General features: G+C 37.9%; 3 protein-coding genes across 4 annotated transcripts in view; 2 read left to right on the forward strand and 1 right to left on the reverse strand.

Moving 5' to 3' along the window:
* Positions 1-25,120: 25,120 nt before the first annotated feature.
* Positions 25,121-96,736, reverse strand: ctnna1 (catenin (cadherin-associated protein), alpha 1). 2 transcript variants are annotated; one of them, XM_055033967.1, is made up of 18 exons: positions 96,453-96,736; positions 93,041-93,150; positions 92,508-92,703; positions 85,639-85,805; positions 84,169-84,288; positions 83,038-83,307; positions 79,365-79,568; positions 63,274-63,354; positions 62,824-62,976; positions 58,245-58,337; positions 57,413-57,569; positions 56,614-56,814; positions 54,703-54,851; positions 50,016-50,126; positions 47,771-47,952; positions 41,839-41,944; positions 27,747-27,881; positions 25,121-26,893 (listed from the first exon to the last, which is right to left on the reverse strand). In XM_055033967.1, the coding sequence occupies exons 2-18, from the start codon at positions 93,143-93,145 to the stop codon at positions 26,603-26,605; spliced, it is 2,721 nt and encodes a 906-aa protein (XP_054889942.1). In that variant the 5' UTR covers positions 93,146-93,150; positions 96,453-96,736; the 3' UTR covers positions 25,121-26,602. The 2 variants fall into 2 exon arrangements, with proteins under 2 accessions (XP_054889942.1, XP_054889941.1); XM_055033966.1 differs by having other exon boundaries at positions 93,041-93,153; positions 96,453-96,735.
* On the forward strand, positions 66,822-72,136 carry lrrtm2 (leucine rich repeat transmembrane neuronal 2). The gene is given in 3 exon segments (XM_055033968.1): positions 66,822-67,622; positions 68,184-69,614; positions 69,617-72,136. Coding segments are annotated over 3 exon segments (1,638 nt in total). The 5' UTR covers positions 66,822-67,618; the 3' UTR covers positions 69,820-72,136.
* A 44,455-nt stretch (positions 96,737-141,191) lies between the features above and the next one.
* The window catches only part of LOC129362807 (melanin-concentrating hormone receptor 2), a 4,397-nt gene continuing 1,409 nt past the window's right edge, over positions 141,192-144,179 (forward strand). Inside the window, exon 1 of the mRNA XM_055034553.1 lies at positions 141,192-141,793. Coding sequence (XP_054890528.1) covers positions 141,390-141,793 — 404 coding nt within the window. The 5' untranslated portion in view covers positions 141,192-141,389. The remainder of the gene's footprint in view (positions 141,794-144,179) is intronic.

A 144,179-nucleotide genomic window follows, 5' to 3' on the forward strand; every position in this document is an offset into this window, starting at 1 on the left:
GGGCATATGACTGCCTCCATAACGCTGGTACAAGAGGTGTTGCCGAGGGAGAGCACTCCGCAGATGACTACATTATTTATAGATGAAAGAGGATCTGAAACAGAGCGATCAATGCGCAGATGAGACGGGGCGAGCAGATGATTGCAACCTGGTCTGCAGAATGAGACGTGAGCTCTGCAGGGTGGGCAGGTGTAGCCGCTATTTGGCCCCTAAAACAAATCTGCTATTTAATGGCCACTTCTATCACTCTGAGTGCAGAGGAGGGGGAGAGTGGTGATCTCTGTTCTTTGCATTTGCCAGAATCACTAAGTGAGAGAGACGGCAGGGACCGCTGAGGAGTTACGGCCATTTGGGTAGATCCATCAGAGCGGCTTGCTGCCATGTTTCCACATTTCAACAGATTCCTGCACACAAGCACCCTCACAAATCTCGCGTTATCACCAAAGTGGGGACGTTGAAATTAGCCCTCGGTCTGCGATACGGCCCACTCGTGATAGCTGCAGAGGCGGGGGGAGATCCGAAGCGGGACCTTGGGGAGTGCATTAACCCACACACTGATCTGCCAAATACGGCGGCAATTTCACACCTGAGTGGATGAAAACACGGCCATCGGTTTGAGCTGATGACAGGGAAAACATCTGAGCCTGAATTAAGCCATCAGGTAAAAGACTTGTGTTCTCTATTATTTTAGAGCGTCTGTGGTAATTGTCCACCCAATTAGTTAGTTGGATTTTCACTGGTAATGTCACTGTTTAGGGACGCCCCCTGGTATTTTACATCACTAACAGTGGCATGCAACATGCCTTTTGGTAATTTCCCATTGTGTGCATTGCAGCAATACATTTCAATGTATTTTATTGGGATGATATGTGACACATCATTATTCATGCCCCTTTACTCTAATACACCTAGATAAAGTCTGATGACCGTTGAAATCCTCAACAGTAGAACGTTTTGGAAACGCTTTCAGCAAGGTTGGAATATGAAACAATAACTTTGAACAAACTTCTGGAGTACTGTTCAATTTCAAATCTGCACATATACAAACCTACTAAGACATGGGCATGACCAGAGAAAAAGCCAAGAAACTCTTAGCTACTTCAGAGAAGGTGCATAACAACTCAATAAGTAAAGAAAATACTTTTGGCTTTTATGAGAAGCTGGTAAGGAAAGAGCTGCTGTTGGAAACATGACAAGTTCAGTTTAAAGAAAACAGCAAATATGTGGAAAAGGCTGCTCTGGTCAGATGAGATTAAAATCAAAGTTTAAGGCTCAGATGTAAAATCCTATGGGAGGCAGAAAACTAATGCCGCTTATCTTCTTGAACAAACTATTCCAATGTAGAAACATGGTGGTGTCAGCATTATGCTGTGGGAACGCTTTTCTCCAGCAGGGACAGGTAAGCAGGTTAGAAATGAGGGAACAACAACCCTAAATTTACAATCAGATCTACAAATGAATTGTGTACATCAAAGATTATCAATTTGCTACAATGGTATAGTCAAAGTCAGGACCTATATCCACATGAGAATCACATTAAGTCTAATTTGGTGACTCCAGATGCTTCCCCTCCAATCTGACTGAACAACTGAGCTAACGGTTGCATGTGTCTTGCTTTGAGAAGTTGGTAAGTACATTTCTCAAAATACTTTTAGCTGCAATTACAGCAAAATGTGTTTCTACAAAGTGAACACTCCAGAGGGTCAAACAAAAATGCTCTCTTCATTTTGGAAAGAAAATTAACTTGATGATGACTAAGCCTGCTGACTATGCTATTTAAACATTCCGATGTACAGCCACGTCACATTGAGATAATGAGCAGCGCAACAATTTTGTTTCACAGAGAAGCTCCAAACTACTTCTAAGTGGCATCCATTTAACACTTTCTCTCCCAATAAAACTGTGTGCAATAACTGGAGGCAACTATCTTGTGCATAAAACCACTTCCCCAGAGCAATTACAGTTGGTGTGCTGAAGATAAAACGTGTTAGCAACAACCTCAAAGGGCTGACGGACTGAATGCTGTGTACAGTAGGGCCACAAACACAAAGTTGACTGGGTCCAATTTGTTGTTCTCTGTCTCCGTTCTTCTTCTTTTTTTTATGTGAGAGGCTTATCTGAATGTAAGCACTGTGAACCTCAAGTAGACACAACAGTGGAGGAGTTTTTATACCCTTTGATGCATGATTTCTGGTGAAAAAGGGATGTGATGTACATGCAACGAAAGACACCAATTAAGGAAAGCCCCACTATCCCAAGGAAGTCGCACCATTATTTCTTTGAGACCCTCTCAAACTTTGACAAAGGGCATGAATCAAACTCGACCCTCAGGCAAGGGCAAGAAAGAGAAAGTGCATGTGGGCGTGTGTGTGTGTGTGTGTGTGGGTGTGCTTGTAAACTGTATTCCTACTCTGTGTGTGTGCTCTGAAACTGGGCAGCAACAAACAAGATAAGACAGTCTGTGAAGAAGGAGGAGAAGGGGGAACTTTCAGAGATCTATGACAAGAGGAAGCTCCTGAGGCAGACAAGGTGATACTCTATCCAGAGGTCATCGGCAACATTTGCTCAAGGACCGGATTTTTTTTTTTTTCTTTGCTCCCAGCAGACAGAGAAGAGAACAACTTCTAATATTTTATTCTATATCTGACTTTATTGTCAGATAAGTGTTTAATATTTTATTACTTACATGTGACGAGCGCTTCTCCTCATTTTCTCTTATTTTAGAAGGTAGAGACCCTCCAATGACCTTTTCAGAGCCCCTTACTATTCCCGTCAGGGCCCTCTTGTTCTCGTAGTAGGAGTGCCTTTGGGAGACCAGGCATGTCAGCTCACTTTCCCGCAGAGCCGTGTGAGGAGACCGGTAGGAGGAGATGTTTGCTTCTCCAGAAACTACAGCACATTCTTTAATAATGGCAGTGGCGACCTTAAATTTAGAAAAGTCATCAGAAATCTGCACCCTGAAGAATTTCTTTCTTTCCTCTCTTTCTACTATATAATTGCCATTGCTGAGGGGTGTGTGCTCAGGTCATGACCTCCAAACGCTGATTATAATCTCTTTCGTTGTGTCCGTATTGAGCGCCATGGTTGTTGCCTCTGAGCCTGCCCTCTTACTGTTTAACTTCCTCTTTATTTCTGTTCATTCTCCTCTGTTGAAGTGTGCATAGTTCATAATTAATGCAGAATGTGATCATTCAAAGCCTGGATGGGATGCATGTGTGCCAGTTGATGGTCAGTGATATGTTGTTTTCTTTACATGGTTAATCAAAGTAGTTTAAGTGATGGAATCAGGTTTTAACTGGATTTCATAAATCCACCCGGGACCCACTGGCGCCCATCTTCGGCATTCATGAGTAAGATAGGCAGGGTACGCCGGGGAAAACTTGCTTGTCCATCACCGGACCTGCATTATGTACTTAAGGTCAACCCAGTCTCTAAGTAGTCATCGTGAGTAAGGCTGTACTCTCTGCGTTGCTCTACATTTCTACGTAACCCAGATGATGATAAACAGCAGAAAGGCTGTTTATCATCAGCCTTTCTGCTGATGGGGGCACATATCGGGAGAACCAAAAAGCGTCGCCATCAGGTTAGCACATTCTGGATGGTCGCTGAGACAGATCAGGTAGCTGCACTTGAGCTGAAGATAGTTTTAACAGAACATTGGCATTTCTTCCTGACATTTCTTTCTTTCCCTTGGATGCTTCTCCTCTGGGTTATTTAGCTCAGGTACTATTTAACAACTGTCAAACACAGTAGATGTGTGTTGCCCTTGCATTGTTAATCTGACTTCTTATTGACGCAAATTTAGCTTTCCTTCTTTTTATTTCCTTCTCCTGTAATTAGAAACCATAACCTTAAGGTTTTAACATGGAATTTACTGTATTTAATTGATTAGTTCAACAATTTGTTCAGAGCTGTCTTTGTTGTTGCATTAGTACAGACGGTGGTTTTAGGCAGCTGAAATACAAACAACCCATTCCTAGAAAACACTAATACCAGTTGGGCACAGGAACCGATTTGGTCGAAGAAAAAAAAAAGACATTGTGATACAAACATTGAAACTCTTTATCTGGTTTATTCCTTCTCTGTGGGTGTTTGGGAATGTGCAATTGAAGTCGTTATGTAAAGTGCACCACAGAACTGCTCAAGTTTTTCCCTGTTTAACTACCATTCAAGGCTGAAGCAAAGTGCCGCACAAAAGCAACCAGCAAGATCGATTCTTGACAATCGTGGTGCATTAGTTTCTAAAACTATTTTGGAAAGGTTTTTATTTTTATAAACGGTAGACAGAATTCAGGAAAATAAACAACTAGTGCCAACTAGTGCCAGTACATTGTAGTCTCAAAATGTGTCCTCATGCAAGTTTTATAGCAAAAAAAAAACAATGTCATATATTCTTATGAGTTATTTCATGCTGTGCAGCACTCACACTTATGGTTTTTCCAGTGGTTGCAACAATTACTGTTCTGTTCATAAGTGGACAGAACAGTAATTGTAGCACTTCGGTAATCGTGACTTCTGCAATTTTAGCAGTAAAAGGGACTTAGTATTTTTTTAAACTGTTATGTTAAAACTTTTATGATCCATAAAACAAACTCACTTCTGATGCATCAAATGTTCAGAATGAGCATCTGGTGCTCATAGGATTTAGTTTTCTTGTGAGCTTTGCTAAAGTTTTAAGCTTTGCCATGTTGAGCTTTTGGCTATTTCAGTTCTATAAAATAGCAGTTCTGTTTATAATTAATCTGGTAGGATACCTTTGACATTTGTACTGGGGGTTGTCTTGAGTCGCCAAGCCTCCACAGGTGTTCTGGAAACAGATGAGACTGTTTTCATCACCTTTCTGTTCATGGTGTGTGGGCAGTGACTCTGGGTTGATTACATCCTGGGCAGTTGACTATGGGATTTCTAGACTTTTGTGGAATATTTTTTTTTTCTTCTTCTTCTTCTGTTCTTGCTACCTTCTTGAATATTTTTTAAATCAGGGGCGGAGAATCAATCCTGACTCCATCCCTCAACGAAAATCTGAATCTTATGGCTGCATCAACATGAGTACTTATAAAAAATATTTATTTCTTACAACAGAAACAGAAAATGTGTAAATGAGAGCAACTTTATTGTTACGTTAGCTACATTAAAAAGCAGCACATTAGCAGACGGAACAAGAGGCAAACAGAATGTGAATAAGATGTCAAAGATCAGATTATAAATACCTGTCAGAGGCACAGTTCAGTCCTTATACCGCCTAAAGCACCACTTAACAACACAAATGATGGCATTAATGACTTTAATGTGAATTAATCTGTGCATTTTTAGTTAAACTATGAACATAACTAATTCTGTCTTGATTTTTTGAGCAAAATTGGAATTACATAGTCATAATGCATTTGGCTGGAAAATGCTATACAGATGCACAGTTTTGGTCAAATAATGCAAATTTTAATGGAATGAAAATGATCAGATAATTGGAATATATTGTATTTGGTATTTATTTGATATTTCATATATATATATATATATATATATATATATATGTAGTGGGGAAACATTGAGATTTTTTGCAGTCCATACATGTGAACATAACCTCATTTTCTTATTCACTCAGTGGAAAGCAGCTATTTTTAGTGTTCAAAAATAAAAACTCCCTAAAAATGCAATACCTCTGAAATTGTTTCAATGCTGCCCTAATAATATTAAAACACATCCCCACTAGTGCTCTAAATATTGCTCCAGATATCCGAGGGAAGTTCTGTCAGTTTCAAATATTATCTTACCAGCATATTAAAACTCGACACGCCTTCGGAACGTAAACAGAAGTTTGCAAAGAATATTGAGGGAGAGAAGAGCAAATGAAGTACACTTCATTTCACAAATAATCCCTAAAGTTTAGCTGTCAAAACTCTGATTACAGAAACACGTTTAGCTCTTTGCCAAGACAGAGACAAAGCTGCTTAACCAGGTCTCGAATTCGTTAAAAAATATAATATCTGCAGTATGGTATCTCAGAAAGAAACATTGTTGTATGTGCGTCTTTTAATTCTACATTTGTGTGTTTGAAACCAATTAGCTGAGGGGAAGTGCAGTTGAAAGAGAGCCCAGAACTCATATTGAGTTTCTTCCAGGAGGACGCTGTGCAGGAACGACAACAGATACCCTGCATAAGTCACTAATTAAACTTTAATAGCCAACACCTTAATGAATGCAATGTACTTGCTGTATATTGCATGAAGTTACATGTCGTTCAAGTCAATTTTAATGACGCTGTGTCTCTGAGGACTTTGAATCACAAAAGAAGCTTTTATAGGGTTCAAAGAGAGGTAGCAGGTATAGATCCACTGCAGAATCCCAGCAGAGCAGTCGGCTTCACACTTTACTGACTTTGAAACAAATAAACTCAAAATAATGACATTTTCCTAAAGCACTCAAATGGAAGAAGTTTAGCAATTGCTAAGTCGCGGCTGCTATGGTACGGAGTGATTAGAGTGCGTGCACGAGGGTGTGACTCAGCAGTATCAGTGTACGGATAGGACTCAGTGAATAAACATTAGGAGGATGTGAAATAAAGCATTGTTTATGCAGCTGCTGGCTCCGTGGAGTAGGTGGCCTTTGCCAGCAACTCAATTCTATTCCTGTTCTCCAAGACTGTCCAAGGAAGGAGGAAGCAAAAAAGGAGCAGAAACCAGCTTTTATGACTGCTTATATAAATGCAGATGAGGGGTCCAGAGTCTTTTAAATGAGCAGAAAAAAAAAGAAAAAGTGAGTAAACCCAGCAGATGAGAAGCAGGGGTTTGTGCTTTCAGCTGTGAGAACGTGGCGCTGCTCTCATCTCAGAGTCGATATATTTAGCTGAGATTAAAACCGTGTGATGCAACAGCAACGCGACTGGTTGAAAGATGCTTTTTGTGTTTAATGGATACTGTAAAGTTCTGCGCGCAATTCTTTGAAAGGAGGATGCGTCCATTTCACACGGTGGCAGGTGGAATTAAAAGCGTCTCTCAGCGCCGATCTGGCAAAGCTCCCGCATGTCTTTCTGCTCTCCTGCATTACAGTGAGGAGACATGTCATTTATATGAAGACAGACCATCAGTTTTCGAGCTGCGTCCTCTTTAGCACACCCTTTTCATTTTTGGATGAATATCCTCTATAACATTACATTTCACTTAATGGTATGAGAGAATTTATGCCCCTAAGGACTCTTTCCAACTAGGGCTGTGTAATAACCACACAGGGAAATTGCAGCTCCAACATCCATCATTCTCTGCTCTGCTATGATCCAGTTTAAACACGACTGGGCTTTGCCAGCAAAGCTGCAATAAAAGCAACTTGACATTGTGCACTGTCGCATGATGCCCGGCCTGAAGAAGTCGCTCCGCAGCAGTGGTGTGAATCTCACAAAGCAGTTGCAAAGATTTTAAAGTTTTGCTGCCATTTTTTTTTGCCTCCTCTTGGCTCATAAGCGACAGTAGCTCTGTGGTTTGAGGGAGTTTGGTCCATATCTACAAGGCCTTGGGGGCATCATCAAGAGAAGTACCAAGTACTTTAGCCGAGGCGAATGGAGATCCGCTGGTGCATGACCTGATCGATAAACGAGACATGGACTCTGAGTTGAAGTGTTACAAATTCTTTTATTATTTTTTTGTATTTCTCTATCTCATTCTGCCAACAGCTGCAAGTGTGTTGATGTCCGTTTGCTGCAGGACGGCTAAAAAAGACTGCGATTCAGCCAGTTCCAGGTCACACGAGGTGAAGCACTGGACTTCAAAATTCTCTGAGCGGTGCAAAAGAAATCTGCCAGAGGCAGCGTGGTGCCATGGCTCAGATTACAGCCTGGTAGAGGAGCAAATCGATCCAGTGGTGGACAGAGCTGGGATGAAGTAATTGCCCCTTTACAGATCTCTTCAGTTTTGCATATTTGTCACACTTAAATGTTTCGAATCAAAGGTCATATTTTGTTTTATTTTTCTGTCCTACAAATGTAACCTGAGTTGGTATCAAATGGGGATTTCATTTACTGAGAGGAGAAAGTATACAGTCCAACCTGGATCAATGTGGAAAAAGAACGGCTGTCAAACACGGTGAAAGCGTTCAGTCACTATTTCTGGTGACTACAGGGGGAATTTTTGTCCCTTTTTTGTTTCAGAATTGTTCTATTTCAACCAGATGATTTGAAAGCAGAAAACGCAGCTTAAGGTCACACAGGTCAACTTGATCTCTGCCCTAACTCTGACCAGTCTTCTCCAAAAGCCACACAGCAGATCAGGCCCATTGCACCTCCTCTCTGTGTTCAATTTGCAGTATGGTCCTCTTTTTGAGAGATACTGGGTTAGTTTTACCCCAAATGTACAGATGAGCACACGTTTGAAGTATTTAAATGATTTTTGGGCAAATTTGAGATGGATCTTTGTGTTCCTTTTGTTCAGCAGTGGTTTTTGCCAAGAAACTCTCCCAGGGCTGCAGCTTTTGCTGTTACTTATCCTCGAATGTCGAACTCCAGTGAGGTCTGCAGTGTTTTAGATGTTTTCTTTTTTTTTTGTCTGTGGCTCATCTTGGAAGTAATTTTGGCTGGCGAGTCTTTCCCATTAAGTTTCAACCTTGTTTTATGTATTGTATATTCATGAATAACATCTTGACCTGTGGTTTGTCACTCATAGAGGACAGTGATTTAGTTTCACGTCTGTTTTTGAATTTATTAGTGTTTGAGATCTTCTTCTTCTTGTACTTTATGTTGTCAGAAAAGTTCTATTTTTGTTATGTCTTGTTTTTGCTAGTCTGGATGTAACTAGTAAGACTGGACTCTGCTTTCCAGTGGTACATTCATTTTCATTCAACCAAGCCAGGTAATGGCTGTTTCACATCGAATGAAATCATCAGTTGACAACTTACTATTTTTGCCAACTCAAGTTATTGTTGCCTGAATTTAGAATATAGTCAGTAGGAGTGGCAAAACAGCAAAAACACAAGATTTAGTTTCTTTATTAAACAGGCTTGTCTGGTTGAGTTGTTAGCGGCAAAAAAACAAAAAAAAGAAAATTAGAGGAAATATTTTTTAAATTGTTAATTGAAATTGTTTCCAAAGGTGGATGTCAGGTTTAACACCTATTAAACACGGATTAAACAAACACAGGACAGACAAGAGCGTTAGATTCTTTTTTACTCGCGAGGAGAACAGACAGAGATGTGCTTTCAGTTACAATCTCCTACCGCTCCGAAACCACATTTGCCTGCTCCTCTCTTTTTATTGTTTTCAGAATCTCTGATCACAAAGAATGCTGCAACTCCAAAGGGAAGGGAAACAACTCATCACACAGCTACAGCGCCAAATGTCATTCACTAACTAACACACAATTATTCTGCATTAGATAATCTCCTTCCAGGCACAAAGTTAAACGGAATATGTCGTCAATCTTCACAGTGACAGTTTTGTAGCAATCCAGCAACTCAAACGAAGCAGAGCTCTTCACCAAGAGATAACACTGCAGGGAGACTGTTGTCTCTGCTTTTTCGTCAGTGAGGCCTTCTGAGAAAGGAATCAGAGTAAATCAACAATACAAGAAACATTCTTAATTCTATAATGAGATCAAATAATAAATGCATAAAAGAAAGATAATATTATAAGATTAAATGAGAATAACACATATTTGATTAATAATATCACAATTTCTCCAACAGTGGAAAATAAAAGTGCAACGTTCACTACTTTTGTAATCTAAGTGAAAGGAGACATACAAGAACAGATTAAAGTGTCAGTGATGAGTCTTGTGGAAAATTTAACTTGGCCAAATCTTTTAAAATAGCGCTGTGCTGAGCTGGGACCACCAATCCCTGGAATAGTGAGAGATTTTAATAAGCGGCTCTAATCCAACTTATAAGATGGTAGTTCTTTGTTTTCCAGCTCCAATGCTTTCATGCCAACCAGACAAACTCCAAGGAATTCATTCATTTTATTTTTCAGGCAAACATTTATAAAGTGATAATCTGCTGTAGATTACTAACATGACAATATTTCGTTTTTCTTCCTTTTTTCTGACAGAATTAGTTTGATTTGGATGACAGCACCATGTCATTACAGAACCTCGCAAAGTATTCATATTCTTGAACTTTTTCAAAAATGTAAAAAAGTTCAAGAACTTGAATAAGAATATGGACTGTTCTGACTTTACAGAATCACTCAACAACCTCTGACCTCGATGTATTTTAATTGGATTATATGACAGACCAACACAGAGCAGTGCATGCGTTAAAGAAAAATTAAAACTACTTGTGTTTTTTTTAATTTGTTGCAATTAAAACGCTAAAAGCCAGGAAGAAAGATGCGGAGATGTTTAAACCACAGTTATAAAACTATGAACTCATCTGACATAATTTGAACATCTCTCAGAGCGTTGATCAATCCATGATCTGACAATGAGAGAAGCGATCAAGAATCAAGAAGGTCATGGAAATTCTAGGGTAGTTGCAGAAATCCACAGCTCAGGGGGGAATAATGTGGACAAGATGGCATTAGCTGTGTACGCAACAGCTGTGACGTTTATGACGAAAGTCATTGTTGAAAGAAAACCAAAAGAAGTCTCACTTCATCAGAAGCCATGACTGTGGATTTTATTTTATTTTTTTATTTTTAGGCCAGAAGCTTGTTAAATACACAAAGAAAATCCCAATAAAATAATTTAAATGTATGGGTCCAACTTAACGAAACTCTCATAAAACTCAAGAGATTTGAATACTTTTGGATGATATTTGAGATGCAATATGTCCCTTTCTTTTTTGGAACAACTACAAGTGATTTAAAATCTGACATGTTTTGGTTTTCATGAACATGAAGTCGTGCATCAACTCTCTACACAAAACTGCCTGCACTCCGAACACCGGCGAAGTTTGGGCGGCCACTAAAAGTTTGGGCGGCCACTAAAGAACACGTCTTTTAACTCCCTAAAGATAATTCAAAACAGATGAAACCAAATGGCATGAAAGTAAATGTGTTCAAAGATTAACGCGACCATTTGTTCATCTTCACACAGTCTGGAGGTTGTCTGCCATAAAGCATATACTCATGCAAATGGTTGCTGCTTGAAATGTTTAGGTCAAATCGGTGCCAGACGTTTTTTTTTTTTTTTTTATGATATATTCATAGGCCCACTCAGCGTGCTATAAAGTATTTACAGTAAAGTCTTTTGTAAAGCATGCTGCATTCTGGAGTTCTTCAACTTAGTTGCACAGCCTGGGGCGAGAGCTGGAGCAGCAGGCCTCTGCAGATGCCACACGCCAACAGACATCCACAAACCCAAAGTCAAAATCAAACCAATAAAATCACGCCCGCCTTTGAAAACGGCACGCTCTCCTCGTTTTGCCCCGCACCTATTACTCTGCACTCTTTCCGAGCAGAATCCATAGGGCGACAAAAATTACCCCCGCACAGATGTTTGAGTGTTCCCCCCAAAGTGTTTAAGGCATGATGTATGCCATTATAAAAGCAGCGTGACGGCAGCTGCGTTGTCAGCACTCTGCTGTGCTGCTGGCTGATGGGAGACTGGGGGCTGATTGAGAGCTGGCAGACCGAGGACATGACAAGATAAAGAATATTAAATTACACACTCCCAACAATAATTACATCTTGAATTAGGCGGCATATTAAGAAATATTGGTCCGTTTTAATGATTCTCGGGAGACAACTTCTCTTATTTCACATGGCAATTACATCTCTAAACAATAAATGTTTTCAGGGGAGTTTTGTTGTTGTTTTTTTTTTTTTTTTTTTTTTTTCCACATCCTTGGTTAAAAGGAAAAATTGTTGAAATTTTCAAAACGAACACAGGTACCGTTAGTGGAGACCTGCAGAGCATGCGTGAACAAAAATGCTTCTGGTTCAGTCTGTAAAAACATAAATAAATAAATAAATAAATGCTGCATAATCCCAGTCAGAAATTTTGCCCCAACTTTTGTTCATTTGACACATTTCTATTAGAAATGTTATCTCTGTCTGATCACTGTGAGAGAATTTTGTTGTTATCCATATATGGTCGTGTCGTCCTCTTTCTCTTTTAGTGGGCAAGACTCAAATTGTGCAATTTGCTTCAATATTACTTATTCGCTTTGTGACACAGTTGAGAGGCTGGTTGTTGTTTATCTCTGTCTCGAGTTTTAAATAGTTTCCCTCAAAAATATGTTGACACGTGCAGTTTAAACATGTGCAAACATAATTTAATGAGGCTAAGTAAACCTGCGCCACACAATTTGATCCTACGAATCGCTTTGTGCCACTGAATCAGTTTTAAGGTAAATTACGACTGACTCGGTCATGTGTTTCTTCGCCACACCGTGACAAGCTCAGTCAACTCATGGACAAATCTAATTCTGCTCCCACTTTCCACTGCATATGCAACACACATCCGCATTACAGAAAGTTTCCAAAACCTGGAGCAATCATTGTGAGAATGTAGACACTCCCGAAGCACTGTTCCAAAACACTGCTTCATTTCTGAGCCGCTCTGTGCCCTCCCTGCATCACCAGATATACATACAATCCCTCTGAGTCACTGCCCAAGGTTACTGCTAAAAGAGGTAACAGTTTCACATCCAAACTTCTTCTTAGAGCCGATCTTCCCAGGCAATGTCTCTTTCCAGCAAATAACAGCCACTCGAGTGTGCATGATGGCTGAAATCAAGCGTGGAGCGGAGTACCAGGTCGGAGTACCAGGCTGAGGCAAAGTTCGCGGCACCGTCGCCACGGAGAAATTATTTAGCATCACATTTAATTAAGTCAGCCCACAGAGCAGCTCATTACAATGGAGGCTTGATTTACTCAATGTATATCAGACTGCCTTCCGTTCAGTGGCATTTGTGCCTGTTTCCGCTCAAACTCACCCCCACCCACCCACCCTCAGCGGTGTCACTGTAGGCTTACAAACAATGCAGCATACATGACAGCAGCAATATGGGAGCTGACAGCAGAACAAGAGGAGCTCTGGACTTTGAGATGCATTAGTCTAAATGACCTCTAAAGAGATCGTCTTGCTCATGCATACAATTTTTCCCCCTTCTGAAGGTTATACTTGCCCTTCATGGAATTAATTCATTCTTAATGCACCAGCCGCTGTCTCTGTGATGTTGCTGAACAAGCCTGATGCAACGCACAACAACTGAGGAGCTTTATGCAACCCGAGGAGAGCTAAACGTGAGACCTGACGTGCAAAACGAGGGATTTGCGGAGCAAAATAAAGCCCAGCATGTGTTCTTATCCTCAGCGTTAGAACTTGGGTTTAACAAGTAAATAACTACATGGCTAGAGTATCATACCTTCTCTGCTCATTTTGTCATTTTGTGTTTTTCTACATCTTTTTTTTTTTCTTTTTGCGACCACAAAACTCTGTTCATTCTCATCGATGCACTAATTCAGATTTTATGGTCCCTACACATTTTTCAAGTCAAAATCCGGAGCTGTCCAGATACCCAAATGTAAGATAGATGTGTGGACGTGTGGATGAATAAATTGCAGTAGCATCTTTGCATGTTTAACCTTGCCAAACAGCTAAAGCTCATGATATATGGTGTCTGTGACAAATACTTGATGTTCCATGAAATCACCTACATTTTCTCACACTTAGTCCCACACATTTTTAAAGACGTCGGCATATATGGAAAGGTGTGACAGCAGCTTTACGTGTACATCAACTTCAAGGTTGTCAGACCCTATCCATGCTAAAACAACGAAGATAAGATAAGAAATTTTTTAAGTGCCTTTTCCGAAAAGTTCCCTTTTAAACACATAATATCTAAAAAAAATGTATCCATCCATTCAAAAATAATGCTCCAGCCTTTATGTGCAGGAGTGGGAAGTAAATTAACTTGTGCAAGTGCAGCTTAGTACAAGGTTGTTTGCATAACCTAAACTTTTACCTGAGTTTATTTTTATTAAAACATTTCACTCAGTTGTAGTATATTTCATGTCTGTAAAAACAAAGACAACACCAGAAAAAAAACGACGCCGCTGGGTCAGTGATCAGATCGCATGGTGTTGCATCATCAACTGCACGCTTACACTCGATGCCATAACGTAGATGAAAAACAAAAGGATGTTTGTTATATTAACAATTATATTCTAATGTTGTATGAAAGTGATCTCATCTCTGTAATCTGACTTGTGATGCAGTTGCGAGATTATTGCCTCTTTCCAGCACCTATGCTCGTCTCGTAGAGATTTTTTGCGGTCCGGTGCGAAACAAACAAACTGCAATTTGTCATCATCAGCATTCTACAAATAATTGATGTGCTCTTCTTGCCCACTTCTCTTGTGTTACCATCTTTTACATTTTGCATTGGCACCCCACCTGAGGGCTGAGTTCATAAACCACTCGCATTTGGGAAAAGATAATTTAGTCCAACACTACAAAAAAGTAGCAAATTTTGCGAACAGAGGTAGCTCTCTGGGTTGAGATGGAGGAAAAACAACAACAAAAAAAACCCAGAACAAAATAAACAATTTGACAGACATGAAGGGGTAGCTTTCACTGCGGATGCAGCTGGGAACTAGGAGGGATTAATAAGTGAAAAATGAGCTGCATGCTTCGATGATGCACCACGTTTGCCTGTGGTACTTAACATGCAGCAGCAGGAGTACGCGGCAGCATCACTCGAAAAAGGCCGATTAGCGACTTATATGTTGATATCACACCCTATCATGCCTAATTCTGACTCCATCAAAACACCTCTAAACTAATAAATTGGACTTTATGCATATTCCTGGCTGAAAGTCACAACTTCCCCCGGTAGCCATGGTGACAGAGGCAACTGCTCGACTGGTAAATCATCTCTTTCTGAGGGAGATCACAATGCCGCATACCCTCCCAGTAATAACAACCCCGCTCCTTTCATCTGCGCTGTGTTGTGTTTCAGATCGTCTGAAAGTGGAAAGCAGGCAGAAAGGGAAGCCCCGCTGTGAGCCCTTTGTTTCACCATCAGGGCAACACGCCGCCCCCTCCCCCTGACCCCCACTCCCACCACCACACCCAAGAAAACACACACGTTTGTGGCCTAACTAGCTCTGGTACCAATTAGCCACAAATCACAGAGCGCGTTTGAAAATCATCACCAACTTTACCTGTAAATAAGACAGATAAAAACGAGCAGGTCTTATGTAGAGCTGAGCAGCAGACTACATTAGGCGATTGCAATGGACTTCTATCGGCATTCTGCTATGATGAGGACTCAACTAACACACACACACACAAACACGCACACACACGAACACGCATGCACACAGACAAAACTGTCCAACCTTAAGCAGTGAACTATTAGGATCATGGCTTCTCTGCTAAATGACTCCGTCATCTTGCTAAGCTTTTTTGCTACTGCAAAATAACTCCAGGCATTATTTCCATCATCTTCTTGGCTTTTCAAGGTCCTCAAAGACTTCAATAAAAGAAATAGTTTTGCTCTTCGAAATAACAATAATTTTACTAATGAGCTTCTTAACAGTACAGACGTGACATCTATAAGCTTTTCAGCACTCTCACACAGCAAGATAAAAGACTATATTAGTATTAAGAGCTGTAAAGAAAGTAATTGCCCTCACATGGATTTATTCTGCTGCTGCTGCCTTTTGTCACTCTTTAATGTCTAATATTTTCAAACACATATAATTACAGAAAGATAATCTGAGTAAATATAAAATAAGTCTCAAATGATGACGTTATTTATTAAAGGGAAAACTATTTGGACCAATCAGGTGAAAAAGTAATTAAGTTGTGTTATGAATGACCAGTAATTATGAGTTATTGGGATAGTTTTTGGTTGAATTTTACTAGTCACAAAGAAGTTAAAGTATCAAGAAATCACCTAAACAGAACCTATCTGACCAGCGATGTACACATATGGACAGTAGGAGGCAATAGACCATCTGCCCTTTTAGTTCTGGACAAAAAAGTGCCCCTCTGAAATCTTTTTTTTTCTTCTTATTTTTTTAAAAGTGCATTACATATGAAATAAATTATGTTCCACCTGTATTTGAAAGAAAAAAAATCTCACACTATTAAGGCAGCTGTCGGCTACATGTGCTGCACAAGGTGGCCGTTATTTTCCCACCTGCCTCCCAAAATGTCTGTGCACGTCACTGGGCCTGACAACATGAAATAGGCCAACACATCATGTCTGATCTACTGAGTATCACAGTAGAAGAGAAACAAAATCACTAAGCTCCATCAGGCTGCAGATGCTTACAATGCTGCGTCAAACTGTAAAGATGGATTTACGTCTTTGGAGCGCCAATGAACAGCATTGAGAGTTTAAGTCTACAAATGGAGAAAATGTCAAACTATTCTGGGGGGTTATTACCTTTTCACATGAGGTCATACTGGTTTGGACATCTATTTACCCTTAATAAATTTAATCCTCATTTAAACATATGCTAGCATTTATTTGATCATTTGAAACATGTAAATGTGTTTGAAAAAAATAAAAATGGCAAAAACAAAGAAAATGTGCAAGAGAAAATATTTTTTCGCAGCTTCGTTATCAATAGGTCACAAGCATGTTTCCCCAAGGTACAAATCCAATTAACGCTCTCTCCAGCTGCTTTGTGGAGACCCCCACCATGAAACCCTCCTGACCACTCAGATCCACGTACTGTAGGTGCGCAAATGGCTGGGCTGCTTCATAGCCTGTTAGCACACGGGAAGACATGTAGGACTCATTCCCTCAGCCTCTGAATGCAGAGAATCTGTCTGGCTATTTGATTAATGTCGCAGCTGGGAGCAACATCTAATTGCAGAAGCAGGATAAACACTTAGTCAGAGAAAGGAAACGGTGCAAATCAGACCACTCCCCAGAGTATAGAGGAAGGAAATTGGTTTAAGGATGAGACGCAGGCTTGCGTACCAATGCGAAGAGCCTGTCAGCCCTCTTTTTCTCTCTCTCTCTCTCTTTCCAGCCCTCTTCACCCCTGCTGCGGCACCTTTGATTCAACTTTTCACTGGAAATTGGGGTAGTGACACAGCTCCCTTTTTCTTGCTCTTTAGCAATGCTCGACCAGCGAGCATAAAGTCCAACCCTCTGATCTGACTGTAACCGATGACTTGAGGAGATATAAATCACACTTGAATTGCAGCCCTGAGATGTCAGCCATTAAAATACTGTGCTGTCTCAAGCGGGGAGCTGGAATACATATGAAATGATTGGTAGTCATCCCTGCTGCGCGATACAGCTGGATTACCTCATGCAAAGGTGTTCGGCTGTATGTTTAATATCAGGCTCTGTTTAAATAGCTGTTGGTACGAGTTTTTCATAAAAGCATCAGCACGAGACAGAGCAGCACAGCTTCTCAAGACACTACATTTGTCTGTTTGCAAATGCAGCACATTGCAAAAGTAATCAGCAATCAGATTCTGTGGGGATTTGAGTTTTTCTGTGCATTTTTCATCATTAAATCATCATCTGTTAGTGGATTCTCTGAACCTCCCTGTGGTCCTCTGTGGTCCACTAATTGTGGTCATTCGTCACCCTCCTGTAGCCCCTCATCGTCCCCAAAAGTAGGGGGCGACGAGTTCCCCTGAGGAAGCCTCCTAGTGCCCCCAGAGTCTCCTTGTTGCCCCCTGGTGCACCCGAGTGCACAGATTTTGTGAGATAGGACCCACATGAATCATGCAAATATTTCTTATGTCTTCCAAAGAAATCAGGGTTGGGGAATTGCACAAATCATAATTGTCATGTGGATTTCTGCAGCTTCTCATGAGTTAACATGAGCCTCTTGACTCCTTCTCGTGGCGTCCATAATATTTTGCTGTTGTCGATTGTGTAAGAGTACCTCTATATGCAGATGATGCATTGAAGAGCTCTAGAATCTACCTCCACTTCAAGCTTCTCCACAATTTTATGTCTGACTTGTCTCCTGTGTTCCTTGGTGTTCATGATACAGTTTTATCTCTCCTTTATTGTATTTATACTGAAATTAAAACAACCTGTTGAACTTTAGCAATTCAGATGCTTCTGAAGGCAATTTGCACAGGATTATGTTGAAGGGTCTCAGAGTAAAAGGGGCTAAATACAAGACTATCTCGCTTTTTCTTCTATTTAAGAACAAAATTTCGATGTGGAATTTTAAAAAAAAACTAAGTGCAGTGCTTTGAGTACTCTTTTAAGGCACTTTAATCCACCAGCCTCGGCTGCAGATGAAACCGTGCCACAAGGAAGGGCCTGAAAACCACAAATCATTCCACCCAAAAGACAATTAAAGAGCAAGCAAAAAACATTTTGCATCTAATTACATCACACAAATTATCCCAGACAGAACATACCGTTCACCACAGCCATTTATTCCCAACGCGCTGACAGCAGCCTTCACTGTTCTACTTACAGTGTTGTCTCTCTCCGAAGCTTTCCGCTGTGAAAGGAGTTTTTAACATAATTACCTCCGTCATTCCCTCTGCTGGTACTCTTACTTCCCTTTTTTCTTTTAGGTTTTGTCATTCCTTAGGAGCTGATTGTAAGAGCGAATTAAAAATGAAAAGATTGTGCTCTTTCTAAGGCTGCCAACGTTTCACTGGATTACATGATGTGGAGCTCTGCTGCGCGTTAAGGGAAAATAAATATCCTGGGCTGCGCTCACGATGCAGGAGAGCTCATTTTATGGATCTGATTTGAGGAGCAATTTTATCCAAAGGTTAAGGTATGAAGGAAGGTTTAGTGGGATCATCAGCCGACATGGCTGATCTTAATTTCACTCCTGAGACAGTTCCTCTTTACAAATAGAGCTTGTCTTTATTGTGAGTGTCGGCCCGGAGTCGGTGTTTGATTTATATTCATAACAAAAATGTGCTTTCATGCTCAAATGGAAGTCCAAAAATGTTTTTGACTCTACAGAAGTGGAAAATAACTGGGAGCGGAGTCACACATGCAGAAAGACATACTTTAAATAACTATGACAAATGTTAAAATAGCAGTAATATACATACTTATTTTAGTAATTCAATTTAAAAAGTGTCACATTTCACCTGGACTAATTACACATAAGCATTTGTCTCTGTTAAGTTTGAAGATTATGGCTTAAAGTTGATGAGAAAAGTTAATATTGTAGACCAAAAACAAACACTTAAGACACTTCAGCGGCGTCTCTGGTATGTGGTGGCTCCATTTCTTGTGAAATTACAAGACAACTCTTGATATGGACATTCATCTTGAGGCTGAGGTTATCAGAAACTTGCTGCTGCACCTTGTCCTACCACACTCTTTTACTTTCCACCCGTACGTGTGGCTAGAGCTCTCTGTGATCAGCCAGCTCCTTTAGAAATTACATGACCTAATTGCTTACTTATGCCGTTTGTTGTGCTTGTCAGCCTGGACAAATCAGCTATTTCCCCGTGAATCCCTTTCCAATTAAACTTTCCAAATTGATGGCCTCTTATTAGCCATATTCATCAAAACTAACAGGAGTAAAGATTTCAGTGGATGTATGATTTGTGAGTACTGTGAATAAGCAGTCCATTGATATGCAATGTATTGAAAGGGAATAAGTATTTCTATTTATCCTTCTGCCCTTCAGGTAACTAGTTTTTGCTCAGCTTTTCATCTTTTTTCCCAGTATATTTGCCATCAGAGGACATCTGTAACAAATCCCTGTTCAAAGAACCTCCTGCAGATAAAATTGTTATTAATGTGTCTACTTCTTTTTCTTTTTGTTTTTTTTTTTAATATTGGCAGTCTGCAAAGGTTGAACTAATGAATACGGGACAATGTTTGGAAGACCTTGAAACGAGATTAAACGCAATGCCTCCATACCTCTAAGTTTTGACTTTGCTCTGTAATTATCCTCTGATAGCTGAAATGGAAAGCTTCTCATGTCTAATGGCTTCTCTACAAAGTATTCACGCGCTGAACAACAGGGCCTCTCTGTGTGTTCGGAGAGCATCAGAAGTCCCAAATACCTGACAGCCTATCTTCTGTGTCCTGCTGTTCTCTTAGATCCTGCGAGAAGCTGCTGACATTTTAGTGAGGACTGCTTCGTTTGACCCGAGGTGTGGGCTTTACCGCTCCTTTCAGAGAATCGTACCTGCTATTTATAAACTCCACAAAACCGAGCTCCATCTGAAAACATCAAATGACAGAGAGGTGCTTCAGAAACCCGCTCTCTACGGCTTAGTTCAATAAATAACCCCTCACAAGGCCCTGCACTCTACTGACTATGGATGTTCAACTCTGAGTTTCCTTCCTTCTTTCCATCCTCTGTTTTGGTTTTTGTTGTTGTTTTTTTTAAATAACGCGCATCCCTGGCACCCAGGAGAACTTACGCTATTGATTAAACTGTCGTGCTTAACCACTGTGATTGATAAAGCTTCATTCAAACATGTCATGCAATGACAGCGGTTTGAGTGATACAGCACAACACAAATAGAGCAGGGGGGAGGCGTGTGGGTGGAGGGGGATCAGCAGCTGGGTCTGTGACACGAGGAGCTGCTCAGCATTGTCAACTCTGTGTCATATTTGCATTCAGAAACCTCACACAAAGAACAGAGCGTTGTTTTCGCTCTTCAGGCCCTCGGCTGATTCAGGTTCCCCGATTCGGAGCAACAGAGGGGAATCCATCCTGTTATTATCTGAGCCTCCTGTGGGAAATCCTTATTTACACGGAGAGGACCACAGAGAAGCGTGGTCGGTCCTCAGGGCAGCCGAGGAGGGTCATGCTGTCATAAAGTGGGATGAACCAGCAAACAAGGCTTAGCTTGAAAGACATGCCATCTTTTGTGAAACTGAATCATGTCAAATTGAAAAACTTTTGCTGTCTTGAAAAAAAAAAAAATGTAGCACCAGATTTATCACCTCGACACAATATGCTGATGATGTTTTTAACTTTTTACACAATTTCATTTAAAAAAGCCTTCTGACATTCCATAAATATATTTGAAGTCGTGCAGAAGTCTTAATAGCTACATTTGTCACTTTGACAGGGTTGCAGAATTGAAAACAGAGCTTTGTCATGTGTGGAGAGCAGTGCGAAGGGCTTGACTTGAATCTGAGCCATCGTGGTTCCCAACGCGCATTAAAGCCATTTCCATGCATAAGCAGACTGAAAATTCATGTTAAGAGAAACCAGGGAAAGAGGACGAGAAACTAAACAAAACATACATGCTTTAATGAGAAATGCTTCAGATTTGTGTCGTGTGGCTCTGTGGATTTAACTTGTTTGTCAAGCACACCACAGATGCTAGATTGGACTGAGATCTGGGGAAGCAAAGGGGCAAGACAACACCTCAAACTCATTGTTGTGCTCTACAAACCATTCATGAATAGTTTTTGGTTCACAGCAGGGTGCATTGCTCTGCTGAAAGAGGGCAACGCCATCAGGGAATTGCCTTTTAATGAAAGGGGGGGTATGGTCAGCGTCAATGTGTAGAAAGGTGTCAAAATAACACGCACAAGGATGGCAGGACCCACGATTACCCTGAAAGACATTTCTCATAGCATCAGCTGCTTTGGACTGACTTTGGATTTAATGCATCCTGGGGTAACGTGTTGCCCAGCTAACTGCATATAAACCCATTTATTTGCAGGATTTTTTCTATATGACTTGTTTGGCCAGGCCGCCTACTGCCTTTATTTTTGCCTACAACCCGACTGGTCTGTAGCTATGCAACAGACTGGAATGCATTGTCTTTTCTGACTGAATTTATTCAATATTTATTGAATATGAAAAAACATTCCAGTTTTTGTTGCCAACTAGATGGTAAATTCAGTAGAAATTATTAATTTGTATAAATATTATAGCACATTAACTTGGCTATTTCTTATTTAGAAATAAGAAATAAAAACATAGCCAGGTATGACCCTGACCCCCGGACATTAGCAGTACTTCCAGTATCATTCCTGGTAAATGAACAAAATAGTCGGCGGCCATTTTTAACTTTATCAGGCAGTGCAGCATAAAAGCAGAAAGTGCAAACTTGAATTCAATTGTATTGCTTTTTTAATCCTTTCCCCCTTTTTTTAATGGTCCAGCACCAAACTACATGTTTATTGAAACATGCAAGGTTTTGTGCTGTAAGTTATATAATGTCGCTGCTAAGTTTCTCTACTCTTCAGCCGCCACAAGGGGGCGCTTGTGCCAACACTGGTCCATGCTAGTTAGATTTTGAGGTTTGGTATTTCTTGAATAGAAACAAGTTATGTAAGAAGAAAAAAATGAAACAAGTTATATTAAAAATCACAATGAAATTGAATTATTTCATATTTTTTTTGTTTTTTTACTCAGCTACTCACAGAACAAACAAATATCCACTTTTGTAAAGACCAGTTAAATGAGTGATGCCAACCAGACATGTCAAAGATGCTTTTTATGAAAAACAGCGAGAAGGTCTGACTCTGTGACTCTTAATTAATTTCCTTTGTGTAGTTATTTATTTATTTAGTGTTGGATTCAAAAGAAAAACAAACAAACAAAAAGGAGACAATACTATTTTTAACAACAAAAAAAAGAGGCAACCTGCAGTGTAGTAGTTTACAAAAACCTTGGCTTGATTAATTTGCTGGCGATGAAAGAGGAAATAAATTAAGCAATTTAATATATGTTCCCTTACAATCAGCTGATTGTCACCGGTGTGGACCTGGATGAAGAAAAACAAGCTCGAGCTGCTCTGCTGGGGCAGTAATCAGCACCACATGAGACTGGACAGCTCCACCTGGGGCTAAACAAGGTTTGAAATCAGCCCCCAGTGGACCAGGAGGGGAAATATCATTTAAAGCAGCTGCAGTCCAGACCCCGTTGGACTTGGAAATGTAATAAAGTTTAGTCGCTGCTAAAGAAGTTTTCCTCCTGCTCTTTAGGTTTTACTTGGTTAGAATAGACCACAAAGTAACCGTTTTTTCAGGTCTTATTATATTGACTTATTAGGTTCCCTTTCATGCACCGGTTTGTTCTTGTCTGTTGTATTTTCGTCACGCATTGCAACTTGATCAGTTTACACCAGCGTCTGGTTTCAACTTTAGGGAATCTAATCTGTCTAAAGTTACCCTCTGTTCGTTCAGTCAGGTCGCTGGATTCTTCACAAAGATAATGTTTTGTCATATTGGCTCACAAATATGCAGAAATTGTTTCTTTCGAAAGTTATTTTAGATTGCCATTAAGCCTTGTGCTACTGCTACAGAGGTTATGACAGGAAAACAGCAGAGTTAAAGCCCACACACCTTCTGGTTCTGTTTGGTTGAGCTTTGAATGGACTTGTGTGATTTTTAATTATTTGTATGCAATTTGCAGGTAAGTGTTGTGCGTGTGTGGAGAGCGGTGTGATGTACGTTCCATTTGCCAGTAAAATGTAAGACTCTGAAGATAAATAAGGTGATTCCAGGTTTTTTGGGAGCCCCATAATGAACTAGGCTTGCTGAGAAACCCGTTGATAAAGAGCCATCGTTAGTGCTACTGAGTCACACTGTGCTTCTTCCGCTTTGAGGTCAAACGCTTTAAGAAAGCTCTCCACGGTGGTTCTTTCCTCCATGCAAAAATGCAATGAGTAATGACTCGTTTAGCTGGTCTAAATTTTTATGTCCCATAATATAGTCTTTGGAGGGTATTCACTATTTCTCAAGACATTAAAGGTTTTAAAAATCATTTGAGCGCTGCAAATTTGTATCAGGGCCCCCTGGTGTTTATTTCTGCGTTTTATCCACCTCTGTGGGCCCGTTAACTAAATATGCAAGTGTGCCTTGCATTTGTATTCAGCCTCCCAAACAAATAAATTTCATTATCATTCGTTTTGTTCAATCGTTGCTGGATAGGAGAAAAGCTGGTGCTTGTTTCCAGGTCAGCAGTCTATCACAGCTTAATGCAAAAAGAAAAAGGCCAATTCAGAGGTCTAGGGTTGTTAGTGCTGAGAATCATGCTCATGCACACACTGCTCAAATCCTTCAATGCGCTTTCTGCTAGCCTACGGGTGATATTCTAAATGCTCAGGTTTATTAATTTTGTTTGTAGACAGTTTTATATATAGCTTCTGTTTTTATTTCCCTTTTGTGTATTGTTTTTGATGGTCGTTTTATTTTGGTTAAAATATCTTCCAGTTCCAGTGTGGAGTGCTCTTGACAAAATTACATAAATGGTCGGAGTGCACAAACTTGCATTATTAATTAACAAATTACTTCAAAACAGTTCCAAAACAATTTATCACCCAGTAAAATTTGGAGCCATTTGGTGACAGTTTTAACAAATTTTTATAAAACATCTTTATTTCTCCCCACTTGTCGGTTACTTGCAACTGATATTCGAAACTTAAGCAGTGTTGGAGACATTGGTAATGTTAAAGAAAGACAAGCATTAAACAGAAATGATTATATTTATATTCCATTTCTCAGACCTTATGCAAAATAGAGAAAATGTAATCTCCGCTTCCATTAGCTGTAGCTACTTAATCATCATAAACACTTGATGTAGAAAATCACAGTCGAGTTTTGCTGATTGAAACTATTCAAGTTTCAGGTTTCAAACTGAATCAAACGTTAATTTTCATGAGATGAACATTACATTTTTATTGTGATGTGAACTCTCCGGCCATATGACTCCTTACCGTCTTATTGGTTGCAAGTTCTTGAAGGCTAAAAAGCCCGACAGAAATCTAAAACGATTAAAAACGAGCTGGAATATTTTTTAATTGAAGAAGCAACGCTAGATTCTGATAGAAAACTGTGACGGAGTGAAGACCTGAAGGTGTCTTCTCAGAGTCCCTCCTTAACTTTCTCACCGCAACCCTTCAAGAATTAAACATTTTGTTCCAAATTTCGTTGCTGCAGTCGCTACACTTTGACTGCAGCAATGAGTCAGCAATGCAACACTAAACGAGCCACTTAACGATAAAATGGGAACATTTTTGATGAGAAAATTAACCGCGGCACTAGAGCATCCCAATTACATGTTGAAACAGCATACTGTAGACTGCCCCCAAGTCAGTAACAAAGACTACAGGGAGATATTCATATATAATTAATTGTTATGAAACAGTGCATAGTTAGTGGGAGAAAGTCACTTGAGATGGCTTTTAATTTCCAGAAAAATCTAATATAAAACAATAGATCAGAAAATCTGAAACAATGGCAACAGACTGCAGAACCTGAAAGCATGAGGAGTGCAGTATGTAAGAATGCAAAACCAGACAAATGGATTGACTTTGTTTATTTAAGATAGATTTCAGGCACATTAATATAAGAAATGTATGCACTAATAAGTCGGCTCTCAATAATAATAAAATCCACAGCAAAGTATTTCGACTCAAGACTCAAACCAAACAACAGAGCATAATATGGGGAAACAATCCACTGACATTTTCTGTTTTGGAGTCCACCTTCAAAAAGAAAAGCTCGTCCAATAACCTCACATGTCCCTCCGGCTGGAGTTCAGATGTTATCAGCAAAGCAAAGGTCCGTCTCCAAGACGAGAGCAGCAGAATCTCAAAGCGCTGCTGTGGACCAACGACCTGCTCGAAAGCAGAAACCTGCACGACCCTCTGCACCTTACAGCTCCACCCCACTGGTTTTAGTTAGAAAGAAGAAAAAAAAAACATTACAAATTAAAAAAAAAAAAAAAAAAAAAACAAGACTTCGTTGTAAAGCTATCATCTGGAAAGAATAAAAAAAAGATTTATAGTTTCATAAAGAATCTGATATAAAATTTTAGTGTTCAAGCTCAAGGACAAGAAGTTTAAAGGCAAACTCTACACAGCAAGTACAAAATATTGATCCCGTTAAATTGAACTTATTCAGAACGTGGAGATGTTTGGTCTCACTAGTAAATGAAGCTCATTGGCTTTGCAAAGTACTGACGCACACTCCGCTCATCCTGCAGCTCTCTGAGCTGCTCCAAACTCTCAGGAGTTCGAGAAGCTTTAAAAATGAAAAGAAAGAAGCTCCACAGTGAGCAGCAGTGGTGTCAGTTTGAATACATGACGTCATAAAATGAAACAAACAGCTGACAATGATCAGGATTTTAGATGAGGGTTTTAAGAAGAAACAATTTAACTGTTCAAATGTTAAAGCAAAGACACAAATCTGATAAATTTAAAGTTATTAAGCATTTAGTGGCTTCTGAACATTATTTCAGGATTTATAAATGCAAGCACATATAGAAAAGGCCTGAAGCTGGCTTTTTATGGAAGATGAACAACTGAATATCTCACTATTAGGATTAACAGCTACTGCGTAAGAAAAAAAAAAAAAGAACAAGAGAGTAGCTAATTTTGCATAGCTGATATTTGCAGTCTGTCAAAAACATAATGGAAAAACCTTACAGCCCCAGAGTTTTACTTAAATGTGATCAAAAAAATTTAATTGATCAAAAACAACAACAAAAAAACTTGGAATTACTTTCTGCATCCTCATTTCCTTGTCATATAAATGAAAGAGGAAAAAAAAACAAATCCTGTCCAGTTGGTTTCCCTTCTGACTGCACTTTCTACAGAAGAGACGGTTAATGCTGCAGATTAAAACAAAACTGAAAGGTAGGAATGAGGCAGTGGGGGAACACAACGGCCCAAACGAAGAAGCTGCACGAGCAAATGACAGCTCTTTGATTTGACTGAATAAAAGGCTCAATCTACGCTAAACTTTTGGGTTACATACTGACGGTTCTCCTCCTGGGGCTTTTCTAGATGCTATCCATGGCTTTGAACTCGCTCAGAGCCTGCACAGGGCTGACATGCTTCTTCTGCGAAGACCTCTTGACTTTGTTGGTCTGCCCGTCGTCCTGCTTCTCTCGCTTCACCAGCGGCTTCTTCTCGGGAGCTTTCATTCTCCAGGAGACTGCGGGCATGTTGAGTGCCTCCATGTTTTTGTTCTTTTGGTACTTCGTAGAGGCGACGTAGGAGGCCTTGACAGTGGAGACCACGGCGTTCATCAAGTTCTTGGCTGCCTGAATCAGGGACATGGCACTGTCCAGCTAAATCGAGAAGAGAGAAGCTGTTAGTATCAAGCAATTGTGAAAACAAAAGGTTTGCTACGCTACTTTTTAGTTCACGCAATTTGAATTCATGTAAATTGAAAAGTAACTTGCCATCCCTCTTAATGACTTCTGGTTTTGGGCCAAAAACTTAAAACTCAGACGTATGCAGTGGAGGATCCCTGGCGTCTGGCGAGTTTCAGAATATTTAAAAAGGTCACCCTAATTTAATCTGCTCGCTTAACAGCTCCAGAGACACTTAAAAAATGCTGGAATAATAGTCTTCTCTGTGTTCCTTTAGGAAGAAGGGCAAAAATCACGACACCCTGCTCACTCAGGTATAGTAATGTAGCCATTTTAAACTGGAGAGTAAGTGCTTAATTATTGCTTAAAGGCTTTGAACGTTGTTAAGTTAGAAGGTGGGAAGGTTAGAAAACATTTGTTGAACACAGCCGGGCACGTTTGAGACATTTCTTCCTTTTTTGTGGAAAATAATCAGCCTTTGTCTTTAAGAATTTGACATGGATTTTAGTAATAAATGAAGCTTCATAAAATAAGCAGTGCGTTCAATTTAATCATAATAAATGTATGAAACAAAAATCTGTTTATGCCACAAATTGCAAGGTGAGCAACCGTGAAGCATCAAGAAAACAATGACTGTCCCGTCTGCTATGGAAAGTTGAAATGTTTTAATTTATCAGTCACTTTGGTTTGTTAAACGGTGGAACATTTGAAATGGCATCGCTGACTTCTTCTGCACTCATTAAAATTTGTCTATCAGCATGAAAGAAAATTATGCTTGGTTAAAAAAAAAAAAAAGAAAAAAGAAGAAGAAGAAAGAAGCTGGACTAACCCCAGAGACAACCAGCTCTCCTCCCAGGTTCTGAACTTCAGCTTTGACTTTACTGCAGATGTTGAGCTGATGGCAGTACAAGGCGATGCGCTGCAGGTAGGCGAGCAGATCCTGCTTGCAGGAAGAGTCGGGACACTGCGGGAGAGACAACAAAAACACCGTTAAATAACGTGGAATAACACATTTGCACATCTGAGTAAAAATTATACATCTTCAGCTGATTTTAAAGAGGAAAAAAATAATTGTATTTTGTAGCTTTTGTTGCAGACACACTAATATGCATATCTGTGTAGTTTTTCATTCATCTCACACTTTATCATGATAAGATAGTAGCAGTGTGACAGGTAGACACCCACACAATGAGCGCACTCGGAGCCAAAATGACAAACACACGCCCACAACCTGCTGTCTTGTCTTCACAAGGTTACAGTGCGATCACTTAACGCACAATGCAAATTGTACGACTGGGCAAAAAGTGCTGTCAATCAGCTGCTGGCAGGGGGCATTTCGCTAAAGTCTCTGTTACAGTAGACGGGAAAAGGGGAAAACAAACAGGTAAAGTTCAAAATCGCATGCTTGTTGGAAGAGAATGCAAAATTGTGTGAAGATATGAATGAAGTGTTGGAGAAAGAACTCAGCTTTGTGGTATTACTTTTGCCTCAATGCAGTTATGGAGGAAAAAAAAAACATGTCTACTGTAATTACCATTTGCCACCATTATTTCTTGAGTTTGGAAACCCAATTAAATCTAGATTATGAATTAATTCATTTCTTTTATTTTTTTTTATAATTATGTTTTACAGTTTAGCCATTTTTTTCCACCCAACAAACAGTATCCAATTATAATTTATATGCAATTTTAGCAGTTTGTAGGAAAATATTAAACCCCTTTTATGAACCCAAAAAAATGTAAAGTAAGAATCAGTATCAAATGTTTATTGCAAGAGTAACTTGTGACCTATACCGATTCACCAAAAACATTCTGACTCCTTGTTCATTCATGCTGGTCTATTTTTGTGATGACGGGAACAGAGGTGCTTTCAGGAGGTCAGTCTTAGGTCAGTTAAATACATTTAATATTTTCAAACACTTCCCTTGAACTAAATAAAAAAACACATTGTTTTTTTGTGTGTAGAGAAATATCTCCTTTGGCACAGATACTACAAAGTCTCCAATAGACATTTGTATTAAAGCCCGTGTTAAAGATCTTTGCACAGAAAGCTGCATACAGAGCAAGCTAGTGCTTGTTCACCTCCAGTCTGAACTGAGATGACTTTCTAATAATTTAGTTTTTTTATTTGCATTTTTTGCATCTTGTAAATTAAAATTTACAAGATTTTTCAATACTTTCATTTTTTTATGTCTTAATTTTTAAGGACTAGCATTTCAGCTCCTTTCTGGTCATTTTTTCCACATTGAGGGGAAGGAAAATGGTGACTCAGCTACTTTGGTCCATCAATTTTTCTTTTTCTGTGAATCATTGGAAAATTATAAAAACTTTGGGGGCCAGCAATTTGTTTGATCACATCCACATTAAATGACTCTTTGCCCTGAGGAAGTTATATTCACTTCATGATGCAAGGCAAAGTCAATTTGATTTGTTTTTTCTTTTAACCATTTGGATTGAAAATCAAAATAAAACTTTGATTAATTGCACCATCCTAGCCTCCTTTATTGTTCAATGCTGATAATAAATAGAGGGCAGCATTGGCATGAAAAAAGCAAAGTCCCAGACCTAAATGAAATCTGTGAGTAACAGAGGGCCAGCATGGAGGCTCAAGCTGTGCCAGACAATGATTTTCACACCGTTTGGTTGGTGATCAGCAGTTGCATTATGAGTGAAGTGTTTTTTGTTTTTTTTTGCAAAGGTGGGGTATAAGGACTTGTGAATGAAATGAAAGGATTTGAAACGTCTGGCAAAATAATTTTGAGTCCTTGTAAGTTGAACCCCAAGTTTGAAAAGCCTCTAAATTCGGCTTCGGGAAAGAGATTCTCAAAAGATGGCAAGGTGTACACAGTCACTAAATTACAGCCAGAACCCCCCCGAAACCCCTACCACATACACACATCAACTTCAAGAAATACATTATCATAAAATCCACTTTAAAGTGGCAGCATGTGAAGAACCTCGTAAATGCATCTCATTTAGCACTGGCAATCTCTTTGAATCATTTTATCTCGTCGTAATTAGACTTGGGCTCCACAGTTTCCAATCCCTTTCCTGGTTAGCTAAACAAGCCCCCTGCCAGCACAGTAATTAGGCCACAGTACTCTTCTTAGCTGCTCATCAAGTGAAGGATGTAAACACTTTGATGGGGGCCTTGGCGCTTTAAATCAGATCAGAATGACCCGAGTCACAAATGCTTTATCAGTAATGATCAACAGACAGACTTTGGTACAGATCACAGCCTGCCAGCTTCTCGCAACATCTACTAAACACACTAGATGCTACAAAAAGATCATGGCTGACACCGCGAGTGACAAGGCCAGAAGAAAATACCGACTTAAATGCCAGTGTTTTTAAGAACTTGGCTCCCTGAGAGGAACATCCCTTAGAAGTGTCACAAAAGTGCTGAGAGAAGGTGAACTTAACAGCAGTCCATCTTTTAATTGCCTGAAGTTGAGAAAAACAGCAGCTTGGAAGATCAGTGCCGCGCAATCGACTCATTGAGTGTGCTTACATGTGTTGAACTATTAGGCATTTTTAAACAGCTAAACAAGAAAATAATGGTCAGAACCAATGCATGCACCAGTTCACCGTATAGACATATAACATTTTGAACGTTACCTTAATAAGGGGAAAAAAAAAAAAAAAAAAATTCACTTCATGATTTTTATAGTTTAAAGTAATTTTAGCGAGATGTCACTGAAAGCTAAATGAGCTTACACCAGCCACATCTTACACAGAATAGAAGTGATGCTGGCAGACAGAAGGGCACTGCACTTTTGGAAAGATAAACATAACTGCTTAAAAACAACTTGGAGGTGAAAGAGACATCCAGTATCACTGTCAGTAAGCTAACACCATTATAAAATTACAGAAGGAAAGGCAAACGCTGCATCGCTGATAGTCCATTCCAGGCTCTACCAAGCTGATAGCCTGGCTAATTCAATAGCTAATTTCAGCTGGTCATGCTTTATAAAGACATCAAGGGCAAAAAGTTATATTCAATGCAATAAACATTTGAAAACAAATTTGTGGATATTTATATTTTTGCTTAAGGGCATGCATAAAAATATTGTTACAGATAACATTTTAACTGTAATGTACTAAACTGTTTTCGTAGCAGTATGAATAATCACTCCTTTCCAGTTTTAAACATCCAATCATTTTCTACATTTGCTTTAAAGACTCAAGTAAACACTTTAGCTTTGATACTTTTACACAAGGTACACATGCTGTGAAAATCTTTCACAGGCCTAAGTACTCAGGACAGCAGTATATTTACCCTCCTTACACAAGCACACCTACAGAAAATGTTTCCGAAATGGAAAGGGAGGAAAGGGAAATGGGAGGAATCTTGTTTTTTTGGACACTTCAAACAGACTACAACTTGTGTGACACATCTAATCCTGCTGAGCACATCGGTATCCCTGGTGGGAGTGTGGAGTGCTCCACTGAATATGGTGGACTCACTACTAGATATGAACCACGCAAACATACATTTATTTATGAACTACCAGGCCAGCATAAGTGCTCATTCACACACATCTAATCAGAGCATTAGAGAACACAGAAGAGTTAAATTATTAATCATTGTATTTGCAAAGTTCTCACCACAGAATATTATTCTGAATATTACTGAGCAGGCTAAGAAAAGAGACTTGCCATTTTATGACGGAAAACTAAGCATAAGAAGGTGAGGGGAAATGGAGCTGGAGGGGTTGATTATCCTACAGGAGAGGACCAAAACATGGCTGCTGGACTGGTGAACAGAGAGGTGGGGAGGGGGAAGGTTATAAAAGGCAAGAAAGAACCAGAGAAGAAAATCAGGAGAAAAGACAAGGATGAAGAGTCAGCCAGAGGGGAAACAGTGTGGAGGAGTAAATAAGGGAGAAATCCGACTGGGGGAAAAAAAAAAAAAAAAACAAGAGGATTCAACTAAAGTTGGGAGGGGCATTTAAGTCAGAGTGAGACAGCAAGTGCGCGAAAAGTGTGCATGCGGAGAGGCACAGACGCAAATGCAAAGACCTGCGATGAGGCTGAATGCAGCAGCCATGCTAATGAAGGCTCGGGGAAGTGTTCAGACGGCAGAGAGCAGGGCACTGTGAAAGCATCACTTGTGCTCATACTCGCTTCAGCTGCTGGCTTCCCTCAGCACTCAGGAAACTCTGGAACGCCGCTCCCGTTGTCACATGCGAATGCTGAAGTTGTACTGAGAGGGCCGAGGGAAATTGCTTTAGTTAAGAAAATGCAACATATTTGCATTTTCTTTACAAATGCAAATATGCAAATCCCTATTTCATTCAATATAGAGATTAAACTATCTTCAGTCATAGTTAAACAACAATACTGCTCAGTAGGAAATTAGCATGTGTGCAACATCTTAACTTGCAGGCCAAATAACATCAGCATAGTGGCTCAGATCATGTGTAGTACTTCTTAAGCCTGTGCCAAATGCTAAATTTGATACAGACTGTAATTTCAGTCAAACTTGTAAAAAATACTGGATGACATAAACTTCAACTATACACAGAAATTTCATTTTTATCAAAGTCCCAGCAAAAAGAGTCCCTTTGGAATGTGTTTGTGTCCAGTTGTAGAAAGAGATAGGAAAGCAGAAAGAGGTGGAGGAGAGACTTCAGCACATAATTCTTTTCAAGGCAAACTAATAGAAAAGGTGAGTCACCACCTAAAAAAAAAAAAAAAAAAAAAAAAAAAAAAAAGGAGCCAGCAGTGCAGGTTGAAATGTCAATGATTTCTGTATAGTTCTTGTCCTTAGTGCTTGCTTCTAAAAAAATAAATAAATAAAAGGTAAAGTCAGGTCAAAATGCAGCAGAACGCCATTTAGATATGCTAAATTAATCTGCGATACATCAATGGCTTCATACTTTAAAAGAATCCAGTTAAACTGATGCTTTCTAATTTTTTATGCCTTCTCGCCAACTTTTAAGCAGTCCAAAAAAATAAATAAAAAAATAAAAACTTGAAATGTTTCATTAATCTAAAAGTCCAAAGAGAGAAAGCGGGATGTTGAAGGAAACCCCATGACAGTTCTGTGTATAAAGTAACAACCTCTGAGATAAACGATGAACAGGACGGTCAGGTCTCATCAATGGAAATGCCATGCAGTTCCACTGGATTCCATTACACAGAGGCGAGACGAGCCGAGCGCCTGAGCTGCCGCCAACCAGCGCTGACCTTTCAGGACGCATCACCCAGAGGAAATGCCAGTTTCCAATATTTACTGACAAGGCCGCATCCTAATGTGTCGCTGCCAGCAACCTGGTGGGGAGCGCCGTCGGTAGTGAACCCAAAAAGTGTTTTCGCGTGTTTGCTTATCAATTTCTGTATGCAGTGAGAGCATGTACGCTGCTGCAGGGAGATCCGAGTAGGTGGACGCTTCCTACCGCAGGAAGAAATGACAACCTTGTAAGCGTTAGCATTCTAACAAAGTCAATAGCAATTTTGTCAATTAGCATTTTTATTTTGGAAACTATATTATGACAGAGGCAATGTTGAGAATAATTTTTCTAGCCTGTCTCGAACAGGGAACATTGTTACACAATAAGCAGAGCTGATGTCAGAGGAAGTAAGCTATTATTGTTAAAAAAAAAAAATCACTATTTTTAAAACCGTTTTTTGGAGACATTTAACAATTAGCCAGTCAAACTCTTATCTTAAGAAGTTCCATTATAGACGTTAAAATTCAAAAAGGATAAAGCAGAGCAACTCTGCTGCATTCTGTTAAGTGTTCCTGTTGAAAGCCATGCTTTCTCTTGCTAAGACTAAAACATATCAGAAAGTTTAGGAAGGATGTGCATAAGACTGACATGACACTGTCATAAACAAGACATAACACCTGTTACAAACATGGAAGAGTATTCATGAATGTCCATGACTGTTGTCATGCAGTGCCATTTGGTAAATTACACTTTTTAATGCAAAGTTGTACTAAAGATTGCGATAAAGTTTATTAAAAGTGTCAACTTTGCACTAAAAGCGTCATTATGTACTGAATGACACTTCATCACAGCATAACCATTCGTGAAGACTTCTTTGTTCATAACGGGTGTTACGTCATGCTTATGACAGTGTTATGTCAGTCTTATTCACAGTCTTATCCACACCCCTTCAAATGAAGTGTTACCAAATTGTCTTTCAAAATAGCTTTTCTTTTTTTTTTTTTAAATCTTTTTCATTAAAAATGACATTTGAGAAACCAGAATCATATCCAAGAAAGCTAATTTTAAGTTTTTTTTTGTTTGTTTGTTTTTTTATCTAAAGAAACATATTATGGAACTGCAATGCTTAGGTATGAGTTTAAAAAAATTCTGATTTGAATATCAATTTAGAGATTCTGGTTTTGCCACAAGCTGAAATATTCAGACCTCTTAAAGAGTGACAATAAGCAAACATATTTTACCATCATTTTAGCTTCAATATAAGTTATCTTCAAACACTAATTGAAGCAGCTTATGATGACCTGAAACTACATGAGGTTTCAGCATTATAGGAGGACACCTAAAGTTTTACCAGGTTAAAAAGTGCAAGTAACAACAATACCTTCGTATGACAAATTACTTATTATGCTACATCCCTGCTGGTTTATTATTCGTTTGAAGTGAAAAGAAATAATTATAGTCCCTGCAGCGAACAGCCATTAAAATTTGCTGATGCCTCATTCCTGTTCACTTCAAAATGAATTAGAACAACTCGCACTTTCAGGTTTCTGCCAACAAGTCAAAGATGCAGTTTATGTCCGGGTCTGCCCAGAAATATACAATCCTTGGCAAAAATATGTAATCATGCCTCTAAAATAAGAACATTAATTCAGCTGTTCCAGAATATAAACACATATGCCAGAGTGTAATTAAACACATTTAATGCTTTGCAATAAACTAAAAAAAAAAAATAAATCAGATCAAGGAGATGCAAAAATATAAATTGCATTTTAATTTGCATTTCTAGAGCATATAATGACAAGTGTGAATATGCAAATGAATCAGCAGATAAGAGTCTTTGTGGATCTCAAAAAGCTGTTGTGGGATCCTGATTGACAGCAAACAGTCATAACATGAGAGCTTTCAGAGGAAACAATGGAAACCATTATGAAACGCCTCTGAGAAGATGACTTGTATAACATTTTGTCTGCACTTTGAAGCTAGTCACTGGATGGGTGTAAAAAAGAAACATGCAAGCAGAAATCAAAGCATCGAGACCAGAGGACTCTGGTCCTCAGGGCCTGATGTGCTACATGTTTCTGATCCGTCACTCCTCTAAGACATCAGATTAGTTTATTTTAGGTACAGTTAAACAAAGACGACTGCCTACAGATAAGCACTTCTCCAAACTCATGATTGTATGGCACATGAAGGACATGATGAGACACGGTCATGGCTGAGTCTGTAAGTACACAGGTGCATCTTGACATCTTGGATAATTCTCATTCCATCGATCAAAAGGAGGCTTGACAATGGTATTTTTCAGGATGATTAAGTGAACAGTCGTGCTGAGGGAAGGAAGGTACATTAAAAGAAGAGAAGAAAAGAGCTCCAAACGGCCTGAATCTGTCTGAATCCCATTTTGACTGAAGATTTATAATGGAAACTGGATGAAATTAATGGCAAGAATCCATCCAGCCAAAAGCCGATTTCACAACAGTTGTACAAGAAAGTTAGAATCTGATGGATGAAGAATAAAACTCTTTAGCTTAGTTTAAATCCCAAGAACTTCAGTGCAATAAAATTTGGACAGATTGTATAAATTGTACTAAGCACTAATTGGATGTTTTTTTAACACTTTTTTCGATTAGCTTAAACAGATTAAAGAAAACCAATTGTAACAATTCTAGAAATTTTTAGACACAATTGACCCTAACCCTAGATCTCCCTCCAGTGTTTGATATGATACTTTGTTACAGAATAAATTCTTCATTTCTAACAGTGGAGCTGACTATTGGATGTTAAGATATAAGATGTCTAAATCATTTAACTAATTAAGATATTTATAGGCAAATTTTCACCATAACCCAATGGACCCATGACTTATAACTCAATGCATACCTGCTCACCTGGACCTTTAAATTTAAATTACACCTTTTGGATCAGAGTTTAGCTCAATCAAATAAGACCTTACATAAACAACTCTGCTGAGCAACATGCGTCTAATAGCTGGTGCTAAAATGTTATAGAAATGCAGAGATGCCATAGATAAACGAGTCTTATTCCCTCTGAAAATAACAGTCTGAGATCGAAGACAAAGTTTGAGGAGATAAAGGAAGCAATGCACTGAAGAGACCATTTTATTTCTCTAGGTAAGAACTATGATTCAAGATATGGCTAAGCAGTGACAGGCGATGATCAATCCCAAGGAGTGGCCTGAAGACACTTCAAGATAAATACACAGTTTCATGAGAAATGCTTACTAGACTGGAATTTAAAAGCTATAAAAATAGAGCCAGTATAAACAGCATGCTGGTAAAATACAGAAGACAGACTAAGGAGAAAAGTGCACCGATATTGAAAACCCGGATAAAATGAAAGTCATACCTGTAGCAAGTCGCACATAAATGTTTGCAAAATGTTTGTTAAAGTGCAACTCAAAAGAGAAGAGTTGATTCACTTACAAATATTAATTCAAAAAGTAAAACTCATTTATGAAATTCAAAGTGCTCATGTTAATGAGTTGGAAAATTTAATTTCCCTTTGGGATCAATTAAGTATTTTTTTTAAATGAAATTTTCAGCTATCCAGAAAACTAAAGAGCCCCATTACCTGCTTTAATACCCATCACTGCATTTGACCAACAAACTCCTCTGACCAAAACCCCCAAAAATGTCAAAGGAGGATTGTCGAGAAGATGAGACATCAGAGTCAAGCAGGGAAGCTGAATGCAGACCCACAGGCTGATGACATCTATGCTACACTGTTTTGATTAGCATGTCATGCAAAAGGAGCCCTGACCAAGTGCATGTGTGGTACAGTGCAAAACTCTTTTTTTTTTTTTTATGAAATTAAGAAAATAAACGGATGACTATACCAGTCTATAATGATTCTGTCTAATTAGAAGTTTCAGTTTAGTTAACTTTCATTGTTATTCTAATTTAGATGTACATGTACATCTAAATTAGTCCAAAAATTATCATTGGATTTAAGGACAATATTTTGTAATTGCAGACGTTTTGTAAATCTTCTTATTCTATAATTAAAGAGCAAAAAAGAAAATCCACCATTAGCCAGTATCAAATGCCACTTTTTACAGCCTACTGTGTTTCTATATTCACAAAATCCATTTTCAAAATGCTTCACATTTGGATTGAGCCATTTCCATTGCATTTTCAATGGGCCACATTACTTCAACAATGTGGCTAAAGGGAAAGTGGTGTTATTAAAAACTGAGGATTAGTAAAGCCAAAGCTAAATTACTACTCTGTAGACAAATAAAACCAAAGGGGAACAAAACACTTTACTCTATAATTATTAAAAACCAAGAATGATGCATCAACACATGTAAACATTTGAATTTTGATAAAGCAATGCTCTTAAAATCACTGAGCTTTACTAGATTAGTATAAATTGCAGTTATCCTGCGACTGACCCTTGGTCTGCTGAGCTGAGAATTTGTGGACTCTCTTGGCGATTTTACTTCTTTGCTGCAGCAGGTAATTTACAAGCTGTCTGCTGCAGAGTGTCTGGGGCCAGACCTGGGATTAGACTGTGACCAGCAACAGAGACTATGGATCACCATAAATCTTTACTGATTGAATGCAAATTGGAAAAGTACACTCTGTGTTGTCAGTATACATCATGAGAATGAAACTCCCATGGCACACACAAGAACAGAGGAAGCATGCTGATTCTAGGACTATGCTAGCCCCTTCTCACTCGTTTCTTTTTTATTAAAGTGTTTGTGTGAGAAGAAGGCCATCTGCCAAAATTTGTAGGCTACACAAAGGATACCACTTTTGGATTATAAATCTCAATTACGCAGCATTATTTGTTTACCAGGCAACTTGGAAGAATTCCTCATAAGGTTCCCTGTAGAGTAGGGTCATAAATTCTTAATCAACTGCAGTGCAGACCTTTGTACAGCAATGACCTAAATCCTGCAGCTCATTTCTACACTACACTCATTTCTTTAAAATTTAATATGGCTCCATTGCACATATTTAACAGTCTTAAAAAACAAAGTCCAAACCACACCATGTCCACCTGCACATTTATGAAGACAATATTCTAAAACCATAATACTACATAGCAGTGTTATAAAAAAAAAAAAAAAAAAAAAAAAAAGGAAAGGTGGGGTGAGATGTAGTTCTATCAGTCTGGGACCATCTGCCAACGTGTTTTATATGAGGAGCAAACCCTCGCAGGCCCTGCAGGCCAGAGGCACAGAGCGCAAGTGATTAATATGCCTGGTTTAATGAACAGTCCCAGCATTGCCTTTGCTCCTCTGACTCTGTCAGTCTGTGTGCATCCTAGCAGAGATTCACTTAACTGCTGCTGCTTGACTGTGGACCTTACCACGTGTGCCATGCTTTGGTGCATATGGATTGGTGGGATCTCCTGTTTTTCTAGGAGGTATGGCCCTAAATATAAACCACTAGCATTAAAAAAAAAAAAAAAAAAAAAAAATCTGCCACCTGGCAATTATGCTGCTAATTAAAAGGCGAAACACTCTTAATGGATTCATTTCTCAAGAGGGTTGTACCTCTCTCCACAAAAAATGCACTGCCCCTTTCTTTCCACCTCTCCAATCTGAAGCCTTTTCTTTCTCTCTACCCCCACGAGAGTCTCTAGGCGTCGTCGTTGACGTGTCGGAGGGGCTCAGAATCACCTGGTGTGTTAGTGTTTTGGTCTTTGCCAAGATAGAAAGGCTAAGAGGGACAGCTGGATGGGTTCAGAGGCTGAAGGGGTCCTTACTCTTGGCTGCAACATCTGTTTTAACAGCCAAAGCTTCTCATTTATTTATACATTGAGTGCTTCAAACCCCCAAAACTTTTAAAAGGATGTCTGTATACACACACATCAACTGCAGATATGCATAAAAGACAGAAACAAGTTTCTACAAATAGCAGAGGATAAAAGGGTAAATACTCCTCTAAATCTGATACATCTATGCATATGTGCCTACGGAGAACCAATGCCAGTCAACAGAAGTTCCCGTGCAGGCATGCACAGACCAGCATACACAACTGCACAGTTGCCCATCTGTTTTCTTTGGGGGATAACACTGTTTTCATTAAAGCAAATATGCATCTTCAAAAGCTGCAGTGAGGCAAATAAAAAAAAAAGTGACTTTCCAGGGCAGTTTATTCCCCATTCAGATGATTCAAATGCAATTAGGTCAGCACAGGTAGGACTGCTACTTTGTGATAGACGTGACTCTCTAATATTAAAGATCTGAGGCCACCTTAAATAAAATATCAGACGTACTGGGTTCTAGGAGCCCAGCAGCTCATTATGTCTGACAATGAGGGAGTGAACTCAACTGAAGCCTGAAAAGCAGATACTTCCAGTTAGTGAAGGAATCACTGAATACAATAGTTGGGCTCCAACTAGAAACCAGGCAAGCCATTACCGAGTCAGGAGGAAAAGACTTAACCTTTTATGAAGCAGCAACAGAAATAGTAATAAGTGCCACTGCTTACAGCAAGTTTCTCCATAAACAAAAGTAAAGCAAATTTTTCTAAGTTATCCTGACACAGACAAAGTAGATACAATCAGATAAAAAAAAGAGTGCACCTTTTTACATGTTTGTGGTTTTGTGTGCATGCATTTTACAGTTTTTGACGTTATTAGGAGAAAATCCTCAGTTGTCATGCTTTGCCTGTGCAAAGTTGATTCAGTACATTGCAGTTTGCATACAATCTGTGCACAGCTCTTTAAAGATTGATCACTTATGAACCTATTCTGGACTTCAAACTAATCATTGTAGTACATTGACCCTTCTCTTTTTCAGCCATTTTATTGTAGATTTGATGCTACATTTTGGGCCACTACATCACCGAATGTGTGCAAATCTTTAGCTGCCAGTCAGAACACCTTGTATCTGTAATTTATAGATGACTGAAAAGTCCTTAAAGTCTGTGGTTTCAAAACAAGCCCAAATCATCACTGTCCATCACCATTCTTGAATAACAAATAACAAATATTATGGAATAACATTTGGTGCTGTGCTTGGATTTCATTCACCCAAAAGGTTATCGATTCAAATGCAACTCAGCTAATCCTGGATGCACTAATATATTTTCTTTTTTAAGCCTGTTTCCTTCAACCCATCACAGCAGTTCTTTAACTCCTCATTCTACTGTCATAGACCGTATCAAGCGAGGCCTCTCGAGTAAGAGATGAAGCTTTTGTAGCTCTGTCATTTGAGACTGGCACGGTGTGACCTTGAGGTAAATTTGCTGGGACATCCACTGCTGAGAAGATTGACAATCGTCTAAAATGTTTTACAGCTGTGAATAATCTCTCTCACAGTAGGATGATTGACTTAAAGACATCTGGAAATAGACTTAGAACCCTTGCTCGATTGATGGGCAGCAACAACTTCTCTCAGGTCGTCGGTAATGCATTTTCAACCCGCCTTTTTGCGAAGAACACGCACAAAAGCAGAAATTGCAGAAAGTCCTGTTTTTCTAGCAGTAGCTCCACCTGCTGATGATTAGTTAATCAAATACATCTGATTAGCAGCACTGCCGTTCTATTTTCCCTTCCTAAATCCTTCTGAATCAGACATTTTTCCAATGCCTAGATAAAAACATTTTTAGGACACGGTGATTTCTATTTTGACCTGATAAGAGAAATCCTAAAATTGAAAGTAGCTGTGCCATTTTACCATGGCAGTACCTTTTCCACAACAGGCAGCCCTCATGCTATTAGTTTTTTGCCAACATGTCATCTGTTGTCAACAAACCAGAGTAAGAGAGACCGACGGAGCCAACTGTTGTTATCCGAGCCGAAATCTGTGACATCTGAAGACTGTGTCCTTTCAGAAGCAACAGTGTTCTTGAACAAAAGTGGTTTTTAGAAAAACCCACAGCTGGTACCATCACAACCACAGAAGCAAACAACATCCTCCCAACAGAGAAGCTCTGTTACAATTGTGTTTTGTGGCAAACTAAAGTTTTTCATGTTTTTAGAAATAAAATACATGCAAACTGCAAACCCAGATACAGTACGACTTGGTCCATAAGTTGAACGATATATCAACTATCCAACAGCTTAACGCAAATTCAATTAGTTGAATACATATGCTTCTTGTCAAGAACTACAGTGTCTGAGGTAAGTTATGGATGTTATAAATTCAGAGGATTTACAAAAATAGGAAATGTAAGATGTGTAAACCTCAAATAAATCTCAAGTACTAGTATGTAGACAAACACTGTTATACTTGGCTTTTTCCTGTTAATTTCAATCTTTGCTGTCCAACTTTTAAGGCAACGCTACAAACAAATTTATGTAATTTGTTACAGCTGGGAACAATTTAAATAATATCTTATAACACCTACAATCACTTGAGTAGAGTTCTTTGTTTTAGATTAATTGAAAACAGCAGCAATTACCTATGTAGATGTAGAAAAAAGTCAGAGCAGACAAATGCAGGCAGCACAGAAAGCTCCAAAAGGAGTATTCAAACTCGGCTTTACTAAAAAAAATATATATATATAAAAAAAATTATAAACATAAAAAATAAAAAAACTGCCTAAAAAAACCTACAGTTTCAGAACAAAATAAGTTCAAAATAAGTGACGGAAGAATAAAATGCAAAAAAAAAAATAAAATGACTATACCAACAAGCACATGCATACCTTTGAAATAAAAGCGTTGAGACTGAGCATATCTTACTGCAGGAGTTTACAGGGGTGGGTTGCACAAAGGTGTAGCTTACATCACCTCTTGGCTTTATGGGTTCATTTTCACTTACAAGGTCAGCGATGCTGCGTCCCAGTTTGTCCATTTTGGTTCCTGCTTCTGCAATTTTCTTGGCAGCTTTGATGACATCAGATGTATTTTTCAGTGGCCCCTTACCCCTGAAGATAGAAGATGGAAACATCAGTCAACATTTTTCCTCTACTGGAGTCAGTGTAATGCAGCAGTAAAATCTCTGTAATGGAGCCCCGGCTTCTTTAACAGAGTTGTTTTCCCTCTGAAACCGTAGCATATCATAAACTCTGGGGATTGTGCAGGTAAAAGCTTGAGACATAAAAATGCATAACAACTGAACACAATGATTACACATATTAAACCTGAATGCATCCTTGGTAACCCAATGTTGAGAGAAAACTATCAAAAATGCTAGACCAGAAACCTCTGCAAGGTTATACAATAAATGCAATTTAAAAATGTGGATAAAAAATAAATACAAAAAAAGTTCATCTGTGTATTTGTTGTTAAACGACCCGATATAGTCATACAATATCAATCCTTGCCCCTATTGACACTCCTAGTCCATCCCAACATAGGTCAATCCAGCTTTGACCTGACCCACTGTAAAAGCTCGTCAGCTATTTGCCTTTTTTCGGCACCCCTCAAGGGACTTTGGGACACATTTGGCAAGAGAGATAAATTGGATTCAAAGCTGTTCTCTCCAGGCTAAAAGAAAAAAAAATAAAATAAAAAGCCATCCAACCCAGAACAGATGGAATTTTGTTTTCTGTTCTCTCACTTCCTCTATCCTTTCCTCCCACCTCCAAACCTTCCTTCTCTTGTTCTCCCTCTGCTGCTCTAATGTTGAACAAGCCAGGGTCCTAGAGGGAAAGGCCATGCGTCAGAGCACATACTGGAAGTTCTCCAGGGACTAGACAACCCCTGGAGACTGAGCTGAAAGCATTGTGATGCTCTGTAAAAGGAGGGGCGGAAAACGCATACAGGCAAAAAGGCAGCTGATAGCACACCATTGTGGTTTTTTTTCTCAAAAAAAAAAGTACAACATACAGGAAAAGTCACAACTGATTTATATCTGACCAGTAGTGTCCCCCTTTTTAATTTTTTTTTTATTTTTTATCATATTTATATATATAGCTATATAACCAATGGCTTATTCTTAAGAGATTTGTTTCTACTAAGTTAGGAAAATAAACAGGTCACAAAAACAAGACAAAGTCTTTACAGGTGATGCATTTCAGAATGTGTAGATAAAGCAAAGTATTATTAGAGCTCTTCCAGATGTGTGCAAAACAAGCACTTTGGAGAAGTGTGAAATGTGGCTGCTGGACATGTTACATGCACCCAAGACAACAAAATGTCTTATTCATGAACGCTGTCGTGCAGCCACAAGCATTGCTGAAGTCGACATGAACTCTTCTCACACCCTGCAAATTTGTCAGGAGAGGTCAATTACCTCATACATCAACCTTGGTGGAGCTTCACACCATCTCAAGGTTCAAAGGACAATAATTCGGGCATAGGCTGAATTCACTGGCTACTGACCTTCCCTGCGACATAATGTATGGATAGCTTAGCTGGCCATCTATGTGCTCCTTAAGACACACTTTGTTTGTGGCTCTGGGTGAAAACAATAGAAATGTGTGTTAAACACTGAACTTTATGTTTTACCCTCAAGTAGGAACTTCACTGCAAAGTAACAAAAAGGCAGTTGCATATCAGTTGCAGAAAGATTGTGAAGATATTGATTGTATTTTGGTTAAATTCAAGACCAAATCAGATCAGTAGGGTTGAAACACTGGTGGAGGGACAGTACTTTATGGATTTACTTTGAACAAATGGTGAAGATTTGTGGTAGTGTAATGTAGTAATGTAAGCATTGTTGTGACGGCATCCTTTTAATCCATGTAGTTTCTCCTTTTTATTTCATTACCTATTGGTTAATTACAGGTTGATTACGCTGTATTCAGTGTGGGAGCTTAGCCATTGAGAAACATGCATGTTGAAGTTTTAAACAGTCTTTCCATGAAAATTCAGTAACAAAGATGGGTTGAATATTTTTGAATATGGAAATGACATTATGTAAAATGTAGAATATGTTATATTAACACATATCAAGTCTTTACCTGAAAATCACAACATTCTAGTTTCCAAAATGCAAGGATGAAATCGTTTTAAATTATCTGAAATAATCAGGCTGTAATGGAAAAACAGCAGGATGAATTTCTTTTTCTCCCCAAAACGTGAATAAACACAGAAGTCTTTATTTCCAAAATTAGCTTAAAGTTTCCACTAGGTTTGGTGTAACTACAGTAACTTATAAAGTGTTATCACTGTTAGAGAATTATTGTTGTAGATTTCCTGGTAAAGAATAGAGGCAAACTGGTTTTAATTACAATGCTAAAACCTCACTTCTACATTCTGTGGGGTTGAGCTGCAGGAGTTTTTTGTTTGACACCATCAGTGTCAAACAAAATGACTTCACAGTGGAAACACATTATAAGAGTTTCCCAAAGTAATACAATTTATGTAGCGGTCCAGCAGAAAATCTGGTTACTCACATTGTCAGAAAACAGCTTAAAAATGAAATCATTGGAAAATGTGCTGCACTGTTAAAAACAAAAAAGGCAATATGTGGTACTAATTCTGATAGAGGATTAGTGTTCAAGCACAGCTCTGAAAATTAAGTTTTTATTTGGATAAGACAGCCCAAAAAAATTAAAAAAAAGTCCTGCAGCTAAAATATTGTAAATAAAATCATGAAGAGTGAACTTCTTGACAGCTCCATGATTTATTCTGGCTATTATCGGTGCTGCACTGCTGATTAGATGTCAAAATAATCAGGACTACGGAGGAGGATGAGTTTAATAATGCGAGTACAGCACATGAGACTTGCACTGTGCTGAAAGTAATACCTGTTTTGGATCAGCCTGTCCAACTTAATAAACTCATCGCAAAACCTGATTTTTTATTTATTTATTTTCAGTGAAGATGCATTCTGTTATCCTAGACAAAAATGTTCTACAGTATGCAAAACTAATAAATCCTAAATCGTGTATTTGAATTTTTTTTTAAGTCTTAGGGGTTGCTTTGAACAGTAGCTTTACAATGTGGGAGAAGCAGTATAAAATGCAGTATAAAAAAAATGTCAAGGCAATCAATAACCTCATATCTGAATCCATCCAACCATTTCGTAGTAAAAGGTTGCAATACTTTTATCCTTACTCCTTTGAAAGATTGAGCAGCAAATAAAATCTGCCGGGTTCTGCGCAACCTTTCGGGTCACTGGCTGTTAACATTTCAAACTACCCTGCCATGTTTCACTATTTTACATATTTAGTCAGAGCGACAGGCTCTTTGACCCATTCAGAAGATGAGGATAAAGAGATGACATTACATCATTACCAAATGTGAATCACACTTCTGCAACAAAATGTCCAGAGTGATTCACTCACATTTCTAAAAGCAATGTTATACAAACACATTCAGCGAAAAATGCATTTAAACCACTTTTATGCATTCTTCATGTGAACCTAACAGTAGTTTCTTGTAAAGGTGCATAATATATCAAATTGCAGTTGTCATCGCAATATTTGTGTGTGTAACACTGCATCTGAAAAGGAGCGCTTGGATGCTATTTTTAGCTGGATGCTATTCTTCAAGTGCCTTTACACTGGTGGACTGTCATTGCCCTTCATAGAGAAACCTGAATTATACTTTGAGTGGCTGAGATGCTGAAGCTTCTAGAGAGCAGAGGGAACATTTAGCAAAGGTAGGAAACAAAATGTGAGTTAATCTTAAGCAATAAAAACATCAGTTTTCAGTATTTGTAAATACTGAAAATTTACTATAAAATATGTATGTTAAATAATTTCAACATATAAATGCCAAACATCAAATATGCAGCAGCTTCTAAAAATGTTCATTCCTTGAACATTTCACTGTTTGTTCCATTACAAATTTGAATGAAAATGAAATGTGGTTCTCCAAATATATTCACAAAAATCTGAAAATAGTATTCAGGCCCCTTTACTGTGATGTCTCTAAATAAAATGTCTTCTTCCAGGAGTCACCTAATTAGTAAATTGAGACCAGCTGTATATATTTTAATTATAATTCTAACCCAAGCTGTTCTGTGAAAGAAAATTAGTGAGCAAATAGCATCTTTAAAGCTGGAGGATAAAACATATAGAAGGGAGTAATTGTGGAGAAATTTAAAGCAGTTTTTGGTTGTAAAACCTAAACCTGCAACTGTTGAAGCTGAGTTCAAACCATCCAAAAATAGAAAAATCAGGGAAAACTCCAGCCTAACAGGCTGGAAGAGGGATGTAGAGAGAGAAGCCATCAAGAGACCAGTGGTAATACTGAAGAAACTACAGACATTAAGTATTAGTTGTCAACATAAAAAACTGGTAGCCTGCATTCAACTAATCTAGTCTTTAAAAACAAGCAGCAAGATGAAAGCTCTTACTAACAGAACCAATAAAAAAGTATTATCTAAAGTTGCCTACAGCCATGTAGAGGGCAAAGAGAATGTTAGTAAGACAAAGTGGTGCATTTTGGCCTCCTGTTGTGAAAACATATTCTCTTTCACATAACATTCTCATAAAATACACTGAGGTTTGTGGTTCTAACAGAATAAAATGTGAGAAATTTCACCACTGTGATATACTCACTGTAATACCCGCTAAACCAAATCATCAAGGCCTTTTAGAACAGATGCATAAAACCAGTCAACTGCATAATGAATATCCAACTGTTTGAAGATGAACTCTTGTGCAGCACTTATTACAAAACAAAAGATGTCTCTACAAAAATAATAGAAGTAAAACAGAGGCAAAATAACTATCTGCAAATCACATAAATAAAAAAAAGTCGTGACAAGGGCATGTTTGACTCCCAATGACAACTGGTAGCTAGTGTGTGCTGACAATGTGACAGAAGCAGCTGGGTGAATCCTGTAGCGCACGGAGACACTGCCAGCTCAAATTCAGCACAGCTGACTGGTGGGCTCTTTGCACTACAGATAGACAGCGACCCAAAACGTATATATACAAAAACAGATAGAGGAAAAATACTCAGTAGTGGCTAAGGTACCTATTCTCAACTAGTGTGGGCGACAATGTTGTGAGGTAGACAAAAGTAAAGGCAGAGAGCCCCAAGAAGTCATTAACGACAAGAAACTAACCGGTAGAGCAATAAGATAGGGGAATACTCATCTTTAATGATGCCTGGAGGTTCCAACACTTACACAATTAATGCCTACAAAGGGCAGGCTATAAAACCTTAGATTAAAAATACATGCTAATCCTACAACTGAAACCTTACTTATCCCATTTTTGCATTTCAAATTAGCAATTATCAGCGACAATCCACTCAAAGTACCATAGAGAAAACAAAAAAACAAACAAACAGATGTGTATGTGTCAACACATCAGTGTGAATTTGGCCTTCAGCAGCTCTTCGGAGGAAGACTGCCCATTTCATTTTTCTTCCCACTGCATACACATTGCGGCTTATTTATGTAACAGGGGCAGCCAGATTGGATGCTCTGCTTACGGTTCTGCATATTAAGATTAAGAGAGGATGGAAAAATAATAAAGAAGAAATCCTCGCTACCCCACTGCTTAAGCAAAAGGGAGAGCTGTACAGCACGAACAGCAGAGTTAAACTCCATATGAAGGAAGCATTGTTCAAATATGAACAAATGTTGATGAACAACCGTAGGCTTACTGAGGGACTGTATTTGACACAGACTTAACTTAAGCTTGTGATATCGGTCTTTGAGACAATGACATGTTGACTGAATAGGAAACTATAGAAGTATTAATGCGAGTGACTTCATTTGACAAAATATTAAAATTTAAGATGGAAAACGAGACACACGCACACAAAAAAACGACAATCTGATCAGAGATATTTTTCAAATGTGCTGTGACATTTGTAGTTCATTTATTGTTGTTCCATCTCACCTGGTGAAGTCTGTCATCTCCATCATGATCATGCACATCTGCTTAGCCAGCACAATGATGTCATTGCCGCTGTCATCCCATTTGGACACCTCAGCATCCAGCTTGCTCTTCTCCTCCTGGAAGCTAGCCACCTGCTCTGCAATCTTTGCCTTCTGCTCCTGAGGCAACTGAGCCATGATGGCCTGCAAAAAGGGATCGGAAGAAGTTAGTAGAGTTAGACTTTAACCTGGTATTGCTTTGCAAATAATACATGTAGTGTTGTGAGCAGAAAAAGGTGTAGGGGCAAAGAATCCTGCTAAAGATTGGATTTGATTCACATCTACAATGCACAGCTTATTCTATTTGATTAGAGATCCTCCACATCTAGTGCAAATCAGCTCACAGACGCATCCTGTTGGAGTAGACAGATAAAAGGCAGCTCCCAAACAGCTAATCAGACATTCAGCCAATGATCCTGTCAGGTTGAGGTAGGCAGACACTTAAGAGGAGGAAATCGAATATCATCACAAGAGTTTTTATTCTATTGCTGGTAAAATGGCTCCGTCACTCTGGAGGTAGGCAAGATTGAATAAAGCAAGTTAGGCGGCGCAAAAATGAAAAGTTCTCTCCAAACAAAACAGTCAGATAATCTTTGGTGATCAAAACAAATTGCTTGAATCAGTACCAATGGATCATTCTGCCCCAATGGATTTCTAAGATTAAGTTATAGCTCTCTTCTTTAAATTATTAATGCTATCGGCTTCCAAATGTACAGCTGAGGTGGAATTCAAAGTGAATTAAAGTAGACTGCAGAGCACCAACATTCACCTTGGCAGTGCTGGTAAATCTAGTGCAGTATAGGCGTGATTACTGGACACGAAGGGACATAGGCATAAACATCAGATCAGTGCTTCAGTAGGTTTGTACAGTACTTTACAGATTAGATTCTTAAATTATTTTTATTAAAATGTTTATTAAAATACGTCTCCAAAAAGATCCACAACTCCCTAAGAGACCAACTATCAAGTCAGGCAGGATAAACACAGATTTAGGGCAAATGAGATCCAAATCTGCGGCAGAGCTCCACAAGAGGAGTTTTTGCAAATCTTTTGGTCACATTAGCTACTGTGGTACCAAGCCAACTGTGCACCACCCATTAGCAGTAAGTATGGGGGTGGGGTGTTTGATGGAGCAGTAATTTCTTAGACAGACTTAGCATAAAAAAGTTTGTTATAAATTATCATACATCCAACCTTCAAAAAATAAAAATAAATACTTTTCTAGGTTTTATAAAAATTTGTGATTTACTTTTCTTCAGCGTTATAAGACTATAAACATAATTAATTCAAATTGGAGGTTATTATTGAACTTAGTAACTGAAACATGACAAACTTGTAGGTCAATATTCAAACAAATTTAAATCAATGTTTTAACCGTTCTGCTCCCTCGATCTATCAGTAAGGTAGAAGTGCCAAGGCTTTTTAAAATATGTATATCATCATCATCATCCAGTTCGGCAATAGAAGTGAGCCAGCGACAAAGACAAAATTTGTCCAGCCAACAGCCGATAAATTTACATTTACCCATAATAAAAGCGAAAACAGCTACATAGCCATTAGCAGCTTGAAAGTAGTAGCCTTAAATCATAGAACAAAGAAAACAATGTCTGAAAGAAACTCAAAACATTTGGTTTGTCAGAAAAGTATGGCAAAAAAAACAAACAGATAATATGAGATTTAATAGTCCTGTCACGACAAAATTTAAGACTTGTGATTAATATATTTAAGCTCAACTCACATTTCAAAACAGTTTTAAGGACTTGATTTTAGATAGATGAATTTAAGATTTAAGGATGCAGACATCCTGCACTGCACTTTTAATGCCTCATGAGTATAACAATGACTTGCAAAAATATTCATACCCCTTGACCTTGACAGAATTAAAAGTTAAGAAATTAGTTATCTAAAGCTCAGGTAGGATAATCTGTTGACACGACAACTAATTGACAGGATTTTCTAAAAGAAAGTTATGATGGAGGCATTCCCCAAAACACTAGAAGCTGTAACTGCACCAAAAGGGACTCAGGTGGGATGCTACGTTGAGACTATATACAAAATACCCCCCCCCCACCCCCCACATAAAAAATTAGACACCATTTTGTGTTTGTTACATAAAAAAAACATGTATTGAAATTGTGGTTGTAAATGTGACACTTGAAGGGCCTTCATAAACATCTTAGGCAAGTGAAGAAAACGGTTGGACTTACACGTGCACTCTGGCCGGCAATGAGCTGGTCGTCCTCCGTCTGCACACTGGTCTTGCTGCGGTTATCGAAGTCTTCGGTTTCAAAGTCAGAGTCATCAATCTCTTCTGGGGTCTTTAATGATATAAAGCAGAACATGGTAAGAAACAGCCATTTGTAATTAAGAGAAGCACATAAAATAACACTGGCACGCTCCAGCATTGTGAGGACTATTAAATAATAAACCTGTTTATTATCTGTGAGAAATGCCTTGGAGCTGCCAGCCTAGGCAGCATCAGATAAATGCCTCCTTCCCTATAGCCCACAACATACACTGTAAACTCCAAATGAATTTGTAAATCAACTGTAGTGTGCTGCCTGTGCATTTTAGTGGGAAAATGAAGGTAAGATGAAGGCAAGAAACATATTGGGGCAAACACTTTTGAGGCCCATCCGTCGCTGCCATCTGAAGGGAGAAAAAAAAAAAAGAAAGAAAAAGATTTGTGAAGAGTGAATTGAGTTTTTGTGGAATTGTGCAACTTCATTCCTGATCTTTCACCTCGTCTCCTGCCATGAATACAAAACCAGCCAGGAGCGGCATTTTGTTCGCAAATAATATTCAAAAGGAATTTGAGCTCAATAGGTTGCGCTTAAGGCAAAATATAACATTGACGAACAAGGGAAAGAATTTGTTGGAGATGTGACACGGGGTGAGGGGAGATGATGTGGGCAGATAAGGTGCATTATCGCACTCGTGCCTCTATTTGTGCTTATCCAACTGTCTCAGTCCTCCCTACTGTAATGGATTTGGAGCCCTTGTATCTAAAAATAGCAAAGAGTCTCTGAACAACCTTATAGCCCTTTATGAAATTGTAGAGATTGTCTTGTTCTCGAGGGAATACGGGTATAGTTTCAGATACAAAGCAGTGGCGACTCTCAGGCATGTCTGACTCCAGACAATGCTGTTCAGCTGGGCACGCATTCCATCCTCAGTGGCCTGCAACGGTGATAAGCTGTGAATGTGGGCGGCTTAGAAATGATAATGTGTGGCTGGTACTTTACTACAGTCACAACAATAACCTGCGGTTGGATTATATTAATAATGCACGTACAAATTTATATTTTTCCAGTTAATTTACATTTAACATTAGTCTCCTATTGTAAAATCTCCTAATCACATTTAATAGCAGCCTACGTCTTCACTGCAATGCTCCTTTTCATCTTAAAAATTACCTGTGAGGCACACAAGACCAGGTGCTGTATAAAGAACAGTCATTAAGAAAAGAAAGAGAGGGATTTCAAATGGCAGTATTGTGACAAAGCCAGAAATCAGGCCAGTGCTGCATCTCTTTGTGCCGTTGTCGATATGAATAACTCGGTTCAACAGAATCCCACATTGTTTTTCTTCTTGTGACATCGTACTCATAGCCTCGGTGAGCTGCACGGATTTTTATTTTAGGACATAGCCAGTTAAATCACCCAGGGCTGCGATGTGCCGAACAAATCACGAGCTAACAACGATGGCTGCCCTCTGCATCTAGCTGTCAGCAGCTGGCTGACTTCGAGTCAGTTTCATTTCTACAAGGCATATTCTCAGATGTCACTGTAGGTGGGAAGTGGGTTCCATCTGCCTTTCATATATCCAAGGGATGTCCAACAGACTGTCTGTGAACCACTTAGAGGTTAAAGACATATCTATTCAAAAAAAAAAATATATATATATATATATATATATATATATATATATATACACGTGCTCACATGCTTTTGATTTAAGCATGTGAGGGGCTTACAAGAGACAGAGTTTGTGCAAAGGAGTGGGCATGCCCTCTGGAGAAGTTTAAGCTGATTTGTAGAATTTCATACATCTTTGTACAGCTAAATATGGCTTGTTTTACATGTGAACTTTGCCCCTGAATGTCAGTCTAGCTTTGCAACTGATGCGTTTCAAATAAGAACAATCCAGTTTAGATTTAGAGTTCCCACACACTGTCCATGTCCATGAATGAATATTTATAGCCATTTTAAAATAGTAAATACTGCTGAACAGTATGTTGCAAATGCATTATTAATTCCAATTTCAGTGACTGCAGTATTATCACTGTTTAGAATATTTGTCCAGAATGCTTGTTGGCTATTATATTTGCAGGATGAGGAATTTACATTTTTGCATACCGATATTATAGCCAGTCTGCTATTTGGTATTACACTAAACAACAATATTTACTTCCTAAAAGAGAGCACTCAAGATGTTAACGGTCTAAAGTGTTCAAAGTACCTCCATCAAGAAAATAATTTTTCAGAACTGATGTAAAATTAACATTACTATGCTGTTTCTACAATTGTACATATGTTAGTAAATATGGTATGCTTTAAATCTGAATAAAGGAAGAGTTAAAAATGAAAAAAGGGAATGGACAATATAAGTCTGAATGATGTAAGATTATAGAAGAGCGGAAAGATGAACAGATGGATGGACAAAAAGAGAAAATGGTTGAATGGTGGACATGTGGTCGAAAGGCAGAGGAGAAAAGCTGGATGGTTGGTGGAGTAAAATGATGAATGAATGATGAGAAAAGAGGGACAAACAGCAGGGAAAATTAAAAGAGCGGTCAACAAACAGAGATAAAGCCTGGACAGACAGATTTTGGAGAATGAGATAACTAAATCACTAAATATTCCAAAACCCCATTCTATTTTTCAATGCTTATTCAAACCTGAATAATGTCTAAATCCTACACTGCACTAAAAACCCTGGAAAGATAGTGCTAGAAATACTGCATTAACCAATATTGAAACATTGACGCTCAGCCTTCCGATGTTCTGGTGAAATCCTGGTTCACTCTGGGGAACTGGAGATTTTAGATAATGAAGGAGGTTCGAGTTGTCTCATCACGCCGTCCCAAGCTGGCAGTTAATGGCAAAATGAATCAGTTGGATAAATTATGAGTTAGCAAGTGTTTCCCCAGTAATCCCTCTGTCAGTTTTAACACACATGCACATTCACACACACCCGCTGATCCTCCATGTAGTGTTTAGCCAAGCCCATAAAGCCAGTGTTAATAGCTTAATCTGGATGACAAGAGAGGAGCCAGGGCTGATAGGAACGGAGTGCGGTTCCCATGCGCTGCAGTACAGCAAAGGAATGCTAATTAAAATGTCCATCTTAAATCAGATGCTCATTATAATGCAAATGCAAATACATAATAGGCCAGCTTTCATTTGTCTTTTGTTCATGTCTGAGCAGCATAATTGATGAAAAACAATAAACTGTTTTAGAGCTTAAATGACAGCAAAGAAAACGCCACATGGACAAATGAAGCCAATTCAAAAGATTCAAGTGTTTGCTGGTTAAGGACAGCAAAATGCATCCAACCTGCACAACTTGCATCATTTAATACATAATAAGGCTCTGAATTACACACAGTAATCATGTAAAACATATAAAACATGGCAGTCTTAAGTAGTTAAGCCAGTTCCCCTATAACTATCCATTTCACTTTTTAGGGCTGCATAGAGCTTTGTAGTCAGCTCATTGTCAGTCAGTAAAGTAATTCTTCAATGCCTCCCAACTACCATCTGTCACAGTTATGGTTCTGCTCGGGCAAAAGCCATTAACCCACACACATCTAAAGGCTGTTGCTAAACCAGATTGCATGCCTGGTCAATTAGGTCGCTAAGGTTAATTTCTGGCTTTTGAAAATTGCACACAAAGTTTCTCCTGCAGTGTAAAAATAGCAAGAGCCATAAAACAAACTCCACAATATACGCAAGACTGTGTTTTACAGTAAATATTGGTAATAAGCCAAGTTATTTTAACTCCTAACAAAAAATGTAAGGTCTTTCGATTAATTCAATGTATTATGTGGGGGAAAAAAACATACAAAATTATTCAACCACAACAAAATGAGGAAAAACTCTAATTTGCATTTCTAAGGTTAATAAGCTACCAGGGTTTATTTATACTGATTGATCTGCAATTAAGTTGGTGCCTGCAACCTAATAAACACACTGAAATAGGCTGATTAGGAGGACATATTGACAAGACAAAGAGCTGTCAGAAGGAATATATAATCCTCTTTCAAGAATGCAATTGAATAGAAAGACCAAAGGGAAAGACTAAAAAGAAAATATAAATAGAGTTAAGAAGTAATAAAGAGAAAAACAATGTTCAAAACAGGAAAGCAATTGTCTTAACAAAACTAAACTAATACGTAAAACTATAAGCTGGATAAAAAAGGATTTAGACAAAGTAAGGTCACATCTAAATCATCATTAGCACCACAAGAGAAGAAACATTATAGCAGGATTTAAAAAAGTCAGTAATGGTTGACAGCATAACAGTAATATTTACTGATGAATCAATATTTACAGGACATTAAAACGACATCAAAACTTTTGTCAGCTGCCGTCACAGCCAATAATGAAATTGAGCTATATATCAGAGAAAGGACCAAGTTTTAGGATCCCTCTTCTTTTAATTTATTATTTTATTTTAAAGCTAAAACATTACATTATTTTCTGTAATAACTTACAAAAGAAATGTGAAAAGGAAAGCCAGAAATAAAAGTGCTTACTACATATTCTATGAGGAACTTTAACATTTTTAATACATTTTGAATGACTAAGTCTTACATAGTCATGCTTGCATTTGGAGAAAGAAGAAAAAGTATAAAGTATATATAAAAATAAATAAAAAAAAAAACCTTACTCTGATCATCAGAACAGCCTTGCGTATGTCGCGGATGCCGTCATAAACCAGACGTGATGCATCAATGAATTCATTCTCATCTACAGGTTGTGAACCTGCACTCAAGGCCTCCACTGCAGACTCTACTTGTTCTGTGAAGCGTGGCATGACTGAGGGAAGGAGGAAAGAAGAAGGGACTGTCAATGAACATGTTTTTCACCAAAGTAACTCTTCAATTGAATATGCTGCATAATCCAGAAGTCTAATAAAATAAAGTACACAGAACAAACAAAAAAAAGACATTAGGCAGGGATTCACAGTGTTTAAATTATATTTTATCTTAGATCAATTTTGTCATTATGTCATTATGATGACATTATGACAAATAAATCTGAGTAACCTGAAGATTTGATAATTACATTTAGAGAGGTTAATTTTTCAGCTTACTGCCCGAGAAGGATGCATTCAAAATACATGAGACTGCTTAACAGAAAAGATCTAATCTTGCATTAAGAGTTTTTTCAACAGAAGACTTCACAAAGCTGCCCCAGCAGGCATGCAATTTGCCCCAGTGACAATTTAAAAACTGCTCTTGAGGCCTTTTTTCCTTACAGCGATTTACATCGTTTCAAATTCAGTTTTTAGGATTTAGCTGCTTCTTCATGGCAGAAGCTTGGATGTCAGGATGCAAATGTAGAGGGGGGGGGGGCGCAGCAGCATCAACAAAGAGGATTTTGTTTTGAGCTTACAAATCACTTACAGCCCGCAGGCTTCTGTATACAGAAGAATCAGATTTTCAGAGTTCTTAACTAAAGGAAAATCTTATTAATTTACATTAACTTAGAAGAGCAACGCCAGCAACATTTAATTGACTCAAAATAAAATGCCAACTTGATGAATTTTGTTGCTGCAACTATTTTTTTCTTTTTAGTAATGTGCTGATAGAATCCATCTTTCACTTTCTGCCTGTCGGCTGGAAATAGTTATGAAGTAAAATATGGTAATTAAATCATGTCCCCATTTAAATTTAACACTCACATCTATTCAACTGCAATTGTTATTGGACGAATTAGACTCTATAAGGAGGGAAGAACACCCGGTACTGAGAAAGCATTTTCAGAACCATGAAAAGTAACCTCAATGTATGCAACTTGAATACAAAGCTCAACACCTTGCTTCGGCTTATTTGAAGTCCTCAGAAGAAAATCTGTCTGCATTTTATGACTGTTAATTGCCCATCCTCAAGGGGGACGAGCCATTTCCAAATCTGACAACCGAAAAATCTTTCTGTCACATTAGCTTGCTAGTGATGGAAGCTAACAGAAACATGCTGGCTGACTAATGATATACCACATTATTTGGACAAAATGACTTCTATGATCCAACTTGTGCTAAGTTATTCAATTCTCTCTGACAACTGAATAGCAACTGCTGTACAGATGGTGAGTCACAGGATGAATTACCCAATGTGGGAAGACTGAACAGTGGGATGACTGGAAAAATGAATACACTTTCCACATAAGAAACTTTTTGTTTGAAAGTCAGTTCAAACAAAAAGTAAAAGTATAGTATTTAATCTTGCAATACACTGAAATTAAGTGAAAGATAGGCCGATGAAGCTCTGCGCTGAAGATGAAAACTATCAGAAATATAGCAACTGAAAAAAATGAAGTTACATTTTTTGTGTCATTATGTCCCTCTTAAATGGATTTGACCTTTTCCATCACTTTAAGACTAACTTAGGAGGTAAATTTCTTCAAAATTTAAGCAGAATGTAAACTACAGATTTGATAAGATATATATTTTTTATTCATTAAGTTAATAAAGTAATTAGTTAAAAAAATATAAAGAAATAAAAGGCAAGAATAGCTAAAATTCTAGTTTGTTAGCTATCTTTAAGACATCAACAGATTGTTTATTTTACTGTGATACCTGAGTCAGTGAGGAGCTTGGTGGCCTCCAGAACCTTTTCTGTGTAGACTCCGGGTTCATAATTGTCCATTTCAGAGGTGACAACATGGACAACCCTGGCAGCCCGTCCTCGGATAGCCCCGGCTGTGCGATCCAAACCATCAACATCCTTCTCTTGAAGGGCAATGACACACTTATTCACGTCCTCCAGGATGTGGTTCTCTGAGAACATTCAGACATGAGAATATGTTTTATATCCAATGGTAGTACTCTGCATTGACATGACTCAAAAAATATGCATTGATGGGATACGATAGAAATTAAACGTTTTACTGTGAGTTGGATAAATTCTGAGTTAACGGCATAATGACGCTTATTGAAAAGGGTAAAAGACAAATTCTTTGACTGCTTATCAATGGGACGCCTGTAAAATGTAAATGTCCACTGTGTAAATTGCTGCCTGTCCTTGGGTGGAGGTGAGTGAAATCACTCTACTTAATGCTTAATGAGAACGCTCACAGGGCATGCCTGACAAACCATTTGTGTGCCCTGACGGCGCAGGATGTCGATGTTAAATGTAGTTCTAATGATGCTTCAGGTTCAGCCCAATAAGACCTGGCTCACATCTTCCAGAGAAAACAAAATATTTACACATCTTCTCATGCATTCTTCATTTTGTCCAATTTTGATACAAACTGAGGTGTACATTTTATTTTGTTGTAGTAGAATATAAACATATATTCTAGTAAAAATCATTTTTTAACCATTCAGAACTGCATTTTGCCTCTTTTGTGTCAATATGACTGTAATTATCACTTACCAGACACAGACAAGAAGTCGTCAATCGAGGTTATGTCATCAACAGCGTCGGTGAGGACACGGACCTGCTTTTCCCACTGATCCTTGAACACGTCCATATTGTCTTGGGCCACCTTACTGTTGGGCTTGGCAGCAAGGGCTAGTGCTGCATTAATCACCTGTAATCGCCAAATTACAACCATTAAAGCCCAATTACACTATAGCCCTCAGTCACAACATTAGCATACGCTAATTGCACAAAGCCCTCCCCCCTCAATGTTCAGATTCTATCAAGAGGCAAATTCATCCCTCAGAGTGATGAGGGGTTTCAAGGACAGAGGGGAACTGAACTATGAGCAGCAGGTTTTTGAAAGATGGGACAGTACATCTGTGGATTTAAGCTCAAAACCTCCAGTGGCACCAGACTGAACACAGGTTAAATGTCTCATATGAATAAATAATGAAACGGTGATTAGCATGGCAAGGAGAAAAAACAAAAAAGCCACGTTGATAGAAAAATAGCTTGTGTTGTTTACAGTAATGTGTTTATGTATTCTATGAGTTTTTAAATATAGCCCTTTTTTATTAGTTTAACATAATATGTTACATTTACAATCTACAGATTCAAGTATTTCTGAAGGACAGAGAACCTCATACATCACACTTATAGAAACCAATGTACCCATCATTTCCATCAAACTGAACACAGAAATGGAAAATCAGATATTTATACTGCCCTCAAAAAGTCCATTTGAAACATGCAATGCAAGTACACCAAGACAAATGGTGTAAGCTGTAAGAGATGAGCACAATCACTGCACTGGATAAATGATAACTACAAAACACCTCATTACCTGGGGGCACAGAGCTTCCAGTTGAGAAGCTGCCATGCGGACCAGCTTCACTCCCTCTTCATTGTTGGAAATGGAGCATGCCAGGTTGGCCACCTAAATAGAGAGCACAAATAAATCTATTTTTAAGCAGAAAACAGCCACTGGCATAGAAATGTTATAAAGGAGGGGAAAAAGGGAACACAGATGCATAATTAAACTAAAAATTTGTATTTTAGCTCACTTTATTCTTATTGATCAGAAGTCGAACAGCTCTGCCAAGCAACTAATCCCTGAGGAATACAAGCTCAATGTTGCAGATTAATTCATAAAGCTGCTAAAACGATACAGTCTGATGACAGAGAGGGCAACTGGAAAAGTAGAACGACAAAAGCTACATTGTTGATTGGATAGATAAGGCCGCTATTTCCCCCCCCCAAAAAAAACAGTAGTACATTTCACTTAATGCAAGTCAAAGTAGTAGCTGATTACTCAAGGATATAGTTATTCTGAGTGACTAAATAAACAGGCAGCCAGATTGCCATCACCCTCCTGGAGAGGCAAACAGTCCACACTTTGAAAAGAACTCAGTAGCAACATCAGAACTGCAGCAGAAAGCTGGGCAAACTGCATCTCTACCTGTGAACATTTCCACATTCAGAGGAAATATTCCCATTCAGGACCAACAAATGAAGCTTCATTTCAATTAAATCTAATAAAACTAGCTTCCTCTGAAGGAGAACTACATATTTATGCATATTTATTTGAATTTAGGTCAGGGAGTTTAAGATTCCTATTCGTTGGTGCTGGCAACAATGCTGAAACAGAATGCCTGGGATATGAGGAACTGTGCCAAAATGGGATTATCCAATGGACAGAAAATGTGCTGAAACATAATCACTTTCAAATGCAAAAAAAACCAAAAAACAAATCATGACTGCACCAAAGCTGGAATTATTTTCAGTCAATTTCCTTGCTCTCATCAGGGTCACACTATCCCCAAAAAAACAAAAAAACAATCAGGTTTGAGAGAAAAACAAAATTCACTTCTTAATCAAAAACTTTTTGATTAGATACAACTTTAAGAAGTGAAATAACTACGTGTAACTGAAAGGACGAACAGTATTGTGGCATGTAAGTCACCTAAGTTACCAAAAAGAATTTCTAATATTGTGGAAGATAAAATTGTGTGAATTTTGTCAGCAGAATGCCTATGGCTAGCGAAATGGTAAGCTGAATTAGATGATGAAATATCTTCCGTTTCATCAAAATGCTTCCTCACCTTAAATGTCTTAAGCAATCTTTCTGATGCGATGTGCTTATTCAGCTGCATTGGTGAAGTACTGAAACATTGATAGCAACATACTCTACAGAAACGTTGAAAGACATGCAGAGACAACAAGGTGAACCCTCTATCCTCAACTAGAGGTGAAAGATTGGTACAAAAAGGGGAGGAAAATGGCACTGTACGAGACGTGTATCTATTCTTTATTCTGTCTGAGGCGTGTATTTATTCTTTGATAAACTTTTATCAACAGAGCTGCTGGAAAAGCACCCATACAGGCCAATTCATCTGTCAGGTTATCCAGCACAGCTCCACCTGTGATGTTGCAACAAACCATTTTTTAAATGTCAAAGAAGTTATTACTGAGTCAATGCACTGCATTATCATATGCAAATACTTTTTATTTATTCAAGTTACAGCAAAAACGTTTATAAAGCCACGCAGTATTTCTGGTTCCTGAAAGCTTTTTTTAAGATTTTTTCCAAGTGTATTTTAACTAACCAAGTGTACAGGTACAAGTAGAAATTATTTCACCAGAAGTTAAAAAAAAAAAATAAATAAAAAAAAATATATATATATATATATATATTCATTTTTTGTGAATATAAAAGTACTCATAAAATGTATTTTAGCTAATAGAAGCGGAGCCAGTTTTCTCAGTGTTAGATGAAATGCTTTGTTCCTTTTTCATATTTAAAATTTCCCATTCTGAATATAACTGACTCAAAATGCTTACATAGAAACAAACAAAAATAAGGAATGGGTGAAAATTTTCTTATCAAAAAGCAAAAATTTTGTAATTTATTAACAGATTTGTTGGGTAAAGCATTTTTCACTGGGAGATATACCATCCTATTCAAATTCTGGTCCATGGAAACACTTTAGATCCTATGCATTTACTTTTTTTTTTTTGCTTGCTCTTGCGCTCATTGGATACAAGCGAAGAGATGTATACAAAAAGGTTTAGTTGAAACTAACCTTCTATGTAACTTAATTGCTTTGTTATGATGGCTTGTCAGAGATCCAGAAAGCTCGGGGCATAGTAAAATGAATCCATTTCTTTTTTTTTCTTCATTCTCTGAATATGGGTCACTATGTAGCTGTACAATGTGCAAACTAACAAGCCACTTTCCGTTGGGCAGCCTGCACTTGCACTATTCATAAAAACAGACCCCAGTTGTGGTTAGTCCAAGAAATAAACAGTGGGTTTTGCATTAATTGAATATTTCTTCAGTGGATGATGAAGAACCAAGCATACTACTATAAAGATAAAAAAAAATAAATAAAGAAATAAAGAAAACTCCAGGTTAGGTTAATTGTGATAAAGGTTTTTGTGAAATAGTTTGAGCACTGGGAATTTGCTGCAGTAATGTGTTGTATGGATAAGAACATTACCCACCTGGCTCTAAATAAGTACCCAAAAGCTTTTGATTTCTATAAGGACCACGAGTCAATGCTAATTAGTTTGACATTTAATAAAACACAATTTGTGAATCAATGAAAAAAATAACTAATTTTTGCTGCTTTTCAGGACTTCTTTTGGCAGTAGGTAAACTATTGAGGGAATTTAATAAACTAGTAAAACTGGATTATAAATTCTCAGAAGCTGAAGAATGTTGCTCACCTTTGACCTCCAAGGAAGAAATATCAAAACACATGTACTTAAAAGGTAGTCAGATGAAAACAACTTTATGACTTTTGGTTTGGGCACAAATTAGTTTGTGCTAAAAACCATTACAACTTACTAAAGATATACAAAAATGTTACAAAATATTCAAAATGTTGAACAGAAACTGAGCATGACCTAAAAACACTGAAAAAAAGTATTTAATGTATACGCATGAATAAACTTAATACATCGACTCCTGAACAGAAACAATATTGTTCACAGACCAAGTCATGCTAATTGTTATGCTAATAATCGAGGCTGTAATACAGGTTTAGTAAAACCTGTAGAAACTGGACAAGTCTTATTGTATTATTATTTTTTGGGGGGGATTAGTCTTGTGAAAATTAAAAATATAAATGTTGAACTTTAGAAGCAACATTAAATCAACAGACTGTAATGTAATGTGACAGATAAAGCTGTTACGATTACATGGAAGCCCAGTTGTATGGTAGGATTTGTGATCCTACTCCTTGGATTCACTGTTCAGATCTTGAATACTTTGATGCATATTATAAAGCAATGCCAATGCCCCATTTAACTGAAGGACTGAATAGCATCTACTTTCATCCAAATAAAAAAATAACAATAAAAAAAAAGTTAACTTTGTTTATACAGCATCACAGTACTAAATCTACACACTGATTATTCAGTCTGTTTCAATGAGCCTGGAGAAGCAGAACAAGCATTAAAAAGTTCTCCAATGTCAAGCTCATGACACTCAGGCCTTTAGGAGCTACTTAAGGGTTTACACCCCAGTGCGGTCCCTTTTCCCTCCAACGCTTCAGCGGGTTCCCCTGGCGAATGAGAACACTGCCTTGCCTTGACTGAATTTAGTGATTTAGCCAGTACTTACAGCCAGTCATTCAAGGAGATGAGTTACTTAAAAGTTAGCAAGTCTTTCTCCAACAGAAAGAAGTATTAAAAAAACATGTCAAAATGAGATCTTAAAAAAATGCACTAAATATCGACTTTTCAGGGAATGACAGCTGTTGCAGCCAAGCAGTATCTCTGTGCAACCTTGGACTGCAACGTAAATGGAAGCCAATGCATAAACTGTGTTTCAACTGGAATAACATGTTTAAATTTACTACGCAGAAGCAGTTAATTACAAGTTTGCATGTGCTGCCTGTGACCCATGAGCAAAGGTATAAATTAATAAATATCTATCCGATGTCTAGACATTCTAGGTCTGATGAAAGGAGTAATGATCAGCATTAGGATCCGTTGGCAACTCTGATCTGTTTTACATCAACTGCAACAACAGCACTCATATTAAAGGTAATTACCACTAATTAGCATTTACTGACATATATAAACTGATAAATCCATTTTACCACCCCTGAAAGCTATGGTTGCATGTGCTACCAGTGAGCATTCAGAGATTTTAATAAAGAAAATAAATCTTTACAATATTTCCCATCACTGATTTTTGTTAACTTTGAAGTGGAGTACAGCAGATATACAAATTATAGTTGAATAATCTTTGATCATTGCGTAATCATCTAGACGTCATCTAGACCTCGTATCAAGAAACTATTGTTTCCATTATGCAATATACCATTTGCAATTCTTCCAATTCTGTTATAAATCAAAAATGTTAACAAAATCAAATATATTAAATATATATTAAGGTAAATATTTTTAATTACCTCAATTAACTTGTTAGCGTGCTCACGAAACACCTGAGCATATTCCTTTACTTCCTTCTCGTTGCCATTCTTGGCAGCTTCAATCAGGACGAGAAGGGGAACATTAGTCTCCAGGAAAGAGTCAGAGACATGGTCCATCACGGCTTTACGCAGCTGGAAATCAACAAAAAACACAACAAAGGCATTATAAACAATGCCACCTGCATATTTCTACATAAATCTTCCTACAAACACAAAAAACATCTTGTAGGTGACAAAAAAAAAAAAAAATCAGTTTGACCAAACCTTTAGTTAATATTACATTTATGCATTTTATTTATTTATTTTTTAGATTTTAAAAACCAAACCTAGGATATTTGACGACAATTTCTTTTGATCTCAACAGATCACTGAGCACAAAAACAAAAGGTTTTACGAGAGCTGAAGAGACAAAAGCTTGCAACAACATACCTGTCGGCGAAGATCTCTGGTCTTCTTTGTCATCCTGTCGATGGCTGTGTTCAGAGCATCGCTCTTGTCTTTTCTTCCTGCCTGAAACATAAAAGAAGAAAATGCTGAGCATTAGAATGCAGTGTTAACCATGGATCCATTTTGTAAGGAACATGTACTAGACAGATGTTAAATCACTCAAGGATTTAATTAAACTGATATGTTGTGATGAATCTTAGACATTGTGTTCAAAGACACAGGTCAACAAAAATGAACACGAAGAGTTTTTCACAGGACACACTACATAAATAAATAATTTTGTAAGACGAAATCCCTGCTTCTATTGACTTTTGTAACTTTCTTTTGACAGATAAAAGATGTGACATATTCTTTACTTGGAACAAAAATACTCTGCATAAATCATTCTTCGCTTCACCGTTCAATAAACATGGCGGTCATCTACATTTAGGTGACCGCTATTAAAAACAAAAAAAGTGGTTCAGAACGAAGAGGTTTTCCTACTTTGACCAAAGTTAGTGTTCTTTATTTTATGTAATTTACACAAAAATGTCCCCCTGTAGCGAAAAAAAAAAAAAAAAAAAACTACATTAGCCAATAAACTGTTAAGAAAATGCCAGAGCTTCACACTGAGAGCAAGCTTTTTAATAAAGGAATTCAGTTGAATATGAAGGAAAACACTAGCAGAAATCAGCCATGGAAATATTTCTTCTTTCATTTAACCTGCAGCCACCTGCTGTAATTATTTATTTGTGTATTAATGCAATCAGCCAGATTGTGACTGTTGCAGTATAATGTGATTACATGTTCACATTCCACTGTTCAGGCATGCTCCTTGTTGTAATTGGTATGTAAATGTTACTTATTTCACAGTTACTAAGATTGTTGCAGCAAACTGTCACGGAGTGACACCAAAGTGGCCCCTTTCGGACTGGACCTTGCATCCAATTAAAGGGAAGCTGTGCATGGTTTAAAAAGTTGTGGCTTGAGAGTCACAATTTCTAAGCTGAGGGATAATACAACAATGTTTTGGAAAGCTTTGCAGCATTGCAATCATGGCAATGTTTTGAAAATAATGTGCTCTTCCTGTGAAACATCACAGGTTGAGCCCTGGGTTTTCACATCTTATTTTTTGAGATGGGAAAAGTACTTAAAAAAAAAAAAAGAAAGAAAATCACAACTAGAACAAGAAAAAAAAATTCATCAATTTAGATGCATCTAAACTTGTATGAAGATGATTATTGTTTGATTTAAAAAAAAAAAAACGTAAATACTCTAAAAACATCCCCAGTTTGCTTTGCATGTGCAGCTCTTCAGACTGTCAAAAGGGCATCCAAGTCGAATAAAAAGTAACAATTAAGTGCAGCTGGTTAACTGTGTAAATTATGTACAGTAACATTTAAACATTATAGGCAGTAGTCACACCACAAAGTGCACCACAGCAGTTGGTCCTAACCACAACTCCCCACTGAGAGCAAAGAAATGCTCAGTCACATTCTACAACTCGCTCAAGCATAACCTCAAAATGTAAAACTTTCAAGAAACATGGAGAGATGGAGGGAGACCGAGGAGCTGAGCATGAGATGCACCCATTCTGAAAAACATTATAAAAAGCCTGCAGAGGAAAAGGCAAACAACTCGTGAAGCTCTAGGCATTTTATACCCCTTATATTGCTGAAATCAAGTGCAACTAACACCATGGATATTGGTGGAACTGACCTCCTCTCTCTCCCCGCTGCCCTCTGCCTATTGGGGGGGGGTTATGCAGATAGTTGGGAACCAGAGAGAGCCAAGAGCACAAATCCTCCATGATTTTGTGTTCTCTGGATGCAGTGCTGCTAAGAGGTTTAGCCTGCTTTACACCTACCATTTCAATCCTGTTCCATCCATGCCCAGCCTATATTTCATTTCTCTGCCAGAGGGTCCAGAGATCTTCAGGTACTTATTATAGCAGCAGTTTCTTCTCCACATCTTTTATAACACTCCAGCTAGTCATATTCTCTACAACAAAAACCTGTCAAATGATTTGAGCTAGACAACCTTAGTTTTATTGAACATCTTAAGTCTCATGGGACTTTAACATAATTTTCCCTTGTACAAATAATCTCCAACAACAAAAAAAAGATGAATAACCCCAAAATGTCTGTGCTTTTCCTCACATACTCATCTTATACCCCGCAAGGGAACCTATGTTATTGGGAAATGTAGGCAAGTGACCCACAAAGTCACAGCCAGATTGGCATTTAGTTTCAAGATATGAGAACTAATGGAGCAAATTATACAACATAAAGATTGAATAAAAATAAATAAATCTTGCAACATGTGTAACAAAATGTTCACTTTTTAATTCTACCCTTTGTTTCTTGTCTAAGTTGCAAATGTAAATTACATTCACTACTGCTGAGAGGGTCAGTCCAGCTGCAGGCGTGTATGTGAGAGAGATGTGGAACAACTACATGATTCCTTAACCATTTATAGTGACTATATACTACAACAAAAAAGAAAATTACTCTAAAAAGAGATATTTTTAGTGACCTGAAAAATTTGCACCAAATGAATATTAACTACTCCACTTGTCAAATCTGACAAGTGGAGTCAGATTGGACTCCACTTGTCAGAAAACAGCTTAAACTGTCTTTATTCCTAACATTACTGATGTAAATCCCTAGAGATGGCTGATGCTGTTCAAGAGTGTTTACTCTTTGTTCCTTCGGCTCAAAGCAAATGTCCATGCTTCATTTATTTCATGAATATTTCCATCAAGACTAGATAACTATATAAGCACATTTCAATTCCAGCCCAGTAAAACATCAATAATCAACATAAGTGACTTGGTTTAAATGGAAAATACCAGTTTCTCCTGCTGTATAATATAAACATTGACCGAAAATATAAACTTAAGGGATAAATGTAAGGTAAAAGCTAGAAATTATTACCCAGGAAAAAGTTGTAGCCCCATTCCCCTTTTCTCTGGGTCAATCCACTAAGAACAACTTCCTCACTTGGATTGGTTTCTAGGGTAAATTTCTACCTTTGTGATCTGATTTGGCCCTGGTTCCTGAAGTGAAGACAAAACTACTGAAATAATGGTCCCAGAAAAGTCCTCCTTACTGGGAAAGGTTCTCACAAAGAAAATTCATATTTAGACTACACTGCTAATGTCAAATTTATACAAAAAGTCCTACATATTGTTAACAGAACATTCAGCCTTTTCTGTAACTTTTAGAAAGCAAGTTTTAGTTCCTCCACTCAGCAGGTGTGTATGCATTACATAGCAGAAGTGGAAGAAAAGGACAGGACAAGATATGAAAATGACGACTACAATAAAAGGGAATGCATTATATATGAGGCAATGCAGTACATTGTCAGTCATGCTCTTTCAGCCAAAACTTTAACTACACATGGGTTATTTTACTACATATTCGCTGCCAGTAGAACAACAGCATGGATAGGCTGAGATTTACAGCTGTGGTAAATTTCAACAGCAAGCTGTGGCAACACGTTGAAGGTATCAATATTCTGATGGTGACGATCCAGTGGGAGGGAAAGGGGGAGCAAGAGGGAGGTGGATGAAGACTAAGGTGCACAAGAACTGTGTTTGAGGCAGGGAGCAAGTGACTGAGCAGTAGAGTGAGAGGCTGTTCGTGTGTGGGAGAGAGAAAACACGGGAGAGAGAGAAACAGCGGTGATGATCGACGCCAGGCTGCCACCACTCTGCAGCAGAGAGTGGCTGCAACAAAAAGCACAGAATAACATCCCCGACTCCCCGCTCTGCTTTTTTTCTCTCTCTGCGTCTCAGCTAGCGGATGAGGGCTCCGCTCACAGCTCTGCAGAGGCTCTGCTGAGACCGAGCCGGCGTCAGACGCAAGATCTCTGCCTGCCATCAACAAGTTAGGCTTGGACGACCAGAGCCATGAAAGAAAAACACTTGATTTTCAATTAAAACGTCAGACATCACTGCAGTGGAAGGAAATCAAAAGGGTAAAAGAAAAAGAAGAAGAGGGAGCTGCTGACTGGAGTCACTCTGGATCTAACTGACCAACTTGATAAATATATTATATACATTTCTATCAAGGATTTGGGGGTTGAAAGAGAAAAGATTTATTTCTTCTTTGTGCTTGGATTTTAGGGGACTCTGGCAAAAACACAAGGAATAAACATCTTAGGACATGGAATTTTACATTTTGTTTCAATCGGGTGGGTTCAGAATTGCTCTATTTCAAAAGAAGCCGATTCCTTTTGTGTTTACTCAAAAGGGCTTTTTCCCTTTGGATTTTTTCTCCATCCCGTTCCTCCAAGAGTCTTTGGAAAAGGACAGTTGAATGCAGCCTCCGATGTACACAAAAGAATGGGTAAGTTAGTCTTTTATATGGCAGCTCTGGTCATGAATAGGAAATACAAGTAAAGAGCAAGAGGTTGAGAACTAAAAGCTTGTCTGCTTCATTTATGTACTGCAATACCACCCCACCACCCTCCAATTTTCTGCTCTTCACTGACATAAGTTAGGAAGATGCATCTTATAAAATAAAATTTGTTCTCAAATATTTCTGTAGAAATCTGGGGAAAGCTTTTTTTGATTCCTAACAGTAAATTTGTATTTGATTATTACAGCACAAAAAAGGGGAAAAAAGCGCAGGGTAGCCTAATTTTAGAAACAAGAAAACCAACAGCAGGTCACGTGTAATTGATAACTATATTCCTCGTCATATTCTGTCCTTTTTAAAGCTATGATTGAGGGCAACATGCTCGTGTGAATTTAGTAAAGTTGCAAATGTAAAATGTCTTGCCCGTTAAAGGTCCGGAAAGAAAAGATGAAGAGAATCGGCACCATTTCTCATCTGATTTAATAGGTGCTCTGCAGAGATTAGCTTTCCCGCCCCAAAGTTCATTTTCTTTTCTTTGAACCGACCCAGGTTTCCATTCAAGGTGGCCATTGGTGGGACCTGCACCAGTGGCTGTGAGTGTGATCAGTATGCTCCTAGCGTGTCTGCTGTCTCCTGCATCATGCACAACCTGCCCTCAAAAATGCCGCTGTGAGGACCTGCAGTTCTACTGCGACACCCAGGAGCTTAAGGCGCCACCAGATGGTGTGGACAAGGGCGCCCTGGGGTTGTCGCTACGCCACAACAGCATCACTGAGCTCTCCCCTGATCAGTTCTATGGTTTCAGCCAGCTCACCTGGCTACATCTAGACCACAACCAGATCACCACAGTACAAGAGGATGCCTTTCAAGGGCTCTATAAACTGAAGGACCTCAACCTGAGCTCCAATCGTATCACCAAGTTGCCCAACACAACCTTCATCCACCTCATCAACCTTCAGATCCTGGACCTTTCATTCAATCAGATGACATCATTGGAGCCAGAACTATTTCATGGACTTAGGAAGCTCCAGATACTTCACCTCCGCTCAAATATACTTCGCACCACACCTGTACGAGCGTTTTGGGACTGCCGCAACCTGGAATATCTGGGCCTGAGTAGCAACCGTCTACGAAGCCTTGCCCGGAATGGATTTGCTGGGCTCATTAAACTCAAAGAGCTCCACTTGGAGCACAATCAGCTGACCAAGATTAACTTGGCCCATTTCCCTCGTCTCGTTGCCCTCCAGTTTCTCTATCTCCAGTGGAATAAGATCAACAATGTCACATGTGGCATGGAGTGGACCTGGAGCACTTTAGAGAAGCTGGACCTCACAGGAAATGAAATCCGTGTCCTGACACCTGACGTGTTTCAAACGCTGCCAAATTTAAAAATTTTGCTACTGGATAACAACAAACTCAGCAGCTTGGAGCCCCAAGTCTTGGATATGTGGCAGTCTTTGAGTACAATTGGACTCTCCAGCAACCTTTGGGAATGTACCAAAAGGATTTGCTCTTTGGCCACATGGTTGAGCGCCTTCAAGGGAAGGTGGGAACATTCGATTGTCTGCCATAGTCCAGAATATGCCCAAGGAGAGGAGATACTTGATGCCGTCTATGGATTCCAGCTTTGCCAGAATTTTTCAGCACCAGTCATTCAGACCATCAGTACAACCACAGACACTACTACGGCTGCTGAGATCACAAGCTCCTTGTTTGGAATTATGCAGCCAACCCCCACACAGGACTATGCAGAGGACTTTGGGAGCTTTACCACACTCACAACCACCACAACCACAACACAAACACCAAGCACTGCTGAAGCAACTACTGCTTTGCTGGAAGAGGCAGCTGTAACAGATGATTTCTTAGCTATGGACAACACTGTCATGACTCATCGGGTCATCATTGGAACTATGGCCCTTCTCTTTTCTTTCTTTTTCATAATTTTTGTTGTGTATATCTCACGAAAGTGCTGCCCCCCACCCTGCGGAGGATACGCCACTGTTCTGCTATTCAGAACCGCAGACAGATGAGGACCCAACAGCGACAGCCAATGGCAGACCTAGCCACACAGGTACCCTATAATGAGTATGAGCCCAGCCATGAAGAAGGGGCTCTTGTCATCATCAATGGCTACGGGCAGTGCAAATGTCAGCAACTGCCTTACAAAGAGTGTGAAGTATGAACTCCTATTTATTCCTAGACCATAAGGTTCGTCATTTGACCATTTCAGAACAAACAGGGTTTGCTTCTTTAATTTGTTTCTGGTTTCTGTAAAAAGCCTAATTTCTACAAGTGACATTTGAAAACATGATCAATGTCGAATGCTACAAAGACAGAGACTGGACAGTAAAGAAACTATGTGGAGAGAGTCACAATTTTATTTTTCTATGAAAGAAAGGTTGTTCATATCAGCCAGGGGCAATCATTTTAAATAAGAAAATTGTAAACTGTGAGAGTTGTCTCTACATTGTCTATATTTTGCAGCAAAGCTTAATTAAAAGGGTCATACTGCCCTTTGCTAACAAAGTACCTAAAGTGAAGGGATGCGATTTTGTAATGTTTTGTTTTTGTTTTCCAAAAGGTAAAAAAAAATAATAATTAAAATATTGTTTCCCAAATTCAGAGGCACTGAAATTAAGGTTCTTACTAATGCTCAATTGTTTGAGAGTAGAAACTTGAAAAACATTACATTCACCAAATCAGCGATATCAATTTAACCAACCACCTTAAACCTGATAAGCAGTTTTTTTTTCTTTCATAAATTGTAGCTGCAACTCCACACAAAGAATAAATAATGTTCAATTATATTAATTGGATGATTTTCTTTTTTTGTCAGACATATGCTCAAAAATCCTGATTTGCAGCCAACAGAAGGCATTCTGCATTTGGAATTTTGTCTGTCATATTCAGTTATTAGAAATAAATCCTTAACCTTTGGGACACACCACACTGTGTTCAACTATGGTTAATATCCAATTTACCCTTCTTTAAAGGGAAAAAAGAAACAAATACAAACCTTCAGTGTACAATTATTTGTATATGGATTACATATTTTGTAAAGGCCATACAAACTGTGACCATAATATTTTTGGGGCTTAATTTAATTAAGTACAATATGCTGATTTGCCATAACAGGATCAATTTCTAGATTTACGTGATATGCGAGTAGCAAGTGAAAGGGCAATGAACAGAGCAAATGCCAGAACATTTTATGCTGAAAATAAAAACCTCTCCCAGAAGCCCACCCTCTTGCGCTTACACTCTAATCAAGACTGACGGGTTCAAGATTGAGCCAATTAAGGCAAGGCAAAAAGAATCTTAATATTCTGTGTCCCACTCAAGTGAACCAGCAACATATAGCTCTTCCATCAGTAAAATGTAGTTTTCTTGTCATCATTTGTGAGATAGCACCAACAACTCCCCTAAACTTGTTTTATTTAATACAGCAGCATCAATAAAATTGTAACTTGCAGTCTGAAAAATGAATTCACATTCAACAAATATATCAGTTCTCCTGTTTGGACTAACAAGCGTTGAGCTAAACTGTGCTCAATACTCTAGGCAAATTGAGATCCAATGATAAGCAAACAGCAGGCTTTGGTGAGGACACATTTGTATGCAGCACAGAGAAGATGTGCATTAGCATCAGTCTGAAGCTGCTGCTGCTGCAGCTTCGCACTTCATGTTCGATTCAAGAGTGGGGGCAGGGTGAAAGTAAGTGGGATTGAGATGAATTGACGGGATGAAAAGAGAGCACAAATAACTTAAGTTTAAAACAACTGAATAATAAAATGGAATTCATTATAATTACTTGTGCTTTAAACGTACAACACAGCAGCTTTTAGTTTCATATCACTCTGTAATGAGGCATTGCTCCAATTCTACAGCATCTTTAAGGAAGATGTACCATATGACAAGAATGAGAGCATTTTTCTATTTGGACAGAGGCAAAAGGTATTATTTGTGGGTTTGTCTTCTAGGGAATGGAAATTTGGCTTTTACACATTTGTATAAGTGCATCTCCAGAAATTCTCATGCCATCAAACACTAACTGTGTAAGTAAACCAAAAACTTTTTACACTTTCAAACCATTTTGAAACCATTTTTTCCAAAGCCAAGTAATTCCCTTTCTAATTTTAAGTTTCTCTCCCAGCTTCGCACTGCTTTTACAGCTGCCCTTCTGACCTTGCATGTTCAAAAGTCCAATTTTCAGTTAAATATTTCTCAGTTTCATTCAGTGAACCTTACGAGACCCCATTTTCTGATGGATACAAAAGTAAAAAATTCTGAGTTATGGCAATCATGACATTGACATTTTACTGTTTCAGACTACAGTTATACCAAGTGACTGAAAATCCACAAAATTTGTAGAATTATGCATCCCTTTGCACTTTGGCTCTTTGTAAACTGTTTTGTTTCTTCTCGTCATCCTCTAGTTCTTCTCTCCCTGCTGAAAAACACTGAAATGGAAGAAAAAAAAAAAAAAAAAAAAAAAAGAATCCCTACTCATTTCAAAACTCTTTGTGCAAAACTGAATGCTTTTCTCTTCCCATTTTCCTTTTGTATTGTAATATGTACAATTTCATATCTGTATAGTGGATAAGATGTGCCAAACTGAAAAAAAGAAAAAAAAAAAAAAAAAAAACATTGTCCCTTCAAAACATATATTTTTTAAATAAAATGGTTATAATTGTTTGCAAGTCATTTGCAAACTGATGTACGCTGACATCTTGGTTTGGTCTTTCTTTCAAGTCAATCCATGACACAATTTTAGCATTAATGTACATTGTTATATCTCTGGCTGCACCAGTAATAAAAGTTGGGCCGATATAGAAATTAATATTGCAGTTATGACCAATAACAGGAATTATCTATCAATCTTTATGTCTCTGTGCCCAGCCATCCATCTACACATTAACCTTTTGATACTTAATGTCGTATTGATATCAAGTTGAAGAAGCTCATGGTTACATGAAAAAAAAAAAAAAAAAAAAAAGCCAAAAAAAAATGTTTCTATGGCCAGAAGGTACCCCAAGTTATTTGAACTACTGCTTTAGTTAAATGCTGGCAAAGAGTTTTTAAATAACTGGATGCTGACTGATGGCCAACAAGGATGTAATTGTTGTTCTAAAATTATTCAAGTACCATACATTTTACTAGTGACATTACAAAGGACATTTAAACACATCAAAACAATTTGTCTTCATATATTGAGGCGTATATTTATGTAGATTCATATTGTATCATGCAATATTGCTGTTACTTTAACATTGACTTACAAGAGCTATAGAAAAGACCAGCAACAGCTCTAAATTGATGTGACGCAAACTAGTTATGGGAGTTCAGTGAAGGTGAAATTTTCATGTTTAAGAGTGTCTCATAATGCCCAGGTGAAACTGTCAGACTATTCCATGCAAAAAGCTAAAAGATATGCGCAACAAATTAATTTGAATAATTTCATTTACACAAGAGTTTGTTTTTTTCTTCTTTAATTAGTATGACCCATCTTTTTACAAAACCCTATTTTTCCACCCTTAAACTTAATTTCAATTTTGGGGAGCAAATTAGGACAAAAGTCCATTTATTCCTAAGAAATTAGTTTGTAATCGTATAAGACGCTGCTATATTGTAACCAAGTTTGAATGTCTCTAATGTTTTGCTGAATGTTACATTCACCAATCATCTAATTATAAATTAAGCAGCCCACTTTTGTTTCCCAAAGATATACGCATCTTCTCAGTCTGTGATCCAATTATTCTTCGCAGTATGTTTGAGCTGCGGCTCAACTAGAGCTCCCAGACATGGAGTTGTTCCCAGGTGAACTGGAAACAACTACAGCCAGCAGGTCTTAGTGTGGGTGTAAAATTGTGTCTGTGCGCGAAAGCTTTGTGATAAAGAGGTGAGCTGTCTACACAGAGCAATGCTTTTTTGTTCCATTTCTTGATATAAAATCCTGAATAAAAAAATAAAGCAAATGTAACTATTGCACCATCCAAAAAACAGCAGGAGGAATCCACATACTTTTGAGTTTAAGTCTTTCCTTAATAATTCAATGGGCAAATCAAGTTCTCTTTTGCAAATACTGCTCATTTAATATCAAAGACTTCCTCAACATGAAAGCTCTCCTAAAGGGAGATTAAGAGTTATGTGATGAAAACAGAAGGCTCTAAAACAGTAAAGACTCTGCAGGTATACGAGTGAGAACTTATTCCATTTATAAGCCTTTTGCCTTCACTTAAAACTTATTCAAACGATTTATTTTGCGCTATAAAATGTTCAAGTTAGAATTTCCTGGATGAAAATACAAATATTCAGACCTATTCACATCAGTTTTTCTAAACTTTAAGAGAAGTGAAAAAAATTACAATATTCAGATATTTTTTGCTAAATTAAAACTGCACAAATAAAACCTCAACAATAAGCATGAGACGATGTAAATGTCAAGATGATTTCAAAAAATGTTTAAGCTGAAAAAAAAATCTCTAAAATGTTAAAGCACAGATTTAGTCATGCATCACTGATTTAAAATGAACAAGGTCAACAACAATAATAAAAAATAAAACATTTCAGTAAATAAAAAAATATATATGTGCTCCAAGTCAAGTTATGGACCATGAGTTTATCGGTTCTCAATTTAAGATAGCATTCACGATGACGTGGATTAATATGCATGTTACTTCACTGTGGCAACACAGAGGTGAACAATCTCTGGTTTTAAAGCAGTAGAAGATTGCATCTAACAGGTTCTTGAAGTAAAAGTGGACTACATGCAAAAAAAAAAAAGTTCAAAACAGCCAAACTGCTGCATTAAGTTTTACTGTTATGACTGAAGAAATTTGTTTCTACTCCCCAAATAGTCTTTTCGTTAATTGATTTGGCTGTTAATGGTTCAGCTGTCCCGCACAACAGGAGCTAATGAAAACAAGGCTGAACAACTGTTAAAAGCAAGAAGAGTCAAGTTGGCGAAGCACAGAGCTTGTTATTGTGAGCTCACTGCATTATTCTTCCTTACTGCCGAGAAAAACGGTTCAACCCATCTACGCGACAGAAAAGCCGATCCGAAGGCCCAGAATCTACCAACCTGAGATCAAAGGGACACATCCAAGAAATGTTGCCTGACAAGCGTCGACTGACAGACTAATGTTTTATGGAGGCCATAAATATAAGTAAAGCCTTCAGGATACTAGATCTTTTCTCTGTTACAGTGTGCAGTGTGTAATTTGTTTAAATTATGGATTCAGATAAGATTTTTAAAAAGATCAAATTCTCAGCTATGAGAGTTTCACTTTCTTTAAAAACGTCTCCATAAAATATAAAATATATGCATTAATTTGAGGAATATAATTTGCTTTGTATTTGGAGCACTATATTTATACAACCATACTTTTATATCAGTCTTAAAAACAGAGTGTAGTGCTTGGAAGGAATTGCATGAATAAAAAGAAAGTTTTCTTATTAGATGACTTCAAAATTGATTTAGAAGTTTTAATTATTTAACTAAAGCTCCAAACCAAGCCACTTGATTTTATACAAGTATTCTTTTAATACAAACATGGTATTCTTATTCTCCTCCTTGTGTCACACATAGTATTTTACAAAGTTTTAATTATTTAAAAAGTATTCAGTGTGTATACAGAATAAACCCTTCAGCTTAAGGGTTACAAGACATTCACTTCATGCCCCAACAATGGTCAGAAAAAGCAACTAGATAGTTACACACTGTAAACCTTAAGTAGTCCGCCTAAATATATTTTTAATGAGATGCGTCTGAGCAGGCAGAGAGAAAATTGGATGGAACTAAAATTCTTCCACTTACTTAAGGTGCCCAAGGCAAAAAGTAAGAGTAAGGGGAGAGCAAGCCATCAGAGGAGAAAAGAGCAAACAGGAAGAAGACTGCAAAGAAGGAAATGGGATTAAGCCAGATGTTCAATCTGTACAAGAAATGTTAAGGAGTGCCAAGTGCTAATACTGCTTTGAGCTAAATAGAAATGAGGAGGAAAGGGATGTGGGATCCCACTGCAGTTGCCAGGTACTGCATGTCATTTTCACACAGGTGAAAATGCTAATAAACTTGCAGGGACTGTCAGTTGCTGGGCATGTCAGAACAAGGAAGCATTATTTTACAACGTGAGACAACCCTCGACACACGCTAGTAACAAGGGATGCTTGAATAATACAAAATGTCAGAAACTGTTACACTTTGCATGTGCTATGTAAAACCTTCATGGCTATATGGAATAATTGAGGCTTCACATTGTGGGAGAGAAAGAGCAACATAACCACTTATCCACTTTTCCACTTCACTGGCTGAGGAGATGGGCTACAATCTTTTAAGTGATCATCATTAACATAATATTGTTTCTCCCACACAAATAAGAAATACTGGCCTACTCCAAATAATTCAACAAAACTATTTCTATAGGGATGTCCCAATGAGAATTGCTCTGTAATTCAGCTCCAATTTCTGTTTACATCGGCTGCCACAGAAAACCAATTTGTGCATGGCTAATTAGGTTTACATCACCAAAACATCACACTTATTTAGCAGACACTTCTGCCCAAAGATATTTAGAGGCGAGAAACAAACTGAGGGTCAATGTCAAATTTAATCAGTTGGCCAGTACATCAACTTGGGGGAAAAAAAAGTGAAAAAGAAATAAAATAAAACTTGTAATGTCCGAATGATAAGATCACCATTCTACAGCCAACAATACTAAGTTTTCTCTTGATACCTCAAGCTGAAGTATGTTACATTCTGCAGGATATATAAAATGTATATTTGCCAAAACATTTTTTTTTCTTTGACACATCAAGGAATAAAAATATATAATAGAGACAAATTTAAGAAACAAGAATCACACCAAGGTGAAATTGTAGCAGAGGTTACAGGCACAAATTAGATTGAGAAAGCTTGCCAGATCTTTGATATCAGTTTGGTTCACTAGCAACTTCTATGAAACATGGGTGTGCGTGCGCATGCACACAGCATTGTATAGGCAATTTTCAGAAAAAAAGTCGTGTTTATTCTATTAATCATTTATTTTTTTTCTATGAGTAATCAGAATTAATTCATTAGTATTGAAAAAAGTCAGATTTCCCTGTTTGCATGTCAGAAAAAATAGCTTAGAGAAAAATTCTTTCACACATCTGGTGGTAAATTACAGTCCAATGCAACCCATGAAGCAATGTCGAAGGAAGAAAACTTTATTCCCTCTTCTGAGGTACACTGAAAGCAGCATGAATGCTGCTTGAAGTTAAGGTTAAAAGGAAATAAAGATGAGACAGGATTTCTCTACTTGGAGCAGAAGAAATTAAATATTCTTTTCCCTTTGCAAGTCTGAAACCCTCACTGAATGAGATTTTCATACACAAAAAAGGAGGCAGTGTTCTATTTGTGTTTTTGAGTCGGTGGTGACATCAAAAACCCAGCTGGAACACCAATATCACCATTCCAAAACGTGGCCCATTTACTTTTGTCTACTAGCAATCCGTAGTTTAAATCTATGAAAAAAATTCTAATTTCAGGTTAGAGAGGCAACCTGAACAATATTCTTTCACTTGTGTTTTTTTTTTTTTAAAGAATTTATGACAAGCCAGATTATGCAAAATAATAAAAAAAAAAAATGCATTCCCAATAATACACTTCTGAAGCCAAGAATTGGTAGGTATATTTGAACAAACATCTACAGCTTTTTCTAATGCAATTGAAGCTAACCGAGGTAAACATTTCAAAATATATACTGAATGTGAAAAGCATGTGACCTCATCACAACCAAATTAGTCGCTACATTCATCTAGTCTTGAACATTATATAATTTTTTCATGTAATGTTTCTACCACAAATAACTACGTGTGAACCTTTACAACTGTGGCTGTAAAGGTCATTTGTCATTTCTATTTAATCAATAAGTACACTAGTTTTCCAAATATTTAACTGCCCAACCAATTCAATATTTTTCTTCATGATATAATATAAAGCTTTAATGAATAGCACGTGTCTTTACAAATATATTTTAAAGAAATTCAAATAATATCTTGGTCAAACAACATGAATCTATTGGCTTGGGCTCTATTAACCCCGTGAAGGTGGTCTGGTGTGTCTTGACGTTAGCTGATCATTTTAGTCCTTCAAGTTGTAAGATTCCACCTCACACCTGTTCCCAAATCCATTAGCCCAAGTGAACACATCACACTAATGCTGCGTTCTAGTTCATACTTTTCAATTGGAAAAAAATCAACTGGAAGACTCTCCTAAGTCAGATTTTCAACTGAGAAACTTGGAGCAACGCTGACTACCCCCACTTACGACTTGTACAGCAAACTTCATGTGTCAATATGGCCAGTCCTCACATCAAAAGTAGTAAGATGAGGTGGATACGTTTATATTACAATAATCATATATAAAAGTGTGCCTAAAATAAGTGTGGCATGTAGCAACACCAATTTTAAACTGAACAAATTAAAAATGGCATTTGTTCATTAAAAGTAACACTTAAAATGATGTCTGTAAGGGCTATTGCAAACAAAGTTTATTGGTGGCGCAATGTTGAAATTCAAAGTTTTTTACTAAAACCCTGTTACCTGACAGGTATGACTTCAAATCTAGCTCAGGTAGCTGAAATTCAGTATTATTGTGAACTTTATCCCATTCTTGAACTTTTTTATTGCGTTGTAGATGCTCAAAGAGCCACAGCCATTAACTTCTTCAACAATTAAAGCAACAATAGCTCCTCTGTTGGATAAGACCTCACAGGTCAGCTATTGCTCCTCACATACCTGTCTTGCCACCAAAATTCAAAATGAAAGTTCACCATTGTTTCTTACTTGGATTGCTTGATAGAAAAAGAGCATAAAACCCAAGAGTTTTGGGCAACACTCTGGCCAATTTGACCCATCTCAACATCACATTTACCCATTTTGCTTTTAACCTATTGTCTCGGAGGACAAAATGTTCCCTTTTTACCCAATCTACCCAACCCGCTAACAGGTCAGGTGCCATTGTCGGTCTTATTTACTTTGTAAAAGGGCCATAATATTCTACTGTTTCTGTGTATTTTATCAAATTCAATTGAACGGCATAAAAAACGGAAACATATGGTCATGAAGCCATACGGTGTTTAATGTTTCAAATACCCGACAAATGTAGTAAAGTTATCCAACAGTCCATCATTCTATAAGGCACCAGGTCATATTCTCTCACTATGCTAACCACATGTCACATGCCATGGATGTCAGAGGCTAAATTAGGCCATTAAATGCACATGACAGGCAGTAACATATTATGCTTCTAATCCATTTTCTTCATCTGGCCAAATGAGTAGTCATATCACTGTCATGTCCATTCACCATCAGTGTTGATGAGATTCGTTTCTCCACTTCTCAAGTCACAGTTTTCTACTAAAGTGGTGGGTAGGCGTTCAATGTTGACAAAAAAAAAGTTGCTTTAAAATAAACTTGATCTGCCATATTTAGAATTACTTTAAAAATTCAAAAAAAATATCATTTTGTAATAACTACACTTTACTGCTCTGACCTATATATATATATATATATATATATATATATATATATATATATATATATTTTTTTTTTTTTTTTTCTTGCATCCGTTTTGCATTTGTGATAGGTCTAAAGAGCAGAAAGCATCTGGATGTCAAAGTTCAATAAGCTGCTAAAGCCCTGTGAGTTTTAGAAAATAAAGAAAATTTAGAAAATAAAGACACTTACATTCCCCATGTACTCAGACAGGAGGTCCTGCAGAGCCTGGCGCACAGAATTGCATTCAGCCACAATGCGCTCCCTGCGGTCATCACGTGTGCATGAAGAGTCAGCCATGAGAGCAGCTCCACTGATAATGCTCTCAAGGCGCTCCTCCAGCGAAGGACGAAAGCGTTCCTCGCTGAAGCCCACAGGATTCAAAATGATTTGTTTCTGTTGAAAAGGAATAAGAGAAACTAAACAAAGAGCAGAGGTGGATCGTTTTTTATTAATTACCGAAGAGCATACTTGTCTAAAAACCTTCAAAATCAGGACAAAGCAGACTTTTGCCCACAGCTAAAAATCTAAATGGAAAAAAAAAATATTAGAAATGAAAAACAAGGACAAGAATGAATCTGTATGTAGGTTAGTATTATTCTCCCCTGCTCACATCAGTTTAATATTTCTGACCTCTTGTAAAGGTTAGTGTGTATTTTTGTCATTAACATAAAAAAAATTCACTCAACATGTTCACTTGTATTAAAAGGATGCATGTAAAAATGTCAGAAATAAAGTTGAATGTAATTAGATTCACAAGCACCGTAAGAAGATCCTTGCAAAGGAAAAGGAAAAGTCTAGTGTTGGATGTCTCTATTTCTTGTGAGGGTTTTATTCGAGGACCTATAAAGTGAGAATAAAGGTTGAGTGGGATAAATTATCCTTTCTCTGATTTCATCATTACAGCCAATGTATGACTTTATCACATGGGATCACTGATCTTCCTCCATTTTTCAGTTGCTTAAAAGATGGCTATTTGGTTGAGTGAAAATATTCCCGTCATAAAAAAAATACAACAACCCTGTGGTTTGGGACCTAGAAGAGAGCAACCCAGGTAGCTTGGACAATGTCTTTTTAGCAAAATATTTTCATCAGTGCCTCTTGGGCCTTATAATGGTCTTCCAGTCCACTGATGTTTTAGCCGACTTGAACATTAAATTCAATCCAACTACTTGGGAATAAATTAAATTTTCAGCCTTGATCTTCAACATATCAATACCTGAAACATATTTAAAAGTCTGTGTCAAGAGCACATAAAATAGCTGACTGTTGTGTGTGTGCATGTATAAAATTCACTGATGCCAGAGTTTTCTCTCTCTCTCTCTGCTTCTTTACTAGCACTTCTACATCAGAGAAACTATAAATTAAGATATTGAAGCTATACTAAATAACTGTGACATGTGACATTTTAACAGCAATGCAATAGTTTTCTTAATACCATAACAGATTAATGTTGTGATATTTCAGTTCAAGGTTGCAACACCTTTATAAATCACAAACCAGCCCAAGCTAGATTCATATGCATTGGTAAAACACTTATGAGTCAATAGGATTCATAGATGTGTTTCCATTTGCGTAATGAGACACCAATATAACCTTGTCTTGTTTCTTTTATTTCAGCAGCACAAGACGACTCTAATTAGGTCCGACTTTGTAGGGGAAGTCTGTTAACAGCTACAAGTAGTTCTGCTGTTGATGCATTTCAAAAGCATTTGACAGTTTCTAGCTGTGGCTCTAATGTTTTTTCAGGTTAGTGGCACTAAAGAAAATAAGGCCTCAATATCTGGACTCAGCTTGTTAGATGCTTTGTTGCTACAACATATTTAAACTGCTCAGTTATTATAATTGTAGTTTGTTTAGGCAGATTGCCCTCCAACACAGGCACCTCCAGCTCCCTCCATTCATTCTCATCTGACCTCCTATGCTTGCGTGTCATATCACCATGGCAACAGGCAAAGGGAGAGACGGAGGAGAAAACAGAGGGACAGAAAGAGAGTCAGAGGTTGACTCATTTACGGTACTAATTTTGACTAGCACTTGAAAATAGACTTTAGAGAGGTGATTTTCAGACAAAAAGCAGATGCAAGTTTTTTTGGACTAAAAGGCTTTCTGTTTTCATCTGCTGTGGTACAGCAAACCTAACACATTTATTTTTAGCAACCCGCTACAACAACAAGAATTTTAAAGAACATAGTTAAGATCCCCAGACTTAAAAAAACATGAAAAGTAAGAGGAGGAAAGCTTTGAGAACACACTGTGACTTGAACAAATGTTTGCTGTTAGTGCTTTTAATCTGCCTACCAATTTAAAAAAAACTGTCCAAAATTCAATCACACCTATTTGGTAAGAGAACTTCTTCAAACACTAGGTTTTCTTTCCTCCCACATTTAATTAGAGATGCAAAGAGAAATCAGCAGTTGACCAATTATCAGCTTCAGTGGCTTTGACAGATGAAATTGTTGGATGAAAACATATGATCAATCTGATTAGTGAACACAGCAAACCTAAATGGCTACTGGGCTGCACAAACACCCTGCTTTAATGTAAAGGAAGCTACTGAGTAAAAAGTAGCCATCAGTGTCGTCACAATCAGTGAATTATTTGAAATTATGTCAGAAAGCACAGAGATGCAAACAACTGTTTGATAAACTTTTTTCTGCTTCTTGTCTACCGATCCATTGTTTCATCCTTGCATAATTCAGATGTTTTAGAAAAATCTAAATTGCTTAAATTATAGTCAACCACAAAGCTTTGATAGAAGCATTAAATGTGGAGATTAACCAACACGTTTTCTTGTTCTGTTTGTTATCGCTCTATAGATTTTTCGTAGAAGAGTGTTAATTTTGTATCTATTAGCACTTCTGTTGCATTACAAAATAAAAGGAACAAGTTTTTTTTTCTTCATCCATCCACCAAAAAAAACACAAAAACATTTGGTTTTATTGTACAATAGATACTGTACAAACAGTTATGAATGCACGTCAACATACCAACAGAATACAATAGAAAATGTTATTTGTCAAATGACTAAATATTTTACTAGTACTGGCTCAGTTATTGAAATTGACACAAAAGAAGATGATGAAAACACATGCTTCTATGGAGCTGTGTTATTGTGGGCCTGCAGAATGTCTTTGGAGTTTAATTGAACACACCTTCTGTAAATAATATTATGCATTGCATGTCAGAGAGGTTAGTGTCATAGAAATCTAATCATCTTTGCATTTATCTCCCTAGGCAGCGTTGGGTTGATTAGCTCTATTTTTAAGCTATCCAGTTATCTTGATGTTTTGTTTCATGTCAATATTATGAGTAGTGGGTCGGGTGTTTTGTACACCTATTGTATTTGTTTCTGTAATTATATATCTAGGATATCTGGTAAAAGGAATAAAAAAAAGTCTATAATTTAGTTTATATCCACACACACATCGTATTCAAAGTCCTGAATAAGCAGGGGAAAGAGAAAGGTTTTATTCATGTATATACTGTTATGTTATTTAGTCATTTATACATATAGTTCAATTTATGAAACTCATGGCAGAATAGATCTAATTGATTTGAAACTGAAGTAAATTAAAAAAATGAAGCAGTAGTGACTCAAGAGCAGACTCACTTTACCCCTCAGCCATGTTCCACATTGTCTGCTCATCCTGTCCTAATTTCCACCTCAAGTTCAAACCCCTTAGGGTTTTTGGTCACTTGATGATTCAGTGAAGTTTCTGCTTTAAAATTGCTAAATCTAAAACTTATAATCAGCTTATTAAAATGTGAATTTGGAAAGGTATGGATGATGTGTTTTGATTAACAGCTGCGTACACACTTCCTCTGCAAACAGGCTGACGTGTAAATCACTCATTTGACTTACATCAAAATTGTTGAGGGCAATAGCGAGCTCTCCGGCCCCCCCAGGCTGGGCCAGGGCTGAGTCTTCTGTAGAAGTTGCCTGGGCAGCATTGGAGATTCCTGAAACAGCCTGCTGCAGCTGCTTGTAGATCAGGTCACGGTTGGCCTTGTAGGCTGCCACGTCAGGATGCTGCAGGCAGGCGCAGGATGCCGTGTACAGCATAGGGACATTCCTTTGCAGCACCCCCCGTGCTGCAGCCATTTGGTCCTTGTGATGGACGTCCTTTAGCTCCTAGGAGGGTAAAATGAAAAGGGATGAAACAGGGGTTAAATTGAAAGCTGGAATGCTTACAGGGATGATGGACTTTCAATCTAAAATAGGCCTGTCATGCCCTGATGGAGACACTAAGAGTTGTTATAAATAACCCAGATTTATTTCTGCTCCCTCTGGTAATACAATAGTCATAATCAGGCCATTATAAAGTCCCTTTGCAATTTAATGCATTGCTATTCAGATTTTAGTGAGATTCCACAGTCATAGAAAAAGGAGGAACCTGATTAATATTAAGCAAAGGAAGAGCCTGAACATTAAAAGTGAGGGTCTCACCACCAGTATGAACTCTTAGGTTATCACCCCTTAACTACCAACCACAGCTAAGCTCAATTAAGTAAAGTTCACATAATTGTCTTATGTGAACAATTGACATAATTGTCTTCTGTGAACAATTGACAATTGTTCACATAAAATCTCTTTTTTTACAAAATGTGTCTTTGATCGATATGCACTTACTTTAGACATACATAAATTTTACATTTGCAAAAGCGTATATTTGGAATTGAAGAATATTTAGGATGAATTATTCATGTTAAACACAATGCTGAAAAACGCACCATATTAATTCAAATTAGGTGAATTTAAATTGCATTAGCTTTCCTGGAAGAGGTCATAAGAACAGGATTAAAACTGAATATGTCCCTCGATTCACTTAATAAGGTACCACTTGTATATATTGTGATTAGCATTTAATAGGCAAGTTCCCAACCTTGTATAGTTACAAGTCTGGTTGGCATGTACCTACATGGTACATGCCAAGCAAATAAAATGAAATCCAGGCTTTTCAGTTCATTCCAACTCTTGGCTACTTTATATTACCTGCTGTCTCTTGCCAGCCATCATGTTCAACTTGTCCACCTCTGGTTTCAAGGCCTTATACTGGATCCCCAGCTCCTGCTCTGTTCCTGCGTTCCGCACTTTCAACAGATTGTCCTCCACCTGAGACAAAATTGAAAAAAATTGAAGCTACAAACAACAGGGTGTATTGAAACTATGGAAGGCATTGTAAACATAAATAATATACACATCATTGTCAAAATGACAAATGTTCAAAGGTGCATTTCAATGAAAACTGTGAGGTACCTTTTAGTTCTAACACAGGGATTGCAATATAAACCAGGGAAACACTCAAGCCCCCAATATGTGTAAAATTTATTGGATTCCAAGTAGTACTTTTCTATGTTGAAGTATTAAATATGGTGTATTATCAGAGAATCATAGCACACCAGTGGTATATAAAGTTCGAAAACCCTTAGGAAAGTCAAGTTTGGATTGGCTTTTTCGGTTATAGCATCTTATTTTACACCAGGGGAGCAATACTCTAACTTTCTGCATCTTCATGGTTCTTAAGAGTCCAACCAAAAACACCAAAAGGAGGCAACGACATCAGCATTAACAATGTCACAATTCAAGACAAAATCTTAAGTAGGGCAAAGTCATTAAAATCAACTCCCCCTCATTCCCGTTTTCTTTGACAGTTTCTCATTTGATCTCAGAATACACTTTATTGAACTTGCATTAAACAAGTGCATTATTATTATTATTTATTTTTTTTTTTTACTTATCCTTGTTATTGCAGACAGGGCCTTAACGTGAAATAGAGATAATAGCAGATTTCACAGCATTTACACCTTTCAAACAAAGTTTTATATGACTGCTGGTCCAAAGGAAAGCCAATTTTCTTTAGAATATAAAGTTGTGTATATAAATTGGCATAACCACAAGTAAGGTCAGTGCATATTTCTTCAGAAACCCATGGGACTTTTTTTTTTTCACATTAGTTGAGTCACTGGTTAAGAAAAGCAGCGATTTCAGTTGAAAGTCACATTACCACAGCAGAGCCTGGATTTTATGTACAGAGCCCTAAAATAAATGCTACAAGTATGTGCTGGCTGCAGGCTTCTCAGGATGCCCATCCTCTGTATTCAGATGACGCTTTGGTCCTTTTCTGTGGCAGCATGCGCTACACCACTGTGTCGGATCCCGACCAGCAATCATAATCCTCATATTGCTCTCCTGGGTGCTCAAAACATTTCAACACCACGAGGAGGAGAGCTGTTGCATCAACCTCTAAATCAGGCTCACAATAAACAAACACATAATACATACCTGCAATACAGCTCGACAGCAGAAAAGATACCAAGTGGGAATCCATACACTGGAGAGTGAGTGGCATTTGCCACAATGTCAACAGCAACTCAAACAATTGACAAATTCTTTACTTGTTTAAAACATGAATTTAAACATTTTACTTGAGTTAAAAAAGAAGCATGTCTAAAGTTATCTTACCAGTTTGAGTTGCACCAGGAGTTTATAGACATCCGACATGTCTGCCAGAACCAACAGATGTGTGACAGCGGAAAGAAGGGCCCGGGCAGCGCGGACCATATTGCCCCTCTTCACAGAAGAGCAGGGGTCTTCTGCAAATTCCCCAGAGGCTTGTCGCATAGATTCACCTGAGTGAAACAAAAAAAAAGAAAAAAAATTATCAGTTTCACATTTTTTTGTGTAAAGTATGTGTTTATTTAAATTCCAGTATAAACTCAAAAGTCTACCAGAATAGAATATAAAAAGGCATTTATTTTGTTACAAAAGAAGCTGCCTCCTGTGAAACATCAATAAAAGAAACAACTTGTATTGTCCTCAGTATTGGTAACGGTGATAATCTACAGATGATACATGTTTGAAATCAGTCACAGTCCATTCTCCGCAACATGTTTACTGCGTCAAAAGTCATTATTAGCAATACGGGAGTGTGCAGGAGTAGCAGTTGTCTGACGCATCTTTCCTGCTCAGATGGGGTCAGCATGCATCACACAGTGTTCCTACTTCCCAATGGACATGCTCATAGACAAAAAAAGAAAAAAAAATGGAGGTCAAAACCACAACAATGGCTCACTGTCTGGTTTTTCCAGCATTGTTCATTGGCTCACATTGGATGGGACTGCACAGTTGACTTGGCACACAAATTGCCTTTGTAGCCTCAAATCATGAACAAGACAGTAAATCTGTCCTTTACTTCAGCGAAAGCGACAGGCAAACTTAGTCTATGAAAAGGCCTTACAACAACACCAGCGTTTTCCAGACAAAAGAGACAGGTATTTATCTTGTTTATTTTTTTTTTCTGTAATGCTAAACAGACTTAGATGAACCGGAGGAAGCAGCAAAAATAAAACATGAATATTTTTCTTGCACGAGCACGTTGTGCTGTAGACAGCAGACAAATACAAAGCTCTGTTGCACTTCCTCTCTGCTTATCTTTTTATCGTCTTGATAAGTTATTCTTCTGGGTCAATGTGTGTACTGAATGAGAGGAAAATTCTCAAATTATAATAAGAATTATACAAGAAAATCACATTTCTTTTAAAGGTTATAGCGAATGTCATCACATTCATTTTTTTGGACTTGCACGGAAAATCTTCATGATAATTTAGGTTATTCTACTATTAACCTAATTAGCCAACTTCTATTTAGCATACTTAATTTCAATTAAAGTTAATGCTCATCTTTAAATTTAGATTTTCTGGCTCATAGACAAGTCTTTCTACTCTTTAACTTAAATATTACAGTGTTGTACACAAACTAAATACAGAATTTCAAATCATAAGGTTTAGTTGTATTATCCAAGACCGAACTTTTGATAGTCAAAAATTAGTTGTCATTCGGCATATTAGAATAATGTCAAAAAGTAACCGCTCCATTTTCTTTTTCTTTCTTTTGCTTTGCAGAGCATGCAACTCAATCGCGTGGAAAGAGGAAAAAAACAAACATGCAAGAGTGATTTATTTTCTAGTTTAGAAGTGTGTCCTGAGTCACACACGGGTCTTATTTTTAAAAATGCGACCTCTCGTTGAACCAACACGTCGGGAGTCCTGCAGCTCGTACATCATTTTCTGGGTGACACTCATCAGCATCATGAATGGCAGTCAGCCAGTAGACATAAAAACATGGATGACAGCTTCACTGGAAGCATTGAGAGGAATAACGGTGAGGCTATAGACCTTATGCGTGCTTTTTTTTTTTTTTTTTTTTTTTTACAAAATAAGTGGGGAGGTATGTGAGGAGCGGTGTAGCTACGGCAACTGAAACTTTTAAGCAGCGAATAAAAGTGACAGATAATAACGTCTATATTGTTGCTGATTACCAAGGAAGGACACTGCCGACTGTGAAACAAACGGGGCAAAATCATAAACCTTCAGCGATCATATGACCAGCTTAGTGCAGCAGCAGAAAGCAATGAGGTCAGTCCGATCCTACATGTTAAAGACAGCCAATTGGCTCTCAATTAATAGAAAGCCAGTTCAAAACAAATAAACGAAAAATCTCTGAAAAATCTAGAAAAAAATAACTGCTGTTTTACAGGAACCTTCACATATGACTTCAGAAACTAATTTTCAAACTCATCAAGAATTCTAAAAGCGGAATAAAAAGGTTCTTGGGCCCATATTGCAACATAAGTAAACACAATTAGGGTAATTTACATATAAGTGAATATTTGAGGTTGAAACCTCAAGAGGAAATTAAATTAAAAATGATCAATTTCACCAAGCTCGGTCATTATGATTTTATGTCATCTGTCTCATCCTCTTCCATAAATAAACCACTTGCATGTTTCAGCATGTCTCAGAAAGAAATCTTTTCAAATGTCTACTACCTTTGTGATTTCTCTAAATTCATTCCCAAGCACCTCGCTGTCCCTGAAAAAAAGTAAACTTTGAGAGTTTTTCCTCAAGTAGCAAATTTCACACCAAAGAGGATTGTTACCACAACCTGGCAGCACTTAGGTACAGTGTGCTCACACGTCAAAAAAATAATAGATCAAGTTCAAAATTCACTGATTTATTTGAGCATTTGGATGGGATACAAATTAATTTTAATATTCTTCAGCCTTTCTACAAGAAAAAGGTTGTATACGCTATTACTGTCTTCTTAGCCAGGAGGTTGATGCTGTGCAATTACTGGATGTAAATGAGGGTATTTTGAGTTCAATACATTGTTACCATGACTTTTTTTAAATTCAAGATGCACACAATTAATGACTTATCCTGAAATAGCATCAACAGAAGTTTCCAAAAGTAGTGAAGTTCCCTATAAGGCTGTTTGAAAAAAGAATAATAATTAGCCTAAAAGTATTATATTATCCATTCTGAGCAGGGGACACAAATATGGGCTTGTAGCCCAAATAAGGTGGTGATATGTTCCCATAATTTCTATGGATCTCAGTGTCTCCAGCTTATCCAGTTGACCCTGCTTTTTTATTCCATTGTGACGCCCACCGCCGTTGCCGTCTTGATTCCCGTTTATATTAGATGCCTGCCGTACTAAAAGCTCTACCAGGGCATTTAGCTCAAATGGCCTCTTCACCTGTCTGCAAACTTTCCAACTAAACAACTACTGCAACATTTGTATGCAGTGCACATCGAATCAAAAGGGCCTTTCATTTCATCTCTATGGATCATTGGGTTTTTCTAATATCCAGTCAGTGTTGCTTTAGCTTCTTCTCCGTCCCTCTGCACCAATATATAGAAGTGTTTTTATTACTGCTTCACACTGTATTTTTCCAGGTGAAGTTTCTGCTGCTTCCGTCTTTTCTCTTCCCAATAGCCGTTTCATGTTGGATGTTGGATTTGTGTTTATGTGTGTTCTGTTGGTACAGATGTAGTGATCTCCAACTAAAACCTAAATTAAAACTAACAGCCAAAATCACTTTAGACTGCTTAGAGCCGTCAACCACAGTCAGTCATTAAACTAAACACTATGTTGAGGTGGACTAAATAATGCTACACTACAGAAACTGCAACTGATGATTCAACAGAAGTAAACACAAAAATAAAAATTTGAACTTATTTTTGCAAGACAAATCTGAATCAGTTTTAACAATGGTGTTCAAACCAATATCAAGTGCACACTTGAACATCTGTGGCAGAGAATGCATGTGCAGCTAAAAAAAAAATACATCCAACAACATGTGGATAGCTCAACTATTTATGCTTGACTTAACATTAATACAGATTTGTTGACAATTGATTTAATAATTGGATAGCAATATGAGCCAAGTAGGATTCCCCCTCCCCTTTTACACAGAATTTGAACTGGGGGAAAATACCACTTAAGGAGTTCTGGGTTGAAAATATTTACAAAGAAGGTTTTTCATCTTAGTGCTAATATTAAGCCAAAATTATTTGTAGAATATAAACTTTGAAGGTGTTGTTCTTTCAGCAAATGTCATGTCTTAGAGTCTGAATGCTACAGTTAATTTATCAATTGCTAAATTAGTTATTTCAATAATTGATTGTTTCAGCCCTCATTACATCGTCCTTGGGTTTTAAGCTGTATACAAAGAATCCTATCAAACTAAAATATGTAAAAATCAGATTTCAACTACCAGCTCATGCAGATCATTCTCTTTACTCCGACACTTCAAACTCATAATAGTTTGTGCAAATGACCGACAACATAGACCTCAAGCAGAGTCAGCCCCCTTAGGCTGATATTCACCCCCAAGGAGAAAAATCAATAACGCCATTTTCGGAAGGGAGATAGTGATCTGTGCTCCTTTAATAAACTTCCATCTATCTAACGCTCATCTGCAGCCCACTGTGTGCATGATGAAATGATTAAAATGTAAGTCACACAATAAGCCTCTCAAGCAAAAGGACAGCAAAGAGACAGGTGGGAAGGGCAAGAGAGAGAGAGCAAGGACACATGTAGGGAGAAACAGCTGAGTAAAGAAAGTCTTCCATGGTGAGAGATGTATACATTGCATGCTTTGTATAGATGTATCATGAATGCTAAAATGAAAATAGTGTAAAATATCTAATTGCTTGAGGGAAAACCACTTTTTTCAACGCCCATTTTGAAATGGGCAATAGTCATCCAATCGCCCATTATAAATCATAATCCAGATTTAAACAGCTGTTGGCTTACAGCTGGGTAGGAAAGAGCTTCCTGAATCCAAGGTGGTGTTACCCTAGTCAATGGCTGTATTATCAGTCTAAACACGCTCCACTGAGCAGCGTGGCATAGCTGACAGCCAGGCCTAGGCACCAGCAAACAACAGGCAGTGAATTCCAGCCCAGTGACAGCTCACCCAAACTACACTAACATTCCTGGGCACCGAGTGCTGCACATGCTTTCAGCGACATGTCGTCCACCGCCCAACAACACAGAGCAGAACCTGAGCAGAGGAGATCTGGGAGGAAAAGACAGTGTGACACAGATGTCACGTCACATGGTAATAACAGCCCACCCTCAAGCCGAACCTCCCTGGTTCAAAAGGCTCAGATGTTTGGTCAGAACCACAAATGAGACTGGCTTCCATTCTAGGATGATGGAAAGTAGCATCGCAAGAAGACTCTTTATTTCACTGGCTGCTGAGCTGATGGTCGACTTCTGTCTGGAGACGCAAAATTAAATTGGAAGTAGAAGCTGAGTGGGTGGACTCCTACCCACACAGGAGGATACAAACATTTAAATAAATCTACAGTCAGAGGCAGCTGGAAACCATGTTCCTTTATCATTTCATGCACCACACCACTCTGATCTCTGTGGCAACAGCTAAAAGGGAGACATTTTAATTAAAAAGCCGATACAGCGGTGGATAGAACAGCGTCAGATCACTTCCTCAATCCAACAAATAAGAAACTTTTAAAGCAGATGGGTAGGCAAATCTTTTCCACAATCCACCTCCAGACAGCAAAAGGTTCTAAGTGTTGGAATAAACAATTTTGATAGGACGATCATCACAGTTTGTTAAAACTGACAGGTTAAAAAAAATTATATAAAAAAATAAAAAATTCTGATCTTTTATCAAATGCGAAATTAAAACACACACTTCTGTTCCCAAGCATACTCTAGGTGTGAAATGGGTAAAATGGGGCTTAGTAATGTCAGTGTTTGCAAAAATATGTTAAGATACAAACGGAAACATTTAGTAATTCCAAGACTTGATAGTAACAATATTTTTTTTAATAGTCAGTTGTGAGTCCTCAACTAAGCTCCACTCCAAATAACTGGTATTGTACCGCAAGCGATTGCATGTCTGCTGCACTGTCAGCAGACATGCTCTACCAGTTTGATCAAATCTGTCTGATTTCTGTACATGACTTGCTAAACTACTATAGAGTTTCATTATGGTGAACAACAGAATTTAGCTCTCCCTAAAAGGGTTTTTACTCTTTACAATAATTCAGACCGTTGGCTGCTTTTTTTCTTGCTGCAATCCCAGAAACTTAGTTTATATGTACAAAACACATTTTCAGTGAATATTTCTTTTAAAAGGATAGTGCAGGATGTTTGAAGAGACATGCTGTTAAAAGGTTATGAGATTATTTTGAACAACAGAATTTAGCATCTCCCAAAAAGGGCTTTTACTCTTTACAATAATGCAGCCAACAGTCTCAGTGACAGAGACTGTTGGCTGCAGTACCACACAGGTGAACTGATCATACAGCTGAGACAGGATGACAAAACAGTCATTAAATTGTAACATTTGCAAGTAAGAATTTCTGAAGCAGAAGAAACATTTTTTGTTTTCACACATTTGACTAGAATTCAGCCAGAATAAGTTACTACACAAATTATCAAAACCTCAACATCTGGCTTAAGTTAGGATTTCTAACTAGACGAAAATACTTTTTGGGTTATTTTATGTCAGATAAGGTCAGTGATAAAATGCCTGGAAACTTAATTTTCAGACAATCAGCTGCATAAACCATGAAAAGAAAAACACATTTAAAAATAAATAAATAAATAAATCCGCTTAGATTTAGCTTTAATTAACTGTTGTATTAATTGCTAATGACAGTTAATAAAACTGTCATTAAATAAGGTAAATGACAGTTTTATTTTGTGCTTTCTATTTATTTTGAAAGCTTAAGTTGTCAGTTATTTTATCAGCAATGTTAATAGACAATACAAAGTACAATTATGTTATCAACCTAAAGATTATGAGAAACAATGTGTGCATTATGAAGCTTTTATAGCCTGTTGCAAACTAACAAAAAAAAAAAACATTAAAATATTATTTTAAGGTCTTCTCTTGAAAAGCGATAGCCATACAACTTATGATTTATTTATTCTCTATCGTTTCTAGGGAAGCACTTTATACCAAATACTGTGGCATGCATCTTTTAAATGTGTGTTTTTTGTAAATGTACCTTGCTTGCGGACATCCTCCACTGCAGCAGTGAGTTCATCCTTAAGGAATTGGCTTTCCTTTGCGATCTTTTCTCCCTTTTCAAGGAAGTTCTGGGTAGCAGACTCGACTGACGCAGCCAGAACATGAGCCTTCTTAGAGCGCCCCTTCTTCTTGTTAGATGGACCTTTGTTGCTTGAGTTGACCAAAGTAGTGACCTTTGCAGAAACACAAATATATATCAGCTATGTATTTGACAGAATATATATTGCCTATAGTCATGATGCATTTATTTTAAAGGCAGAATCCAACCATTTTAATATTCTTTTTTCTGTCATTTGAGAAAATATTGACCAATAAGCTAATATTTAATATTATTCAATAATAATATGGAATATTATTAATAATATTCATAATATTATTAGCTGAATGTTGAATATTATGATTAATATTATTATTAGCTGAATATTAGATATTCAGCTAATATTGAATACTATTATTTGCAATTTTGTTTCATAAACTTTAATGAGAACATTTATTATGAGTTTCCATTACCTGGGTCACAAGGGGCTCCAATAGGCTCTCCACTGCCAGAGTACGAATCTCCAGGCTCTTTGGATCCCATTTGAAGTTGATGTTAGGTGTGTTGATGGTAGTCATATTGTCTGCTACCATAAGAAAAGTTTCAAAAAAGTTATTCAACATATTACAAAAAAAACGTTTTGGTCTAAAAACAAGGACGGAAAAAAAAAGCAGCACAAAAAAATTATTTAAGCGCAGAGTCAGAGAAAGACAATGACAGCAGTATTTAGTTAAAATATATATATATAATTTAAACTATATCAAACCCATCTTCACCAGACAAAAGAAAACTTATAAAACATTTTATTGTTAATTTTCAGAAGACAAAAACTTTCTCCAACTCTTTTTTTAACAAGTGGGGTTGACAAAGTCTGCTATCTAGCATAATTTTTTGTCCAACATCAATCCTGTATTGCAAAGCCACTGATGATGAAATGCTAGATTCCCTTTCCACAGTCAAGCTACATCTGCCTCCTGCTGCAACTTTAACAGAAGCATTTAATCTCAGTTTGAAATGCTGCGGGTTTTTTTCCCCCCCTTTCCCAAATCGCCCAACACAGAGAGGTTGCATAAGTGATCTTCAACGGCTCACAGCAAGAATGCAAACAGATATGGGAGGATTACATGAGAAAAGTCACCACACATCAGATCAACACTGATCCTAGCAGAGCTACGCAGTAAAAGGCAGTTTATGGGAGTAATCATTGATGCAATTATCATTCACACGATACGAGTTTAATGTGAAACGCAAGAGCATAAATACAAGTAAAACCGTGTTATGAACATGTACTTACAATGGCATGTTGATTAATTTTGTACTTGAAATTGCTAATGCTAATTAAAGTCCAGATTAACATTGGGAAATTTATGTCTGTTTGCCAAAACAACAGGAAAAATAAATTTGTATCAGGTAATAATAAAACAATGCAGTCTATAAATGACACTGGCTAAATGTCTCAGTCAAACTCACTTTATTTTTCTAGATTGTTTTTTTTTTCCCCCCACCAGAATATTTTTTTAAGCAATGTACATAAACTAAGTAAATACAATCAACACTCTGGGTTGATTATAAATGGATCTTCCTGATCATTTAAAAGCTAGTCTGACTCGAAAAACCCCTATACGGTCTGTCACAGAATTTACGCGTGTTATGAGCTGTTAAAAATAAAGACTTTTAAACACTAGCTTTCTATTGTGAACATCTTTTCATAATACTCTCAGTGAGTTTATCTGAAAATGTTCAAAATACTAAAAAGGTCCTTTATAGAGTCAACGCCCTTCCCTTACAGAAGGGCAGTCAAAGGATGCACACAATAACACTGTGGCCCAATTTCATTTTTTCTTTTCAGACACCCACTGCAACTCTATTGATTAACTATCAAACGTGGGGCAACAAGGGCAATCAGCAACCCCCGAAGGCTAGGAGTGAAACTAAAAAGTTGGTCAGCTGTAATGCAAGAACAAAGTCATCACCAGCTCATAGCCTAGATTGTCAACAAAGGACCCAATATTACAAAAAACGTGATGCGAAATTATTGGGGTGGGTGGATGGGGGAGCACTGATGATATATTTCTGCCATAGCTCCAGCAGGAGCGTGGCTTTGGAATAAGATTTAAAAACATCGCATGGTGATATTGAGAGACCCGACAGTGTTGAAGAACTGAGTCGGAAACAATATTTATGGATTCAGAGAAGAAAAAAAACTTGAGTTGTGAGCACAGTTGTAAGCAGCACATTGACCTACTTAAACTCTGCAACTGATGATTTCAAAACAAAACTGCAGGAAGGTAAGAGACCTGATGTTATTCTGGTGCCGATCTCACCTTTCATTCTCAAAGTGTTACTGATTTTTTAGATTTTACAGTTCTAGAAACAAAACCTAGAAGTTTTAAACATGGTGCTCACAACATTCTGATTGGATGCAGTTCTTAATGAGCCTGCCCTCATTTTCCCCCTTTTGTCCAAAAGGGGGACATTCTTCAGACCCAAAAGCAATCTGCGGCCGAGCATCGATTGCTGGTATGAGAGTCAGGGTGTGATCTTAGAGGAAACACAAAGGAACGGCTCTATGTTTTTTATTAGAATCAACCCAGTTCTTTTAGAATCTAACAGGCCAGTGTTTCTCAATCCTGGTAGTCAGGGACCACTACCCTGCATATTTTAGATGCATTACTGTTCCAGCACACCTGATTCACACAATAGCTTTAACTCCTGCATCCAATCAAGTGTTTCAAAAGCCTGCTAATCAGCCTTTTATTCAGGTCAGATGTGAGGCAAAAGAGCTGTGGTCTCTGAGAAATGCTAACCTCGGTCTTGTTTGCTGGACATCCTTTGGTGGGATGTAAAAAAAAAAACTATGTTAATGCTAGGCTCTGATATGAATTATTAACCCAAATTTGCATTTCAGTTGATTATAAGTGCAATACTGTTGACCTTGTTAAGTTTGAATTTTAAAAATCTGCTTTAGCTGATGCATGCCATACCACATGTTAAAATGTACTTCCAATTTTGTATTTCCATCACAACACAGAATAAAAGCACTGATGTAAGCCTGTGCCCACAGAATGTCTGAAATGCACATTTCTCCCTCCCAAAAACAACTACAATTGCCAATATATTAAGGTAGGACGTTTCCTCCTCCTGTGATTCCAAAAAGAAGGAGGAGCTCAACTTCAAATGTGTTTACCCAATCCACCTGGGTGCGGCATTAAACCTTTAAAGTAAAATCTTCCCAAGTAAAAAAAAAAATGAAACTAAAACAGGGTCCACACCAACATATATGAGCTAGAAATTGAGAAATATTGAATGACTAAAGTTTCCAAAATACAACGAACTTTCATTTTAGTCGATACGCATGAACGTGTGTCGCCTAAACTCAGCTGCTATTCCTTTAAGCTACTCAGGTAACACCTGTTGCCCCGAGCAACTCTAAAGTATTACCGTTTTATTTGCCCCAGTTTATATACAGGTCCATTTATAGTATGAAAATAACACAGTTGACTAGGTTCCCTTCGATGGGGAAGTAAAACAAACCTCAGCAAGCACTTCTTCATTTTTAGTCAGCTTAGCTTGACGTGCATACGCTAATACCTGCTAACATCACCCCAGCATTCCATACCCCTGCTACTGCTAACGCTAGCTGAATAACATCAAATCCCGAGCTTAGCCTTTTTTCTTCAGCCTTGCTGCTAAGAAAAAAACTTTTTTTACGTTAAAGCTGATAGACATAATCGAGTACTTAGACACAGTTTGATAATTCACAGTGAGAGAAGTTGATATCCCGTTAAGTCTAGGATAACAATCGCTTAGAATTAACTGGAGTTTAAAAGTTCAAAATGGAGGAATGGGAAGTATGGAATTCTTCGCCTCAAAAGTTTTCCTCACCTTAAAGGCTCCCGTCAGTTGCGCTCGCCTGTCGACAAGTCAAAGCCTCTTCCTCTCGAACTGAATGTGACAAAATGTTAACGAACGTTTGGAAAAGTTTAGAAGCCGTTCAGCGCGTGGGGAGTTTCGGTTAAGACCGTTTCGATGAGATAGACTGTTGCCCAACAATGGAGAAGACGAATCGTTGGTGGTGGGGAGGGGGAAGGCCGGGGCGGTGACCGAGTTCCTGAACTTCCTGGCAGAGAGGGAGGCAGGGAGGGAGGGCGACCACACGCCACAGCAAGCCCGAGGAACATGGAGGTGTTCTGGGCGTGGTCCTCACCGTACTTAGCCATATACGGTTTAATTAGTGCTTACGTAAAAACCGAGCGAGGACTGAGCGGAGCAGTTTAGTCTGTTTACAAGGGAACTTAAAAGGGAGTTAAAATGTCAAATTAAATGACATTTCAATTTAGTTGAAATGGATGAGGAAGTGTGAGTGTGAGTGGAATGTTGTTAGACCGTGTTGTGAAATCCTTTCTTAGTGAATGCCTTATTCCCATAATGAAAAATCAAAACATTTAGAACCGTGAGAGCTGGAATAACTTTCTCTGTCTCCTACTATTATTACCACACGGAATATTCTAGAATATATAGTACATTTGACACTGGTGATACTAAAGATATATTAATGACATTTTTTATGTCAAAGTCACAAACTAATTATCTGTCATGCACAGTTTGAAAGCACCAGCACCCAGACATGTGACAACACATTGACCTTTGCTTTATCAGAAAGTTCTCAAAATAGAAGTGTGGAGGACAGGATTGTGAGAACTGCCTGTATGAAAGAACCGAAGTGGACAAGTCAGGAACAATAGTAACCTCTTAAGTCAGAACTTTAATCCAGGAAGTCATACACATCTCCAGACCATTTTTACTAGGGGGGAAATGCCTCAGTAAACGGTCCAATCAATTTTTAACACAAAATTGTGCTCTCTTAACAATGGGCCCAAGGATCCACTTAAAAGGGTTACAAGAAAGTCTGACAGATTGGGAAAAAAACAGCCTTGGTGTTTATTTCTGATTCTCGGCAGCATGGTTTCACAAAAAGATCCAGCTGTGCTGAGGGAGACTTGAAACTTGAATTTAGACTATAAATTCACCAAGAATGAAGGAAACTGTGTTTTGTGTGTGTGTGTGTGTGTGTGTGTGCAAAAGTATCTCTCTTTATCTATGTTATGTGTGTCATCTAATTATAAACAACTAGATAAGAAAATGACAAATTCAATTTGTCATTTTTGACTAGGCAAAATGACCAGCAAATTTATGGACTTGGAGCAGATGGAGCAGTTTTCAACGTTTCGTACTTTTATAGTTTTGGTAATTTCATGCCAAAGCTTTTAGGACTCAGTTGATGCCAAGATAAGTACAGAAAATTCCCCACACCATTATAACATCACTGTCAGACCAAACCATTAGTAAAAGGGAGAACGTTTTATGCTGCCATCACCTTTTTCCTTGAAAGTTTGATGTGCTGTGCATCCAGAAATGGCATTCCACATACCTTGATTTCAAGGACTAGCTGATTGAGCCACTGTTTCTTTTCAGCCAGTTATTGCTTTGACCTCTGAAATCAACAAGACATTTAGGAGTAATAGTTCTAGATGAAAGTCCTATTGGATGAGGACTTTCTGAAATACTCAAACTTGCATTTGACTCCAACAACCCCTCCACATTCAGTGTTATTTAAATCCTTGTTTTTAGCCCATCAAGGTGCTGGGTTCAAATTGATCAAGTCTAGATGTCAAGAACATTTAAAGTTGGTAACATATAACTGATTGTCTGTTTGTTAAAGCTATAGTGTGTAACTTTCATGAACATATATATATATATATATATATATATATATATATATATATATATATATATATATATATCAGATATATATATATCAGATTATATATATATATATATATATTATATATATATATATATATATATATATATATATATATATATATATATATATATATGTTCATGAAAGTTACACACTATATATATAGCAGATATATATATATATATATATATATATATATATATATATATATATATATATATATTTACATATTTGTTAAAACTGTCAACAGTATGACAGATAATCTGTGACATATTGAGATAATCTGGCTTCTCCCAGTGCTTCCAGTGCTAACTAGAAACAACCAGTCAGAGGTAGGAGGTGGGTCTTAATGCTGTCAATCACCCTCCGTCAGCACCCTCTATTGAGGAGGGTGCTGACCTTTCTCTTTCCTTCCACCCCTGCTCTCTGCTACACTGCAGCTACCAGACCTTGTTGTGAATGCTCAGGTTTGTCAGCACGGCTTCCAATGATAGCAGATAAAAAATTTTCCTGTAACTGTAAGCTGTTTGTCTGCCATGCCTTGAGCGTAAAGTACAGGGAATTTATGGAGTCTATTCTGAAGAGATGTCCTCTTTATAGATGCCCCAACTCATCCATCCATTATCTTATATGCTTAACCCAAGTGGGGTCACAAGAGGTGCCGGTGCCTATCTCCATCGGTCAATGGGCAAGAGGCGGGGTACACCATGGTGAGATCGGCAGTCCAACACAGGGCTGGATGTCCCAGTTTACAATGAAAGTATATTACTAGACATGTTGGTAACATAAGCCTAGACATCATGAAAGAATATGACATTTCTAAACAAAGAAATTTTGCCTCGGCGCAAATCGCTTTGTAAAGCAACTAACTTTGAAATCAATTCAAACCATATGTGACAGTAATCTTTAAAAATACATTTCACACACATTTCCCCTCTGTTTCTTTGACAAGAAACTGTCTCTCTGACACGGCTGAGTTAACCTTTCTTGGCCTTAGAATTTTACCAGAAGTATTTTTCACTCATCCCCTTTTGTGTATTTGTTTGCGCTAGCTTTTAAGTCTGTCGGTTCAAGGGTTCAAACAACAACAACAGCCTCCAGAGACGGCTCCCGTTGCACTGATACTGCACAGGGTGAACATGTTCAAAGAAAACGCAGCAGTCTGTCACATTTTATTGAATAACCGAAACATCCTAGTATCCCACATAAGTGATTGGAAATGTCACCAATGGAAGAAAAAAAGCTTAATAAAATAATGTTTTCACAGCTTCAAGGTCATGAAAACCCATTGAAGCAAGAGATACACTTTTATCTTGTTGTCCCGGTACTGACTGATAACATTGAGACATGTGATAAACATATTCAAGTGTCAAATATTTTTGGTTTGGGTCTAATGAAGTGTGACTGACATAAATAGATTATCTGGAGGGGCCGGAGGCCACTCTTTAAACTTCACACCCCCCTTTTAAACAGGCTCACAGCTCTCATAAACCTCTGCTTTGCTGTTTTTGGCAAAATTTCCACTGACAAACTGCACTGTCTCTGCACCGTAACTTTTCACCTCTTATGCCTCTGAAGAGCAATTTTTTGCCAACATTGTGGTTTCAACTGGGCATCGGCCGATTATTGTTCTCAAGGTACACAAAGATTACAACGGAGCAGAGAGTAATACAGCACTGCTTGTCCTGCTCCTCTCACTGTGTTCTGCTGAAACATATGTATTGGTTTCACAATATTTGGTTTTGGGGGAAAAAAGACATAGCAGATAAAAGAAACTTTGTCTTAAACTCGAGTATGTTGGGGTCAGAAGATATATCTGTAACATAGACGACTTCAGGATGGCTTCTGATGAGAAAGCCCAATGCTTTTAGCATGCTTTACTGGGAGATGGAGCAGCATCATCAAAACTGTTTAGTGTGCAGGATTTATTTCTGCAAGGAACAGAGGAGACTGCTTTACACATGGCGCAACTAAGATTTGTTTATCCAATTAATACTCTGGAGAGAAGACGGATTAGGTGCCGTGTAATTGTGTGCTTGAATGATGAATGTTTGCCCAAGTAACAGCTTGCTGGGAGGACAAGTTTGGGAGTCCTTGAACTTCATCTTTTTTGTACCTGTTGGGCCCGACAAATGATAAGAGCACAGCATGCTATAAATAATTCCCCCTCATTATGAGGAGGTGCACATGTTTGTCACACGCTGAATATATAATTGAGTACATGCAAATATCTTAGTGTGTGTGGCACAAGAAAATTGAAAATAGAAACAGAGATCGTCTCTGAATCTGCTTTGTTGGATTTACATATTTGATTGAAGCGTTCAAGAATCACATTTTGACATTTACGATGACAGCAAAAATCGTAAGCAATAGATACGCTTTACATTTATTTTCCAGGTGCACGGCATCTTATCATAATGGTAGTCCTGGAACTGCTGCATACTAATAAGGAAACATTTTCACGATTAGCCACAGTTGAGCATCTTTCACAATTGCGTTGTCATCTATTGTTTCTACAGATGGGAGTTACTGCATGTTATGGTTTCCTGTCAAAGCGGTTACTCATACTTTGACATTGACTGGATTGGAAGCTGCATCAGTGCAGGAAGATTTCGTTCCCTGACATAAGGAACACAGCGACTTTCAGTCTGCCCACATTCACCTGACTCATCCTGACAGCTGTCCATGGAGCTGCGTCCATAGGCAGGCTTCCCCCTGCCTAAGAAGGACCTCCCAGCCTTGTGACCAGGATATGAGTCTGCTAAGTTATATTGGCATCACTCTTCCTTCCACAGCAGCGCCAATGTGGGGGAGACCAAAGGTATCGGCCTTGTGAGGCTAATAACAGTCTTTGATGGGGGCTATTCACTTTGACTTCCCTTCAGAGGTGAAAGAAAAGCTACATTATCGCAGTGAACTAAAAAAGTTGCATGGCAGGACTTGTCAAAGTTGTTTATAGTGTCTTGTAAAAGTATTTTTCCATATTTTGCCACAATATAAGTACTTACTTTGTTCTATTATTTGGACTTTATATATTTTTGTGCATTTCTACAAGCTCATTAGAATATAGACTAAAAGCATGTTTTCGTCAACAGATTAAAATGTTGGCCTTATTTTACTAAATGGCTCAAGCTCATTCAGATTGAATGAGTTTCTGTGAAGACAAATTTTTACATCGTTCCACAGATTTCTCAATTACATTTCCATCTGGACTTCGGACCTATCTGACAGTTCAGTTCAATGCACTGGCTATATATAGGATTGTGGCGCTGCTAAAAATTAAACCTCTGGGACAATTGTGTATATTTTGCAGCCACAGACAGTATTTCTTCCTAGATTGACCTGCAATTAGCTCCATTGGGCAGCTTTAATTAACATTGTCATTCGTACTTAAGGAAAGCATCCTTACATCCTTTTGATAACTTTACAGTATTTTATGCTATAATTTTGACCTTATTGTATAGCATATTATTCTTAACTTTGTTTTTTATATATTTTTATATCTTTAAAATATAAAAAAAATTAGATTTTATATATATTTTTTATATAACACTTTGTTGCTATTACACCAGACCTTTCTCACTGTGGGATAAAGGATGTTTCCATTCTACTCTGAAAGTCCTTTGAGTTCCACCTGCCAGATCCGGTGATAAAGCCTGTCTTTGCAGAACATCTTGTTGGCTTCAGAACAAAGATTAATTCAGTAAGGCTTTTAAGTGTTCCTGGACAACTAATGTACCTTGAATAGTGTATGATTTGATTGTATAAGATGAGCTCCTTATCAAGTTGATATGAGTTGCATTAAGTTTCAATGTGGTCTAGAGGTCACAGATCAATTGTACTACAAAAATCCCTTCTGAAGAAAACACACTAAATTTCCTGGAAACAAACAAAGATGGTGTCCACTCTTTCTGTCTGACCTTTTCTTCCTTTTTATCATTTCATTCCCATTTCCAGATATATTCTCTCATTCCCCAAGGAGACGCAAGCATTTCTTTTCTTTTCTTTGTTTCTTTCTCTTTTTCCCACCTTTTTTTTTTACGGTTTGAAATGCAATTAGCTGCAGACCACCAGTTAGAGTGAAACACTTGTCATTCACAATACATGGCACTATTCTAGAAACCTTGTATTTTTCTTTTTTTTTTTCTTCCTTCAAAAAATGTCTTGGGAGCCTGTGCCCTAATTTCTAGCTTTCCAAGTGGGATTCAAGCTAAGGGGAAGGTGAAGACTGTGGAGGCAGCCACATAATGAAACATAATGCATTTCAAAGCTGTACTGAGTCACAGTATCAGGCACCCTCTAAAGAGTCTGAATCAAACATATCTGAAAGCCTCAGTGTATTTCATGCTTTTGATTTACATAAACATATATGCTCCAACTGTTGCTAGTACAAGGATAAAGAAGGACTGTAAGGACTGTAGAGGGAATCTAGGAAGACATGGGAGTCTTACATGTTCTTATTTTTATTTTAAATCTTTTATTTTTACAAATATAAATGGAGTATGTTTGAATGTAAAGAAAATAAAGTACATTTATTTTTTTAACTCGTTTTGAGCATTGCAATCCAAGAATGCAATCTGTCATTGACAATGTAATCAAGAATGTAATTTATTTGCAATTGCTATGTAAAAAATTGAAAAATTAAAAACATAGTAATGGAACACATGACTTCTGCTAGGTTTTAAAATAAATTAAACAAAAATACTGGCAAATACAGTGAATTCTACATCATTGCCTAAAGAAAAGCAAAGTATAGTTTATGAAGTGCTTAGTCAGTTGTTTGTAACGTTACAATTTTGAAAACAATATGTTTGTTTCTTTGCCATCATGCAAGAAACTACAGGTGTAGGACTCAGTTTAGACCCATATGCTAGCTCTGCTAATTATGATTTCCTTTAGCTTAAATTTTAGCTTATAGTTTCAGTTTGATAATGTCATTATACGTGTCCTACTATTGCCAAAAAAGTTATTGTACCAAAAAAGTAACAAACAAACTGACACTAGTGTTCCAGAAATTAGACGTAGAGGCTTTCTCTCTGCCCCCAGGCTCTGCTATTTGTGATGGTCTATCAAATAAAATTCTAGTAAAGTCAACGGAAGTTGCAAAATGTATGAGTTCAAAGGGTGGAAATGCCATGTTGCTGTGCTATAAAGATGTCATTGGCCGGTAAAATAATAACCTAGGTTTCCTGTGGCGAATGAGAAAATTGAATCTGTCACATCGACAGACAAAACTCTATAAAAAGTAGTGAAAATGACCTTTTAATATTAATGACATGGGGAGAAACGACATTATCAGGAGCTCACCGGGTCCATGTGATTCAAAGGAAATTAGCTAATGTGAGATTTTTCTGTGTGAGAAAAAAATCATGTTTTCATGCATTGATGTCAATAAATTCACATGGTTTGAGTCACTCTTTGGTGAATATAACAGCAGAAGTGCCATTCAGTCAACACTTCCTACCACAGAGCTGATAATAAGTCAGCTGATGCCATGTTGAAATGTATCCCTTTTTTCTTGTCTTCAGAACTATTTCCTCCCAAAAGACTTTATTTTATCCGCTGGTTTGTGAGAATATCGTAACATGTACAGTAAAAATTACTTTATCTTAGGAATTGTTAAAGCCAATTAGCTGAGCTGATCAACAGAAATGTTCTTCAGGTGATAAACTGGGTGAAAGAGGAAACACAGCAGGGCTCTCTCTCTGTGCACTTGACCATGCCTTGTTTTTGCTTCGCTGCAAAAAGCACAGGTCACTGAAAGCATACGATTTCTCACAAGTTGCAGGAAATACAGTGAGAGAAAGCAAAGCTCGGTTGCTGTGATGGTGATTCTTTCCGATGTGAGTGCTCTTGGTGGATGGATGTCACCAACAAAATCGTTCAGTTCTGCTGTCCAATCCGTGGCCGTCGTCAGTCACTTTCTCCTCACACCTCACTGTGATCTCAGTGGAGGAATAGCTGATGAGCATCTTCAGTCCAGTGTCCAGCCTCCAGAAGCAATGTTAAAATAATGACTGACTCTGATGATGACCAAAAATCATGTACAAAGCAACTGTCCAGAATATGGTGCTTGGCAAACAGCAGCTTGTATTACAGCAAGAGTTCTTGCAAACCTGTAGAGATCCTGAGGAAGATCATCTGGATGCAAATGAATATTTACCCAAAAATCATGCAGTGCAAAAATCTTTACTTTCTCTGTCTCTGCAACATTCCTACGAGTGAAAACAATCGGAGGAGGAGGCGGCTCAGGTAAACACAGATGATATGCCACAAACTACAGCTGCTCACTTTGAGGGGTGCAGACTCTGGGAATCTGCTTGCTGATGACTCTGAGGAGTGAGATACAATGTTGAAATACTGCTGGGCGCAGACAGCAATAAAAACCCAGTCATTGCCAGGATCCACCGTGATAAACAATCACTGGGAATCTGTCAGTTGCACATCTTATCAATCACAAGGATGTGTCCACTTTAATGCACTGTCCAGAGAGCTTTATGGATTTTTATTTTGACGCATCAACGTTGCCAATAACAAGGAATCCTCAGTGTATGTTCTGGGGGAAAAAAAGTCATGACATTTCATGTGGAGAGGAACTCTGCTTGTTCACATCCTGGACAGACTGATTAATATGGACATAAATGTTAAAAATCGTTCTTGATTTACAATCTGATGATAAAGAATAGATCCTGAGGTAAGTGCTTCGTCTAGCAGACTCCTGGTCTATGTTCTGTGCTTAAAATGTTGCCCTGGATGAATTACACCTTGAAGTAAATTGCCCTTTATGCATCGGTGAACCTTAACATAATTACCACTTTCAGCTGGAGTGAGTAACACATTTTCCTTTCTTTCTTCAGTGCCACGCTCTGCACACAGACGGAAAAAAGGTCTGTGTGTGTTTTTTTTGTTAGTTTTTTTATATATATATATATACAAATGCTATATTTAGCCTTTTTGGCAAGAGGTTAGATAGTTGTAACAAAGCATTGGGTCAAAAATTGTGAACTTCCCTAAAAATTCTTAAGCAGGATGAAATAAGAAACGCTAATCAGGAACAGATGGATGGATGATTTCTTGCCATGATAATATATAGCATTACAATGACCAACTTCCACAATGTATACTTTACTGAGATCACAGAAGATGTTACAATGCAGCATCAAAGTTGTGGAGAAATGGACAACTACTGCACTCAAGTAGGATGCTTTTAGTTTTTTCTACATGTTTTAATTATCAGTTTTTCAGTGGTTTTTTTCTGTGGAACCTCCTGACTCCACCACAACAGGCACAGCAATCCAAATCAATGTAATTTTCAGCAAATTAGAGTCATTAACCATATATCATGACAGTGTATATTATTATAATAAGGGATTGTAAATTATACGATGATGAAGCGCCAAATTCTAAAAACAGTGGACAATTTCTCCGAGACACCCACCTGTTTGACATGACAAATGTCCTTGAAATTTGGTTTTAATTTTTTCTTACGTTTTGATTATTTTCTTTTTTATCTGTTGGTGGTGGTTTTGCAGCATCCTAAGAATTTGTGTTTAGATGAACATTTTGTTTTGAAGCACGCACATGGCTTTTTTGTTTGGAAAATTAATATTCAGACATATAATATTTGTAATTTTTGTAACTCCTTGAACAATGCACACACTTGTGGATATTTTTGCCAACAAAAATGCATGTTAATGAAATGAACCACAAAGATTGGAATGACCAGATTTAAAACATTGTAAATCCCCCTTTTTAAAACTTGTGGAGTGACAAATCACAATTTACAGTCTTAATCTTTGGGGTCTAATTGATTTTTATTTTAAATTAGCTTTAGTTTTTATTAGATTACATTTCATTTCATTAGTTTTGCAGCAAAAAAAAAAAAAGCATGGCAGGTCATTTAAATTTTATTGTCAGCATTTTCAATATTTATCTATGTACATGAAACTGTAGTTAAAGCTATTTTAAGTTGATAATAAAGACATTAATTAAAATACCCTTTGATGGTGATGAAATACTAAATCAGTTCATAGATTCTTTTATTAAAATGAAAAAAATAACCTTGTTTACAGTAAGGTATAAAAGCTCTACTTCCTGCTTGCTTTGACATTCTTTGGCAACCAGATACACAGACCACCACATCAGCAGGCTAATAAAAGAGGATAATATTCCCCACGTCTTAAATTTTGGCTATTAGCTACACCTGAGCACACTCAGATGATATTTGTGGATATAGAGTATGTGTGTAAGCATCAAAGTGCTTTTGAAGCTGTGTAGAAAGTCAAAGTGTGAAAAGTGACACTACATCTTCGTGTCAATCAAACATCCCAGTCGGACCCAGGAGGGCAGTCAGCAGGGCACAAATGTCTATGTGCTGTTGGATTAATAAAAAGCCATCATTCAGCTGAGCAATGAGCTCCATCCTGCAGCGGATCTCACAGCAGGTGGCTCGGACATTATTCTTGCTCCGAAGGCTCTGTGAGAGGCAGAGCAAATCTTTGAACATTCCTTAAGTAATAACAATTATACAATTCCTTATGGGAGCATTTAACCAAATCATATTTGGAGAATTTGAAGTTTAATCACGGCAAACAGACAGGTAAAGTTGGGAATCGGAGTCACATAATGAGCTAAAATGTTACAGACATAAAAAAAAGAAAAGAAAAAAGTCTAGGCCAAATCAAAAAATGAAAACCCACAAACTCCCCCCAAAAACTTGGCGAATCAATGTGAGAAATTTGCCATTATATTCTTTGAATTTCACATATCAGCATCTGCAACAAATAATTGTTCAACCTTTGGTTTGCGGAATGCTAGAACGGACGGATGGATGGATGGACGGACAGACGGATGGATGAACCTGATTGCTTAGCTCCTGACAATTCGACAGTCCACAATTGTAAAATTTGAAAAAAGCCTTTGTAGGCAGCCCAAATTTGGTCAAATTTCTTGCATCTTAGAAGCACTTTTGTCTCCAGCTTAACCAATAATTTATGTTAGTGATAAACCTGCAATAGGTTGCCCTGTCGAAAGAACAAAGAATTGTTGTAAAACATCACACTGCAGGTTACACAAAGCTGTCTGAAAGTTTATTTCCATTCTGCAGCAGTATGCTAATAGCGTGGCGTACATAGCAGAGAAGCCTAATCCCAGGGTTAAATTGCTCTTGAATATTACTCTAATATCTTTGAGGACAGAAGACAAGCGATAATAGAGGATGCTGTCACAGTGTACTGGGAAGGAGTTGTCGCTGCTCCATTTAACATGCCAAGGTTATCTAGTGACAAGGCTCGGCAAAAAAAGAGAAAAAAAAAAAGAAAAGAAAAATGCCTTGGAGAAATACAATGAAGCTTGTCCAAAAAAGTGTAATCTCTGAAGTATAATGAAGCTATTAAGCATGAAGCATGAAGAGATGAGAATAACAAGCATAATGCTTTGAATGACCCAGCTGCGTTTTCACAGAATCTGAAATAAAAAAAAAAGTGGGGTCGTTGGGGCAGAATAAAAGGAAGATGGAAGATTTCAGAAAAAAATAAAGCGCTGATCAAAACAGCGCTTTATGCAATCTTGTAATCTCAGATCTGGTATTCCAGATCCAATACTATCCATTTGGTTGGCCCTGTTCTCACAAAGATAGATATTCTTTTTCTCGGCAAGTTGTTGCAAAAGTCTTACTATGGATAAGCCCAGCAGTTGGGCATATGTCTTGGTCTGTTTCACTTACCATGCAAACCTAATTTAAGAAAGATGAAAGACAATTGATTGTAAAGCTGCATGTAACCTCTTTAATTTTTTAAGGCTCATATTGGCAATATATCATAATCGAAGCAAAAAATAATAAGTTAATTCATCTTTAAACACCTAGCCTAGAAATCATGCTACTCCTGGAGGGCCCGAGTCCTGCATGTTTCGGATGTGTAGCAGACAACTTGTGTATCTTTAATGCAAATTCATGTTGAAAAGCTAATGATTAAATAATTAAATTCACATTTAAAAAAATTGGATTTTTTTTTTCACATTTAACTTAAAGGGTAATTAATAGTAGGTGCAAATGTCTAGGGAGTCCATGCAAAGTCCATACACAAAAAAAAATCCCCTGCTGAGATTCTAGCTGAGAGGCAAAAGTAATAACCACCATGCTGGGCTTCTTTGTGTGAAGCTTAAAAAACCCCATTAAACCACAGCTTAGGAAGGAATTTCCTAAACAAGAGCGACTAAATGTTTTACTACTTTGACCAATAAACAGCGAGCTTTCCATTACGATGGTTTGAAGCCCTCATAATCTGTATGATGGCTTTAAACGTGCTTAATCACACAAACTAGAGCTGTTTGGATGTTTGAAGAAGACGGCAACCTCAAAAACACCAGTAAGCGAACAATTGCTTGGTTCCCGAACATGAATATTAATATCACTGAGTGAAAAAGAGATCTGTCAAAAACCAGAGGAGTATACACTGAAGTAAAGTAAAATACTAATTCGTCTGCAATCAGCAAAATGCTTATTATAGACGAATGACAGCTGTGAAAAGTTGTAAACTAAGACAACTGAGTCTGTATAATAGTCACAAACATAGAAACATTTGATAAAAAATTGCAAAAAAAAAAAACATTGCTATTACACCAACCAACACTGACAGAAGAACCTCAAAATCATGACAAGGGAACTGGATAAAATGCCATGTCATCACTGGAGCTGTTGAAATAATTCTTACCTCATCCTCCAGCAGCTGCTGCTGACTGGGCCGTGGTGGTTGAATAAAAGTTATGTTTGCAAGTCGGAGCATTTGGTTCTGACAACAAGTTTGGTTGGCACAAACACTTGAAAACCATTATCTGATCATTCCCAGTGGGGATGGGAAAAATTTCTCTGTTGTTCCAAATTACAGAAAAATGTAATTAAATGATACCTCGTTAGGTGCGCCTAATGATTGCCAAGGGGTATTATATGACAATTTGGTCCAGGAAATAAAGCTAAATCAATAAGAGGATGTCCCTATTTCATCTCATCAAAGCCCCAATCTGTTCTCACGGCTGCAACAACTTCAGGTATTGTGGACTCTGACTGAACGTTTAATATGTTAAAAATCTTGTTAGAGCACAGATGCTTTCCCTGAACAAATTCTATTTGATAATATAATAGAAGAGCTCAGAGACCTTCTTTTACAGTACTTAGCATTTCACTTTTAATTCATTAAGAGAAACAGGACTCACAGCGGAGGGGATCTTTATTCTTATTGGGAAGAAGTGAGACTGTGCCTCGTCCAGCTACCCGTTTGTTTTATGTTTTCCACTAAGAAAGTGATATTACTTCTTTTTTATTACAGATGGCAAAACAATGACAATGAAATAAGTTGTTTTAAATTATGAACAGCTTGTACAGGGCAATCCTGTGAAGGCCAAAAATGGCTTTTTTGAATCAAACAAGCAGAACTTAAATCTTTCATGTGTTTTTTTTCTACTTTTCAGCCAAAGCACAGAAAATCAGAATGAATAGAAGCTGCTTTTTACAAATTGTCCTGACTCAATGTGATTGAGTTTGAGCTCGTTTGCAAGGAAGAATGGGCAAACACTTTTGTTTCTGTATGTGTGATACTACGAGTGATTTATTGATGCACAGTCGGCCATGATACAAATCTCCAAATCAATGTTGTTCTTGTGTATTTTTATGTACATGTGTAATAACAGTATATTGAATTGCTAAAAGTCTGTCATCTCATTCTGTTTATTAATGGCACTGAGGCATGAATTCTCAATTTAAATTTGTTGGTAGCATATCATGCAGTGTATTTCAGAAAACACATTGATAATGCAGCCAATAATTTTCAAATTCCTTTTTAAGAAGATAACCATCGTTAATGGCGGCGGCAGTAATAGAAGTGTGCATGGGTGTGCATGAGCTAGCAATATGACTCATCACATTTTTCATGAAATACACCGCAACCCTCAGCAGCTGTAAGTCTGCGGAGGAAGGCGAGTTAATCATTTAATGACGAGAGTCCCCGAGTCATCCATTTATGTCAGTAATGTTCCTCCTCACTTTCTAAACTTTAAGAAAAATGGATCAAATCTTTTTGCATTAAAAGGACAACTTATGTTCATGTAAGTAGATTAATTTGGAGAAAAAACCCAAAAGCCTCTCTGAGTTCTTCCTTTCCTACTTCAGCTCTTCAAAAATTTAGCACAGGCACAAATTTAAAAGCAGAACTTTTCTGTCCCCCAGCAGGTGGTTGTCCTGATTGTGTGAGGTTGGTCGGTGTGGTTAGTTCTCACACATGTTGAAGTTCATGGGAACTGAGGTCACATCTCTGAAGCTAGTTTTGTGACAATTTGCTTAAAGTCCCTCTTGAAATTTGGCATGCATAAAAAATACAAACATTCTCAGACCAAAGAGTTTGTAAGTGGGAAGAAAAGTTAATGCTTTTAGATTATTTTTTTAAATTTTCCATCTTTTGTGGAGCATGTCAATGAAAAACAACATGATCTTGAAGATTTGAACAACTATTGTTGATTTTATACCAGAATTGGTTAAAATAGCTCTCTACTATTTTAATTTGCAATATATAAACTAATCAATATAAAATCAGATGTATATTGCAGCAGATCTAGAAAACAAATTAAAATTACAATTCTATTTACAATCTGAGTCAAGAAACTTGAATAAACTAGCTCTCTGTCAAATTTTGTCTCCCATGGTTAGACAAAACTTATGGGTTAATCAAAATATGTTTCATTCCTATCTTAAGCCTACAATGAAACAATTGCAGGTAAGAATATGCTGAGTTAAAATCCAGACCCAGAGTCTTTCTGTATGGAGTTTTGACATTACCCCAGTGTTTTTGTGGTTCTGTAGAATAAATTGAGTTTTCCCTCAATTTGTCTTTGGAAATGAATCCGAGTACGTAGGGGGTTAAGAAGTAGAGACAGGGAAGATGCTAGGTTGTCAGCGCATGCTGCCCTTTGACAGATTGTAAAGATATCCTAGGTCAACCCTAATGACTGCTGGACTACCAGTCAGTCACATCTGGAGTCCTGCAGGGCTCTATCACTAGCACCAGCATATTTTTTTCATCATCTTTCTTCTTCCAGTTGGTGAGATAATTCACAAGTAAATGTTTCGACCAAAAATATCTCCAATAGTTAATTGAAACTTAACAGCAACGAAAGATGTGACGTTTTATTAACACTTAAAACACTTCATGTTGTTTTAATTAGCATTGACCACTCAATAGTTTGTCTTTCCCCTGTGGTTAAGAGGCTGGGTGCCTTTATTGACAGCACCCTATACTTTCAAATCACGTAAGCATCACAGAACAGGTGAAAAATGTTCAATCTTCAATGCTCATTGCTCATCCCAAACAACGCTGTTAGTGGGATGAAATATCACATCCAAACTTCTGACATTCTCTTCTTTTTGGTCCCCTGTACAAACCTCTACATAAACCTCAGTAGGTTCAGAACTCTGCCAAACATATTATCAGCAGAACTCCTCCATTAATCATATTACTTCTATTATTCAACAGCCTCACGGCCTATCGGCTAAATTCTGTACTGATTGCAAAACTTTGCTTCTCGCTATTAAGACCATTAATCAAATCACTCCTCGATATCTTTCTGATCTCTCGCACATCAACACTACCGACCGCACACTGAGGCCTTTATTTTCCATTCATCTTCCTGTTGCTGTTTACAAACTGGTTATCATAGAGACATAGCTTTCAGCCACCCTGCCCTCGGCGTCTAAAACTCCTTTCCACTTAATAAACTTATCTCTGAAACTGTTTTCACCTTTAAATCTCAGCCAAAGATATATTAATGGTGAAAATGTAATTTTTGTTAAAATGTTATCTTCTCATTTCAGATTTTAAGTATTATTGGTGACCTATTAGCTTTCACGCTGCCTTTAAAGTTATGTTTTTTAAAAAGTCACCTAAGCATTAAATACACTCTTTTAATCATACTGTTGATCATCATAGTCTGAGATTATTTGGCAAGAGGTCATAAATTGCAGTGTATTTATTATTATTTGTTTTAGCCAGTGCTTCAATTTGATGCTTATTGTGGCACTATGTTTCCTCATGACCGTGAAAAAACTCTGAAAATGAGTCAATACTGAATGCTCATTCACATTAATTTGTCATGTTTTATGCATGCAGAGAAAAACAGTTGTGAAACACAAGTTAGAGATGCTGAACACATACAAGAGTTCTATAAATGCTAACAGGCATATTCTATACAATATGCCTGTTTTGTATAGAATGAAGTGAGTTTTTGTACTTCATTTCATTACAGACAAATGCACCAAACTTGAGGGATATAGATAGGCTTTGGGTTGGGCAACGTTCACAGAGGGTTGAACAGTTCTTGTCATAATTGATACATAATTCTAAGTCATTTCCATACAACCAGGCACCATCTTCAAGAATTGGGTTCATGTAAAACATTTTTAAAATGATAAACTAAAGAAAATCAGAAGTGTGTGCAAAGTTGCACATTGTCCAGTGATTCTCTTCTCATATGCCTTTAGCAATGAAACTGATCATGATGTTACTTTTTTTGCAATGTCAAGGTAAAGACTTTCAAATGAACACATCTTCAACACAGCCGAACAAACAAAGCATCCAGGAGAACACACACCAAGCTGACTAGGGACACATTAACTAGGCTAACAAACACTATTAAAAACAACTATTTGTTGTCCTTTGTGCATATTTGACATGCACTGTGGTATAGAAACGTGTCATTTTGCCGTTTTGCTGAAGCTCAACTGGTTTCAAGAACTGCAACTTACTGTTCTACACCATCCACCACCTTCCCTCGCAAACCCCCATGAAGGAGTTCTTCTCATCATGGCGGTGAAATGTGTATGATACCTGGCTGAATGTCCAGACTCAGTTCATCCAGGCAAAACCGGTGAACAAATCGATGTGAGATCAATACAGGGATGAATTTGTCACCCAGAGCATTCTTCCCACATTGCCTTGCTAATGGCAACATAGCCTGTGACGTCGACGAGGCCCTGCGGCTTGACCCAACCAGGCGGAGAAATGCATTTCATGTTTAGTGTGATCATTTTTCTTTTCTGTTCTCGGGTAATCACAAAAAACTCACATTAAGAGAAATACATCGCTCTATTGGTCTCCACAACTGATGTCATGAAGTCTGGGTGAATGTATTTTTACCCGTTTGCTCTGAAAATGCTACAAGGGAAATTGAACTGAATCCATCATAATCAAATCATGTCATGAATGTGTTGCATGTCTTGATAAGAAAATAAGGTTTTTGTAAGAAATTGTTTAGCTTTCACTGAAGTGTTTCATTTAGCAAATAATGTCGCTAATCGAGGGAAGCGTAATGAAAAACTGAGCCTTGTTATTGAAAATGTGCTTAAGCAACTGAAAAGAAAAATCTGTAAAGGATTTGCCTTCTGTGTCATACTGATTCCATTTTTTCATATTGTAGCTGTCTGGTTGGGGCCATGTTTCCTGTCAATCAGCCAGGAGCAACGGCTCATTGAGGTTTGCATGCACTCTCCTTTGGTTTGGTGATTTTTTTTGTTTTTCAGGTGTCCTGCCTTGGCACTTCAGGCATACCCTATGGAGAAAGCTGATTGTGGTATTCTAATTGTAATTGACTTTATTAAATCAAGACTACGTCTGTCATCAAAGCAGACACTCTATGTTGATGTGATAGAAACCTGCATCATGTATGACCTTCAACCATTTGCATCATCTATGCATATGTGTGTGCCCTGGTATACATTGTAAGGACCATTTTAGTAACATATACTTGTGAGAATCTTGCTATTGTGGAGGCGAAAACCTGGCTTCCTTATAGAAGAAGTATTGTTTTGTTGTTATGGGTTACATTTAAGACTAAGATATGAATTGACTTTGCGTTAGGTGTACGGTTCGGTATATACTGGTAATAGTTAAGTTAAGAAAGTTAAGAGTCAGGGTTAGGCTATACAAATTAATTTTTGAAAAATGAATGGAAGTCAATGCAAAGTCCTTGTGAGGATGGAATGTGTGTGTTTGCGTGAGTGTTGAGTGAGAATTTATTACATGGAGGTGCAAAGTTGTCAGAAAGGTGAGAAAGATAGAAAGTCTGCAAATCTCAGCGTGCTCCAGCAGGAAAGGACAGGTGGACACTCGACTGAAGGCCTCAGCAGGCACTACCTCTGAGCATCTATACTCCATACATAGAGGTCGGTCATCAGCTCAGCAAAGGATCAACAGTTCCACAGGCAACTGTTGATCCTGGAAACACAGGGCTTTCCCTCGTCCAAAACCCTCAAACTCAGACCCACTGCCATATCCCACAGTGCAGGCCAAGCCCATAAATCCTCTAACAGCAAGATTCACCCAGCACCAAGCAGGGAATATCCCTCCAGATCTCCTAACCAGCCACAGTTTCACAGTTTCAAGGAATTAAGGAAGGGAGAGTGCACTGCTATCCTGCTTGGGGTGTTAGTCAAAGTGAGGTTGAGAAAGAGTGAGTCCAATTAGAGCCCAAGTTATTCCCAGGCAGAGACACCTTGGACCAGCCAGGACTGCAGGAACCCGAAGGTCTCCGCAAGTGCAACCAGCTTCCTTACCTTCAAATATTTATCACCCCCAACAAAAGCACTCAGGCAGTAGGAGTTATCTAATTGTCATCTCAGTTTTTGCGGCATTGGGCCTTTGCCTGATGGTAGCTGATGGTAAGCTGCAATGTAGCTTACCATTATCAATGCATGAATTGATGAGTGACCGAATGTTGCGTAAAGTACTTTACAAGCACAAGCCATTTACCATTTATCTGGCCAACAAGCATTCTCTTTTAGCTGCAGTGTACTAATTTAGCATTTTTTGTTTGTTATGGAAATGCAAAATACAAGGTGATTTCATTTTTTTTTTTTTTTTTCCACTTCTGAAAAAGATTTTCCATAGTTAATAAAAATATCTCTGAATACTTTTCAGGTATGTTTGAAAAAGCCAACATGTTTAGCATTCAAACAAACCATTTTGTGTCACACCTGTATTAAGCTACAGAGTAAAACAAATAGCCGAATATCCTCAGAGAGTAGGGATTTCATATTTTTGCCTGGAGCTGTGGCAGAAGTTGTCAGATCTCGGTGATGTGGTCATCTCAAAAGTACCTGGAAAAGAGGCTGGAGAAAAGCTACAGTGCTTGCACACAAGTTTTTTTTTGTTTGCTTTTTACTATTACACTTTATTGAGGTCTCTGCCTTTGGGCTCAATGTGATTCTCCAGTGAAATCACATTATTTTATTACACACTACATTGAATCCATATAGTAATTGTTTTGAAACAATTAGAACATTCCTGGAGAGTTTACAGCACAGTATAAACTTGTCAAGTTGAATCCATAACAGAGACTAACATGGACCTTGTAATGTGATACGTACCACCACAGTAATCAAAAGCTGTTTTAGCAATACTCTCCTATGTGTAAGATTGCTATCAGTCGAATCCAGCAGATAGCAAACCTTCCTCTCATTACAATCCTTTTCTTTTAGATGAGCCTTTCTGTGGAGATTGTCTTCACAGGCAAGTTGGAAATGTTGTTTGCTTTCGCTGTAATGGGGTCAGAGATGGGATTACTCGGTTAGCACAAGTGCCTCAGTGCCCTGTTGTTAGCATTAGGTCGGGTTGGTGCGAAATGGGATTGATCTGGCCTTTTCTTCTTCCCTATTTGGTTTGTTTCTGTTGATTAGAATTTGAGCTACACGTGTCTGACGGGGTAAACAAGAGTGAGGCATTGCGCTTTATACACCTGCTCATTTTGTGTGGTTGACTAAACACTCATCATGCGTTAATCATCCTGCGGCTTGATTAGCACGGCCGGTGTTAGGCAGGAAACAAGCCATGATTGATAAAGCACACGGCAATGATTAAATAAACTGAAGTGAAAAAAAAAAACATTTGGGACTTTGTGGGGATTGGGATATTAGCATGTGCAAACCATAATGGTTCTGTGCTTAACCACTCGTTATCATGCCAGTTAATCAGACACGCACTTCAGAGTTGTCCCAGTTCTTCACCGAAACCAGAAAATGCATGAAACAAATCAAAGTGGTAAGCTTTGGAGCTTAAAAAATATTTCCCACAGGCTTACGTTCTTTTTTTTCTATCATCTTACTTTCTGCACTTAACTGAAATGCAAATTTTTTGAAAGACTGGACAGAACTGCTGAGCAGCACAAAACTAGAACTATAATACAAACCTTTCTGCTGAAAAGTGTCTCTACTTTATCAACGCTTTCAAAACATTAAAGAAAATATCTAGTTGGGTGGTGTAAATTATGTTAAAGACAGTATTATTATTATTATTATTATTATTATTATTATTATTATTATCATTATATTTTCTATATTCCACAGTAACACACACGATAATGTAACATTCTGTTGCTGCAGCATCGCTTTATGATTCACTAGTAATGTTATTGAAAGTTATGTCACATTTTTAGCCTGATGCCACTTTGCCACCTTGTGTAAGTTTATGTTTTTATTTCACTTCACTTCACTTCACTTTTATTTCACTTCATACTTTGCTGCCACTTTGTTGGCTGCAAATGTCATTTTGTAATGCTGTGCAACTTTGTGCTCCAGTATAAATATTGCTTCATTCACATTATTTAAACATGCATATGTTTAAATAATGTCACATTATGTTATTTCACTTCATGTTGCTCCATTTAACCTTGTGCCACTTTCTTAGATTATATAACGTTAAGCCACTTTAGCTTATATTGCATTCTGTTTTGCTGCTGTATTTTGCATAACTTAAAAATGTTCTACTTTATTTTGCATTATGCACTCTGTGATGGATGATGTCTTGTCCAGGATGTATCCTGCCTCTCATCCAATGACAGGCGGAGACAGACGTGAGCCTCATGACCCTGCAAGGACTACTGCAGGGGTGTGCAACCTGCGGCTCTAGAGCCACATGTGGCTGTGTGGGCCGCCTTCAGTGACACTGTCCAGAAGAAAATGTATTCAAATGCTACAGTATAGACTGCTTTTGTTACCATTTATATATTATTATATCATGCTTTAATTTGCCGATTTATACGTGTACATTCTGTGGTGCTGCATTATTTTACCATTTTAGTGTGCAACTCTTACGTTACACACCTTCTGTGCCTTGTTGTGTCACGAAATCTCTCTACAACTCATTTTAAGCTAGGTTGAATTTATGATGCTGGTTAAAATTAATTGGCATGAACAAATTATTTTTGATGGTCAGTCGTCGATTATGATTTGTGCAGATTTGAATGAACTTTGCAGTTGTTGATTTATGGTATATACGGCCCTGCCCTAGAAAATACAGCAACAGTTATTGAGCATTGTTCGATGCAACATGCATACAGAAAGAGGCAATGAAGGCATAAACGTATACACACAAATAAGTGGCACATAAGGAGTGTTATGTTCTTGTTGACTTACTTACTTGCTGCATCGCAAAACAACTTGAACATTTGATTGCAGTGTTCGAGCTTAACAGAGCTGAGATTGGGATTTATTTTCCTTTCGATTATCTGTCCCTTAATAACAGAGAGGTAAATTATTTGGTGATTATGGTGCAAAGGGAGGCCCAGAGTCAATCAGTGACCAAATGGAAACTGGATAGAGCAAGCATGAGTGATTATGGAGAATGTGTCACTAGGGAAACAAGTGACAGTCATATTCTCAGGGTGCTAAACAACTTTTGGATGATTTTCATCCTCCCAGCTTCCCCTGGCGGGAGGCCAGTTAAGGTCAATTGATGGTTCTGACAGCGTAGGTTGATGTTTTCTGAAGACTCCTGATACCCAAGTAGCTTGCAAAAAACAAAAAAATTAACAGTAAATAAAATATGATCCGAAGCAAGTCCATAGATCCTGTAAATAGACAGGCTCTCAAGCATTTCATCAAAGGGCTCCACTGACTTTATAAATCGTCTTACAGGTATCATCCACTCACTGTCTCCTCACTGATACAACCATGTATTATCCCCAAGGCATATAACACTATGAAAAAGATTTTTCTTTTATGAAACTTAAATAAAAAAATATCAATGAATACTTTCCTACTAGAATATTAAATACACACTTTAGGTTTTTCTTAACAGTTATCTTCGGGGACTACTCCTTCATCTGTATGTGAACCTGTCTCTCCTAACACTATAGCCCCGTAAAATCAGGTAAGTATCTGGGAGGACTTCTCTTGCGCTGCAATGTCATAAATTTTCTACTATTAGTCTGTTCTGGGGTGAAATCTTTTCTTTCAACCATTATTCTAAACCATCCTGAAGAGCTGGCATACCATAACTCACACAGGCACCCATGCTTTGCAGCCAAGCCCCAGAGCTTCCCCGGAGGAGATTAAAGAAGAAAATTCTAAACGCATGGGGAAACATTTGCCGCTCAGAACACTTGTTTTCACTGTCAAAAGAAAACTGGTACACAACGACGTGGAAAGGTAGGAAAAACTGTTGACACACACAAATGCAAAGTCTCAGGTTTGACAGCGTGCTGTTTTCCGCCTCGTGATCCTCGCGGCAGCTAAATGAAAATCATACCAAATGTGGCGCTTTCGAAATGTACGATCTGTCTGCTCGTCTTGTATGAATGCACTTCATCCCATCAGCTGCCACTGTGGGGATACGGGCCCGCTAAATTAAATCTAGCCTGTTGAGAATAAAGCTATTTTTACCAGCATCGAGAGGCTGCGAGTCAATCCGAGTTGGAGCTGCCTATAAAGAAGAGAGGCAATCTTGGTTCTGAATGGGTCTGAACGCTCAATCAGCAATACACTGCACTCCTAAGGAAATAAGGCAACCACTTCCATCCAGCCATTGATTTTTTTTTTCTTTTCTTCTTGTCTGCACGATCACAACCAGTAGCATAACTCTACTTACATTATTGTCATGGAGGAGAGTGTCCATGATAATTTGCTGAGGTGAAACATCAATGCTTTTCATGTCGGAACATTTTCTCTCTCTCTCTCTTTCTCATAAGACGGAATCTGACAGACGGCTTCAGCTGCTTTTTCCATGTTCACTGCAACTGGGTACAGTCAGTGGTTCCTTATGACCTCAGAAACATGTCATGTTACATCAGTGCACAAAAAGCGATTGTGGGGGAAGAGAGCAGCACCTGTTTCATGGCCTAACACTCAACATCAGACGAGGTTTAAGTGACAACCTGGATTTAGAAGCCACAGTAATAGTGGCTCAAATGCTGCATCATCCAACCTGAGAGGAAATGCAGGGTGGATGAAAGAAAGAAAAAAGAAGAAATGTCTGCATCCAAGTATGTTCAGGAACACCTGAGAACAGAAACATAGTCCTGAAGCGGACTTATATTAGTACCTCCACAAACTCTCCATAAACTTTGATATGCTCCACTCAGTGATCATAATTACCTAAATATTGTAACATTTTACATGCATACCCCATTGTCTCCCAGAGTCTTAATTTTGCAAAAGTAATTTATTTTTTCCCCATCATGAGTTGGAGGATGATGACCTGCAGTGCTATCTTTCTGCCAGTAGGTGGAAATACATGCATATTAAGTGACTGAGTCAGAACCAGAGACGTTTTACTGCAGTGCCAGCGGCAAGAGGAGCTTTACAAGTTTAGGACAACACACTAATAACAACCTTATTGTACTGTATGAACTGACTATTACTGGTTTCAATTCAAAAGATGAAATTCCACTGAAACAATTTCTTCTGTTGCTCATTATTTTTGAGTGGGCACATGAATATTTCATAAGAACGATCGACACTTTCTCATTTTGGCCTCTGTTGTGTTTCAAGGGCAAAGTTAGCTTGTTTTACTGCCGGAGAACTGTGGAGTTTGTTTAATTCTTTGTGGGTTTGCAGGTTTCTACTATAAATTAAATCAAAAAAGATAAGTGTAAACTTTCTGGAGGACAAAAATAGCTCCAGTAGCCTGGCGGGTATTTGAGAAAAGACAGGCAGAGTGCAATGAACGTGATTCAGAGATGTTCATATATCGTCTTTTTCTGAAACAAGTCCAATTTGTAATGTCCTACGGTCAAGAGTAGGTCTCAAACTTTAAGCCTCATGTCCAATCCAAGTCTCAAATCTCCAGTCACACAGTTAAATTCCTCTGTATGGCTCCTATCTATAAAATAATAAAAGCCATATACAACTGCAATTACAAGGAATAAATTTTTTCACACATATATATTTAGCAAAATCACATTCGAGAAAAATAGACAATCCTCCATTAATAATAATCCTGTATGCCTGTCTGCAAGATGAAAAAAAAATTATGTTCATTGACTTTAGCACACTGATTGCTTTAAGAGACAATAGTTTCAGCATTATTACTTTTTTGCGATCAATTATTTTCATTTTTATTCAAGTTGTTTTACATCCACATGCTTATCATGTGCAACAAAGCATGATTAGAATAGGTGGAATAAGACAGATTTGTGTATATAAAAAAGAAAGATTTGTGTAATTTCAGCTTTATTATGAAGTCAAATGTACCATAAAAAGATTGGTATAAACAATTAATTTGTAAAGGAGCAAAAACATCGCTGACAAATAAGCCAAATACAAATTAAACACAAATTATACATGAGACTCCAGCCACAGATGTTGAATCTGAGGCATCTCAGGTGGCTGAGTATTTAAAGTGTCTTTGTTATTCAAGTGCAACTTTGAATAACAAAGAAAGATAAGTTGCAGACTCGACTCCTCAAATCTGTCATGTGTTGGAGATAAGAAAAATATATTGCTCACCAAAGTTATTCCTTTTCCCATACTAGAATAAAATGAAACACAATTTTCAAAATCACAATGCAGACACGCAAAACAATAAATAACCCAAAAGAAAATATACCCTTCAGTTCTGTGCAAATGAAGTTCCACATCCTTCATGGTTATCCTTCGTGGTCTAAAAATATCTGATATTGATTCACTCTCCGTATAGATTTTGTGCTTGTGTCTACCTCCATGGAGAAATCGCTGAACTCGGTTGAGGACTGTGATTTACGACGGCCAGAAGCCGCTTTGTACCGAGGCAGTTTCTGCTTCTATGAAAGCGAGATGTCATTTTGAATTACGCCGAGTCTGCTGTGCTCGTCTTGGATCTTCAAAGCTCACAGGTGAGGGAGGGGTGGAGGGGGAAGCGGGTTCGGACCAACGTTCCCTTGTTGTTGCCCAAGAGTGAAAGTTGAGATATATTATCAGAAGTTTGCAGTGTGCTGTATTTATATACCAATCAAATAAACACACTTGACCGCACAAGGCATCTGCATCAGCACCTATTCAAATTATTCATTAAATTTTACAGCCGAGAGGGAAAAAGTCTGCACAGCCCCTGACTGATTGGAACGACTGCACTGGATCCTGTATTACTCATAAATATAGCAATAAAGTATAGCTCAACAAAGGGGTGGAGTGAGAGGGTGGGATGGTGTAAGGGGGCCATGCCACAGTCTTATTTGCAGACTTGCAGAAATGTGAGCTGCATACTGATTGGGCTGAAAGCTCCCAGACACGGTGTGATGCCCCAAATCCCACAGAGAACTGGAAATGGTGATCGTTATTGCACAAAGCCCAGCGGGCCCAATGCTGTACATGCAACACCGCGATTCTTTTCGAACATCTCCAGGAAGAAATAAGACGTTGGGCTGCTCTCATTCAACAAAAGACTCTTTTTTTAAGGAATAAACGGCATAGATGCCGCGTCCTCCCTGGAATAAAAACTGTTTTTGACAGCTGCAAGGAAAAACTGTCAGTTTTCGTCTGCAGCCTGTAGAGGAGTATAATTACCTCGCCGCAAACTCTACTGAAGCGGTGGACACATGTACAGACACGAAGACTGTGAGATAGCTCTCTCCTTATTCTGATTGCCATTTGAACCTTGTGTCAACAACAGCTTGTGCACTTCCATGTGGCAAATGATGGGCTGTATACCTTTAGCAATTTGACAAAAAGAGTGAATGTTGAAAACAAAAACAAAAAAAGCTAGAGGCTCCCCATCAATACCTTCAAAATCCCATAAGAGGGTGATGCCAGAAGAGGATTTCACTGTCATGATCCTGCTGTATGAGTGTGCAGGATCTCTGCTGGAGGCCGTGGCTGGCCTGCTGCAGACAGCACACCTGTCTGTGATTCACTCATCATGAGTGCTGGTGGATACAAGGAGCTTTAGGACAACTGCTCTTAGCCTGGTGAGCGACCTTGTTGGTTGTGTCAGGTCTAAGTCTCAGTCCTCTCGGGACCTCTCCATCCAACTCAATTCAGATCAGGCATTCCTCCCTCCCACAACTCCGTCTGCACTTTGAAAAACCTCTTTGTGAAACACTTTTCCGCATTTGATATATTTCCACAACGCATAAACGCCGGCTTGACCTATTGTTTTCTTTCTGAATTTATTGTTTTTGTTCTGTGCGTGAAAATCACAAGAAGAGAGCAGCGGCTGAAAGCATCGCAGTGCTCTGCCTGACTCTTGACATTTTGTGCTTCTTGATATGCAGTGGCAGCGGAAAGAAAATCGCATTTGCATTTTTCTGAGGAAAGAAATAAGAAAGTCTACGTCTTCATTGCATTTTATTGAGCTTTAATGTGGCAGAGCAGCAGTACTCTCATATCCCTCAATAAAATCCAGCAAAAACAAATCATCACACTGGTAAAAGTCGATATGTGTGTGTTTTAATCTCAGTGTAATACAGCTGTTCTTGTCAGAGAACATTAGTGAACAAACAGCATGAAGACCAAAGAACACAGCAAAAAGGTCAGGGAGAAAAGTTGCAGAGAAGATTAAGTCAGGGTTAGACTAATGGAAAAAGTAGCAAGAAGAAAGCTCCTGTTGACATGAAGTTGTAAGAAGTAACTCCTCTAAACTTCATTTTTTTCACGTTGATGAGAAGAATAGTTTTCAGAATCGAGGTAAACCCAAGAAATCCCTATCAGCTCTCAAATGGTGACACCATCACAGTTTCTCTACTGTTTCATTTGGAATTACAGATGTTGATGTAATTTCAGGTTCAGGTTCAGGTCCAACTTTGACAAAAAAAAAAAAGAATAATAATAAATTAAAAAATTAATTAGAATAGTACATTTTTATCCCAAAAGATTTAAAGTTTAATGGCAGACATTTCCAAAAAACAAAAATAAAAAAATAGAAATTGCATATTTCTCAGATTAATCCCTTTAGTTTTTGGACAGAAATTCACTTTCCCTCCCTTTCTCCATCCACAGTGGCCGTTGTAGTAAAACTTTTAGCTCATGTTTCTGGACATAAACTCATATGTGGTGTGAGTAAAAACGTGTATGCTAACATAAAACGTGTCTATAAAACAAACCATTTCATGACTCCACAAGTCCCCTGCCTGGAGATGAAACACTGATAGCACTTCAACATTCATATGAGATCAAGACTAGAATCTGCTGAATTGCAGAGAGAGTGACCAGATGCTTATTTAGTTGATAAAGTGTAGCCGAAGTCTCGCTAGAGAGGCATTGTTTATGAAAAGGTAAAAAGGGTTTAAAAGGATTTGGAGGACACTCATCACTACAGGAATGCTTATTTGTTGTGTGTTTTTTTTTTTTATTGAGGTTAAAAAACAAATCAGAATTCTGAATAATACGCTGAGCAAAAGTCACCATTTTCTTCCTAGAAACTACTTTGTAAAAACAACCTTTATTAAATTCAGAGAAACTTATTTCAGTGCAGGGCAGCAGATGTTGCTGATTGTTTTAGATTCAGACACCTTCCCTGGAATGTCATCTATTTACCTCAGGAAATCATATCGGTTATGTTTATTCTTCAGACAACAAGAACAACAGAAGTAAGTAAATGTCCAGAAAACAAAGCTTTAGTTCATTTCAATCCATATTGTGTTATTCTCAAGTCACTGGGGCTAATCATGTATGAACTGTATTAGTGAAAAAAATGATTAAATTGATTCATTTGAGGCCTTGTATATATTTGTGATTAATTAAATGTTTATCAAATACCTACGCTTGACTCTAAGAGATCAGTTTTCTATCAATTTTGATCAATGACTGAACAAATAAAAACAGATATAAAATATGCATTATGACATTTTCCACCTCCATTTAGTGTGAACAAGAATGTCTTGTCTTTCTTGTGGCTCATCGATTGGATGCGGTTTAATTAAAAATGTCTCAGGGCAAAAACCATCTATCATTCCTATATTCATTTCTATTTTCAAAAGTGCTCAAAAAAAAAAAATCTCTGTCGATATTTACAGCCGCTGCGTTTTAGTGGAAATGTGCTGTTGTCAATATTCTCAATATGGTGCATTTTTCTCTATTCCTCAACCCAGAGGTTGGATGCTGCATAATTAACTAAAAGGCAGTAAAGAAAAAGCAAAAACTGTCCGGGGTTGAAAACACGCTGGCATAGCAACACCAACAAGCTGATTTATTTATTTTTTTTCATCATCATGTCTCATCCGAATGATATTCTCTGGCGTTTAGATTTCAAATGTAGCAATCACCTGTGATGTCTACTCTTAAAAGCTGCATCAAATATACTTCTGCTCTTATAGCTGGTGGATGAAAGTTTGCTTCATTCACTTGCAGCAGGACAGCGACTTATTTAAAAACTGGCTCATATAATATGGTTTTTTATATGAATCGTTTTATTGTGAAAGTACATTACATTATAATACTATAATTATATTGATTTTGTTCTCATTTTTTTCTATTTTTTTTTACACTTTTTGCAAGAGAAAAAAAATAACCAAGGTTCATATAATATTTTAAAATATTTTACAGTGCAGTTGTATTTTGTGACATATTTTCTTTATCTGTAATTAATCAATAAAAAGACCAGACCTTAATAAATCTATGATTTTTGCTGCTCTTCCTTAACATTGTGGAAGTGTTAGGTTTCGTCATAATATGAGTCTGTTATATTTTAACACAAGCCACATTATTTAGACAAATATTCTTCACTTTTATGCCAACGCTTACTGGTCATACTGGACCAGAACATCAAAGATAGTAAAAACCATTATAAAGCGACACATAAGAAAATGTTAGCTCAGCTGTTGGAGCTGGGTTCCAGGATGCTGCGCGTTTTGATCCCAGTTTGCTCTGAGTTCTCATTTGCATGTGCTGTTAGAGATGAATCATTCCTCTCGTTTCATTAATTATGAATGTTCCTCGCTGAGTTATTAGATGGGTAAATTGCAACACGGTACAGCGGAGGGAGGTACACTGTGGTCCTTCTTACAGAGTGAGAGTTTTCCGAAAACCTGAGCTGATGGGAAACAATGGGCTCAAGAAAATTAGCCCAGAAAATCTTCTGGACTAAAAGTGCAGAAGTGATTCTGCGCTAAGGCAGACAGCTTCAAAAGAAACGACAGAAGAAAAAAGGAGAGTGCTGAGAAATTTATAGATATAATATCACCTTGCCGTCGTTTAAACAAATATATGATGTGGTGATCTCTTTTAAAGTTTTCCCTGGTCCCTGGTTTTGACCTGAGTTGCTTTCTTAGAGCGGGAGACCACAGATTTCTTTTGAGTCTGCTAAGTCAGCCCTTTGCTATGTTTTAAAATCAACTCTAAACACGTGGGCTTTCAGTCTCGATTTAAATAAACTCAGCGTTTCAGTTGTTTTACTGTTTTCCGAATTTGTTCCATATTTGTGGTGAATAGAAGCTGAATGCTTCGTATCTTGTGCTGTGTGAAGTGTGTGGACGTTTCTGCAGACTATTTTCTAACATTGATTATCTGCGTAGATGTTGAGATCTGTTTCCTGTTTGCTGAGTGGAGTGTCAGGTGCATTGTTGTCAGTAAGTTTATACAGTTTTGAAAGTGTGTGTTCTTTGAATGTGTCATTTAATCAATGCTGCCTAGAACGAATAGTTGTTCTTTGACTCGATTTTCTTGTGATGTATAATACTGGGCAGATTGTTTCTTCTCAGTGCTGAATATCCGTCAGTGAGCTGTTGAAACTTTAAGCTGCTCTGGTCAGAGATGTGGTGATGATGTGATGCTTCTGTCTTTCTATATAATGCCAATGAGAGGTCATTTATTAGAAGTGAAGTCAGAGTTGGCCCATACTCTTGTTTGAGTTGTGGGTAAAAAAAAAAAAAGAAGTGTCTTTTATCTTATTGATCTTCCACCGAGCTGTCAGAGTTGTTGAGGTTGCTGGGTATTTTTTTAAACCAGTTGTGATGTGTTACTGATGAATGATAGGTCTTTGATGAAAATGTCTCCGCAATCAGGTAGTTCGATGCCCAGGATGATGGCTTGAGTGGATCCATTTGATGAGATATTGAAGAAAGTTGCCTAAGAAGCAATAGTGGAAATTTGAAGCTTCCGGACCTCCTTGAATTTTGCCCTAATTAATGGGATTAATTTTATTCAAGATTTTTTAAATATTGTTTTTCCAACAGAATTATATTATTATCATGTCCAGAGTATTTGACATCAACTTGGGAGGCAAACCGGGGCTGCCCAGTCAGTAATCAGACCATTATGTCTCTACTTATGGTAGATTACAGGTCGTAGCGATGGGCTTTCACTAATCAGACACAATTGTGGCCACACAGTCGGGATGCAAGTAACCTGTAATTCAAATACAGCAATCTCCTCTCTTATAGGCACCCCTGGTAAAAATACAATGACAGAAATTAGGGAGACTCTGTACCCCTCAAAACGAGACTCGTTCCTCCAGGTGAGTTCACTGTGGAAAGAGACACATAATTGAATAAACTCAGACTGCATTTTGTGTTACTTTCTTCTTAACCCTTCACCTGCTAGTTAATGCTAGCTTTGCTTCACATTTACACTTGACCAACAACTGCTGGCCCTCAGTGAACAACCCCACCGGCTAATTATGCAAATTATACCACTGCTCAAAAAACCACTCAAATAACACATCCTAGATCTGAATGAATGACATAAATATGAAAATAATTTCCACCTGTTGTCTATTCCATTTGCACAACAGCAGGTGATATTGATTGTCAATCAGTGTTGCTTTCTAAGTGGACAGTTTGATTTCACAGAAGTTTGATTTACTTGGAGTTATATTGTGTTGTTTGAGTGTTCCCTTTATTTTTTTTGAGCAGTATATTATGCAACTGCACCAAAAAAAAAAAAAAAAAAAAAAGCAAACAAAGAAAAGGCTTTTAACGTATTTCTGGCAGGGTGACAGTAATCATCGAGGGTGTTGTGAATACAATCCAAGACATTTTCTATTGGCAGCTTAATTAAATTAAAACACTGTATTTAGAGAGAGAGAGATAGAACCAGGGCTCAAATAACTGTTTAACACAGCTATTTCTACAACAGAATAAGTTGTAGAAAGCTTATTCTGTGATGTTTTGGTGCTCGTGGTCAAGGAGAGCAAACAGCCGTCTGATGAATCCTTCTGATAAAGTTCCCAAAACAAATCATGGAAGAACATAAATCCTCTGATGCGTCAAAGATAAAGAGCCAAAAACTGCTCGGCCTCAGGAGGCTTGCTGGGGATTTCTTTACAGCGAGCGCAGAAAGCTCTGATTCTTTTCGTACAATCCAGCTATGTGACCATGACTTCAGATGTGGAAGGTCGCTGCAGCAGAGGTCAGCCTTTGTTTGCAGTAACATTAGCAGGTCAGCAAATGTCAGCGCAAAGCACTTTGCAAATAAAGGTTGTTCCAATTTAATCACCCAACAGATTTTCAGACAGCATGCAAATAATTTGAAGAAGTTTCCAGTAAAATGAAAGTAGTAATTACTGCTGTGAAATGATTCAAATGACTAAAATAACCTTTTTGTGTTGTGATAATAATAAAAAAAATAATAAAATGTTTATTGTTTTGTATGCATTCCAAGATTTGTCTGATATAATCCTGTTATGACTGGTTGTTCTTGGAAAATCTGACTCTGGGTGACGTGTTTGTAATGTTGGAAGAAAAAAATGCTGCGACTTTACAATGTTTTCGGCCTCACTGTGAATTTCTGCTCAGTTGCCCTGCAGGAGCTGCAGATGGAGATCATATGATCGTCCAAAGATCCTCCACAAGGTTTTGTGCTCTCCAGAAGCTATCTGAGGATAACATGCAGAGACAACTTCTGCAGTCAGACTCAAAATACCTGCCGTCGAGCGCATTTGCGTTTGCTCCTAAGTGAAATTATCAGATTTTCCCTTGGCATGCATAATGGGTAACTGGATGAAAGGTTTTTCTGACATGCCGTGCCCTATTTACAATTCTCATTGAAAGGAGTGTCCTGCTGAGAGTGAGTCTAATGTGACCCACTGCTTATTCTGAATAAATCATAAATTATAATGCGTAGGAAGGCACACACAAAGGACAACGCCAAGCTGGTGTTGTTTTTCTGCATCTGTGTTTGGGGCATGCAGCAGAGTACATGTAACTGTTATCTGTGATTAGTTGCCAGTGAAATCTGTATGAATATTCAATGAGGTGCAAACTTTAGAAAGTATGAACAGCAAACTCCCAGAGGGTGAGTGTTCTCACAACACCTACAATGTGATGGACTGTAGATAAGATGAAGCAAGCACAAGTGTTACCATTGAAACAGGCCATGAGACCTTATCAAAGCTTCGTACTGACGTGAAGCTTTACTCGCGCCGACCTTTTTTCTTTTATCATCCTCTTACAGCAAATATTCTAACATCTGGCTGCGCTTTTTGCCAGATATTTTAAGCGGAGCAAGAATGCAAATTAATGAATGAATAAATACATGAGAACAGTATACTTTCTGGCAAATATTCAGTGTGGTGGAAAGTGTTGAGGAAACAGAATAGTCCTTTGGAAACAAAAAGAAACAAAAAGCAACAAAAGCCTTGGTCCAGAAATATTACTGGTATTCGTTACATTGGCTCAGTATTGGAATATGTGGACGTTTCATTTGCTTTTACAAAAGAGCTGCAGCCGTTGGAGACTACATTATCTGAGGTCTTTGAGGAAATGGATTAATGAGTCATATCAAACTGTGCAGATATTTACCATGCCAGCTTCCTAAAATAAAGTCTGCAAAATGTAAGCCTGTTCACCAACATTTACCCTGACGATGAGTTCACGCTCATGATTTTTAATGCTTTTAGTCCTTCTGCAGTGTACTGCTTTCTGTTTTTTCAGTAGCACTGATGTGAAAGAAAGAAAGTTGTGCTGGAATGAACCCAAAAGCACTAACCATTACCCTCGACTGACTAACTGGAGGCTGCAATCAACGTTATCGAGATTCATTATCTGTGCTTCAGGTTTCCGGGATCCCCGAACGGTTTTTGAGATTAAGATTATACCTCTCAGCGGATCCTCATTTACAACATTCAGGATCATATGGGATCCATTCTATTCTCCCACTGAGCAGCTCATGCACATTATGACAGAGTGGAAAAGAAGCTGCTGCCCATTGTTCATGGTTTTAGACAGAATCACACGTTTATGGATATGTAATATTGCTTCGCATGTTTTCCACATTTTCCTTAGTAATTTGTTGCATAGAGGTGAATGGTGAGATGTCTTCTGTCTATACTATGAAACAAACCAACAAAACAATGTCAATTTATGGTAAAATTCTGGACACCACAGCTGCCAGTATTTTCTTTTCTCTTTTTTACCATGTAAGACAGGATAAAGCAATAATTGAATAAACTCATATATATATATATATATATATATATATATATATATATATATATATATATATATATATATATATATATATATATATATATATATATATATATATATATATATATATATATATATATATATATATAATATATATATATATAGCCTTTGCTCCAACACACTAACTTAATGTTATTGTTTTGCTGCAGTGTTTGTTCTACGCCGTAAATATCTCTATTCATAAACATAACTTTATCAGAGGCCAAGAGCTTTTATTTAGATGTTTATCTTAATATTACAAGAAAATCACATGACGTGAGGCATGTGGTCCTATTAACTGTGAACCGTACAAGGACCACCTCTGTTCCCTCTTTTCTTTCCACTGGATTTCAGCTCCACCGTGACATCAGCAAACATTGTCTAGTAAAGTTGGTCTAATTAAATAAGTGGCGCAGAAAAAATTATGCCAACAAATGACAGATTAGTTTTATTGAAACATAAATTCAAGCTTGTCATGCATTGGGGCGTCTGCAGGAAATCAGATGTATATCTACTTTAATGTCCAAGCCTGTGCTTCCTCTAGAGAGAATAAAGACAAACTCTCTGCAGTTTTCTGTCTATTGTCACAATCTAATTACAGACTGGACAGTGCAGCTCCCTGCACAGTGCAGTCTATTTCTGGAAAAGTTAGTTAGGGAAAAGTTGGTCTCTGCTCTGTGCAGGTACCACTCTGCAGGGTTTGCTCATTTATGTTTTTGTGTTGGTGTGTGCTGATGTGAAAAAGAGACAATGACAGAGAAGTCTATAAATTACAAGAAATTGTTTTCAGTGAACTCTTGGGCTATAAATGAAAACATGATGGCCGTACTACCTCCATAGATTTATGGCCAGATACTTTGCATAGGGCACATGGATTCTTCCAGTGCCATACCACTGAGCAGTGGTTTAATCTATGGTAGAACAAAAACACATGTAGACCCCACAGACAAACCCATTTTTGCCTCTCAGCTCGCACCGAGCAACAGAAGGTTAATTATCTCTTAACTTACATAACAATGATCCTACTTGAATTTAGCACAGACTCCTTGATGCTCCCATTAAACATAATTTAATGACAGCAATTATCCTCTCCTTTGTAATGAGCTTCAGTCTAGACTGATGAGGGGGAAAAAGAAGATTGGAAATATTAGCTTTTTGACCTTAACCGTAAAAAAAAAGATGTTCACTGAACATAAAACTTCTGTGGTGCTAAAGGAAACAACTTAAGTGTTTAAGGCATTTCATTTGTTCGTATAAAACAGTGCTAAATCTTCTTTTATGTGATGTTTTTATTTGAAAAAGAGTCAAAATGACACACCCGTTGAATCCTTTACTTGAAAATCTTTAGCTAAATTGCAAACATGTACACAGATTAGTGCGATGTAATTGTAATGTGGGAACCAGAGTGAATACAAAACTATAACAAAGAAAAGAAAGCACTCACTTATTGACCATACTGACTGGAACCTTTGCCAGCAGTCAAATCCACACTAAGAATAGGTCGCCTCGATCAGCGCACCAACATGCATCCACCCACACACATGCACCTCAGGCGACCGTTAGAATGAATGTTAAGAAAACATGTTGTCATATTTATGTAAATTTGGCCAGTTTTCCATCAGAGACAGTGCACCAAGAAGTGCTTATATTCTCACATATTTTGATTTCTTTTCCTGCAGATGTTCTTGCTGAGTAATGCACTCTTAATGGTGCTTGTATTTGGTGAAGCCGAAATCGTTTTCTGTCGCACTAACTCTGCTGCTGCTTTTCGCTCTACGTGAAAAATACAGTTTTTCATGTCTTCTGCTTCTTTTCGCTCTACGTGAAAAGCAGCAGCAGTAGTCAATGGTCCACCATTATGCAGCACAATCATTTGGAGCTCTGGATTAAATTTGCACTTGAGTTTCTAGGTTTTTCCAAGGCAAAAGTTCTGAATCCACAAAACCTTTGGGGAAAAAAAAGTTGAAAAGTGGGTCCATGTTTTGGGAATTCTTTGGGACACGAATGCAGTAACATTAAAATCACATCGGAACTTTTTACTGGTAGAAAACTGGACAACTTTATGTCCAAAGTGATGCTACAAAATTTTGAGTACTTTCTTGGCCTTCTACGACAGTAAAAAGCTGTCAATCAATAAAATATTTATTTCAACGAAGTCCATTGTGCCCGTATGCAATATAGTTTCAAGATTATTCTGTTATCAGAGACACAATTTTGGTCTCTAAAGACATTCCGGACATGTTTCAATGGCGTCCAACAAACAGCCAAAAAAAAAAAAAAGAACGGGCATAACAAGAAAACTGTAGCAAACCCCTGTGAACGGAGAAACCACATTGTCTGTTGGGAAAGGGCCAGTATCATGTGCAAGGAAAACAACAGACATCACTGTTGCATTTTGGAGGCACTGGAGACTAAAATCATCTCTGAACTGGGACACTGGGGGAAGGGGACTTCCAGCGACACCCTCCTGCAATAAGCCACTAGCAGGGGGCAGTGATACCGCCTCAGGAGACAGCAGCATGACACATCATGTTCCACTTAGTGACACCTCCGATGAATACTCAAGTGTGTGCCTACTAAGATAACTTTAAGACTACTGTAAAGGTTTTGCTGTAAGTATGAGCGGTTTCTGCACCTCCACTATCAGCTTCGGCCTTACTGGTGGGGAGAAATAAACAACATGACTTGATTTAAACTTTAAGTGCTAAGTGCTTGTTAGGATAGAGGTGAGGAGGTTTTCTGCACATATGCAACACACTGGTGAGCATACAGCTTTGAGAATTAGTTTGACCCTTGGGAGAAGCGCCTTGGCCAGTGCACTCAAAAAGAAAGATGCACAAAAACTTAGGAATTTGCTCATTTGTTTTTTTACTGATCACTAGCTACTGTATTTTTAGGACTATAAGCCGCTACTTTTTCCCCACGCTTTGAACCGTGCGGCTTATAGCCCGATGCGCCTTTTCAGTGGATTTTTCTTTTTCTTCAACCACCAGGAAATGAATCATTAGAAGTCAAAATTGGAAATCAAAGAAGAAAGCGCTAATTTTCACTTAGAACAAGCTCATGCTAGCAGCAGGCATGACTGAGAAATGTCTTCAAACTCATGCCAAGGAAACAACAGGAAGAAGTTCATGTGATGCAGCTTTTAAGTTGAAGGCTTTCAACCTGGTTGTACAGGATCGAAATAGAGCCGATGCAAGTAAGCTCACATGAACAAATCCTTGGTTCACCGTTGGAGACACAGGGCTGCGTCTTCAATACATCAATACATTAAGAACGCTCTGCTGCATCCTTGTGAAAAACACAGAGTGGTGGAGAAATCTGCGGTTTGTAGCCCGGTGCAGCTGATATATGTACGTCTTCAATTTTTAAAAAAATCTTTGTAGATGCAGCCTATAGTGAGGTGCGCTCTATAGTCCGGAAAATGTGGTAATTACAACAGTGCACTGAACTGAAACTGTTTTATATAAATCACACTGAGACTAATGTAAAATTAGATTATAAGCTCTCTGATTCACTGCCAGTGCCAAAACTTATCCTGCCTTGAGAAGTCCTTTAATCTAATTTAGGAATGAAAAGAGACGACTTTCTTTATTACTAAATTGGATTTGAGTTTCTCTTTATCAGCATGACACATACTCTTTGAAAATGAGCTGCGATCTGGAGATCCCACAACTTCAACCTTACTTTTACCAATCATATGTGCAATTTGGAGGTGTGGGCGGTTCCTTCTTGCTAGGAGACCGACTCACCAGTGATCGGTCTCCAGCTGAGCATGTTGTTCCATGATTATTTATTTTCCTTTTGCTGGACCGAGAGGACAGCTTGTTTCTGCAACTTGATGAGGTTGTTTTTTGGTTGTTGACAGAGAACTGTTAATGGGACTAAAAGCAAATACCCTCAATCTAGAAAAATAAATATGGCAGCATTTTCAAAACATTTTCTAAACTCAAATCCATAGAAATGTGGAAATATTGAATTAATTCACTGTACCTGAACTACCTGGAAGCACATTAATAATGCTAAAAGAGAAATAAGCAGATGTGAGAGTAAACACTGAGCGACGTGTTTTGATGATAGAGAAGGACATGAACTTCATGTGTTTAATTTCAGGAAGAAAAATACAGTTTTTCATGTCGTCTGTTGTTCCTCTTTCATGTTTTCATTACCTTGCTGTGACCAACACATCTTTAAACACGGTTGTGAAAAGATCTCTTCATTGACGTGGAGAAATGATTGTAGGTGGCTACTAATGGAATCATTCAAGAGCTGCAACCATAGCACTACCTCATACAAAACACTTCATTCAAAATTTTGAGAACACTTGCATCCCTCTAAAGTTTCCCTTGAAAGCTGAGACCAGATCCATGCTAAGCACCGCAGCCTTTCACACAGCTCTCAAAGGAAAATATCTCAAAAAAGGGAAGAGGATGTTAGAAAGAAAAAACCCGTAAGCTTACTCTAGCCCATGAAAGACATACTGGGAAAAGGAAATGTTAGGGGAAACAAGTCCTAAATGCTGCTTGATGTGGCACTGCTGATTAGATTTTGCATAGCCAATGTATTGTGGTTTATTTTTTCTCTATCTCCTTTGAGATGTGGTCATACTTTAAATTCCCTGCAATCAAGATTCATGCAAGCACAAGACAAGGCTTGGGAACTGAAACCATGCAACGCTGACAACACATGATCGATTGTGGACGTATAACAGCCATACTACCAAATTTTGCACGGGTGTTTATACAAATTGCAGCTTTATTTTTGTCTTCTCACTCTTAAAATGACACATCATGTTTCTGAGATTCCAGAAGAAGTAGTGTCATTGACATAATGGTGCAACAATGTGTGAAAGAAAAACACACAAAAGAATGATATCACCTGCTATAAATGCTCTTTTTTAAGGGAGTAGATGCAACTTAGCTTTTATATGCTATTGACTAATTTGAGGTGATTTGTCACTTTGCTGCTTTATGGTCGAGGGAATGCATTTCCTTCACCTGCATTTTCACTGGAGTGCAGGATTCCAGTGATGCATCCTGCACTCCAGGATTTTCACCACTGGAAAGGAGCATCGGTGCTGACATTCCTGACATTCACACAGACACAAACTCTCACACCCAAAAGGTTAACTGGGTGGCAAACACTGACCGCCGCTGCTGGCCACTGTGCAAATGGGAGCTGAGACCCTCTAACCTCTTCTCACATCAGTGGCCACATTGGCTTGGCTTTGCAGAACTGTATAAACAAAAAAAAAGGTTTTCCTGCTTCAGGGAACATCAGTCCACAGCAGTTCATGCTGGATTCCACATGCACAGTCCTTTTGGATTTGGTAAACCCCACTGTAGCTACTTGAAACATTTCTTAAAATAAGTTCATATGGCACAGAACGTCAAGATATTTTAGAGTAAAAAAAAAAGTATAAAATCTAAATAAATACATATTTCTTATAGTGGACAAGCAGTTTTATATAACAGCCCTTTGAGTAAAGCCTACAAAATGGAGATGGTACTACGTTGGTTATGACAATCTGTTTCTGGGAAATGTCATGGCAAACATAATTTTTCAATAAAGGCATTTTAATAGAAAAATGTCAAATGCAAAATAAATGTATTTACATAGGAGCAGTCATACTGAAAATTACCTAGTGCTTTACAAGACATCAAAGGAAAAGCAAAAAGAAATTAACAGCATGAAAGCATTTTATAGAACAAACAAATGCAAAAATGCAGACATTAAAGGCATAAATGAAAGACGATTAAATAGATTGTAAGTGTGACCCTTTGATCAAAAGTTGCCATAAACAAAAATGTATTCAGTCCTAAATTAAAGAAACTAAATATTTCTGAACATTTAAAATTTTCAGGGAGTTTTTTTTTTTTTTGTCCAGATCTGAAGAACAATGAAAATTTAATGCTGGTTCTTCTTGTTTCACTCAGGTCCCAGGAACCCAGAGTGAATAGGTCTCTGGAGGCCTTAGAAACGTGTTTCGACTAAACTCTGTAAAATACTCCATAGACCCAACACATAATTTTAAAATCTGTTATTTGAGAAATCTCAATTCATTGCAGTGATTTAAGAACTTGTGTGATATCATCACCTTCCCAAAAATAATGGCTAAAGTCAGTCTTTGCCCCCCCGACAGTCAGACTAACTCAGGCGACTGCACACAACGAATCCTTGTTGTTTTCTTTCTGAGCCACATGAAAGAGAAAAGACTTGAGTGATTTAAATGTTGTCTCCAAGCGACTGCTCTTCATAATTTATGATCTCACTGATGCACTTATATCAGAAACTTTTCCACCTTCACTTGTTGATGAAAAGGACTAACTTTTGAAAGCTTTCCTTGTTCACCTTCACTGCCACGTGCTGCCTTTCTCACGGCGTCGAAGCTTTTACTGAAGGTGAACCTGACAGCCTGGATTTATTGTGCACTGGAAACGGTTCCATCTGCTGTCAGTGAAATCAAACATTGCATGCCTTCAGCAATCCAATAACTTCCTCCGTGGTGGAGATGCTTATCATCGTTTGCTGTGATTTCTCTGCTCTGCTCCTGTCGGCCCTGTACATGAGGGGAGAACACAAATCTTTATGTTTGTGGAGGAAACATCTCAGGTTTTCAATGTTCTTGAAACATGAACGACATGAACAGCTTTTCATGTCGTTAAAGCGACATGAAACGTAATGTACATTAACGTTGCAACGTTTCGTGCTACATAGCAAGGTTACGTTAATTCAAACACAAGTGCACTCTGTTGTTAAATTTTATTAGACATTTTGTCGCCTGCAGCTAAATAATTGTGTGAAATAGCTCAACAACAGAGGAGGATGTCATGTTCTTTTGTAATTTGTCAAGAAAAATGGATCTTGGAAATTTTAAGATTGGAATTGAAAGCCAAGGGTAAAGCGCTAACTACCCTTTCAAATATGAAGCAAATGTTCTATTTACCTGTCAATGTGCAGACCACCCAACCTCACGGACGCACTGCGGCACTCTTGACCATGTCAAAAGATGCTGCAGGTATACTCTCTTTCATTTCCATTCTGATGGTGCTCCCGTCAGCCGATCGGGCAGCATTGCATGAGGTTTATTGTTTTGCTGATGTTCAGCTATTTTTATCTGTGAAGCTCAATTACTTTAATCACCTCATCAGACTGCAACTGTGTCTTAAAGGCAGAAGTCTGTCAGACGTTTAATATTCTGCTTTTAAATTCAGAGGAGAGAGCCTGTTGTCTTTTGACCTGAGAAGGAAGCAGGAAAACGAGCTCCTGCGTGCGTCACCTCCAGGCTTGACTGATGTAATTTTTTTATTTTGTGTGTCCAAAAAATATTTAAAAATACATTCTGGTTGGCTGGACATTTTCTTACCCTCATTAAGAATGACATATGTACAGCTAATGAGAGAATGTGCAAGACAGAAGCAGTTCTTGACTTGTCCGGGTTCACATGAAGGGGACTGAGGGAATTTATTTAGAGTTCAAAAATTGAGAAGGCAAAGGGGGGCGACTGGTGGCTTCCTGTGGCTTGTGACTGAAGGCAGGCATTGGAGGGGCAAGTCAGGCCCTCGTGTTGCAAGGACCAAGGAGTTGTTCAAGAGGTGAGTTCGGGGAACGCCAGAGAGTCTAAGGATTCAAAGAGAACGTGAGTCTGATGGTGGAGATCGGTGCAGGCAGGTAAGGAGCAGAGCGATAATTCAGCAAGGAACGGAGATCCTGCAGCTCCTGATATTCCCGAGTCTCCTGGGCGATTAAGCCCAGGTGTGCAGGCAGAACCGAGCCAGTGAAGCTCTGCAGCAAAGTTCCTGATCAGAATCTTGAGTTGTTGAGTTTTCATTAGATCAGTCTTGTTTCTGTTTTATCTGAGTTCGCTCCAGTCTTAGTTATTTTATTCCTATTATGTGTTTTGCTATACATATTTCTTGTACTTAGGTTTTTGTTTGTGATTTCCCAGAAACCCTGCTTATGTTTACTCCTCCACACTCATTTTTATTTCTCTCTCTCTCTGTCCGTAATTCCAGCATTCAAACTCCCAGTATGAAGTCACTTCGCCTTCACTTGCTTGATTTTCCAGTCATACCCTGTTTACTTGCATGTACATGGTCTCTGTTTGTTGCTCTGAAAAGTGTCAACGTCCCTGTTTTGTTCAGAGTTTTTTGTAAATTATTTTCATTTTTTCATTAAATAGTCCACATTCACTCGCCGTCTCGACCTGTTTGTGTTTCACATTGTGACAGCTTGACTCCTGTTCTCTAAATATGCACCAGTGACGTCAGAACAATCTCAAAAGAAAATTACATTTTTGGCATAAGGATCTCAGAGAGCAGACGTTCACTTAAAAAACAAACATTATTATAGGCTAAAGCAGGTTAGGGTGAAAGAACAGTGAACAAAAATGGGAGGGGAATTTAAAGGTTATGTTCTTGGTAAAATCCTGAAAGGAGTCGAAAAAAAAAACCCACAGTTTTACTTTCGCACATTTTATATATCGACAGGTATGTCGATTTTTCTGTGTTTGTCTTCTTCTAGTTGCAAAATGATATTACAGATTCAATCTTTAGTCACTTCTAATTTTTTGGCAATCTTTTTGTTGTATAATTATAAAAAAAAAACTTATATGTTTATAAATTTCTTCTGTGTGTTTAAATTTCTCTAGCATTGTCTGTGTATGAATTGGGGCTGCAGAGCAAACAGAAACCCAAACTACAATTTCTCAGAAAATGACATCAAACAAATCAAAAGGATTGTAATAAAGTAACATAGAATAGAACATAAATATGTTTCAGTGCAATGGCAGCAAAGTGACAGATGCATCAAGTTAAATCATACATTCATCAAAGACCAATGTTTTATGACAAGCCAGTGATAGAAACACGAGCAACATTTGCATGTTGCCACAGGCAACTGCGGCGAAATAAACTCCAAGGTTGTTTTTCAACCTCAATCTAAACCTGGAGAGTCTGAAAGAAAATCGGAAGAAATGAACCTCAGCTTCAGTGAGAAATTCTCGCAATCGGTGACGATTTGCTGCTGCTGGTCCAACATCATCAAAGCCATCCACCAAAATATTTTGGAGGACTTTGCGCTTCCCTCTTCTGACAAGCTTTTATGGAGACATTTATTGAGAGGTATTTTCTCAGCCTTCATAAAAAGAGAACCACGGACAACGTTCATTAGTTTCTCTATCAAGCCTTTTGCAAAAGGGGAAGACATAGAGAACTGCTTCTTCGAAGAGCTCGCCATGCGTTCTGGCTCTGCTTCAGCGCTTGCCTTTTTTATGAACACAAAGCCAATCAGGAGTGAAAAGAATGTGGGGGGTAATAAATCCAAGAAGGGGGCCATTCTGATAACACAGGAACTGATATCCTACACACAGGAAGTTTCACAAGGAGACAGGGCAACAGCTGCAAGGTTAAGAAAAAGCCAGTTTTGTCTTTCACATGGTTCAACAAATTCACTAAACCTTTAAAGAAAAACAAAGTAGTAAAACTACTAATGTAAGAATGATAAAAATACTGACTAATTCTATCATTTATCAGGTTTTTGTTTGTTTTTTTGTTGTTGTTTTTTAGGACGTCATTGAAAGTACCAGTAACTGTTTCACTGAACATTGGATTACTGTGCTGGATGGGTCAGCAAACTCACTTGACCGAATCCTCATCGAGAACCAATGGATCTTTGTGAGAAGAATGAGAGACACTGTAATCAACAACTGACCTATTATTGACGCAGTAATTCATTTAAAAAACAACAAAGCCCCGGCAAATCATTGAGTACTGAATAGTAGCTGCTTATGCTTCTCAGTTGGGCTGCAATTCTGTATTAAAACACCTGGTTTTGTGTTTAAAAAAAAAAAAAAAACTCTTACTGATATCAAAACCTCATTTACACGAGTGTCCAGGGCTTGGCCAGCAGCAGATTGGGATATTTATTTTTAATTGTCTCGTGTAATAGTCAAATTATCAAAATAATCAGAACTGTGAAAAATAAATGTGTTAAAAGCTTATCTCTTACTGTGCAATGACTCAATCCAATAAATGAGTTTTACCTCAGGAAATTATTTTGAGAAATCAATTAACTTTCCAGCAACGCTCCAATTTCAGATGCGTCTTGGAAACCACATAAAGCTGGAACAGGAGGAGCTAAGATCAGATATTACACCTTGCATAAGATTCATGTGCTGCAAGCATGGTCTCTTTTTTGGCAAGTGCATTAGCTTTTATCACTCCACCCTGTCCTCATGAAATGGCTTGTTTTTCTTTTATTGTTACAAAGGGGAACACAAGCGACTGTAAATCTGTGCCCTGAAAGCTGGGAGAAAAGAATCATTCTGCATTGTAGAGAAATGTCAGACTTCTCACCAGCACTCCAGTTTTTATTACATCTCGCGCATTCTGGTGTGATCTTTCGGTGCAGAATCCCATTTGAATACGAAAATTGGATACACTTAAAATAAGAAAAAAAAAATGCATTGTTATACTAGAAAAGTAGCTGATCGCTGATGTCTTGTATTGCAGAAGGATGAAAAGAGGCTGTCAAAAAACAAAAAAAAAAAAAGAAATGAGGAAAGAAAAAAAGCAGAGAGGAAACACAATTTCTGGATGGTGCTGAGTGGTTTCAAGTGTCACAGCCAGAGGAGCAGTGGGTGGTGCAGCTGTGCTCAGATCCGGACTAATGGTGGCCGTCACTGCCGTTTACCACATCCATCAGAGAGGGGGACATTTTTGCTTTTGTTCCTATTGATGCTGTTTCACATTGTCTGAAGATTCATTGATTTAAATTAAATGTGTAGTAATTATATGAGAGGAACACATTGTATGAGAATGAATTCAATTAAAAAAAAATCCCCCTGGTTTGAGATTACTGTTAAAGCAGCAGAAAAATATAAAGTCACCATACACATTACTGATTGATTACATTGGGGTAGAAGATCCAAGTGAGAAAAAGCTCTTTTAGTGTATTTATGTAGTCATGCAAAAAGTAGCTCATCAAATAAAATCACATTTGACTTTGAAGTTGGGGTTGATGTCCAGTTCAAAAGCATTCTTTTCACTTACTTGCACACACACACACACACACACACACACACACACACACACACACACACACACACACACACACACACACACACACACACACACACACGCACACACACAAAACCCACATGTGATCCCAGAAGGGAGGGAAGCTGCGCGTCCTGTGAGGCGCTCAGCGCGTTTGGAGCTGAGCGCAGTTACTGGCCAGATCAGTAACAGCTGGTTCATGTGCCATCTGTTGCTCCAGTAGTCATCCTCGCTCATACTTTTTTGTTCTTGTTTTGTTTTGTTTGTTTTTATTTATACAAAATCTGACGCGGATTGGCGCCACTCGCGGGAAACTTGAGCAATTCAAGCTTTACGCACAGGTTCCGGAGAGCAGACGGCACCTAAAAGATGAATGAAACGGACCTGATCTGCGCAAACCAAACATCGTCCAACTTTAGCGACCTGCCATGTCCGACTGCAACCGCCGCGCCGTACAGTCCCATCGACATCACCTCCTTCATGCACATTTTCCCCTCCATCTACGGCATCCTGTGCTCCGTCGGAGTCATCGCCAACGCGCTGGTGATCTACGCGGTCGCGGCGTGCAAGAAGAAGATGGTCTCGGACATCTACGTGCTCAACCTGGCCGTCGCCGACATGCTGTTCCTGCTGGTGATGCCCTTCAACATCCACCAGCTGGTCAGGGACAGGCAGTGGGTCTTCGGAAACTTTATGTGCAAGGCGGTGGTGGTGGTGGATGTGAGCAACCAGTTCACCACGGTGGGGATAGTGACGGTGCTGTGCATTGACCGGTAAGTGACGACTTCAGTCTCAGTGCGTCGGCTTGGTTAAAAATGTGCCAGACAAACAACAACAGGCTGCAATGCAAATAGATAAATAAAGTTATGCCATTGCTAAAAGTTTCATGAATTACTCAAATTGTCCAACCGTTTATTCAAAACCTACCAACTCAACTACATTGGTTCACTTCTTATTATTAAAATGATTCTTTTTTTTCTGTCCAAACCAGTAAAAACAAACAAAAAACAAACAAAAAAGCAGATGAATTGGTTTGAGACCGAAGTGAAACATCTGTAATAAATGTTTGTGTTGTTTCTATAACCTTTTCCATTGCAACCACAGCTTAAATGTGACATTCTATAGCAAAGACGTGTTCAGGATAAAGCTTGTTGGCAGACTTGACTTTAGGAGTTATACTTTTTCTAACTAAAGCTTTGTTCAAACATTAAGTCTCACTCCAACACAGAGGCTCTCTGAATCACGAGTCGTACGACAGCTTTCAGTTTCATACGTAAATGTATTCGCAATACAACTCATATGGTGCTTTACAGGTTTTTCTTTTAGCTGTTTTGCTTCCATGTTGCAGATCATCAGAGTAAATTTAATATCAGGCAAAATTATGTAGATAGCGTAAATGCAGTTTTCTAATTTATTAAGGGATAAGGCACAAAATAATGGGAGTCTTTTTGTTGAGGGTTTTGGGTTCTCTCTTCTTGGCAGATTTACTTCAGTTCAGCCATGTTGGAGAAGTCCAGCCTTCATCTGCTTTAGATGCCATTTTAAACCAGTGACCTCTTCAATCAGTCACTGTTATAAGTTTTGGGAATCATGACTCTTAGTGTGGTTTGCTGGACGTGTCATCAATTGAAAACTGGTGTTGTGTGTCGGAATGCAAATCAAAATGCAGCATTAAACATCTGACAGTGAACATTATCTTTCCAAATTGACATCTTGTTATTAAAACTAGAATAGCTTTTATAGCTAATATCCTGTAGGCTCTATAGTAGATTTTTTAAAACTGCATACATGAGTGGATGTCGCTGAAGATTCGTGTTTTTTTTTTTTTGTTGCTTTTCTTTTTTTCAAAATAGTACTGCAAGACTGTTATGTAACACACAATGGCAACACAGTGTTCTCTAAATAAATAATCCAGGTTCCATGTTTACCATCTGAGGACATCAGGAACAATTATATTGGTCATTCTGAACTGATAAGGACAAATTCACAGGAACACCTGGAGCAGGGGTTGGCCTCAGAGCACGAATGCTGCACTATACAGATTTCCAGAGGGTCATTATCCAGCAAATTGTGTCTTGTGCAAGGACCTGCTCAGAAAGTAACTCTTATACTTTGTTTTCATGATTTCATGAAATCATGAAAACAAAAATCCATCCATCTTGAAAGCTATCATTTTTTTAGACGCACAGACATGGAAAGTCTCTTAAAATCGCCAAGCACTTCTCTAACCTTAACAACATCGCCTTTAGACAAAGATGTTATGAGCAGCAGTTTGACGGAAGAAAGTCATCGTCACCTGGTTTGAAGTGGAGGACGACTTTGAAGTGCAAAATTAAATCGGCTTTCGATACAAAATGAGGAAAATAAAATTGCTCCGACTTGTAAAGCCTCGTAAAACCAGCATTTTAAAGTGAGCCTAAAATGCTCATGTTCATGTCTTGTCTTTGTACATGTTTTCTCACTGGATATTATAAATTTAAACACTTTAAATTGCATATTTGGCTTGGTTATTTAACAACATCTAAATATTGATAAGATGTTTTAGAAAGAAAATTCTGCTAGATAAGACATTCAATCAATCACTTTATTTTGGTAAATTGTCCACATCAAACACAAGAAACGACAAAGAAAAAAAACAACAACAAACCCGTCATTACTTATCCTTCAATTCAGTCCAAGTTGTCAAAATGAGTTTTATTTGTTTAACCTGGTTCTAACCTGAATCATGTCAGTGGATCTCTGCCGTGTTAAAACCTAAACTGATATTTAATTGTTTTAAAGTTTTTATATTTTTTATTTGACCATCATTGAACTAGAAATAAATACATTTCAGACTGAGCTTTTAGTTTCTCTTCATTATTACGCTTCCTTGGATAGTTCTGTGGGCTAAACAAAACATTTTCATCATATTTTATGAAAAAAATAATCGTCAGACAATGAGACTTTCCCTGATCAGTTTTGCCTATTTTTAGCTTTCAGAGTGAGCCGTATTTAGGGCCTCTTGTCACTTTAAATCTGAAAAGTTGGTGTGGCCCAACTAAACCTTGCAGCACAGAGATGCACCTTTATATAACCATGCACCTTTGACCTTTAGTCAGACCTAGGAGCAGAAGAAGTAGAGCCTTTTGCACAACCATAAAGGATGCAACAGCAAAACAT

The sequence above is a fragment of the Poeciliopsis prolifica genome, unplaced genomic scaffold, assembly GCF_027474105.1.
Source record: "Poeciliopsis prolifica strain line A6 unplaced genomic scaffold, Auburn_PproV2 SCAFFOLD009, whole genome shotgun sequence".
In the NCBI taxonomy this organism is placed as follows: Eukaryota; Metazoa; Chordata; class Actinopteri; order Cyprinodontiformes; family Poeciliidae; genus Poeciliopsis; species Poeciliopsis prolifica.

Bases quoted from the DNA above. Each gene is read 5' to 3' on its own strand.
- ctnna1 (XM_055033967.1), bottom strand. From the start codon at position 93,145: ATGACTACCATCAACACACCTAACATCAACTTCAAATGGGATCCAAAG. The intron at 85,806-92,507 runs GTACATTTACAA...TGTTTCACTCAG, and splicing joins GGAGGATGTCCGCAAGCAAG to GTGAATCTATGCGACAAGCC. The intron at 26,894-27,746 runs GTTAGTCCAGCT...TTCTCGATTTAG, and splicing joins GAGAGCTGGTTGTCTCTGGG to CTGGACAGTGCCATGTCCCT.